Raw genomic sequence first — 134838 nt, 5'->3', positions numbered from 1 at the left:
TAGGGTATAGATTGGGAAGATTTTGTTCGCCGTGGAGATATGGCGTGGTCATCGGAAACGCCGTCGTATTGCGGCTGGAATGAGCTGCATGTGAAGAACGCGAAAGGAAAGATGGAGGTTCATTATTATCTCGAGAGGAGAGACGGATGTGCAGATCTCGCTGTTGTTGGGAGGTTGAGAAACTCCAAACGCATGTCCTTTAGATACGCCTTGAAAAAGAATCGCTCCGTTTTGAAGAAGCTTAACTCTATTGAAGACGTCGCGGATTGGCTCAATTCCATCGTTTCCGGTAAATTTTTTCAATCTCTTCATCGATTTTTTTTTCTCCTTCTCTGTGCCCTTTTGCTTGGTCTTTATTGGGTGTGTCCTGTTTTCTTCTTTTGATTTGGGAAACGTGATAATGATCAGATCTGGATTCGTATGAGCTCGAAGGGGGTTTTTTTATTGCCTTCGCATCGATTTCTGAGATTGCTGAAGAATTTGAATTTTTTCTAATCGTAATTTGGAGAGTTTGATACGATTTCGGAGCCCTCGCTAAGTTGTTAAGAGGATGAAATTGATTTTTTTTTTGGGGTTCTATTCTCTGCGAGTCAATCCTAGGTGTGACTAAAGGCTTGGGCTTTGAATTGATGAAGATAATGTAAATTGGCTTTCAAGGTTTTGTTTTGAGCTCATGTAATCGTCTGCGAGGAGCTTATCACAAGACTTGTATAGGGTTATTGAGGTGCTTATTTGTTTATTCGCGGGATGTTTTAGTGGTCACCCATTCAACTGTGAAATTTTTATTGGAAATGTTGTTACATTGTGTTAGAGCGCTTACCCTCCTTCCGTTGCGCCTTTTGCAGCTAAATCTATTAATGACTTAGTTTTGCTGCAGACAGATCCGCTTTCCTCCTTTTGGTACTGAGCATGTCTGCACGAATTGATATTTTTCAAGTTTTGTTCAATTTTGTACCTAGAGATTAACATTTGTTGAAATATTGCTGATCCTTTTGGTTCTGTTTTTCTTCTATTTCATAGGTGCGATACCTCATGCTGCAGATGTACCAGCTACTTCTATGAATGAACAATCTGTTGGAAGATTGAATATTGGCACATTTATGGTACTGGTCTAATCAACGCCAATAGCTTGTTTTCCTTCATGTATAGAAGGGTTTTCTTGTTAGAATATGATATATTAACGGGTTTCTCTTTTGTTTCTTTTCAGAATGGTCAATTTCAGAAGCCAATTCATCAGGCCATAAATTTTTCCTGGCTGGGTTCTTCTTGGACTTGCAGGAAACGGCGTAAGCATTATCCATCTTTTTACCGGAATGGTGTCAGAGTCTCGGTGAGTTTATTTTAAAGTTCTCATTGAGGTTCGATTGGTTTGATTTGCTGTATGTAATCATATTCTGTTACTTTTCCGTGCTAAAAACTGACCTTTTTTTGTTACACAAACTCATTGCAGGTTAACGATTTTGTGTATGTTTTAGCGGAGCAAAATAAGAGACTTGTTGCATACTTGGAAGACCTTTATGAGGATTCCAAAGGAAACAAAATGGTTGTGGTACGATGGTTTCACAAAACTGATGAGGTTGGTATTGTTTTGCCCGACGATGTTAATGACAGAGAGATTTTCTTTTCTCTTTGTCTTCAAGATATCAAAATTGAGTGCATAGATGGATTGGCTACAGTCCTCAGTCCTCAGCATTATGAGAAATTTCTCAAGGTGCCAATGCATGTTCAGCTAGTAGCCTTCTTCTGCCAGAAACTATATGGAGATGATGTCATAAAGCCGTATGACATTACACAGTTAGAAGGTTACTGGAGGCAAGAAATGCTTAGATACTTGAATGTATCGAATTTAAAGGCAGATGAAGGTGCTCAGGCGCCTGGTACCGAACCAGGATTAGGAGATTCTCCGGTTGGTTGTGGTGGAATTAGATCTAGGAAACGGCGTCGTTCCGCAGATGACGTCAAAAGTGACTGCAAAGCTAGCCCAACTTCTGTTGACTTGGGGGCTTCCGATGGTTCTTCCCATCACATTAAAAAGGGCTCACTTGTTGAAGTTCTTTCCCAAGATAGTGGCATCAGAGGTTGTTGGTTTAGGGCATTGATAATAAAGAAACACAAGGACAAGGTTAAGGTCCAGTACCAAGACATTAAGGATGCAGATGATGAATCTAAAAAGCTAGAGGTACTCACTTGGAAACCCACTTTTGGTTTTGGTTTATTCTGTCCAATGTGTTAACATGCTTCACTCTTCTTTGTTGCAGGAGTGGATTTTGGCATCTCGGGTGGCTGGTAGTGATCATCTCGGATTTAGAATCCCAGGACGGAAAATAGTACGCCCATATCCAAAGCCCAGCAAAGAAAAAGATGAATGTGCTATCGGTGTTGGTATGCCTGTGGATGTGTGGTGGTGTGATGGATGGTGGGAAGGGATCGTGGCGCAGAAAGTTTCAGAAGATAAATTTGAAGTTTACCTGCCAGGTGAGTTAAGACCTCTGATGGAAGTATGACAGCAGATTTGTTTAAGATATCTATCTTGTTGCAGGACTAACAGTTATTGTTTTGGTGGTTTTCTCTCAGGTGAAATGAAAACGTCTGTCTTTCATCGTGGTGACCTTAGACAATCTTTGGAATGGTCGGCAGATGAGTGGGTACACATAAAATCAAGCTCTGATCTCGTGAGTTCTGTCCTATCTTTGATGAAGAAGAAAGAGGTTGAGGTGAAACATGATGAGAAGCTATCCGAAATTGGTGTTGATGATGGTGTTTTGTCACCAAAGGGTGAAGCTAAACTCAACATCTCTCTTCCAGTAGCTACGACCAGTAAGGCATCTACTAAGCGACCAGTTCCAGATCTTCTAAAGGACGTCTTAGTCTCTGAATTAAAGTGGAAAGCATCGAAGAAGCGGAATCGAACTGTCAGTTTCTGTCCACACGTTCCTAGCAAGACTGATGATGGCCTCTCACGAGGAGGAGCCTTGGATTGTGAGAAGTGCAGTTCCATGGGAGATTCTCTCTTTAGCTCTACGGTTTCTGTCCGAAGGAAGCGTAAACGAATTGTCAGTTGGTGTCCACACGATCCTAGTTTGGCTGATGGTTTCTCAAGTGAAAGATCCTTGGATTGTGAGAACGGCAAGTTCATGGGAGATTCTCCATTTGGCACTTCGGTTGGGCAGCCTTTGACTGGCCTATTAATGTCAAGATGATCTTTGGCTTGGGGATTGGAGTGTGTTTTTCGTCTTGTGAGGTACATATTACCTGATGGGCATCTGCTCAATGCGATTTTGGGTTTTAGATAATTGTGACTCGCAAGATTTGTTTTGGGATTATAGAATTAGCCCCTAATGGCATCCAAATTCGTTTGTGTATGTATGTGTAACAGTAGTCATAGAGCTTTTAATACAGGCAACAAGTTTTGGATGCAGTAGAGAGTAGGTAATAGCATTACCTTACTAGGGGTTTTAGTCATTAATCAGTGGTTTTTTTTTATATAGGACTTCAGTTATCTTCTTCGTTTTTCTTTAGCATAGAGATAAAATTTGTTTTCTTTCTGGTGTGGTGGGATCTTTCTTTTCTTTTCATGTAACCTATGTATCAGCAAAAGTAAAACTATATCTTTTTTACCTTGAATTCACCTTCAATGTCCATATAATGTATACTGTATATTCTTTTCTTACCTGTGTTGAATGGTATTCCCTGATGTGAGGCTTGCTATTAATGACTACTGAATAATTTGATACTCGAGACCTTTCTTTGAAGTTTGAAGCATTGGTTTGTTAAGTTAATTTGATTTTCTTCGAAGTTGCAGGACACATGATTATCTCTATGGTACCGTAAGTTAATTCTGTCCTTGTCTATGTCCCCATATGGTTTTTTGTTTTGTGCAGCCTCCAAACGGGACCAACAAATGAAATGGATCCTCTTTGGTTGCAATTTGTAACTTTTAGCTGGGAACAATTGATGTTTTTGGTTTTTGAAATCTGGGACCATTAAGGGAATCGAACAAGTTTTGTGATTATAGAGTATTACAGTCTGTGCAAGACTGTAAGAGCTCTTGTTATAACTTATAAATAATATACTCTGATGAAATAGCTCAGTGACTTATCTTAAACACCTTTTTTAACTTTACCTAACATCCCTTTTTGTGCTATCTATGATTGGCTTACTAAAGTGGGCTAAGTTAAAAAATAGGTGAAGAGCTAATAAATTTGTTGAGACTCAGAACTCAGAAGCAATCCTCCACTCGAATGATTTTGGTGGGGCTGCATTTTGGTCAGTGAAGCATCTTTTTCAAACTATGCAGAGGAAAAAAAAGGTCTTGACTTTCTCACTTAGAAAGATGGACATTAAGTCAAGGATCCAAAGCATAGTAATCTGTCTGTCTTGTGTGTTAACATGTCTTTAATAGACTTGATTTTCTCCATAGAGTGAAGCAAAAGAAAAGATGGGCTTCCTCTGTCACCCACTTAAGAAGATTTGCTAACCTCATCCTTCTCCGATAGCGACCCTCTTCGTTTCCCACTCTTGGTTTGGTGGTTTCTGTAAGATTCTTGTTTCCTGTTTTATTTAATCTTGCTTGTACATCGAGACACTGTTGTATCATGGCTTCTCCGTCTGAAATCGTCGAGCAAGAGCTTGGAGCATCACCAAGAATCAAGCTTTCGATAACAAGTGAAAGCAGTCTCGCTTCTGTCGCATCGTTGTCCATGCCTCTTGTTCGTATAGCTACTCTTTGAACACTTTTGTCTTAAAGAATGATTCAACTCGTGGGGGTTTACTTCTCCTAATGATCTTGTCCGTTATCAGATTCAGGAGATTGTTCTATCAGCAGACATCAGATGTAGTGACTGCCAAGAGAAAATCGCCGACATAATGTCAAGGATGATCGGTGAGTAATCACTAGTTTTAAATTCTTGAGATGAGACACTTTTTGTTCTTCTCTCAAAACAGATTGTTTCTTGTTTTTTTGTCTCATTCTTTTGGAAGCAGAAACTTATTCAATATTGGTGAGTGTGTTGGAGAAGGAAGTGACGCTGACGTGTACATATTCCGGTGACCGGAGAGTCTCTAAGTCTTACGGAGAAGCTCTTCTCTGCAAAATCTCCACCATCAAGCGTATGATATTCCCTTCTTCAAGAAAAACAACAGCTCAATAGTATTTGCTTGATTCTGCTTTTATCATATATTATTATATGATCTTTTATGTGGAATGTAATGAATATTGTTTAAATATGATTATTAAAGAAAAGAAAAAAAGCTCTCAATAGCAAAATCTCATTAGACAATGGAGGAAAAAAAAAAGTGAATTCTTGAATTTGCAGAAAACAAGAAAATTGAGATTATTGGGAAGTTAAATTGCCGCCACTTTGTTGCCAGAGATTGATGATGTCAGTGGCTTGATTAAGGAGAATGATCATCTTCTTCTGAGAGATCCATGGCTTAGCTTCAAGAGTAGACTTAAGCTCTTCCCAAGCATCTTTTCTTGGCCAGAAGAAATAAGGGCTAAGTGGGATTGTTCCATGTCCAGGGACATGCTGGTCCAATCCTAATCCTATGTTCTTCTCCATCCACACAAACTTGAGAACCACTCTTGCCTTATCCTCTTGTGGATTCACCACCTAAACACAACAGCAAGAAATGATTTGTGGGTTTGTTTGAAACAGAACAGAGAAGAAGAGAAAGAAGAAGAAGAGTATGTCGAGTCGTTATTTACCTGTTTTGGTTCTGGAGTGTCGGAGACATCAATTTCGGAGGCTGGTTCAGCAGTGAGCGTCTCTGGAGCTGCAAGAGCCACGATTCTCCGGTTAAGAGAGATGGGTTTGGTTGTTTTGTTATGGAACGATGGAGGAGAAGTGATGGAGAGTTTTGGATGTTGAGAGATGAAAGAAGAGCAGAGGGAAGCAGATGAGAGAGATGAGTGGAGTGCCATTGATGACATCATTTTGTTCTTCTTTGTTTCTCAGAGAGAAATAAAAGATTTCATGAGAAATGGATAAGGAAGATATGGTCGCAGTGGAGAGCTCCAAAGTAGTTGACCATTGCTATTTTATATGGGCTTTGTTGACTTGGCCCATTATTGAATGGGTTGATCTGACAGAAATCTATTACAAGGCCACAGACGCAGCAAAAGATAAATATTAGGAATTTTATTAGAAAATTCAAGTCTCTCATTTCAGAAATCAAACTAAAACATATATATATATATATATATATATTGATCATATTAAGTCGCACTATAAAGGTAATAGTCAAATCATATTTACTTCAAATCAGAAATTTGACAACTACTGTATGTAATTATATGCTACTAAAACACATCAATTTAATTATACACATAAAAACAAAATTACGATACAAAACGAATAAAAAATTGCCGTTGTACATATAATAAATATTTTATTGAAAATTGTCATCTACAGCTGTCTAGAACCGTATAAAATTGTATAACCCCCTTTATATTTTGCTTAGATTGGTCTAAAATCGCTTATATTCACTTGATAACAAAACGTCTAATTCTAACATATAAGTAGTGGTCAGGTAGACAGGTACTATGGGTGACTAGCACATAAAGACAGCTTGAACTTCGTGTTTAGAACATTGCAGTTGTGAGTGGAAGCGGATAATATAGATTGAATGGTTTAATGCTTAATTATTGATGTTTGCATGGGCATTAATGTTATGGTTATGGTAAAGGTATGGACATGGTTAATAGATGATGTTTGTGGTTATATAATATGGTCCCTATGGATAATACTGATGTTGTGTGATGGTGAATGTAATCAATGATTCATGTCGTTTCTCATGTGTTTAAGCCAGTAAGCGGGCATTGCGTGAAATGCTTGACCGTATAGGAGTTACGAACTAATCTTAGTTATGTAGTGAATGGAAAAACTATGTCAAACTTAGTGGTGCAGTAAGGCATTTGCGCATTCACGGTCATGGCAATGCATGGTTGCATCCTTTCAGAGATACAGGTTCTTTATTATAACTATTTCATCACATTAACACTATTTCTTATACTGATTAACAGTGAATCTTATTTACAAACTCGAAAGAAAGAAACTTGAATAATTAAAAGAGTAAACTTTAGGAAAAACAGGGGGAAACAGTGGAAAAGTGTAATGTTTAGCAAAAACAGGGGAAAACAGGGGAAAAGAGTATACTTTGGAATGTAATTGTTTGGTGTTTGATTGAATTATATGGTAAATTAGTGGATATGTGTAATATGGCAAGCAACTCCAGAGAAAGGGAACAGAGAGATGTGGCCAAGCATGTCCTTCATAGGTTGTTGTGTGGTGAATGAGATAGAATTTAGATCGAGTATACGAAAGCGCGAGTTCTTTGTCTCTGGCTACGTTTGCTTCTCTTCAGGTTTGAGTGTGTGATCAGAGATGCTATTTCGGAACTATTTGAAAACTAAATTATTAGAACAAAGATAAATTTTATTATTATGTTTCTTTATTTTGTTTAATGTATTTTTTAGTTAGTTAATTTTTATTGTTATAATAACACGGTATAGTAAAGTAATTATACTTTGTATTTCAAATAAAGTAATAAATTAATTTTTTGGTCGTATTGTTTTGCAAAAACATGCACTTTTCTTTTTTAAATAAACAATTATACTAGGTATTTCAAGTATTTTTTGTTAATTAATTGTGCTAAAACCAAACATATATAAGCTACATGTTTTGCTTATTAAGTTATTATTAGTCTCATGCAATTTTAAGTTAGTTTTTAACTTTGATCGTGGAAGCAAAAATGACATTTTGACGGTTAATCCATAAAACAAAAAAAACAACATAAAACGAGACGTCCCTTGCTTCCATTCAGTTTATGACGGTTAATCCATAAAGAGGTGCCAAAACGTTACACAATTCATTATATATACTAATACAAGAAACGAAACAATAAAAAATATTCGTAAGAAGATAATCAGATAAACACCGTTTCTTCAACAGATCAAACCATGAACCCTACCTCCAACGACCCACCACAAGGACTTAGCCATGGTAAAGCCACGGGTTGGTCGACGGATCTATGCGAATGTTGGAGGGACATAAACTCATGCTGCTTGACTTGTTGGTGTCCATGTGTCGCCTTTGGACGCATCGCAGAGGTCGTAGACAGAGGATCAACATCGTGTGGTGTGAGCGGAGCGATGTACATGATCATACTGATGTTTACTGGATTTGGAGGAAGCAGTCTCTACTCTTGCTTTTACAGAACCAAACTCAGAGCACAGTACAATCTCAAGGAGAGACCTTGTTGCGATTGTTGCGTCCACTTTTGCTGCGAGCCATGCGCTCTTTGTCAAGAGTATAGGCAACTTCAACACAACCGTGCGTTGGACTTGTCCATTGGGTGGCATGGGAACATGGAACGAAAGGCACGAGTGGCTGCGTCTGCGTCTGCGTCTGGGGTTCCTCCAACGCTTCAACCGCCAATGTCTAGATAGATATAGATTCGTTTATCTTTCTTTTTTTTTTTTGTACGACAATTAGTTACTAGAATTAAACTATTCATATCTATTATAGTTGTTTGGATCCCGTGACGTAATTTGTATTCGTTCGTAATTGTTACTCATATGGTGTGTGGAATTTTTTTAGCGGATCAATTAATATTCTCTGCGTTTGTGTCCTAAGCTTCCTCATTATTCTGTTTTACAGAATCTCTCAAAATGACAAATGGAGCCAATATGGGACCTTTTTCTTTTCTCTAAAGTTCGTATTACAAAATTTTAAAAATAGAGACACAAAATAATTCAATGAATTTCCAAAAAAAAATCTAATTACTTCAATAAAATTGTGTGTAAGTGTATTGAGAATCCTCTCCAACGATCAATTAATTTAAAAGGTATGATTGCTGCCATCAGAATGGGATACAATTGAGTTTTATGTTCTCAACCAATAATCGGGCATCGTATAAATTATAGTTTGACACTTTCCTATGTTAGATTGTGTAGTGTGGGTATATGGAGCAGACCAGAAGTAAAGTGTACACTATAATTATGTTTTTAACGATAGGTGCGATTAAATTCTTATGGAAGACCAATACCTAACTCGAGTCGTCAAATTAATGTACAATTTCTTTTGTTAACGGTCAAATTATTCTATTGAAAAAAACCAAGTGGTATCTCCGGTCCTAGACATTAACTTCAGTATCTACGAAGAGAATCATTCCCAATTTTATATAACTAGCTACCACAATAAATAACGAAGAGAGTAGTAGTAGCCCACATAATTTAGTTTAGTTCCAATTATTGATAGTATTTTGATCAAAAAAGTAAAGTTGGAAGTATTTTCAACTTACCCGTCTCCATCACACTCCATTACATACATCCTCCTCCTATATAAGAAATCTCCCAAACATATCAATCTCTAAACAAAAAAGCTCTCTTCGTGTCACGAAACTGCGCAAATCGCACTTAAAAAATCAGAAAAAAATGGGAGCCACCACATTGACCCATGAGACCACCATTAACCCTAATAACACCAACATTGATCATGGACCGGTCGTAGACGAGCTGGATGGCCTTATTAGAGTATACACAGACGGCCACGTGGAACGACCACAATTCGAGCCGTGTGTGGGTCCCTCACTACCCCTCGAGCTCGGTGTGGCTTGCTCTGATGTTCACATAGACAAGTTAACCAACGTATGGGCACGTCTCTATGTCCCTATGCTGACCAAGACTTCGGTTTCTAAACTTCCTTTGCTTGTCTACTTCCACGGTGGAGGTTTCTGCATCGGCTCGGCTTCTTGGTCGTGTTACCACCAGTTCTTGGCCAGACTATCGGCTAGCTCACGGTGCTTGGTCATGTCAGTAAATTACCGTTTAGCCCCTGAGAACCCTCTTCCAGCAGCTTACGAAGATGGAGTCAATGCAGTTCTTTGGCTCAACAAAACAAGAAACGATAACTTGTGGTCCAAGCTATGTGACTTCGGAAAGATATTCTTGGCCGGAGACAGCGCCGGAGGAAACATTGCGAACCATGTCGCTGCAAGATTAGCAGCCTCAGACGATCTCATAAAGCCATTGAAGATAGAAGGAACGATCTTGATCCAGCCTTTCTTTGGCGGGGAGGCGCGTACGGAGAGCGAGAGGCGCGTGGAGAACAACATGAAGAGCTCGGTGCTGACACTTGAGGGGTCGGACGCGTGGTGGAGGCTGGCTTTGCCACGTGGCGCAAACAGAGAGCATCCGTATTGTAAACCGGTGAAGACGATGATCAAGATGGTGAGGACGCTGGTGTGCGTGGCGGAGATGGATGTGCTGATGGATAGAGAGATGGAGATGTGCGATGGTAATGAGGAAGTGATCAAGCGCGTGGTGTACAAAGGAGTTGGTCATGCGTTTCAGATTCTTGGTAAGTCTCAGCTTGCTCACACCATGACTCTTCAGATGTTGTGCCACATCGACGCTTTCATCCACCACTATCATCCCTTTAATTAGTTCTCTATTTGTATAAACTTTGTTTGTTTGTTTGTTTGTTTATGTTAGCTCTAAAATTGTTGTATCTTAAATACTAAAATGTTTTTTTTGTGTGTTATAGTTTCAGTCTGGATCTCTCGGTTATTAAGAAAATTAGTTTGATTAAAGTTTCATACTTTCATACATCAACTATGTATATCATTTTACCAAAAAAAAAAAAAAAAAAAAAAAAAAAAAAAAAACTATGTATATCATCAGTTTATGATTCGTTTACAAAAAAGTTGATTCTTAGTGTGAATGATAAAACCTGAATTTGTTTTGAATCTAATTGTTTAATAGACCAGCGTGCATGTTGTTGGATTGATGAATCTGGACAAACACTTTTTTTTATGATAAGTTTTGGTAAGGAGAAAACATTAATTGAGTTGACGCAAAAATTTGAGACAAAAGTTGTAAATGTGGAACTACTAGTAACTAAAATAATGTCTTAAAAATGAATGAGACAAATGTAGTGGCGGACAAATTGTAGACAAAAGGCTAGTTCGTGGTTCATTTTGAAGGCAGCCTCATTTTTTTCTTCTTTCTCCCTTTTTACTGCTATATATTTTTTGTCTAATACAAATCAGCATTATTATCATCCATGACTTTTGGAAAACCGGTATTGTCAATTTCTAGCTAAGACAAAAGCGTTGACATTACAAAGTTTTTTTTTTCTTGAAATAATGCAAAATCCAAAGGTAGGTTGAGTGTATATATCTATATATTCTCTTTTCTGATGGTGGAACAAGCTCATCGCGAGGAATTTTAAGTTTTGTCGGAAATACATGTTGTTTTTGTTTTATTTTTCTTCTGAAAAAAACAGGTTTTTTTGAAAACTTCTAAAAAATGACGTCCGAATTTTTTCTTTCGTTGGTCGGAAATTTCATTGGTAATATAGTACGTTACACATGTCACCGTGAGACAACCACATTAAAGAGTTTATTAACCGTCTAAAATTTCTGAAATCCTAGAATTTACTTTTCCCGTTTGTAAATAAACTATATCCCAATTCATTTGAAACCCCAATATCTCATCACCTTGAGGAATGGGGGTTGGTTTTCATGAACCGAAAAATTGTTTCTGCCAAATAAACATCAAATGTCTTGATAAAATACTATTCTTCGCATGTTCACCTTTTACTAACTTGTCCCCAATTTCTCCGCACATCCCAAAAATTCCTTTCCCTCTAAAATCTTTTAAGCAAAAAAAGTGGACTGACATGTACTAATACTTTACCTTTAAAATATTTTACTAGCACTTTTAACCTTTAAACTAAAACTTTTAACAGAAAAAATTCTCAAAATAAATTTTTGATATGCGCTCAAAATTTTTTAACGGAATAGTAAACTATGTGTGTTCTAGCTTTAAATTGTTTCTCTTAAAAGTTTTAAATTGAGGGTTTAAAGTGCTAATGAAATACTTTGGAGGTTTTTTTTTTTTTTTTTTTTTCACTACCCAACTATTACATCACTATTGGTCCGTTAAGGGAATGGTCCGAAAACCCCCCGCAACTGACTCGTTATGAATGATTTGGAAAAAGATAAAGCCTTTTGCTCGAGCTCCTTTCGCTAGACTATCCGCACGGACATTTGAACTCCTGGGGATATGAGAGAAAGTGAAGTCCAAAACGCTTTCTCGTAATGTCCGGAAGATTTCCAATTCTGAAAAGAAAGATGGCCAGTCTGATGGAGATTCTACCATGCTTACCAAATCCAAGTAGTCGGTCTGAAAGTGGACGGATATGATCTGTCTATCTCTCGCGCAAGACATTGCCCATAGGAGGCTCTCCAATTCGGCGTGAAGGGCCGAAAGGCTTCTCCGACAGCCCTGAAGGCCAAAGATCTCTTCACTCCTATTCTTCCTCAGACTCCACCCGAGCCCACTCACCAGGCCGTTTTCTGTCCAAGATGCATCGACCTAGCAGATCGGGAACCTCTGGGCATCAGGTAGAGATGACGGAGTTAGAGGAATGGGAGTAATCTCGTCTATTGCGTCCTCGTCTACTTCTGGTTTGTTTGCAATCCTCCAGCTTTCTGCTTCAATATTTGCGTGGATTAAGGTATCTAGCGGGGAAATTTCTTTCCCGTTAAAGATCTTGTCGTTCCTGGCTTTCCAAATATACCATAGGATCCAAGGATAAATATCCTTTTGTGGATCTGTCATGCCTAGCTCTTTTGTTTTCCAAAAGAGGAAGCTCATATTTTGGTAAATAGAGGTACTCGGGAAGAGGCTCGGAAGGGACGGAAAGTCCGATAACGCCCAGACTTGTAAAGCCGGGGGACATAAAAATAGAAGATGGTTGATAGATTCTTCAGGGTTCCCGCAGCGGGGGCACCGCCTATCCGTTCCCAAATGCCTTCGGGTCAGGATTTGGCAAGTAGCAATGCATCCTGATAAAGCTTGCCACATGAGATGTTTCATTTTTCCAGGTGTTCGTACTTTCCAAACATAACTTTGAAGGGCTGTAATACTTGGTTCTCCCACTATATCTGTATTTTGAGCAAGCTTCGCTCTTCTAATCAAATCATAACCCGATTTAACCGAATATATCCCTGATTTAGTGTGGTTCCATGCATATCCGTCTAGGGTACGGTTTCTAGTAGGTCTCAACCCAAGGATAAGCGAGACATCCTCAGGTTGGAAGCAGACTCTTAGGAGAGGTTCATCCCATTGTTTCGTATCTTGATTGATAAGATGATATACCAGCATTCCTGGATCTTGAAAGCCGATTTGGGGGGCTGCTCTTGGAGCTCGTGCTCTAGCATCGGGGATCCAAGGCTCACTCCAGACTCTAGTGTTGAGTCCCGACCCGATTGTTTTCTTGAGTCCTAATTTGAGGTACGGTTTGGCAGCCAACATACTCCTCCATCCATAAGATGGTGAGTAGACTTTTCGGTCCTCTAATGGATCAGATTGTCGAAAGTATCTTCCTCTTAGCACTCGAGCCAGAAGAGAGTTTGGATACTGAATGAGTCTCCATAGCTGCTTGGCTAGTAGGGCTAGGTTAAAATCGTTAAGATCCCTAAATCCAAGGCCTCCCATATCGTGGGGAATGCAAATCTTATCCCATGCAATCCAATGTATTCCACTGTTATTTTGTTTCGAGCTCCACCAAAAATTGGCAATGGCGCTACGGAGTTTGTCTATTATCCCTTGTGGAAGAAGAAAGCAAGACATGACGTATGTCGGAACGGCTTGAGCCACTAATTTGATCTGAATCTCTTTTCCGCCTTTGGAAAGAAGTCTTGCAGACCAATTATTGACCCGGAAACTTAGGCGATCATGGACAAAAGAGAAGACTTTCTTCTTTGATCTGCAGATTTGCTCTGGGAGGCCTAGATACATGCCCATGCCACCTTCTGTCGAGATGCCAATGGTATTTTTAATAGCTCGTTTTTGGTTCAGATCCACTTTATTTCCGAACATGATGGATGATTTTCCGAGGTTTAGTTGTTGTCCTGATGCCGCTCCATAAGTGTTTAATATTCTGAGAATCTCTGATCCTTGTTGTATGTCCGCTTTACAGAAAAACAGGCTATCATCAGCAAATAGTAGGTGGGACACTGGAGGGCTTGCTTGGGCCACCTTCAGCCCAGAAATCCATTCTTCTTCCTCAGCACCTTTTAGGAGAGAAATCAGGCCTTCTGTGCACAATGTAAAGAGGAACGGGGAGAGAGGATCTCCTTGTCTTAATCCCCTTGATGGTTTAATGTGTCCTTTAGGTTCTCCATTAATAAGAACCTGGTATGAAACCGAGGAGATGCAATACATAAGTAACTCAACCCATCTCGCTGAGAAGCCTAACTTAATCAGGAGGGCTTCGATGAAACTCCATTCAACCTGATCATAAGCTTTGCTCATGTCTGTCTTTATGGCCATAAAGTTTTCTCTACAGGTGGTGTTGGTCCGGAGTGCATGAAAGTTTTCTTGGGCTAACAAGATATTATCAGTAATAAGTCGTCTAGCCATGAAGGCCGATTGTGTTTCTGAGATGATGTTAGGTAGTGTCTTTTTTAGCCGCTTGCACATAAGTTTTGATATGATCTTGTAACTCACATTACAAAGACTGATTGGCCGAAATTCTGCCATACTTTGGAGGTTTAAAGTGTTAGTAGATGCTATTTTGAAGGTTTTTTTATGAGATTTTTCCCAATCCTTTAATAACTTAGGGGAGGGGCATAAACCCTAATACTACATAGAAAGCTTCGCAGTCGTCGTTATAGCATTATCAACTGTTGACTTCAATGGAGAATATGGAAACATCGACATTTGGAGAATCGAAAAGTTCAATCCGGCATGGAAACCGAGTGGTATGCTCGAAGTCAGCTCATTCTCCAGACTCTTTCCTTTATACAGAGAGAAGTGTCTTCAGGAGTCTTGGCCCACAGTTGAATCCGCTCTCAAGGAATACGGCGTCGCCTGCATAGAAGCATAAAACAAATTAGGGTTTGTTTTGTTGATCGATTTTAGGGTTTTCGTTTGATTCTTTTTGGACTTGGATGATTGCAATGGTAGGTGGAAGGTTCTATGACTGTTTCAACAACGAAGAAGACAAGAGATCCATACATAATTGTTAAAGCTAGGGATTTGCTTTGGCTTCTGTCGAGAAGTGTCCCTGCTCCTGAGGTATCTCTTTTTGTACGTACGATTATAAGTTGTGGCTTCTGTTTTAAGGAACCTTTTTTGTTTTATCGATCTGTAAATTTGCGAGTATTTGGAAATTATGCTTATTCATGGATTTTCTTCACTTTACAGGCAATTAAGATTCTGAAAGATGACATGCTATATGATATCATCAATATCCGAAATATGGTTTTAAAAAAGGTATATTCAATCACCTATTTATGAGACAGACCTAATTAAGATGGATTGTTTCAAATTCTAATAAAATACTTAATGACTTGCTGTGAAATTATTGCTAATTAAGTTTAATTTCGACATGAATCTGACAAACATTAATTGTCAATGCTAATAAGTCCTAATCTAGAAACGATATATCGTTTGCAGGAAATATTTGTTAAAAGAAGGAAGCGGATCTTGGTCCTAATTCTTGTACCTTGTAGGTGTGTGTCTGGTTCTAAGTAGTCATATGTTTAATGGAAATGTTTAGAGATACACTTAGTGATTGATTAAATTGTGTAACACTATTTTATTCATATGCTCCACACTTGTTTTGTGTTATGCTTTGGAGGACTAACGACTTTGTTGCTTGCAGACGCTGGAAATGCTAACCAACTGTTACATTCTAGTTCAGGTAATTAATCTTGTGTTTCTTTTGCAAATGTCACATGACACTAAGAACTCTGCTAAGAGCCTTGCGATGGAGTTTTGTGCCAAAGCTAAGTCATCTCTCATTTCCGATCTAGTTTCTAAAATCATTCTTGATCTAGATATGATTGTTTGTACGCAATATCCTGTTTTTATCCCTCCATTTCCCTAAACTTTAAAGCTGTTTTGATTTGTTTTATCCCTTTGTTATTGTCAAATCTTATGTTTCCTTGTATTTTTGGAATTTCTAGGGGGCGGTAGAAGAAATTGTAAAGAGCGTAGGACAAACATAATATAAATTTCAGAATCTTTCCAGGTAAAAACCATTCGTTATGTTTTAAAAGCTTAAATTGTGTTTAAAATTATATATAAAGCAAGTAAAAATCTCTATAAGCATATAGAAATTCCAGAATAGTTGTAATACAAATTCTTAAAACCTTATCATAAGCAATATCCATTGCATAGATCCATAATCCAAAAATGTAGTAGTAGACTTGAAAATTCATGCTTACCCTATAGTACTTAACCTCACAAATTCTTAAATCCTTATAATAAGCAATATCCATTGCATAGATCCATAATCCGAAAATGTAATAGTAGACTTGAAAATCCATCCTCACCCAACTTGGAAATTACGTAAATGAACAAAATGGTTTTTGTGCCCTCACAACATGTCTGTGTAGTTCCCATTTTGATCTTTGTATTATTAGATTTTGGAATAATAATCACAGACAATCTTTGAAAATAATAAAGTTGTTTTTAGAAGAATTCATAGAAAATTAAAGTCTTAATCTTTTCAGAAATGATTTTTATGTAGAATATTTGGCATCAGATCATCAAAATTTAAAATCTATAATCTGAAGTACTGGGTTTTGTCATGTTTCATTTAGAAATTATTTTAGAAGATGTTAGTCACACACAAAATTTGCACAAGATCGAGATCAATTCTGAAAAAGAAAAATGTTGGCGTGGTCGTTCCCTATGATACGAAGATGGGTTTAGCTAGTTAAATTGCAATTTATATGTAACTAGTTAAATTCTAAGTGATATTATCAGTTAATTTTATTAAAACTGAAAATTAGGTTCGCTTAATATACAAAAAAAATGATTGTCTTGTTGCTCTCACAGAATCAGAGGCAAGTCACTTTTTCTTCTTGTATAAAAGAGTATAGAATATTTGTTTGACTAATGTGTTAAATGTTCTTCTCTGTTGGAGGGTCACCAATACAAACAGTGTGGGAGCTGGTGGAGTTGTGGGTGGATCCACACGACACTCAATATGATAAGACTGATCATGTAGCAGATTTAAGCTCATCACCATTTAGTATTGTCTCATAGAGCATAGTTTAGCTGTCCAAGAGCAACCTCATGTAATTTCCACCAAATTCAAAGTCAATCTCAGCATCTCGTTGATGCAGATTTTGTTGAAATGTCTTTGGTGTTGACAAGTGAGGGTCTTAGAGGTTGATAGTTTTTTGGTATCACCCTTTTCTTATATAAAAGTTTATCTGAGAGAAATATAGCTTCGAGTGATTTAAACCTAAATCAACATGTAAAGAGTTGTGTGACACTCTCTCTCCTCTCTGTAACCTCAAGAGGTAGAGAGTTTTGTTTTTACTGCACATGTAGACGGTTGATTATGGTTGTCATAGATTGTACAAAATCACATTCACCAAAGGCTTGAAACCATTGGGAATCTGGTGATTCAAACATATAGAAGGTTATCGAAAAGAAATAGAGCTTCCATATATCAATGATCCAAACCTAAATCAACCTTTAGAAAGCTGTGCCACACTCTCTCTGCCCAGCGCAATCTCAAGAGGTAGAGGTTTAGATTTTTACTGCACAACATGTAGATGGTTGCTTCTGGTGGTCTTGCACATGTGAAATTGCACACCCCAAAGATTAATTATTTTTTTAGAATAATTGATGGGAAATCAAAGTCTAAACTTTGAAATGATTTTGACATAGAATGTTTGGCATCGGGGTTATCAAAAAATTAATCTATCACGGAAAATATTAGATTTTATCATAGAAAATGTTAATCACACAAAAAAAATTTGCAATAATTTGTGGACAATTTACTTTGGCCAATATTCCAGTCGCTTTTCTTCTAGAGACATTTGATATTCTAACAAACTTTTTTTCAACTAAATACTTCTATTATATAAAGTACAGATAAGGTGGATAATCTATGGATAATCTTTCTATCCATCCAACAACGCTTTTCTATTTTTGTATGATTACAACAACTTGTTTCATATTACATTATAAAGCATTACTACATTTAGATAAAAAAATCGTTATTGATCTATTTGATATTATCGTCTATAAGTTTCCACCAACAAAAATTTGACGCTTATCTTCTCTCTCTTGTGTTGAAGCTTTTTGGTGCGTATGTCCAGCTCCAATCGCAAAAAAAAAGTATTTATCTAATTAATTTTTTGCGTTAGTTTCCTAATATTTTTTCACCAGCAAAAGAAAAAAGAAACAGAGTTCTTTTTTCAATTCTTTAGAAAACTTATCGAACCCATTCATCTCACAAACAACATTAGAGAAAAAATATCAAAGTGATTATTAATTGTTGTGATTTTTGATTTTGGGTTTATTGTTGTTAATTACTAAAATCTGAAAATTGGAAAATGTACGGTGATGGGCCGGTGTTCAAGGCGGAGGGAGCGTCTTTCCGGGATCAACCGTACGCCGGACAACTTCCTCAGGGACTATGGACCACCGGTCTCTGCGATTGTCACGAAGATGGCCACATTTGTACGTTCCCTTCTTCATCATCATTTATCTTGATTTAAATCTTGATCTTATTTGTTTGATCTTTCTTATTCTTGGCTTCTTGAAACAAAAAAGGTGTTCAGACAGCTATAATGCCATGTGTCTCCTACGCTCAAAACACCGAGATCGTAAACAGAGGAGCCATACGTAAGAAACACGTAACTACACATCTATATAACATAGATTTTTTTTGTATAAAAATTCTTAAAAAAAAAAAAAACTTGGGATTTGTTTGGGATTGCAGCTTGTATGAACGCAGGTTTGATTCATCTAGCGTTAGGATTTGTGGGTTGTTGCTGGCTTTACGCGTTCCCAAGCCGGTCTAGGCTTAGGGAACATTTCGCATTGCCTGAAGAACCATGTCGTGACTTTTGGGTCCATCTCTTTTGCACACCTTGTGCTATCTGCCAAGAGTCTAGAGAGCTCAAGAACCGTGGCGCAGATCCTTCTATCGGTTTGTAAAATCTAATGGCTTTAGCACACCACAAAGGATTTAACTTTTCTAAAAGATATCACAAAAACATTGTATTCTTGGTGATTTTTCAGGTTGGCTTATGAATGTAGAGAAATGGAGCCGAGAGAAAGTAACTCCTCCTATAGTTGTACCAGGCATGATCCGCTGAGAGTTTCATCAACGCTTTGTGTCTATTATGTATTGTAACTTTTCTTTAGATCTTGCTAGCTTCTGGTTTCTCAGTTTAGCTTAGGGAATAAGTTATATGAAAACGATGATTGATACTGAATATGTTTTTATAACAGATGATCTAAAAGGCTAAAGAGGAGAGAGCTATGGTCTAATACTCTAATTAGTTATAAAATATGTGAATGTGAAAATCTAAGACCAGAACTATGCTTTCATTTGGGTCATTGACAGGGCTTAGTTAGTCCCTAGGTCGGGCTAACCATAGAGAGCTAAGTGCTCTTAGCCTAGAAATATAGTCGTGGATGACCAAAAAGGCACGAGCAGCTTGTCTTGTGGTGAGAATTCTGTGAAGCTGTTGCAGAGTTTGTTGCCTCAACAGATCTGCCTGCAAAAAAAAAAAAAAGATATAGCCTTTCAGGGTTTTGATTTGGTAAAGATACAACCTTTGCAACAAGTCTTGTTTTCTTTTACCTGGCGAAGGAAGTTTTCGAGAGTGCCAAGCTTCCCCATGGCCATTGCCATATGACCCATATAGTCTGCAACGTTTGCAGAACTATTTGGACCCATTGAAGCAGAGGAAAGCGTCTCGAGAAGCGACTGTTGCAGAGCTTCCATGCCTTGTGACAATGCATCCTCTGCTTGCTGAGACGACTGTTGTAAGTTGCAGATGCCTATCAACTGCTGATCCGTCAATGGATCCACATGGTTTCCCAATATCTAAATACACATAAACATCGATGATGAAAAGAAGTATCAAAAACCAAATGATTATGAAAGTGATCTGAATCTTTTACCTTGAGTAGCTCAGATGATCTGAATCCACCTAACCACATGAAAAATCTCTCGGCGGGTGTCTTCCACATGCCTGAGAGCATGTGGAAGACGTCGACTTTAGTGCCAATTCCCTTCAGTCTGAATATTTCATCGTAGTGACTCATCACGGCATCAACTAGCACGCGTAGCTCGTTGTCACCTAACTGCGAGTTGACACCGGCTCTTAAGTCGTTTATCAGCCTTTGATGTTCCTCCATCCAACGTGCATATTCCAACTCAAATGAAAAGGCACCTGCAACACATCAGAAACCAACTTCATTCTTAGTAAAGATCACTTCAATATTACCAAAAACATTCAAGAAGTGTTGTGTGGGATGCTGAAAGTCTTTACCATTCCCAGCAGACAATTGAGTTTGATCCCTTGAAACTCCGCTTTCAACCGAACATCCCTACGTACAAGAGAAACCCATCAATACAAATTAGTAAAACTTGAAGCTTTCTTCTTCCACAGTGCATTTTAAGAAGAATAGTGTTAAAACAGTCACTTCTAGACCTGTTGGCGAGCTCTTTTGAGCTCTTCCTCTAGCTGTGCTAGCCTGATTCGGCTGTTCTCAAGCTGCTGAACATATGCCTATTCAGAGACAATGGAATTCAAAGATGAACTAAATTACAAGTGGAAGATATAAACAAAACAAAAATAAATGTGGTGCAATGAATTAGCTACTATACTTTTTTCCTCAATCGACTTTTCCTAGCAGCCTCCCGGTTCTGAGCAAGTCTTCGAAGTGTCTGCCAAGAATTTGAATGTCAAAGTTTATTCACCCTTAAACCTACAAACCAGAAGATCCAAGACTCAAGAGGTTCAATCTACGCTTTGTTCACTGGATCTCACCTTGGATTTATCTGAACAATTTGTAGCCAAAAGCATCCCTTGATGCACTCCATTTAACTAAACAGCACAAGAAGAAAACAAAAAGAAGCTGATATTAAACATAAACCCTCAAGTTCTCCAACCATAACAAACTCTATATGCAGAAATGGAACTGAAAACAAAACTGAAGTAGTTTGCATTAAAAGCCATGGTGCCAGTAAAATTCAATATTATACCATACAAAAAGCATAAAAACTTTAGAAGTCATTGCATTTTTTTCTAAGCAATGGGACAGAGAATTCAAATTCCATCAATAAAACGCAAGAAACTTACAAGCAATCCCGATTTTCTAAGCCATGGGCCATTGAAACTGACATCATAGGCATAAACAAGGTAGAAACTTTACATAAAACTTGTAAATTTGTCTTTTTTATAGGATCATTCACACTTAACAGACAAAGGGCAGTAAGTTCAACAACCTATCATCCATGGTGAGACAGACAAGCCCTCATTGAAATGGACGAGAGAGAGAGAAAGAGAGACATAATCTGAGTAAACTATATTGATCGAATTCCTAGGTGACCCATACAATGTGAAATTATAAACCAAAAGAGACAAAACAAAACACCAAGTTAAGATAACAAACAGAAAATGAAACAGAATCTTTTTATTTTTATTTTGTTGTGACAGTGAATGATTAACGAAGAAGACAAAGGAACAAAACCTGAGTCTTGTCATCAGTATCAATATCTGTGGAAGTGTCAGTATGTTGACTGTTATCAGCCATGGCTGAAACCGAATCGCCCCACTTCTCTAAACTGCTGTTTACTTCTCCTCCTACTCCTCTTGTCCCTCTCTGGTACACTAACTGCCCTGTGTCCAAACACCCATCTTCTCCTTCAAGTCTCTCCCTCAAGCCACAGTCCATGACCTTAAAAACAAAGTAGACATTTTTAAAGAAGATGATTCACAAAAAAGGCAATACTAGTTTTTTATTCTAAAAAATTTGGGAGAATATAGTTTACAGAGAGATGGGTTTGGTGAAAAAAGGAATCAACTTTTACCGTATCAAACGTCGTGTAGTGTAAGTTGGCGGAAGCAATAGTGACATCTGCAGAAATCAGGAAGATGGAACCTACTCAGATTTTTGATTCCTTCAACGAAGCTTAAGCATTTCGTAGTTGTACTTTTATATGCAAAGATAAAAAGAAAAAGGAAGAAAGTAGCTGACTTGGACTTAAATCAATAGCTTCGTCATGGTGAACAAAACCATTGTTGGGTTGATGAAACTCTTCAAGACAACTATCTCCTCTGTTTCTTCGTTGCAAACAGAGAAACAGAAATATTGGTTTTTTATTTCTTTCAAGCTTTGAGGAGAAGATAGAGAAGAGAGTTTGAGATGTATACCTGAAGAAGAAAGAGGCTTGGGAGTAGAAATCAGGGTTGAAAGGAACCGTCTTGAAGCTGCTCTGCATTGTTACGACACCAAAAAGAAAAGTCAAGAAAAAGGAAGAAAAAAGCACTGAGCTTTCTTGTGCAGATGGGGTTTAAGAGGAAGTAAGAAGAAAGAGTGAGTTAAAAGGGAAGAGGAAAATTCATTAAAGGTTGAAAAGATGGCGAATCAGTACGGCTGGGAGGATTCATCATTAATAAATACGAATAATATTTTACAAATACAGAGAGAGAGATAGAGAATCAGAGAAAGGATTTGAGATTTTATTATTTTTTAAAAAGTGTAAATAAATTGCGTCTGAGAGGGTGGGATTTTAGTTTCCCAATACCCAACACACACAACCACGTACCCATTTTTCTCCTTATTTTAAAAAGAAAATCAATTATTATCACTATATTTTTATGGGGTTTTTAAGATTTTCATTAAGCAAAAGTAAAAATGTTACCTTGCATAAAATTACAACGTTTTTATGGAACAGGTAGTGAATCAATTACCTTAATTGAGAATCAAGTTATTGGAACTATTTCAATAACTTTGTTTTAGGAAACAGTTACATATATATAACCAATAATCTGGAATTTTAGACAACTTTTAAAAATTCATGATTAATTAACATGAGATTTGTTAAGATGATAATCGATGGATAATTGGTATCATGGCTTTGATATGAGTCATTACAGTATACTGAGTTAACTTAAAAAGTAAAGAAAAATATTATTTACACGCAGAAAATGTAAATGGAGTGGCGAAACTAGAGAGTAAAGAAACAAGCAAAAATGTGAAAGACTTTATAAAATTTATTTACAGTAAAACAACCAAGCAAGGCCAATCCACCAATCAGTAGAAAACGAGCTAATCCACTTAACTGGTGTAAAGAACGTTAAAAAGTTTTTGGAAAGAGAGATAATTAAGACTAATAAATACGCAAAAAAATGTGTAGATTAGAAACTCACAATAGAAGCAATAGTTTATAGTTTTAATAATCCCACAGGTCAAATTATATTGATAGTACGCACAGTAATATAATTTGTATTGGTGAAAGAAACTATATTAATCTTAAAAGTGGTTAGTTTGATAGTTAGAAATGTGAGGGACAGCAGTATTTGAATATGTCGAGTTTGTAATTATTAGCGCGATTTTACCTTATACTACTTTTAGGAGTTTAAATTACAAAACATTTTTAGTGATAAAATCTCGAAAATAAATAAAATACTTTACGAATATAATGTGTATATTTGTATATGTATATGTGATGCAGAGCCTGGATGTTTCAGATACAGAGCGTCATTTCCATCTTGTTAGTGTCTGCCAAAGTTGAAAATAGCCTCTCGACACTGCACTCCGAGTTTTTTTTTCCTCCCCCATGCATAAACGTTAAACATTATTTTGTTTTATCTAATTAATTCGATAAAACATAGTTGCTCATGATTTCTACGAATATTTAAATAGAATAAAAGTTGTAATCATTAATCAATGGAGGAGTTAGACGATATAGTTGGACTACAAAAATCTACACATGAATCATGATGTATTGTTGAAAATGCGTTTTCTCCCTTCTCTCCTCTCTCATGTAAAATTTCAAAACAGGTGAAGTTTAGCTAGAGCTAAGCCTAGGCTAAGCTGTTATATCTCAATGATTTTCTTCTTTTTATCATTTAAATGAGTATCTCTTTATTTAATTAAGTTAAATAAAAACATATAGTATTAATGAAAACTAATTGCCATAAGGCAGACAACAGTCTCTGGCTAGCTTCTGCTTTGAAGCTGATGTGATGTTGATGGAAAGCGAATTAAAAAAATCTTCCATTTTAAATTTCTTTATAAATCATACACAATGAAATGAATAAATTCTAATAGTATTCTTCTTTAATGATAAAAATAATATAGCAGAGATATTAACTTGAATTCAGTGGACCGATGAAGGAAGGCATTAAAAAGAAAAGCTTTGCTTGAAAGAAACATCTTCCTCTTATAAATGTTGAAAACTATTATGAGCTTTTTACATTTTATAGATCACAGATTAAGTATAACATTTATTACGGTCTCCTCTTCTAAAACCAGCAAGCTCTTGTTTCTCTTGGAGACTCCATTGACTTTTCTTATACCAAATATTCACTCTCTAACTCTTATTTATTTGGTATAAACCGGAAATTGCATGTACCTATTTTTTATCCACCCTACAGAAAACGTACCAACTTTAAAATGGTTTGGACCAGAGAGTACATTGGCAGAGTCAATGACGTTTGGCCTCTGTTTAGTCTTGTGGGTTATTTCTTGTTTTTACTCGTCAGAATCCGATCTTGTCTCTTTCTTCTTCATTTTCTTTGAAAATTTGGGACAAGTGATAATCGCAAGAACTTTTCTCTGTTTGGAAATGACCCCATTTCTCTGTATCCTATGTACCATTTTTATTTTTTGACCAAAAAAAAAAATGTACCATTTTTATTTATTTCTGATTTCACTTTGCTTTCTACCTTCTTTTTTTCTTTCATAAATTATTGTTAGTAGCCTTTATAGTTTTCCGAAGATAAATACAGTACCTTGGATTATTACATGTGACCAAAACAAATCATCCACAACTTACTATTGATGATTTGACAAGTAGAAAAAAGACTAATGTTGTTACACAGTTAATCACTTAGTTTTTTTTTGGGTTTTAACAGTTAATCACTTAATGGTGGAGCATATATAGAGACTAGAGCTCAGTCTCGGTTTTGGTCCTAGAGCTTTGGATTCAAAAAAGTGCAAGTGGACTTACAGGGACGATTCCCATCAACATTGTAAGATTATTAGATCATAGCATGCTTGTACTCAAGGAAAAAAAAACAAACAAGTCTTTCAACTATATGAAACAAGAAATGAAGGCAGATTTAACATTTAAACCAAAAATAAATAAAATAAGGCAGCCTAAAAGAAAATACAAATCTTGGTATTGGAACAATGTTCATGGAGAGTTTTCAATAGTACCTGATAAAGTAGCTTTAAAAGGATGGATTAGTGACTGCTTAACTACGAGTCTCCAATAAAATCTCTAAAATAAATAATCTGGTCTTATTTTATGTTCAGGTTTGGCTCAAAAAAGTTGGAACCTTATTTAAAAGAACCTACGGCTTTAAAAAGTAAAGAAAATTTATAGGATAGTCCACGTGCTCAAGCACTACGGTCACAACCATATATCGGACTTGATTTGTGGAACTTGTGTTTTTCCTATGCGTTGTTGTTTCAAACCAACTTGTTCGGCCGATAATTGCGATTCCAAGTCTCGTTTAAGGACTCAGGTTTGGCTAACGCTCACGAGAATTTTATCATAAGTAAAAAGACATTTGTGTTTGGTACAATAAAGGTTAGGGACAGTTACATCAACTTTTAGGCATTGAACATACGTTTAGCATTTGGAATCACTTAATGAGATCTAAATTTCTTGATCACTCATACCCCCCAAAAGAAAGAATAGTCATTTTTCCAACCAAATTCCAAAGAAAGGCAAAGACAGTTTAAATTACGGTAGTTGGAATTTGGAAATATACACTTTGATTTGGGTTAATTTCCCAATTAACATGAGAAACAACGAATACTATTATTGTATTCCTCTTTGTGACGTAAAGCTCGCAATGAAACAACAAATAACACACACTCTATTAACTCCACTTGGGTTTCAGCGGGTCCTATGTTGCAAGATTCTTCGAATCGTATTCGTCCACGTGGATAGATCTCGCTACTGAAAGAATCTGACGCTAAAGCTTAGTCGCGTGTACTCCACACTCCCATCAAAGCAAATCCCGAGAGAGCAAACAACCAACAGGTCCAACAATAGAACAACCAAAAAAAAACATTCACCTTCTCCTGCGCGACTTTCGTCTTCTCACTCAGCTCCCGCCGGAATCAGCAGATCTCGCCGCCGTAGGGTTTTCCGATTTTACTCGGAAGCTATGGGCTCGCTTGTGCAGGTACGCAGCTAAACCTCTTCTCTAAAAATTCAAACTTTTTTTTTTTGGGAATCGTTGTCGAAGCTAATCCGGGTTTTCTAATTGATGGGTTTTTTTTTTCCAGGGTTTTACTAAATCACTCGCCATGACTTTCCTCTCCGAGATTGGAGACAAAACGTTCTTCGCTGCAGCTGTAAGCTCTCTCTCTACTCATCTTCTTCGCAATGTTTGAACTTTTAAGTCTTTTCTGGGAAAAGTCAATGACTTTAATGGCGAGTAATCTAGATGAATTTCGGAGGATTTGAAACGAAGCTCAGATCTGTTGACTTGTTTCAAACAAGAACAATTGTTTAAAGTTTTATTGGTAGATGAAAGTTTGTTACTGGTTTGCTTAATTCGTAATTTAACAGTCCACATGAGCTTCCTGAGTAGCTGTTTATCTCCATTAGTGTTGAAAGGCTGAAGCTTTTCTGTTGTAATACTCTGTGGCTAATTGTAAAACGTTACTTTGTAACCAGATTTTGGCGATGCGTTATCCTAGGAGACTTGTATTGGCTGGTTGTCTATCAGCCTTGATTGTAAGTTTCTTCTCTATGTCTTTACTTTGGAGACTATTCAGTCCAGAGAACTCTTCATGATTTCGAAAGTTTAAAGCTCATGTCTTGTTATTGTACTTAGGTCATGACTATTCTATCTGCTACCATCGGTTGGGCTGCTCCAAATCTGGTTAGATGTTGTTTAGTGCCTGTGGTATAGCCTTTACCATGAAAATTAGCTACTATATTTGCTGATTCGAACAACACTTGCAGATGTCTCGTTATTGGACCCATCATATAACAACAGTGTTGTTCTTTGTCTTCGGGCTATTGTCTTTGTGGGACGGTTTTAAGGAAGGAGGGTAAGAATATTTTATGGTATGAGTATTTGTTTTCAACAGATTTAGCTGTCGTTGTGAGAACGCTTTTGTCATCCAAATCTGTTTTGTATACAGGGCTTCTGAAGAATTGGCAGAAGTCGAAGCAGAACTGGTTGGTTTTTCTTCTTGTATACTAATTTTCATGTTTAAAGACAATGCTTTTTTGGTTGACACTTGTTCGATATATTAGGATTCTGATCTGAAGAACACTGATCGAACGAAAAAAGACACCAGTAAGGTATGGAATTTAATCTTAATCTCAAGAGATTCACGAGTGTTTGAGGGTAGATCAATAGCTAAAGTTTTTTTTTCCAACTATTTTTGTATGTTGAAGATTGAAGATGAACAAAAAAAGCAGAAAAGACCGTTCCTCACTGCTTTCTTCTCTCCCATTTTTCTCAAGGTAATGTACAATGTTCCGCAAAAATTTATCTTAAAAAGAAGTGGACCTTTTGCAAATTTGCTTCACATTTCCCTCTCTTCTGCAGGCGTTTTCGATCAACTTCTTTGGTGAATGGGGTGACAAGAGTCAGGTAGATTCCCTTCTGCAACATGTTGCTTAGTTTGGTTCCACTTTAGCTAGTGATTCACATACTCACTTTAAGTTACTCTATTTCTAGCTTGCGACTATTGGTTTGGCTGCAGATGAAAATCCACTTGGTGTGGTCCTTGGCGGAATTTTGTAAGTCTTCACATAATGCTTTGTATCAAACTGATAGCACTGTTCCTATTGCTGACTAATCTCTCTGCTTGCACAGGGCACAAACATTGTGCACCACAGCCGCTGTGATTGGTGGCAAGAGCTTGGCATCTCAAATATCCGAACGAATTGTAATATTTTCAGATATCCCTCTCTTCATTGAAACAATGGTCAAAGCAGGTTTGTGTAAGATTTTTGATCAAATGGGTCTTACGTTGTTTGCAGGTGGCTCTTTCCGGTGGAATGCTTTTCATTATTTTCGGCATCCAATCGTTCATTTCCCCGGTTGATGCTTGACACTCGATAAAGTATTTACTCGATTGCTACTAAAATCATTTAGGCAATAGCATTAATATATAATACTCACTGAGTTTTCCCTGAAACTGCAGGTTTCTTGGGTTTCAATGCTTTTTGGTGAGCGGGAGCCAGAAAACATCAATCCCTTACAGTTGCTTAGTTATTTACATTAATGATTACAGAATCAGAAAGATTCATCTGTAACACCATCTAACTTCAATAAAAAGTTTTGTTATTTGCATTCTGAAAAAGATCGACTCAACAAAAGACCTATAAAAGGCAAGGTTCATTGCATATAGTAACAGTCTTGTACCAAATTTCTGATATTTATATACATCGAAGGGCATATTTTTTTTTTTTACTAAATAGAGAGTCCTGGAAGATGGAAAATCTATACGAATTTAAAATTAGTCTCAGCAGCCTCCACCATCAGGTTCAACGGAACTGAGAAGACCGTTGCCGCGCAGCTGCATACAGTGTTGCTCTGCATCGGCCTGAGCACAGACGATCACAACAGCCAAACCGTTGATGTGGGCTTCTTGCATGATGTTAACTGCGTTGTCTACAGTCATGCCTGGTATTACCTTCATCAACACCTGAACCACGTATTCTCTCTTGTTGAAGTTATCGTTGTGTAGTATCACTCTGTATGGTGGAGCCATCTTCTTTGATTTCCTGAACCAGAGCAAAGTAGAAACACAATAAGCATTAATTCTTTTGGACTGTTTAGCCTATTTGTTGATCAAAACTATGTATAATTGTGTCTATAGCAATAGATCACGCAGATTACAGAACATTCTTGGAGAATATTTCCCAAAAGAGTGAAAGGCCAATCGTATTAGAGGAATAACACATGGTAAGAGTGAATTTGGCATTTTAGATTGTAGGCATACCTCAAATCAAACTCGGATTCACGACCAGGAGTTGTTTTCTCTATAATTGGTTTGTCCAACACACCACCTCCTTTACCCATTGCGGACGTAGACATGGCCATGAGAAGGCCACGATTCAGACATGGTCCTTTTGAGATAGAATGTTTGTCCCCTGTACATATCAAGTAAGAGATCGAGAGATCCGATGTTATCACAAGACTACCATTGAAAACTTAATTGGCAGGAGATGCAATACATGAGATCATAGACATAAAGAACGGATAAAACGATGACTGAACAAACAAAAGGCCGTAATGTCGAAGTTAATGCATAGTGCAATCAGGAACCACATTTTGCAGCATTGATCTAAATAAAACTCATTCCATGGGTTTCTCAAGATTCAAGCGTTTTGCTGCAATTATGAACTTACACCATAGAGCTAATAGTCTAGAGCTTGCAAGAATCCAGGAAATTCAAGCAAATAGGCCAAACCAAGCCACAGAGAGAAAAAGGGTCTAAATTCTTTTAGAAAGGGCATATTCAGAAGCATCAACGTATTTTTGGTTAATCTTTAGAACCTAATCATCAGATTCCCTTCAATGAACCTTAGTTATCCGTAGGATCAGAGGAAGCTCATAAACATCAAGAACCCTGTAGTTTTGTTATCTTAGGACACTAAAATTCAATTGAATTAGCTAAGAACAGGAGAGTTTCAGAAGCTAATTTTTAATTACAGGATGAGATAAATATATCACCCCGACAAAACATTGTCTAAAAAACCAATTTTTTACCCGCAAATCAACATCGACCCAGAAAACATGTATCGGCATAAGCAATTATACAGAGAGAACTCGAGGATTTATTGCTAATCGAAGCTTGAAACTTTCAATCAACAAAGAAAACACTCGGATGATGAAAACAAAAAGGATGTTGATAAGGAGTCAGAGATAGATAGAGAAGAAGAAGAAGAAAGAAAACCTGATTTAGAATTGAAGAGAGTGCTTGGTGCGAGAGCTAATCTCCCACATATGGCAGTCTCCATGTCTCTCGTTGGAGTGGATGCTTCTCACTTCTCAAAGTCCCCCAAACACACAAATAATCAGGGCCGAACAATTATAATCAGAAATTTCAGAATATTGGTGGTTACGGAATTTCAACGTTGCTTGTGTCATAAAACGCTGCGTTTCATAATAAAACCTTTCCCTAAACCGTTCCGGTTTACCAAACTAAAAATCCAATTTATAAGTTATTTCCGGTGGTAATGTCCGGTTTTGTGGCTCTAGGACGGATACGTTGAAGCCTGACACTTGTAAAATTGGCTTCATACAAAATTTAAGACGTTTGTGGAATCTTCTGTCTTATTTGTGGTTTGAAAGTTGTAAGATTATATTATATATTCAGTGCAAGCCTGATGATTAGTTAATTGCCTGCTCAAAGCCTTGATGATCATTTTCATCTCAAGACCCTTCATATAAGTTGTTGCAACTCCAAAATTCAGAACCTTTGCTCTGGATCCACTATTCAGGTATGTAACTGATTTGTTTCAGTCTTCATGATCCCTATAACTTCAGGATAGTTCTTCCTTTTTGGATTATAATCTGGTGTTGTGTTCATATTCGCCTCATAGGATGTATTGGAATCGACGTCATTATTCTATGAGGCGACATATTTATTACCACTATAGTTAAATGTTATATTATAGTAAAATTTTAGCATTTAACTTTATAAAAACAGTGAACTATTATGCATTTATGCATCTCATCCTTGTGCATGGGCATTCCTTGATTCAACGTTTTCTCTATCCACAAAAAAAACAAAAAAACAAAACAAAACAAAAACAAAAATTTGCTCCATCTGGATCCATGGTGATAAAGTCGATTGATTTCATTGTTTGATTGTGACGAAGGAGCTTTTGTGAAGAGAGCTCCTGAATGTGTAAGTGTTGGGATTAGAGATGTTGCTACCATCATCAAACACAGAAGACTATTAAAAAGACTAGTAATGGGTACAGGTACATGAGGATACATAGATGTAAAACAGTATTATTATGAGCTAATATTAGATGTCTATATGTCCCACATCTACAAAGTGAGGACCAAACATGTGTAATTGCTTCCTCTGTCCATTAAACTGAGACAACAAACTTCTATGCGTGGATATTACATGTTTTTTTTAAAACAGATTTATTCTTGGACAAAAAACATGTTGAGAACTGAATCTGATCTTTGCCGATCAACCTAACTAATTAAAAGCAAGTTTTGATAGTTTTTATTTACAAGAGGCAGTTAATCTGTCATTATAATTTGGCTTCAGATGGTTTCATCATAAGGAGTTAGACCCACTTAAAAAGGGAAATGGTCGAATAATCTTGATGCATATAGAGAATAGAAAATACTCTTTTGTATATTTTGTTTGATAATTGTATTAATTTATGGCAAAGATTGTTACCATACTAGTTCATCGTTTTCAAATTTGAAACCTGAATCGAACCATCTATGAATCATTTGCTTGTAAAAGGAAAATCGTAGCAATTAATGAAAAAGAAAAGTAAATCTAAAAAGATAACAACGAAAACCAAACAGACATAAATAAGACAATAAATGACAAAAGCAAATCTGGTTGCATCAAATGGAAAAATACTGGAGAAGATTTTGTCACGTGGGCACGCGCGAGAAGAAGCGCGTGAACATCGGTAAGTGGAAAGTGGCTCTTCGGGAGAATCAAAGGTCGGAGATAAAAAAAAAGAGAGACTAATCAAATTATTACGCGGCGTGGGCAAATGTGAATCTCACGCTTCCTTAAGATTCTTTCTTTTTTCCAAATTTTCTTGTTTTTCTCTTGATTCCTTTTTTTTTCCAACTCTCCAAAAGAATATTCCTTCACTGAATTAGCTCATTCTCCATTTCAAATTCCTTTTCGACTTCCCTCACTTTCTAATCGCACTAAATTACAACAAATTAACGTAATTCACTGAATAGTTTAGACCATTCAAAATCTGGAATATTTAAGCATTAGCAAAGAATATCTATAAGTATAGTTTATTTGTATTAATAATGTAAAATCACAATAAAAATTAATAAATATTGATTTTATGCGTGTTTTAGACAATACAGTATGATATTATATAACTTAGTTTTTTTTATTTATTTTATAAAATAATATAATATTTGTTTAAAATATTCATTAAAATCATTACTTAAAACAATTTACAAAATTAATTTTCTTATTTACAATTTTCCCATAGTATAACTAATTACAAATAAATTTACATTCTCAACTTGTAAACGTGTGGGTGAAGATATGTTTTGGTAATAAGGTAACGATCAGTGCTAAACAAATTGCTAGACGTAGGCGGGCGTGTTGTATTCTTCGAAGGCTTCTGCCCACAGCTCTAGACTTCGGCTAGCGTATAGACCAAAAATGAGTGATTAATCAGTAATTTGGTAATTATAATTTTATTAATTATATTATATTTAATTTTAAAATTATTTATATAAGTTTTTCCTTAAAATTTTATAAATTTTTAGATTAATTTTGATAAAATATAGATACATTTCATGTAAGTATTATTAAACTTTTAGACCGGTTTTTAAATTAATATTTAGGTTTTAATTTATTAAAACAAAAAATGTTTAGTTACTAGAAAAATATTAAAAGTTTTGGACCGACTTATTGAGCTGACTTTTAGACAAATACGATAGGTTTTTAAAAAAAAATTAAACCAATTTTCTTTAATAAATTATCAATTTTTAAAAAATCGAATTTAGGCAGAAATCGGTTGACCGCCTATGAACAAATTGGACGGTTACTCTCTGCCTAGAGGGCCGATTTTTTTAACATGGGTAATTACATTTAAAAAATCTGGATTTTGTTGCCTATTAATGAGAAAAAGCTGGAGTGTGAATCTTAATTTGGGAGAGACATTAACATTGTTGAGTCGTCGTTCTTATCCGAAAACGCTTAAAGAGATTGAGAATAGTGACGTCAGTTTTTCCAGCCCAATCCAGATGCGACCAAAACCGAATCTGATCCCTCGAATATTCACACAACACCCAAAACCCCACACATCCTCATATTTACCTTTTTACCCTTCTCTTTCGTTTTGTCTTAAAACAAAAAAAAATGATCATTTTATTCCACAAAATTAAAACTCTCAGATTCGTTTAGGTACGCGACGCCCCGACCTCGAACCCTTCTCAACCATTTCTCTCTCTCTTCAAAAATTTTCTCCATGTTTATTCCCTTCTCTGATTCCATTTAGATCCAATATTCTTTCTCCATTGGACTCTATAGATCTGTATATTGCCTTCTTTACTTTGAAACACCATAGCCAAAACAAAAAATGATGGTTCACAAGATGGAGACTGATCACGCCCAGAAAATGCAAAGATGTCATGAGTATGTTGAAGCTCTTGAAGAAGAACAGAAGAAAATCCTAGTCTTTCAACGCGAGCTTCCTTTATGTTTAGAGCTCGTTACTAAAAGTAATTAAAAAAAAAACAATAAAAATCTCATTTTTACGCTCGAATCACTTCATTTTCAAATGGGTTTTGATTTTTTTGGTAAATTTTGTAGCGATCGAGGCGTATCGTAAGGAGTTATCCGGTACATCATCGGAGCAGATTCACGGCCAATCAGACTGTTCGGAGCAGACGACGAGCTTTTGCGGTGGACCAGTCTTGGAGGAGTTTATTCCAATCAAGAAGAGTTCGTTGAGCCAGGAAGAAGAAGACGGCGAACATGAATCTCTAGAGCCTGAGATTAATAACGTCGACAAGAAGAAATCTGATTGGCTTAGATCTGTTCAGCTATGGAACAATCCGTCACCGGATCTAAACCCGATAGAGGTATCAGATTCGGAGCGTGTGGTGGCTAAGAAGGCGAAAGTGGTTGAGGTGAAACCAAACAACGGCGGCGCGTTTCAGCCGTTTCGTAAGGAGAAAAAACGCGTTTTTTTGGAGACTCAGCCGCCGCAACCGGCGGTTAAAGCGGCGACGACGACGAGTTCCACGACGGAAACAACCGGCGGAGGTAAAAGTGATTCGGTTAAAGCGAGGGAGGAGCAGATGAAGCAGGACCAATCGCAGTCGCAAACGCATAGAAAACAACGGCGATGCTGGTCGCCGGAGTTACACCGGCGGTTTCTTCACGCGCTTCAGCAGCTCGGAGGATCGCATGGTAAGCTTGTCTCTTTTCTGATTGGCTCATTAGTAGTAATTCATAATTAGATTGATAAAAGGAATGATTTTTAATTATGGGTTTTTGTTTCTATACCAAAATTTTGCAGTTGCTACACCAAAACAGATTAGAGATCATATGAAAGTCGATGGGTTAACAAACGACGAAGTTAAAAGCCATTTACAGGTTCACTAATCATCTTTATATTACTAATTAGTAAGTAAATGGAATGTATTTGTTAATGTTTCGATACTATTTGTGGAATTTTCAGAAATATAGACTTCATACAAGAAGGCCAGCAACGTCTGTGACGGCGCAGAGTAACGGAAACTCGCAACAACCACAATTCGTGGTGGTCGGAGGAATATGGGTTCCGTCGCCACAGGATTATCCTCCACCGTCAGATGTATATGCTCCGGTGGCGGAGGTGCAACCACCACCACTACCACTACCACCGCAATCTCCTAAGCTTTCGGTGGAGAGAAGTAGCGGCCGTTGCAACTCGCCGGCGGCATCTTCCTCTACTAATACAACCACGACTTCTTCTGCTTCTCCTGTGTCATAGTAGTCAAATCTTGTGATTTGATTTTGTAGATTTAATGAAATGTAAGATTGTAAACCAAAAATGTTCTTTTCATAGCTTGGAAAATTTTGAATAAAATATAGACGAATGCTATATAGTATATACACGGGATAAGTGAAAGAGTCTTTTTGTTTTGTATCTTTGAATATTTGTTACTCCCTTGTTTCTTGGTGTCGAGTTTTGAAAGTAAAAATTTAATTATCATATTTGAAAATGATACATGAATAATTAACAATGTGGAAGTTTAGTTGTTAATTTGCTGTCAATTCATTATTCGTCTTTATTCTCTCTTAAAAAATGTTGTTCTCACTTCATCATCACTTGTGTATTTGAATCAAGTTTGTGTCATATTAGAGAACCTGCACAGCTAGAAACATTTTAATTTGTAAGAAAGATCATAATGTATCGTAAGGTTATTCATTCTGTTGTTGTTGAAAAAAATAGTTAATACATTCATTATTTGAATGGCAAAATGAATGGCAATTTAGTGCAAATGCAATTCCACATCTGAATACAACTATGAACTACTGCAAACGGTTAAAATAAAAACTTACAAAGTTAATCAAGGTTTTGTTAGATGAACGAGAATCACGTTCATGATAACGATGTTAACTATTTTTTTGTGTGACAATTATATACGCTTAACCCTTGTTACCAAAAAAGAAAAGAAAGAAAGACAATTGGTATATACGCTTTATTTATGGTAACGTTTGATTAAAGAAAGGCACGTTAAACGTGGCAGGCCATGATTCCAGTTATTAATTGACCAAACCAACCCACCATTCACATATATCAAATATCAAATATCAAATATCAAATCTATATTTTGCATGGTAATCTATAAAGTCTTCATTCAAATAACCCTTACGGCCTTTAGCCTTACGTGGCCGCCTGTGAATCTTAGTACTAACCAAAATCAAATCAATATTATGTTATATCCTTTTCCCTTCACAATGTTACGATAACAGCTCGAACCGAGGTTTCTTTATATGTATAAGTTCCGGCTAAGCTTTCTTTAACTTAAAAACTATAAAATCCAAATACAATCAATACTATATTCTCTGTGTGAAAAGTCCACGAGTTCTTAGGTTGACTTCATCTAACATTTTATATTTTTGGTCAACTTCCTTCGTTCTTATGTCGTTTTTTTCTTTCGTGACATGCATTCCTTCTTATGTTTTTTTTTTTCGTTCTTATGTTGATTAAACGTTTAGAATCACACATATTTGTACACTTCTCTATTTCCCCCCCCCCCCCCACCGCGCTGTTTTGTAATTTATTCTTTCCCAATTTTGTTAGTCTCTCCTTCCTCCATTCGAAGAAAGATTCCGTTCGAATATACTTTTTTTGTGGTGATGTGATTTCACACTAATATTATGTTTATTTTTGGTAACTAAAGAAAGAAAGACCTAGACAGTGAGCCATATAATTATGAGGTAATTAAGGGATTCGAATAATCCTAAATATGTTGTATTAACATGTGACTCTTCGCTTCGTCTTAAGGCCAGGTTGCCCTCCTTTTTCCACCAATGCATTCAACTACCACCCAAAACCTTATGTTTTTTTTTTTTTTGTTCAATATAGAGATCACCAAAATAGATATAACAATGGGATCAACAGATATCGGGATTATATATGCCAATCTCTCAACGATATTCTCGACGTAATGGCGAAGAAAGGATCGGATTGGCTGTTCCTGTCTGATGATTGATTCCAAGCCGTGAGATTCGAACTCGTCATGATAAATTAGCTGATGAGAGTCTCTCAAGCCTAAGTTTTTGCTAATTGGTTTTGCAAACTGATATATACAACTGAGGGGCAAGAAAAGAGAACCAAAATAGTTTTTCTTTGGGACGAAAAAGAAAGAAATATCTAAGCCAAATCATCAACCTTAAATCAACAAAAGAACTGGTTCGAAAAATTAAAATTATCATCTAAAATTTAGTAGATGTTAATCCTATGTAATGCATTAGTTATATAGATTTCTTTAAGTGCATCACGATAAGTAACCTCGTGCTTCTGATTTGAGCAACGATGCTCCCATCACCGCATAAGCTTCAATGCCATTTAGACCTTTTCAGGTTATGAACTCGAAAAAATGGAGTATTAATGTTGGTGATTGTAGTAAAGATGACTGTGGTAGATGCTGAGTTACTGTCGCGAAACATTCTAATTTCTACTCTAGCTTCTTTTGATTGCTCAGTTCTTAAATATATTTTTCAACAGTTATGTTTTTACCTTTAACATAAATAAACAGTTATGGTTACCACTCAAAAATCTGATGGTAAAGAAAATTATCATTGTCCCAATCAAATACGAAATTTTCTTTAAGAATATTTTAACTGTAAACCAAGTAGTGGTAGATTAGTGATTCTCACTTATGGAGGAGTTGCTCTTTTGATTTAGGCCAAAGATTGATTCTCTACAAACGCAAAATTATCTAACCATTCTTATTTGAACAATTGAATATGCTGCACACTTTTAGATCCACTTAAAAATTTGATAAATAAGTTAGTCAACGATATTATTTATCCGGAGAAATTAGTCAGGTGGTGGCCTGGATTACATTTTGTTATCATATTTTTAGTTGTACATATTAAAAGCTTATATTCTTTTATTAAAAAAGTATTTTACCATATGAACTATATGTTTAATAAACAATTAACATGGTCTAGAGTTAGTTTGAGATGGTCCTCACAGACATGCCCTTAAGCTGAATAATTTTGGCACTCTTTTTTTGTTTTTTTTCGACAATTTTGGCACTCTAAGAGCAACTCGGGGGGTTCTTTGGAGTTTTTAATGAATATTTCTTTGATTTGTGAATAGTGTAGACTCACTTAATTTTTTCCCTTCCCAATCCTGAACCTCTTAAGCTGATGAACCCCTTGACGAAGACGAAGGTAAAACCAAAAAAATCCTTAAAACAGAAACACAAAAAAACACCAAAATCAATTGAAAACAAAAAAATCAGGAGAAGAAACAGAGAAAACGATGAGAAAGCATAGAAAAAAAAAATCAATCGAAGAAGAAAGAGAGGAACCTCATCATTATTATATATATACCCAAGAGAAAAGAGAAATCTGTGTCGAACCCGAAAAGCTATGACCAATAATCTGTGTAGAAAGAGAGATAGAGAAAGGAAGGAGAAGAGAAATGAAGGCTCTGCATTTACAGTGAGGAAGAAGAAGGGGAACAGAATGAGAAATAGTGGATCAAATAAAAAACAGACACGTGGCTGATGAACCCCTCAACGAGCCGCTTCTTCGGACCCTTCAGCAAAGGGCAATTCATCAAATAATAGGCCTTTTTATTCAATTTTAACCCAAAAATCTGATGAACCCCTTCGAAAAACCTCATTTTACCCTGCGTTGGAGGTGGTCTAAGACCATCTTCAATGGTTAGCACCCCTAAGAGATGCTTAACCATTTTTATATAATTTTTTTGGATACTTTTTTGCTTAAGCACCCTTCTAAGTTTTTTTTTAAGTTTTCATCTTCCTATGGTAAATGCTTAAAGTGCAAAAAAAAAAAAATTTACAGATACATAGTCTCTCTGTAATTTCTGAAATCTCCTTCACTAATACAGCTTTTCTGCTTCCATTCTCTGTAACCAGATGAATCGCTGACCTTTTTCTTCCTCTATGATCCCCATCATTGTTGGCTTTAGCCAAATCTCCTTCGTGATTTGAAGAACAAACAGGCAAATCCAAGACTTGTTTGGTTTCATCGCCTTCTTCGTCAAGAAACTCTTCTGCTTCTCCTCCTTGGCCGCCTTCTTCTTCTTCTTCACTCAGCAATCCATATCTCTGCAGCTTCATGGGTCACTGAAAATGGACGGTGACGTCCAATCAAAGCAGGATGACCTACACAAAAATATCAATAGCCACACAAAGTAAGCAAGAGTTTTGGGAGATGCCTAAGTCATACTTAAGTCAAACTCACCTCACATTGGTGCAGATATGTATTCAAATGTCTATGGTTATGCAATCATACATATACAAGTGCGGTACATGTCTGTACTAAACAAGCGTCGCTAATGGTTCACCAAAGCGTAAGAAAATGAACATAAAACAATGAATTAATGTCCGGTTTCTCAGTCAAGCATATAAAACATGGAACCAATTTCTGAAATCTCCTTCACTACCAAAACTATAAACCATCTTTGTCAACCGAACCATACACTCAAAGCAGATGAAGAACATTACCTCATCATCAGAGGCAGAACCAAATCATTGGAATAACAAATTCCTGGTGATTCCGCCTGAGAAGAAACCAATCCATTCATCAGTCCTAAATCAATTCTGCAACAAATATAAAATCCCCAATCAAATTTGGTTCTGAAATTTGATTTTCCAACTAACCAACACGAATAACCCTGATCAATCCCAGACTATCAATTTCGTTTCTGATATGTTAGTCTCCATCTAAACCCAATTCATCTAACAAAATCAGAACAAGTGACCCAAAATTGCAAACAATACCTGTTTTTCTTCCACCATCTCCCTCTATCTCAGAAAATCGCAGAGCACTCTCCCATCGAAGCAAGGAAGCGATTCGTGTAAGCATGCATGAAGAAGTAGCTGGGTAATCTCACAATCGGGAGTAGGATGGAAGGAGAAAAAAACCAGTTGGAAAAATTTTTTTGGTGAAGAAGAAAGAGAGATGATAAAACCTGCGTGAAAAAAAAAGAAAAAAAAAATAAAAATGGTTGACCAATGAGAAACGACCACGCCGTCGGTGTTTAAGGTTGCTTAAAATGCTAATAGAAGCACCGATGCCGAGCTAATTCCCCTATTAAACATTTATTTTTAATCCATTTTTTTGTTAAGCACCCTCTAAACATCGACCATTGGAGGTGCTCTAATTTGGTAAGTATTGTATATATGACAAAACTCACCAGAAGATCTTCAACTTGTCTTGGGCTGCTCATGGGCTCACCATCGAGGTCCGTTTTTTTAATTTGTTAAAAAAATGATTTAAATTTAAATCCCCATAGGATTTGCTTAATTTTTTTTAATCTTTTAAATTTCGTGATTTCTTCCAGAAGAAAAAAGAATAGGAAACCCAAAAAATTGTATCGCAAATCGGAAATCGGAATTGGAAGGGAGAAGGGATCTATCGTCGTCATGGCATCGTCAAGCGACCCCTCCAAAACTGTGATGGAGAGGAAGAAGAAAGGAGCACCGATCAAATTCTTGGTGCCTCTCATATACGCGCCTGTTCTTCCTCTGATTCGTCTCTCTCTGAGGCATAAGCCAGTTCTCAGGGACCGTCTCTTCGGTCTTGTCCTCGCCGGTGCTTTCGCTCATGGCTTCTATCTCGTGTATCCTCTAATTTTATTGCCTCTGCATTAAACCAATTCTGTTGCTTTGTTTGGTTTTTTCTTCTGTGATCTGAATCCTAGTTGTTGATTGTTAATTTGGAACTCTTAGCTTCTTAATTAGTGAAATTGTTCTATTAGCTGCTTGTCTTTTCCAGTTTCATCACTCATTTTTAAGGTTTGGTAAGGAAAATGTATGTTAGGTTGTAGCCTTTTAGGGTTCAGTTCTTTTTTAGTAGAGAGTGTAAATTAACATTGTAGAAGTTTTTGCTCTTGATACTTTGTAGAGGTTTTTATGGCGATTTCACTTAGGGTTAAGATATGTATAAGCAATAGGGATTAAGGCAGTGAATCTTGATTTTAATCGTCTCATCACTTGAAGTTTTGTATGGTTATGTGCTTAGGAAAGTATCCAATTTTCCTGCATCATGTCCTTTAGTGAATTTTGTACAACGTATCTGTGTCTTATACATGTTATTTCTAGAAGTTAAACTATATAACATCTCTATACGGAATTGAGGAACTCAAGAAAGTTAAACATGTAGCCCTAATTCAGGTATTTAGAGATTCAAAATAAGACGTGTGTGGCGTAGATATACTTAGTGATGGTTTTGCAGTGATCATGCTTATGGTACATCAGAGTAAAATGGAATAGTTTAGTATGTTTTCTCTCTTTGGCCATGATCTGATTGATGAGTACGTAAATAACCTGATGGTCGTGAGAGGGTCGATTAAAAGACAAGAGATGTGCTTGAGTTTAACTAGTTGAGAACAGTTGGCTTCCTAATGTTTAGCATCAGTTAACATAAGCAGAGTGTATTATTTGGATTTAGAAAGTAGCTATATGCATTTGCTATTGTTGATATAATCTCTTCCAAGTGTTTTTTTTTTTTTTTTTCTCTTTGGTTTGAATGTTCCTTAAAGATAAAATCATAGAACGGACATATATGATGCAGAGAGCAAATGAAAAACTTGGAGTTGCAGTCATTCATCAAGATTCTCGTTATTTCTCAGATGTCTTTCATATAAATAAAATTTGCTTTTGGGGTTTGGTTGTTTTAAACCTCTGATATAAATTTTGTTTCTATCTTCTGAACCTGAAGTTGGATTTGCCTTTTGAATCCATTTAGTCATCCTTTTGTTCACCAATTACAATGTATCAGCTTTTACATTTTGAATTTCCAAAAACAAATCTTACGATTCCAAATATTAATTTTTAAAATAGATGGTATATATTCAATCTACTAAATAGTATACTTTATTTTTGTATATTTATTTTTATATATCAAACTTAAGTTTTACAAAGAAGATAAATTTAATTTTTATAGTTTGCGATTCAGTTATTAATAAACAGTTTATTTTGATTTATTTATACCATTTATTATTAATATTTAAAAATATGATAAAATTCATCAGTCAACAATAAATTAAATTTCTATTTGATGAATGTAAAAATTCTGCGTGATATAACTATAGGTATATTTATATATACCAATAAAATTTATGAACTAAAATTTGAAATTAATTATTAAAATATTATTTAAAATATTATAATCCTGCGTATATATTACACGGGTTAATTTCTAGTTATAATTTATAATTGTATCTTTTCCTCTCCAAGATCCTCACTTAGCTCTCACACCACATGCACCAGTTAAAAAAAGAAAACTAAAACCTTATGTGACTCGGGACTCTTCTTTTACTATTAGGACTTGTTCACAATTTGGTAATGATGGAGAAATGTCACATGGTGGTGACTGGTGAGATCGATCAGATGCGAGAGGTGTGTGTAAAGTTTATGCGTTGAGGCAACAGCTTTATGAACTGACTTCAATAAAAATGTTCAATTTTATAGGCCTGGCATGAAATTGACCTTAACATGGGATTTTCCCTATATAATAATAGACACAAAAGGCAAAGTGGGAAGAACAGTGGAAAACTGAAAAGGAGGATATAGGCTGAAGGAATCACCAGGGACAAGATGTGTAGGAAATGGTGGCGCTGCGGATTGATCTACACAGTGCTCAGCCTTCTTCTTCTTGATCCATGTCTCATTATCACACATCTCTGCTCATTACCAATTTACCATGTATGTATTCAGTATTCCTATACAGCTTTGTGTTAGCGCAGGGTCTTGGAGGTTGTGGCTTGGTATTGTCCATCCCTAACATATAAAAGGTTACTGGAAAGAAATAGAGCTTCCATATAACGTTGAACCAAACCTAAATCAACTTCTAGAAAGCTGTGCTGCATTCTCTCTGCTCACTGCAATCTCAAGAGGAAGAGGCTTATGTTTTTTACTGCTTATGGTTGTCTTGGCTTGTGCGATAATTTCATACACCAAAGACTTGAAACCGCAGGTTTAGGTGGAATGATTATAAATGCATATTCAAGTTTTGCTTATTGGGTAGCAGATTTGTACAGCAATATCCAAGACTCTACAGGTCCAATAAGCAGCCAACCTTTAAACTGATTACCGCATTTGTGAAAAATTATTCTTCCTGGATAATCGAGATCCCATGCCCACATTTTCCCATATGAATCTTTTATTGTCATAATCCATGGCTTGGCCGAGATCTCACTTGGCAACATGTCTTTTGTATACCAATTCTTGCAAACAGATTTCACGCGAATCAGTTCCATGATACAAAATTTCTATTACATATATCATTGCACAAATCTGGCCACAGTTAACCTGTATTTGCCCTCGTCAAGGTCCTAGACCATTTCACATAATACCAAAGAAGTAATAGTGTATCAGAGTTAATTATGAGAAATCATGACATTTATTAATTTTTTGCTTTGAAAAGAGCAGCGCTAATAGTAATTATGTTGTTTTTCTATCAAGGTTTTAGTAACTTCCTTTGTATTTGGCTGAAAGTTTGTAGGTGCAAACATTTTACAAATCTTGTGAAGGAATGTTATCTCTAAGTCCATTTATTCTAAGATGAAAAAAAGGTGTGACTATGTTGTATATAATTTATCTGTGAAAAAAAATTTATGAAAAAAAGAAAAAGTTTTAAAAACCTAGTCTTTCTCCTTAGTCTTCTAGTTCTTCTTCTTAACAATAAAGTCATTCATCCTCTTCTTCCTAGCTGTAGAGCCAGGTGGATGTGACAAAACAAAGCTCCTCCAACCCCACCTATGGTGTGCAGCTTCAGAATTCTCAGCTGGATCTGCATTTTCTAGTGTGCTTTCTTCGTAAATCACTATAGTTCTTCGAGCAAGTGATAACAACTTCAGAGAATACTACTCGATCTAACATATCAGTAATTATTGGGTCTAATATGTAACAAATGTTACTGTTTTCACACAGGTGTTTTATTTCCTTCCTTTAACATACTGGAAAAAGTTGCAAGGCAAATTTTTGATATTATTATATGATGTGTGATTTATATAATTACTGGCAAGTGCTTCCATTCAATTTTCATTATTGTGGGTTAACTCAACACGCTAATCAACCTGAAATATTCCACATTTTTCTACCCAAAATATTGGGACGCTTGATTTCTACCATGATTGACCAATTCTATTTCTACTGTCCAAATTGATTTGTAGTCTTTTTTTGTGTGTGTGTAAGATTTAGCATAAAGACTCCAGTGAAAGATATATGTTCAGTCATCGCAATCTTGGAAGTTCGAAGAATGAGATCTTAGACACTCTTTCTAGTTTATAAATGTAAAATGTGTACCCTTTAGTATTTTAATTTTATTGCGTGACTTCTAAGATTGTCAAATTGTATATCTGTAAATCTGTAGACGTCATGTGCTATAAACGAAAGAGCTACTAATGTATTATAAATAATACGAAACTTTGTCCTTTAAAATGCAATATAAGATGTCAAAAGGAAAATACAACTTAATAATATATATGCAACCGAAAGTTTTTAAATTAATTTATGAAGCCGTCAAGTCAAACTACAACTTGAGAGAAAAGTCAATTTGAGCTATGTAACAGAAAATATTATATATGTAAGATATGTAATACTAGAACAACATTTCGATATACAACGTTTTAGGCAGATAGCTATCGGTCAATAGCAAAAAAAATACAACTTCAATTAAAAATCGATTACTTATTTATTTTTGTAATACACTGTGAATTGATTTATATAATTTATGTTTACTAGTTTACTTCACGTCAAGTTAAAAAAGTCAGAAGACATGTGAGAATTGATATACTAGAAAAACAATTTAAGTTGATTATTTCTTATTATCATCGATCTACTGATGACATAGCGCGTTATTTATACACATATGAAAAAAAAAAAAAAGACGCGTACAAAGGTTGAATAAAACAAAACAAGCTTAAATTAAAAAGCATAACAAATTTGAAAAAAAAAAAATATCCTTCTGGTGAATTTTGGTAAGTAGCTTATTTGATTGCAATCACTTTTTTTTTTTTTTGACATCGATTGCAATCACTTATGCAAAGAAATATATTTCTTTCCTTAAAACAAAAAAAATATTTAAAACTTCAATTACTTTGACCGTTGATTTTGACGTAGCACCGAAGGACGCTGGGAAAAAAAAATTTCAGAGTTTTGTTGTTTTTGTCGTTGTTTTGAAGCACTGAAGAAAAATTGATTCAAGAATTGTAAGTTTGAAACAAAGTTAACAAGAGAGAAAGAAAGGAGGGAAAGAAGACAAAGCTACTTGTGTTGGTCTTTAATGGCTGTAGACAGTAAAGCCGGTCACTTTTAATATCTTTATAACGAAGATTCTTCAGTTATGGTTTTGAAGTGATAGCTCTTACAGATCTGAGGTTATTACACATTCTCCATCGAATTGGGGGTAATCTCAGTGATCTGGTTTTGCGTGAGTGATCTGGAATTTGGTGATTGGAAAGCAAATTTTAGTGACCTGGGTTTTCTCTAACACGTCGTCGTCGTCGTCTTCTCTCTGCTTTGTCTTGAAGCCTATGTTTTTGAGTAATTTAGGGTTTAATCAAAGAATAGCTGTTTGATCTCGAAAGTTGCTGCTTCTTCACGTTAAGTGTTTTTTTTTTGTTGGTAAAGTTTGGTGGTGGTTTCAGGAGACTGTCATACTCAAAAAGTCTGGGAATTTTAGGTTTCTGATTCCTAATTTTGCTTAGTGATCGATCATCTCTGCTCGTTTCTCGAGAAAAGTTTCAAATTTTGATGAGAAGGTAAGAGCTTTGTGGTGGACCCAGAAGCGTGTCGGTGATAAGAAGTTAGATTTTGTGGTGGGTCGGAGTTTTTAGATGGCGACATCACCGGCACAGCCTCCGATTTCAAATCCTCCACCGTCTCCACCGGTGACTTCACCGCCACTGAACAATTCTCCTCCGAGTAACAATGCCACTTCACCACCGTCTCCGTCTCCTCCTCCGGCCACACCACCACCAGTAACATCGCCGCCACCAAATAGAGCTCCTCCTCCTACTCCGATTACGACCTCACCACCACCACCACCAATTGGTTCACCTCCTCTGCCAAAACCACCTGAGATCTCTCCTCCACCGCCACAACCAGTGATCCGTTCACCTCCTCCTTCAGTTTCACCGCCACCTTCACCACCATTGTTGCAGCCACCACAAGCCTCTCCTCCACCACCATTACCTTCTTCTCCTCCACCTCCTTCATCTGTTCCTCCTCCACGGACTTCTCCTTCACCACCAATCTCACAACGCTCTCCTCCACCGCCTTCAGAGCGTCCCACTCTATCTCCTCCTCCACCTTCTCCGCCTTCAGAGCGTCCTATTCAGTCTCCTCCTCTACCTTCTCCACCTTCAGAGCGTCCCATTCAGTCTCCTCCTCTACCTTCTCCACCTTCAGAGCGTCCCATTCAGTCTCCTCCTCCTCCTTCTCCGCCTTCAGAGCGTCCCACTCAGTCTCCTCCTCCTCCTACGCCGCCTTCAGAGCGTCCCATTCAGTCTCCTCCTCCACCAACAGAGGATACTAGTCCACCACCTTCAGATTCTTCTCCTCCTCCTCCTCCTCCTCAACCTTCTCCTCCCCAAATACTAGTCCCAGGATCTAACAATTCACCTCAAAACAACCCTACTCCTAGTGCTCCTGATCGTTCAGATCCTACTAATAGTAGTGGCATTGGTACTGGAGCTGTTTTCGGAATCAGTCTCGCAGTGGCGCTTGTGGTGTTCAGTCTAATTGGACTCTTTGTCTGGTGCGTAAGAAGACGAGAAAAACGTCTTTCAGCTGTTAGTGGTGGCAATATTACACCATCACCAATGAGCTCCTCCTCTCCAAGATCAGGTTAGTTATGATCTTGAAATACTTGGCTTATGTATAAACTGTTTCTTGTGTGTGCGTTTCTTGATTTTTTTTTTTCATTTTCGATAATGCTTATGTCCAGATTCAGCTTTTTTTAGGACGCAGTCATCTGCACCTGTTGTACTGGGAAAGCGTTCAGGAAGCAATCAACAAACGTATTTCTCACAGTCACAATCTGGCGGCTTAGGCAACTCGAAAGCACTGTTCTCATACGAGGAGCTTGTCAAGGCAACAAATGGGTTTTCGCAAGAAAATCTTTTGGGTGAAGGTGGATTTGGTTCTGTGTATAAAGGTGTGTTACCGGATGGGAGAGTAGTTGCTGTGAAACAGCTCAAGATTGGTGGAGGACAAGGTGATCGAGAGTTCAAATCCGAGGTCGAAACTCTTAGCAGGATTCATCACCGTCATTTGGTTTCCATCGTGGGACATTGCATCTCTGGTGACCGTAGATTGCTCATTTATGATTATGTCTCTAACAACGACCTTTACTTCCACCTTCATTGTAAGTAAAGTAACATGTTCCGAGATTATAACACACACCACTGGTACTGACACTATCTACTACATGTTCTAAATAGCATCCAAAGAAGTTCTTGACTGGGCAACACGTGTTAGAATCGCTGCTGGGGCGGCTCGTGGACTAGCTTATCTCCATGAAGATTGTAAGTTGTTGCTTAGCCCCCACTAGTTTTACCTTTTTCAATCATATCTTCTTGCTTTTGATGGTAACTTCCATATCGTTCTCCTCCATTTTCCAACATCTACCACACTTGTTGAGCTCTTTGATGTTTTTCTTTAGGTCCCTGTGGACCACATTATGTTATTCTTACTATATTTTTCTGTTGTCAGGTCATCCACGGATCATTCACAGGGACATAAAGTCGTCTAACATTCTTTTAGAAGACAACTTTGACGCTCGGGTACACATTAGTCTCTGCTATTTCTTGATTTTCAATGTTTCAGCAACATTCGTGACTTTTAAGCAGTAATTGATCCCTCATCTTTGTAGGTTTCTGACTTTGGTCTCGCAAGATTAGCTCTTGATTGTAACACTCATATCACCACACGGGTCATTGGAACATTTGGGTAGGTTCTTTGCCTTTCTTGATTAAAGAGAACATATTTTGGCATCTCACTGATATTTTTCTTCATTCATATACTTTCAGCTACATGGCTCCTGAATATGCAGCAAGTGGAAAATTAACAGAGAAATCAGATGTATACTCTTTTGGAGTTGTTCTGCTCGAGTTGATCACTGGACGTAAACCGGTGGATTCATCCCAACCGCTAGGAGACGAGAGCCTTGTTGAATGGGTAGGAAACCTCACTTAACTTCCTCATCAAACCCCTCATGTCGTTTGAACCTTTGCATTGTATGTTTTTCTCAGGCCCGGCCTCTTGTAAGTCATGCCATCGAAACCGAAGAATTCGATTGTTTAGCAGATCCCAAGCTCGGAGGAAAGTATGTAGATTCTGAAATGTTTAGAATGATTGAAGCAGCTGGAGCCTGCGTGCGCCATTCAGCTGCCAAGAGACCTAGAATGGGACAAGTAGATGCATTTTCTTTTCTTCTCTCCTTGACAAGAGTTTGCTTTGCCTTTGCTTAAAAAAAACTTGAAGGAATCTTGATTGTTGCAGATTGTGAGAGCTTTTGAAAGTGTAACCGAGGAAGACCTCACCAACGGGATGAGACTAGGAGAAAGCGAGGTCTTTGACTCAGCTCAACAGTCAGCTGAGATCAGATTGTTCAGAAGAATGGCATTTGGTAGCCAAAATTACAGTACAGATTTTTTCACACATAGTAGTTACAGTAGCAGAGACGGAAACGTGTAAATATATCATACACAGATTGTTTTTTTTGCTTTCTCTCTCGCCATTAGAGGCAAGAATACAGCCCAGTTTTGCCTGAAAACTGCAAATCCTGTTTCATGTTTCCACACTGTAATTACATCTCAAAGCAGAACCCTTCTTGAGCTCCCAAAGCAGTATGAATCTTCCTCTGGTTTTGTTTTCTCTTTTTTTCTGTTCATTTTTTTTTTTTTTGTTTCCATGTGGTGAAACTAAAGAGACTACAAAATACAAATTGCAGAAACAGAGGATTTCAGAGGAGCATGTGGTTGAACAAGAAGATGGGGAAAAAATGAATATCTTTAGTCTTTACGTTCTTGAACAAGAGAGGTTTCGTTTCTTACATGAAATTACTTTTGTATGTATATCTTTCGTGCTTATAGCATCAAGTTTGCACATTCTGTGACGTTACATCCTCGTCATATTGTCTCATTCTTATACTTATGATAAATCAACAAGGATCTTTCTTTGTCTCTCATTGTGTGTGTTACTATACCTCAATTTCCACAAGCAAAAGACTAATTTATCCTTATGAATCACCGTGGAAGAGAGTAGAATCAAAGGAAACTAAAGATTGTAGTTGCTTCAACGTCCAAAATTCCTAAACAATGCTTTTAAAAATCCCATGTGATTCTATGTTAGAACAAACAAATACTTAGCAAACACATGGGTGTTGCTTTGCCTTGCATAGTTGATACTTGATACCTTTGACACAATCCTATGTAACCTCTTAAGCTCTGTTTCTCTCCATCTCCTTCTTCTATATCTTTTGTTTTTTTACCTTAACAGTTTGTATGCATCAAGAGTTATGGAACAAGATTGTGGTGCTTTTGCAGCAGATTGTGTTATCCTCTGTTGCTGCTGCGAGTGCTTTTTGCTACAAGTTTTTATCTTCGTCTTCTACAAGACGCCTCGTAAACTTGCTCAGAAGATGAAGAAATTTGTGATCAGGAGGCTGCGAGGAAAGAAGAGAAGAGACGCGAAAACCATCCTACCCACAAAGGAGGAGGATTGTAGAGAGGAGGAGGAGCATTTGTCCGGTGATGGGTCGAGATTTAGTTGCATGGAGGATACAGAGGAGATGTTGCAAGAACTTTCCATGAAGGGAGAGTTTGTGTTTGGGAGTTTCTGGCGACAAGGAGACCCTACAAACGATTTCGATTTCGGAAACTCACAATATGAAATAGCTAAAGACAGTGATCATTCCTTATCATTGCTCATCTCACAAGATGTCTTATTGGATTCAAGAATCCAAATAATGAAGCCTTAGGAGGACCGGAACTAAAGGGGTATACAACTTCCCTATGCACTCTCCATTTCTCTAAGAATTACAGTAAAAACTAAAGAACTAGTACCAATCTTGAAAGAGCAAAAGAAGAGAAAAGGCGAGATGACAGCCACTAGCAACAACTGTGTGGCATTGCATACTCTCTTTACTGGAACTCTGATGTATAATCTTCAGCTGTTCCCTAATGCGTTTCAGTGACATAATCAGATGTTTCTTAACCAGGCAAGGCCCAAAGAATCAGAGAATGTACAACAACTGTTAAACAGCCTTCCTCCAGTCTGGATTCATATATTTACGTCCTGCGAGTCAGCTGAAAATGCAGATTAACGAGAGAAGACAATCCAATCGATACTAGGTGATCTCATTGTCATGATTCAGGCTCAGATCTCCTCACTGATCTCTTTTTAGCTTCTAATCTTGCGGTGAACCCAACTGTTGTAGGCCTGATAGATCTTTGCCTCACCATATCACAGTACTCAGGGTCGTTACACTGACCTTCATACCTTAGCCACTGTATCATCCCATGGTACATTGGGAAAAAACTCATCTGAATTGCAGAGTAGATGAAGTATGGCATCAATGTGGAAACAACCACAAAGAGAGTAATGACCCAGTAAGAAAGTGATGGCGCAAGAGCTTCAACAAATACTTTATATTCCTCGGTTGATATTCTTGCTGGAAGTTCTCCATACACCGCCATGAAAATGTACCAAACGACGATGGAGCCCCAAATGACGATGTGCTGGATCAGTGTGAAGTAGCTGATAGCCAATGCCATCTGCAAATTCACAACCCAGACAATGCATGTGTACATTGTCCCGCCTAAGATCTCTCTTCCCACTGTCTTTCCATCGTGGTTGAAAGCTTGAGATTGGAGAGAGCTTTTGCACAGATAAAAAATGATTACTGCACTGTAGAATCCATTGAACATCCAGCCAAGTATCCTGCGCCAGCTGAACAGAACATTCTGAACACCTTCTTGGTATAACAGCGGAAACTGCGAGAAAACCAAGACGAGAGGAAGGATTTAGCACAAATTGTTTGAGAGGTGAGAAGATGAAGCTGTTGTGTAATGCAATGGAGAAAAAATTTACCTTGAGACAATACCGTGCAGACACATCTTGGTCGAAGACACCGAGAGCAATAACTGGCAGGGACGAGAAGAAGACGTTGTAAAGAGACAGGAACCAGTCATTGTAGGCAGGTGTCGATGAAAATGTTGTGTATGCTTCATATAAGAAGAGAGTGAAACCAAATGTAATGTTCTTGTAGAAGAAGTAGCAAATCTGTGAATAAAAGAAAACTAGTCAGGCCAAAAGTATTGATTATGTTAAGAGACTCATGGCATAAAGGGTTTGTCTCAATCTGAAGATATATAAGAATGATATTTTACCATTGTTGAGATCCGTCTGTAACACCAGTGTCCATGGACTAGTAACAAACGTTCCAGATATCTGAACTGAGCAATCGCAATGTCGCTGGACATTACAGCCTGAACAATGATCAGGATTAGGCCACAAAAGAAAAACACACACAGCAACAAAAGTAGTAAATGATATGCTATATAGCTCTAAATCGAACCTGCATTCCTTCCACGCCGCTAATCCCCACACCTATATCTGCTTCCTGAAGCATTCCAACATCATTCGCGCCATCACCAATAGCTAACGTCGTTTTACCATTTCCAGATTTTACTAGTCTTGTCACCTATATAGCGTTGCAGTTCTTGAGCAAATCTTGAAAGGAGCAAAAGTATACAACGTAGAAACACTAACCAGAGCTTTCTGTTTTGGTGATGAACGGCAACAAATGACAGAGGCGCAACCAACGGCTAGCTCTAAAAATATGTGCTTTATATCATCATCCAACGCGTAAGCAAGTGATTTTCCATCAATGATTAGAGCAAAAGCATCAGAGTTTCCACCAGAATAGTTTAGCTGAGACTTTCCATTAATTATCTGCAACAGGACATTTTCCTTTGATGCCTGCAAGATAAAATCAAACCACATTGATTCATTCATTTATATAATCTTCCACGGAATACAAATGTCTTGGTTGTATTTTACCTTTGCAATGGCGTTTTTTTCTCCGGTTTTTTCCAGTGAATGGATTTCAGGAGTCTCCAAGTTGATTATGATCTGCTTCATGTCTTGTCTGAGCAAACTACAAGCGAAGCTGACAAAGAAATACGTACAAAGGGTTCAGAGAGTGGACAGAATGAAGAAAAACTGTATGCAGGAACTCGAGAGTAGATATTCTTAAGGTGTTACCCAGAAAATGATACCCAATATTGATAGCAGTCTCCATTTTGTCACCAGTCAAAACCCAAATCTTTATTCCTGCTTGAGCAAGCTTGTCAATGCAATCAGGGACCTGAAAGAAATCAAGGATGAACTATATTCAGTTCACCAACTAAATAATTCGTTATGTAAATTTCATTAGCGGCTTGCTTACTCCATTTTGGAGTTTATCTTCAACAGCAGTAGCTCCAAGAAGAATCAGGTCTTTCTCAACTTTCTCCGTTACTTCCTCTATCAGCGATTCTCGATCAACACTAACCGAACTCTTGGCTTCACTGATTCTCTCATTAAAAACTTTGTATTCATTCTCATCGAGTTCACGATATGCAAGTATCAAAGTTCTCAGTCCTGCATCAGCATACTCGTTCACATGGTCCCTTGTTTCCTCTTCAAACTCTCTACCATTCTTGGAAAGTCTTTCAAACATAACACTGGACAAAGAAACAAGATTTTGTACAATAAGTTCAAAAGGAAGATACTGCCCTATTTTGAAAAGGTTTTCTCTAAAGATATATGTCACTTACTTATCTGCTCCTTTACAAAGTAATAAGAGTTTCCCATCTTCATCCTGCACTATAACTGACATTCTCTTCCTCGTGCTGTTGAACTCAAGAACGTTCAGGACTTTGTACAACCTGCAACACAAAGCCATTTCACTCAAGTAAGTTTCGAAACAGAAACTTTTTTATAGCATAAAAGAAAAGAAGAGGAGAAGGACCAACCTTTCAACTCGTTTGCCAGTCACCAGATCAAGCTCTCTTACCGATATGGTAGTTTGAGTTCTGTTAAAAAATTCAAACCCAAGCTCCCTCGCTGCAATAACAAATGCTGCTTCATCAGGCGACTCAGCCTCGTAAGAGATCTTTTCTGTGTCTTCATCCACTTCAGGTATCACTGTATGGCAAACAGCAAGCAATCTGAAAAACTTCTGAATGACATCAGCATGAGTTTCGGTGACCCAGTTCCCATTCATTATCCTTTCATCTCTAAAGTTGAATCCTTTCACCGTCGGCTCTTCAGCAACTGCCTCCTTACTGTATTCCACATCATTCTCACTGCTCTGAAACACCAAAGTAGAACCTTTTCTTCTTCCCATAGCCATCTCCACCTCTGTAACACCACGGCCATAAGCTGTCCCTGCAACAGAACACTTGATGAACTCCATGGAGTTACAAGTCAACGTTCCCGTCTTGTCCGAAAGGATTGTATCAACTTGCCCAAGCTCTTCATTCAGGTTAGAGGTACGTGCACGAGCTGGCTTGTCAGCTTCTTCATAATACATGTGGATATCCTGATTGATGAAGATGCTCTGAAGGACTTTAACAATCTCTATTGAGACATATAAAGATATAGGAATGAAATAGCTGTACAGCATAACCGCCGTTAGAAAGTGATAAATGGCAGCCACAGGAGCTCTTTTGGGGTCAAAGAAGATGCTGGAGCTATCTGGTCTCAAATACCATCTTTTCATCACACCATCCTTGAAATCATCTCTTGTTGTAACTCCAAAAAGAACCGAACCAATAAACGCCATCGCAACAACCATGAAGAACATGAGGTAGATAATCTTATCCATCTTCTTTTCAATCATGCTTCTCTTAGATGGAGGATCCGTTGAATTCTGAATCACCTTTGTGTCATGACCCGTGAAGATAACCGCGCCATAGATGAAATCCGTGTTCCTGAGCTTCGAGTCTCTCAGGAGAAGCTGTTGAGGTGAGAGAGGGTATTTGGCTCCTTTAAGCTCCATGGTTCCAACAAAGGAATACAAGTTAGCGTTTGGATCCTCGCACTTGACAAAAGCCTCGAATCCCTTGAAGTCAAACTCTTCACGCAAGGACGTAGTTACTTCCAGGCCTTGTTTGACTTTCAGATTGGTCTCACCGTCGAGGTTCATTGTCTCTACATAGCAAATAGCATCTTCATAGCTAGAAGAGAGCAAAACAAGATCTGCCGGGAAAAACTCGTTCTTCTCTACCTTCACTATATCTCCAATGCTAAGTGTCTTCCACTCCTTGGAATCGAAATTCCCATCGCCTCTATGCACTTTCACTTTCCTATTATTCACCTCAATATCCTAAAAAAACCACATTTTTCATTTCGGATTTCAGACAAATGAAGCTTAACTTTAACCTTAAACTCTCAGATTCAGAACAAGATCACAACACAAGAATCATACAAGATCATCTAATCCAGGTCTAGAAAGAATCAAAAAGGTACCTGCTTTTTGCGGCGCCAATCTTCAACGGCTTCTTTAACCATAGTAGCACCAATAACGAAGAAGAGAGGAACAATGGCGCTCGCAGCAGTGTAAGGAGCAAGAGGAGTGAAAGACAAGATCCCAGTGACCAAGAAGTAGAAATTAGCAACTCTCCTGAATTGCTCAAAGAGTGATTTGGGCAAGAAAGTGGCGAGAGTGTACTTGGTGGTCCTCACGTAGTTGTCTGAGTAGTTTCTCGAATCAGCTTCAGGTGAATCCGGTTCGTTGATGAACACGACCCGAGAGAAACCGGGTCCTCCGATTTGTGAATGGTCTTGCTTGAAACATGCTTCTGCGCATGTTAGTGTGTATAGCTTGCTTAGCTGTATTCTCCTTCTTCGTCTTTTTGTTGTTCCAGTTCCTGTCATTGAAGTGAGATCTGGGAGAGCCAAAGTTTGAATCTTTTACTGAAACAAATTGCAGATTCTTTCACCTGAAAAATTAAAAAACAATTCAGACACGCAAAACGAGTAAGAAAGGCCAAATTTTTGTTGGTTGGGTGTTGAGAGAATAAGATTTTAACAAAAAAAAAATTTGGTTTGTTGAAACTGTGTGACTCAACTGATTTTTTTCAACACCCGCGAGAACATTTTTAAAAGAAACTGAGAAAATAAAAAAAGTTTCGATTTTGTTTTTCAAAAAAGTGGGAAAAAAGGAAAAGAAAAAAAGACAATACCGATTTTGGCAGGACCTCAAACCAACCGAACAGAAAAGCAGAGAAGACCGTGACGGGTTATAGTATCTGACCTCGTTTTCTGCGAATCCGGTTTATTTTTCTCGGGAAAAATGATATTTTTTTCTCGGGAAAAGATCAGGGGAAAATAGACGAGAAATCGAGTGACTGAGAGCTGAAAGTTTTGTGAATCTTCAAAGATCAAGAAGAGGGTACTTACCAAAGCTGTGATCTCTGAGAAAGTCGAGATTTTTTTGAAAAAGATATTCATAAGACAAGAAATTGGAAAATTTTACAGCTATGAGAGCTTGAGTGGAGATCTCATAATTTTCTGACTTTTTCGATTTCTCTGGTTTTTTTATAGCCAATTTTCTCTTCCCATCCAAACAAATTGGGAAGACGAAGACGAGGAAGAAGAAAACACAGAGAAAGTGCCAAGATTCGGACAAGTCATGGTTTCCTCTAGAAAATTATATGTTTTGATGGAATAAACAGCAAATCAAAATGCTGATAATTTTTCGGAAAAGCAAAAAAAAATTCAACAGATGGAGAGAGAGAGAGAGCATGAAGACAAAGTCTCTTTTATTTTCCGAGAAAATGGGAATCTGGTGATCATCAAAGGTGAAAAAACCTTTCGCTCTGTGTGAAGAACACAAAAGCTGAACTGTGGAGGAAAAAAAAAAAAAAAGACAAGGAGTATATGGCAGATTCAAATCTAGGAAAATTTTAGTGTCAGATTTTCAGAAAAGAAAAAAAAAACTGTGAGAATTTTGGTTACAGAGGAAGAAAGAAGAATCGATTGGAGGAACATTAGATGCGCCGTCATGGCGGAGAAGGTGACCGAACACAAAATGCGGGTCAAACACTTAAATCAGATGCATCAATGCATGAATTCTCTTATTTAATTTCTACTACTACTATATAAGTAAGTATCTTCTTTGAATTACTTACTGGAGTATTTAATATTAATAATTGCACCCTTGTTTTCAAACTCTTGCAACAAAGGATTTGATTATTAGTTGAGGTAACCATAAATAGAAGTATTAACAATACACGTTTCAATTAGAGAAATTAGGTGAAATAATCTCTTTTGAAACATAGTTTCATTTTTTTCTTTAATAAATAATATATGATTTTCATTATAAAACAAAAAAATAAATAAAACCCCATAACTAATTTGCTTCAGTTCTTACACGTTGTGTCTTTCTCTATCGAAAAGAAGATGGCGAGTTCGTGATATGGTGGAAGAAAATCTTCGTCGATTGCTAAACTCGTAGTAGAATGAGTTTTTTTTTTTTTTTTAACCTTACGTAGTAGAATGAGTTATGACGTACAGTACTGTACGTGTCGAAGGCACATTATAATAAGTTCTTTTAGAGTCTAACGACTAGGATTTTTGTTGTTTGTTAAAGACCTAACGACTAGGTTGATCTGATCCGGCCATATAGAATCCCAGACTCGAGACTAAGATAATACTTCCTCCGTTTCACAAAGAGTATCATTTTGACATTTTTCACAGTTATTAAGAAAACTATTAAAAATACTACTTTGTCCTTTATTAATGTATTAAATAACTTCTTTTTCTTTAATTAATACATTAAATTAATAGGGTCAAAACTAAAATATTGTTTAAAATTCTGCATTGAAAATATAAAACGACACTCTTTGTGAAACGGAGGGAGTATATTTTCTTCAAAATTATGCTTCATTGATTAAAAAAAAGGTAATAAACAAAACGGATATGAAAAAGTTGCATAAATTTTGATGAAACTGTATTCTATTTCAAGTATAAAGTTAATTACTATTCGCACAAAAAGTGAATTAGTAACACTAAAATCTTGTATAAAATCGATCATTTGCTTAACATTCTCTCGTCGATGTATTATCATCGGAGTATTAAATATCATATGCAATTTTTTTTTTTAATGCATAATCCCACAAACACTTAGACCATCTCTAATGTATTTCCCCATTTTTGCCTCCAAAATGGAGTTGGATTTTGCTCCAATGTATTCCTCCATTTTCAACTCCAAAAAGAATATTTTAAAAATATTCTTCCTTTTTACTTTATTGTTAATTACTAATAATGCACTTTATTTATAAAAATTATAAATAAACCTTTTTTTTGTTAAAACTTTCATAAATTATAAGATTATTTTATAATTCAACCACTATAATATAAAAATAACATTACACACCATTTAAAATAAGAAAACAAAGTACATTTTAATTTAAATATCACCATTTGAACATTTTTCCCACAAATGATCAATTAAAGCGTTTTGAAGTGTACCGGATACTTTGAGCGTTTAATTTAATTTAATTTAATTTAATTTAATTTAATGAGCGTTTTCATCTTTGATTTCTCTGAATCAAGCAAGAAAATTTTGGAACCGGATACTTTCGTCCTCAGCTCTATGGCTCTGGAAGCAGTTTACCGGATTTTTATTAATCAGTTCTTATATTAAATTTATTTTATGTTATTTCTAATTTCAGTACTTCTTATGTATTTTTAATTTTATGTTATTTTTAGTTTTAGTTAATCTTATTATATTTTCTATTTTCTATATCTAAAAATTTCAAATTTATCTATTTTTATTTTAAATTAAATATACATAATATGAAGGATTGTTATAAATTAAAAATATAGTTTTAAGAATTAATGAAAAATGAAGGACTATTGTGTAAATAAAAAAGTTTACCTGCAAAATTGAGTTAAAAATGGGGTTACTCCATATTTGGAGGAAAAAATGGCATTCCCTCATTTTGGAGGTGAAAATGGAGTAGGGTTGGAAAAGATTTTCCTCCAAAATAACATTTGGAGGAAGAAATGGGGTAGGGTTGGAAATGCTCTTAAGCTATCATATTCCATTAATCTGATTGCGGTTGAATTTACAATAATTAGATTTTGCACATTTTATTGTTCTCATGGTAATAGGTTGGGGGAATTACTTTATATTCTCTAGAATTTGGTATGGTTAAAAGAGGAACTTTGACTTGAATGCATAAAACATGCCACCGGCTTTGTATAGTTCGGTATGCATCATTTAATGCATGAATATTGCTTTCAAGTTTCAACTAAATGTTGTAATTCTTAGTTCACAAATACCTTGTTGTTATCATGCATGATGTTGATGTATATATTTGTTGTTAAAGGTTATAATGTATAAAACCGGTCACATTTCATAAGAGAGATCTTGAAACACCATATGGATATCTTAAGTAGTTAGATTTGTTATGTTCTAATCGTTTATGCAATTATTTAACTTCTGGTTTTTGGTCGTCACATATAGAGAGACATACTTTTTGTTTGTAGCCTTGTAGGTTTTCTCCTGTTTCGGCCGTTGGTCTGCTATAAAAATGAAATGTTCGTAAAACGTGTTAATAGATTCTGAAGATCACTATAAAATTCTTTTACGTACTTTTTCATGCACATATACTATATGGTCGTCCTACTATAAGTGAATCCTTTTTTTTCAGTAAGTAAATCATTTTGTTACTAACATTAATTTAAGTATATATTTTTCTATTATTTAATTTACTTAAAATTTTAAACAAAGTAGAAAGTATATTAAAATTTGCATTATAACATTTTAAAATTGTTTCATCGATGTTTATACATTTTCAATACAACTTTCTACATCATGTATATATTAAGGAAATAATGATTCTCATTAATTCCGTAAGAGTGTGTTACATTAGTTTAAATACATGATTAAGCTAAAGGAGACTTAACCATACAAATAACCAATACAAACCAACTAAGCCGGTCTCTAATAGTATACAATAAATAAATACACAAGCTTTAAATAGAACAAATAGAAAATTGGTTTGTATTAATGTTGTTGATATGTCACATTTACATTCAAATCCGGTATAAACGCATATATCGAAAAAGGAAATTGATAGAGAGTTATTAGGTCTTTTGTAACTTTTTATTAAAATGTGTACACTTAATAGAAAACAGAGGAGGTACAATAGACCTATTTTGTAAAAGAATTAAGTTGATCATATGTGGTTATTATTACACCAAGCGAATTATGTGGTCATTATGACACTGAGCTAATTTATTTGATCATATGTACGCATCCGAATTTTTTTCTCATACGGCCATATGATATAAATACATTTTGCATTGTCCTGTTGCAGCCTTGAGCCTTGCAGGAATTTTTGGAGGTCCACTCGTATTTTATTTTAATTCGTATATCACAAAGATATGATTAATATATCTTAATTGCCTGGCTTATCCAGTAGCTTGGAAAAACTTGAGCGATTAGATTTTCATTTTATATGATTCGTGTACCTAATACAAAATTTGGGAATTTTCTCAAAATATCTGAATTTGGATTGTTTTATTATAACCACCGTGACATTATAATACATTGCATATGTCACCTTATCCAAGTATATTTTGCATATCCCGTTTTATCCAAAAATGACAAAACAAAGTTTTTTTTTTGTTTAAAGTGACAAAATCAGTTTCGGACTTATCAAAACACTACTCCTTTCGAAATGCGAAGGTCCATTCGATTTGTATTTGTATGCTCAAGCTATCAGCTAACAGCTTTCATCGAAATTTATGTAATTATATGTATCATTGAATATTGAATATGTTGTGTTTGTGACCATGTGTCATGAAACAATAGTCAAAGTCGGAAACATGAGTTGCGTATCTGTTCATGCTGTCTTTTTTTTTCTTTTCACTTTTTCTTAATTCTTACGTTAGCCGATGAGTTTTGAGTCTTCTGCCTATAGTTTCTTTGGGCTAAAGAATTGTTGGAGGTGAAAACCGCACCCCCAGTTTTCTTCAGTACAAACCAAAATCAGCATGAAATAAGTTCGGTTTACGAAGGAACTATACCAGAAACATTGAACCGAGTGAGTTTGTGGGTCGAACATAGCCCAATAAGCCGAAGTCGGTCGGAAACTTCTCAAAGAAACCGAGAAGTTCTCTGAGTTCGGAGGAAAATGGAAAGTTTCCGAATAGAATAAAGGAAATTGACGAGAAGAAAGGAAATTGTCGAGAGAAAAGGAAAATGACCGAAAGAAAAGGAAAGTTTTCTCGGTCCCATATCACAGAGAATACCCGTGAAAACCGACTTAAAAGACATATATAAAGTAAGAGGAATCGACACCAGAGGACAAAAAAAATTCAAGAGAAACTGAGAACTCAATACCTTAGTTTCTTAGTTTCATAAGTCTTAGTTTGTTATTCAACCGAACTCAGTTATATTATTGAATCGATCTAATAAAATCCGAGATTATTGATCTAAATTATTGTTTTGTCTCTTGTTCGATATTCATATATCAACAAGAATAAAGCAAAGTAAATTAGTATATTCTCCACTTTCTGTCGTAAAAATTCAAATCTGCAAAGAGCTCTCCAAGATCGACCAGTAGAGTTACCAACATTGGATATATATATATATATAGAAATATGTGTTCGTAGTAGTACTTCGTTGTTACACAAAAAAAGTGTTCGTGGTGTTAGTCCGTAGGTTTGTAGTAGTAATCCTTGACAAATTCAATCAACAATAAAAATGTTATTATTTATATATAATAAAGCTGTAATATGGTATAAATTTGTTTAGCAAACGAAGCGAGATGTCACGCTCTCAATAATGTCACACAGAAAAAAGGAAAACAGAAAAACAAGACTTTGGCGAAGAATTAAAAACTTTAGTAGTTAGATTGTCAATCAATTTACATCACATGCCTTAGAATATCACAATATTCCAATGCGAAACCAAAGAAGCTTCATTAATTATAGCATATCGTATTTGGTTAGCCCTTTAGAAACAAATTATTCAATGTTTTTTTTTTCCGGATTATATCCAGGTTAATCAAAAAAGAAAAAGAAAATCATGGGGTTTTTTAATCATGTAGTATTTTTTTAAGCCTAGCCTAGAAATCTGAGAAATTCTATGTAATGCAATTAGTAGATATAGATACACATACGCCTAAAAAGATGCAAAATTATTTATTAATCGATTGAACTAGCTATTGATTTGTGAAAAAATAAATATATCTTCGAAATCGCTGTCATGACTTTATGATTAAAAATTTGTAAAAAAAATTAGGTAAAAGATTTTTAATTAATGTCTCTACCTTCTCTAACATTTGTATACTGTACTGGTTAATTATACTTTAGTCGGCATATATATCTTCGTCGTCGCCTCGTCGGTATCCGGCGTTTTAAAACTAAGAAGCTTCTAAAAATTCGTACGTACTGTATAACATATGAATAGTTTTTTCTTTTTCTTTCTAATGCATGGTATTGTTTATGTATTCATAAATTGATGTTGACATCAAAAATAAATAAATAATTGATGTTGACATGAATGAGGAGAGCTTGCCACGAAGATGGTAGAAGCCGATAGAAGCTAATTAAAGTCCATAACTTTTTTTTTTCTTGAAAGTTACTAAAGAATAAAGACCACAATGTGACATTTTAACCCAAAATAACCCATAATTTGACATTCATCATTTTTTATAATTACTATACCTTACAATATGTTTAGAATAGCAATAATGAGTTTTTAAGATTTTTTTGGTGCTAAAATCTCATGATCCTTAGGGTTACATGTTTTACATTCATTGTTAAAAAGTTATAAGAGATCAACGGTTGTTCATCTATTTGTGATTCGTCAGTTAATTTGGATATTTATTGGAAAATATAGATATTTTTTCTTTGTGTGGTATTTGAAGAATCTAACAAAGTTGGTAGTCATAAACCTAAAGTTGTGATTGATATTTATGAGACTTTTTCCAAAAGTAATTGATGACTTTAAGGTGTTGACGATGGAATCCACACGGTTTACGGAATCTTCAGTTAGCTGAGACAAACATTCCACTAAAAATGTGATTTTAGAAAATTATTAACATGTTGTATAAATTAACATTTTAGTCTTCTCTGTTCTTGACATTTTCTTTGAAAACAATGACATTAGGATACATAATATTTTGTGTTGTAAGATTCAAGATAAGAACGAAATGCGTATAGTAATATATATATATATATATATATATATCTCTCTTTGTACTACAAGAATTCCGCAACATATAGTTACAATATTTGTGGAAAAATCAGACTCAAATTTTCCAATGGATAGACAGGATAGTCTTAACCTCTTCTTTGCAAAGAACACATTAGATACCATTTAATTACCTACGTAAATGTTATAAGCTAAATTTTGCTACCTATAACTAAATTATTGCTACTGTAATAATGAATTTGGCTAGACCAATTATTGAATTACTTTTGTAATCTTTATACTATCAAAGTGTGTTACCATTTAAATTTTAGTGGAGGATTGTCTTCACTCTTCATATGTATGAAATATCATATCGGAGACTTTAGAATGATCTTTTACACATATCATTCGAAATTTCGAATCCTCTAAGGAGGACATCGTTTTGGTTAGGACAACATCTTTGCCCTTTTTTCATCTTCTTTTGACGCAATTATGTATGTTTAGTCTTATCTCATTTTCTTTTGACTCCTCTATCTTTTTTTTTTTTGTATCACGATTTTTCCTTTCCAGTTTATTACTACTTTTGGAGCTACACTTGACAACCATTTTTTTATAATGTTTTTTTTTCATTTTTTTTATAATTACGCTTGTACTTATTTTCAATTAACCAAATACTTTTTTGGTAAATTATAATTATTTTTTTTCTTTTTCAGTTATATATATATATATATATATATTCTTGATTTCTATAACCTGAACGATCTTTCAATAATAAAAGGAAACACTTACGCAAAACCTAATTTTGTCGCAGAGCCTAACTAAGGAATACAAAATCCAAGCAAAATCCAAGCAATGAAAAATGAAAACTAAGTTTCAAAAGAATAGAGAGAAATGAAAAACACAAGCAAAGGCGATGGCCCCACACAAAAAAAGACAAGGTAATTAACAAAAAAGCGAGTGAGTAGGACCAAAAAATCAAAAATTGAAGAAGAAGAAGAAAGAGATAAAGAAAAAATGTGGCCGAATATAATAGAGATCGAGCACAGAAATGGGAGGGCAAACAGAGCAGCCCAATTGGCTAGTGTCCAACACAGGCGATCACCTACAAAATCTCACCTGTCCTTAGCTTCTACCTCTAACCCACTTCTTAAGTACTGTTATCCATAAATACACATAAGTCACGTACCAAAACCACCATCCACATCACCATATTATATCTTCACGTCTTTATGAAATTAACAAACATTATTAGTATTAACATTTTTTTTAACAAACAAATAAACATTATTTTAGTCACAGTAAGCACAACATAACATTTTCTGTTACAATTATTGGCCTCATTTTTTTTAAATATCAGATGAAGCCCAATATACAAAATAGGCCCAATACGAAGCCGAGAGAGTTTATCCTCAATCTCGACTCGGTCAAATTCAATTTTACCAACTGAGTCGTACCGGACTGGTTTTTTTTATATGACTCGCTCTTGTCGTCTTCCTCTGCAAAATCCCACACACAATGTTTCATAATTCATTTTTCGATGTAAATCTCATCGATATCGCAAGCTCGCAACGATGGTTTCTGTAATCTCAAAATGAAATTTCAGTAGCTGCTTGCCTGCTTCTATGCTTAACGAGGCACCTCTTCTTCTTCTTCTTCTTCTTCTTCCTCTCTCGACAATATGTTCAACACATACACAAACTCAGTTCTATGGCCGATTAGAAGTAGGAATCACCAAGGTTACTGCTCTTTGCTCCCCGAGAGATCTGAAACTTACCGATTTTCTCAATCATCTACATCGTCGAGGTGTTGCTGTGCTAGTTCTCGCTCACGCTGCTGTTGCTATTCAACGCCATCTTCTTCGTTTGTTAAGCCTAAGGTATCGATAAACCCTGGATTTGTGCTTTATGGGCTCAGACAATCCACACTTATTCAGTGGCCTTCGTTTCAAAGGAGGTTGCTGGTTGGTGTGGGTAGGCAATGCTGTGAATCTGAGGTTTACCCTTCTTGTGGTGGCACAAGAAGAAATCGAGGGTTTAGGCTTAGGGCTTCGGAAGAATGTGGTAGAAGTTGTTCTGATGATGTAGAGGCTATGATTTCGTTTTTAAGTGAGGAACTGATAGATGAGGAGAGAAATTGGAACTTAGTTAGTAGAATTGAAGCTAAGAAGAAAGTGAGGTATGGTGGTGAGTTCCGTGATGGAAATGTGAGAAAGGTTAAAGTTGAAGGAAGAGATACTCGAAAAAACAAGAATGATGACGGAAAATTAGAGGAGAAATATAGGCGAAATGGGATTAGGGAAGATGTGAAATTAGAGGAGGAATATGAGTGCCAACATTGTGGTGGGAGGAAGAAAAATTCTCAGCTGGAGAAAAATTCTAAATTGGACTCCATTGGGGAAACTTATAGGAGGAATGAAGAAAGGGTAGTTCGACCAAGAAGGACAAAGAGTTCGAGCTGTTCATCGTATTATTCACTTGGTTCTTCAGGGGATTTCGAAAGCGATACTGAAGATCAGGAAGATGATGTGGAATTTCATTGCGAAAGCCTGAGAAGTTCGGAGAAGAAGGCTGTTGAACAGTCAACCAATGGACTGAAATCTAGAAAGGAAGCCTCGAGGAGAAAGAGAGAAGAGAGCTCTAATGGAGTCGGTTCAAGCTATCGCAAGCAGGTCTTTGAGGAAGGGGAAAATTCAAATCAGGCAGTGAGTTTGGACAAGAGAAGGAGAAGAAGAAATCAGTTTAGTCAGACTAGTAGTAGATTGTCTGAATCGACGGGAAATTACGAAGAAGATATGGAAATTCATGAGATCCATGTCAACGATGAGGAAACCAATTCCCAAAATCAAAAGAACTTTGGTGGAAGGGAGGACAATAGAGTCTCCTCAATTCGTAATGATTTTGGAAGAGAAAACTTTGAGAGTTCTCAGCAGCAAGGCAAGGAAAGATTGGGGGCTCGTTATAGCAGTGAGGAAAGAGTGTCTGAAATGCGCAGAAGTGCCAAATATAGCAGTAGCCAGGAGGAAGGTATAAATGTGCTCCAAAATTTTCCAGAGACGACAAATTATCAGCAACCTCCAGTGGAAGAAAGGATATCTAAGCAAGCTGGTATGAGAATGAGTACTGAACGCTTCTCTGAAAATTCAGAGATTCATGATATGGACATCAGAAATACATATGTCTCCCAAAGCGAAGATCGGATTAGAAACCAAGAAGTACATGTTAGCTCGGTTTCCGGTTTGCAATCAGAAGGGAGGCAGCAAGATTGTCATGTTGAACAAAATCCCTTGCAAAAGATGCAATCTGACAGAACTTCTGTGTCTGTATCTCATACTAGTGATGCAGTAAGGTCTACAGAAATTAAGAGGAAATCTGAGAAGAGGATAATTGGTCAAGGAAGTACTACGATTGTGCGATTGAACAGCGAAGCAGAAAAAAGCGGTGCTTGGAAAGATTCTCGGCTAGATCATGCTAACTCGACAAGAGGAGGTCGGATGGCCTTAGGGTTGCAAAGTTCTCAGGAAAAGCTGTCTGAAGAGCCCCCAAGATCACAATCATCTTTAACTTTGGAATCGGGAAATAGAATGCAGCTGGTAGATCTGGTTTCAGAGGAGATGCAAGGATCTGAAACAACACTAATTCCTCCTCCTTCTCAGCTAGTAAGCAGAGGCTCAGGGCAAAGTTATGGAACTGGTGGAGCTTTTATTCAAGAAATTTCCCAGGGAACTTCAGAAACAGGTTATCCCACTGCCTTTGAACATCCAGGGGCAGGAGCTTTTGTTAATAGTCAATCTGCTGGAGAACTGATGAGATTTACAGCACACGAAGATGCTTTAGGTTCGGCCCATCGGTTTGAACAGTCATCAGAGAAATTTATTGGGGAGTTTGTGAAAAAGGCCAAGCATGAAGTATCAACTCCGGAGAATGAAGAGCGAAGACCTGAAAGCAATCAGTTGAAGAGGCGGGACTCAAGGCGGTCATCTGGTGGTTCAGGAGCAAAGGGACCTTCAGATGAAATGTGGGTCACGGATTCTGCTCAGGGAACTCCTCAACCAGGAGCCACAGAAGGGAATGCAGCAGAGGGAAATGCAAATTTCAAAAGAAGTGGTAGGTCCTTGTGGAGTGTTATCGCCGATATTGCTCGGCTTAGGTGGGGCTCACGAGCTGGAAGCCCTGACTCGAGTGCAAAGCCCACTAGAAAGAGTTCACCCAACGAGTCAGTTAGTAGTGCAACATGGTTTTCTGGACGTGAGCATGACGGAAGCAGTGATGATAACACAAAAGCGGATAAAGTTTTGCCACAAGAAGCTGCTTCCCCACATCAATTGGAGGTTAGTCAAACTTCGTCGAGGAGCCAATTTGTATCTTCTGATGCTACGGAGCTGAAGCAGCAATCTGGGAGGCCTGAAGGTGTAGTATCATCGCCATTTTCCACAATATTAGAAAGTGGCTCTGCATCCTATCGCATGCCTTCCACATCTGGTGATCAAATTGTTGGTGTAGATAAAGAAGAAGGCAGAGACTTTGAGTTTCGTCTTTCTGAAACAGCTTCGACAGAGGTGCCATTGAGACTGCCTAGTCGAAACCTGAAAAGATCTCCTGCTATCAAGGATCCATCAGAATCTAGTCCCACCAAGGTATCTAGCGATCAAAATGTTGCTCTGGGAAAAGTAAGTGGCTACCAGGCTCGTGTTCCTGAAATGGATGCAGTCCAAAAGCCGTTAATATTTCCAGGTCGCAACCTAAGGTCTCCTGTTCTAAAAGAACCTTCACAATCCCGTCCCAGCATATTATCTGGCAGTAGAAGCTTAAGAGAGCAGGTGGAACAACAACAACCTCTAAGTGCGAAATCCCAGGAAGAAACAGATTCCATATCGACAGGCTCCCCGTTGATACAAAGGAAACTTCAGAGGAACAAACAGGTTGTGAGGGACAGTTTTGAGGAGTGGGAAGAAGCATACAGAGTAGAAGCTGAAAGGCGAACAGTTGATGAGATATTCATGAGAGAAGCATTAGTAGAAGCTAAGAAAGCTGCTGATATGTGGGAGGTACCTGTCGGGGCTGTGCTGGTACACGACGGGAAGATTATCGCTCGAGGTTTTAACTTGTAAGTTTAATTTTCTTTGAACTCATTTTTAATCTACGTATATATACTCCTGTCGGGTTCATCTAACCATAGTCTTGTGTTTCAGAGTAGAGGATCTTCGTGATTCGACTGCCCATGCAGAAATGATTTGCATTCGAGAGGGTTCCAAAGTACTTCGTTCATGGAGGCTCGCGGTAATCTTTTCTCTCGTTCTCTTAAAAACCTCCCTCATGGCCATGGTGAAATATATACTTTCGTTACATTGCAATAGCAGGAACAGTATACTATTATAACAAGAAGAGTTTTAGTTTTGGCGTTATGATGCTTGAATTTTTGGGGCAATTATGGTCTCGAGTTTGATAAAGTTGATCGATAGGGAAACGATTTGCAAATAACTTAAGTTATTCTTTCAACAGGATACGACGCTCTATGTAACACTAGAACCGTGCCCAATGTGTGCGGGAGCAATACTTCAAGCAAGGGTCAACACTCTCGTGTGGGGTGCTCCAAATAAGCTTCTCGGAGCAGATGGCAGCTGGATCAGGTAGCAAATAACTTCTGAAACTGAAAAAAAAATGTTTTTGCAGAGTCAAAATCATATGAACAAGATTTACGTTTCAGGTTGTTCCCTGGAGGCGAAGGAAATGGATCAGAAGCTTCAGAAAAGCCAGCGCCTCCGGTTCACCCGTTCCATCCCAAGATGACAATCCGTCGTGGAGTTCTTGAATCAGAATGTGCTCAGACAATGCAGCAGTTTTTCCAGCTAAGGAGGAAGAAGAAAGACAAGAACTCAGATCCACCCGCTCCTACCGATCATCATCATCATCATCCGTCAAAACTCCTCAACAAGATGCATCAAGTCTTGCCATTTTTCTGTCTGTAGAAGCTTACCTCTCCAACCCCTATAGTGTTTGAACGAAGAACAAGTTTTTTGCATCTGGGTCTGTTCACTGTATATTTATGTCCACTGTAATTTGTTAAAATCTAAAGACCAGGTTCTCAGCTTACAAGAGCAAACAGATGTACTCTTCACTGGACCTATGGAATTGAAAAAAAAAGGTACTTAACAATTTTTACTCTGTAATAGGATTTCTTATCTACTCTTGAGAGACTTTAGTTTTCTTCTTTTTTGGACAAATGTAATAATGTTTTTTTCCCTAAATTTACACGTCCTGTGTTGGGAAACTTGACACCACGACGCTGACGCTTCTTCAAGGTTTCCCACCAATGGGATTTCTTGCCATGGCTCTGCAACTTGAGGTTTTTTTTCTTAGAGTGCCTTCTTCTATGTCTCATCATCTGTTCCACTAGCCCATGAAATTGCCCATCTCGTCGCTGCTTATGTTTAGTCAGACCTTTGGATTCAGATTTCATCTGTCTCCTCTCAACTGCCTTTTCTTTCTGCTTGTGGTGAAAGTTCCTCTGCAGATGCTTCCAAGGTAATGACTTATGGCCTTGGTCCTTGTCGTTGCTGCGATGGTGGTGGTGGTGATGGTGGTGAAAAACTTGTCCAACCTTGTGCGTTAGTCTTTTCAACAGATCTCTTGATCTGACTCTCTTTCCCTTTCCGTATGACGGAAAAGAAGAACTGACTTCAGAGTCATCAATACCACTCTGTGGTGGATATGATGAGACCGACTCGGAGTCAGAGTCGGTGACACTCTCTGCCTGAGAATCCCAGTTTGAGGCAGAGCTTGAGGCTGTTTGGTCAAAAGAAACTAGTTCTTCGTCATCATATTCGGAGCTTGTCCCAGTCCGGGTTCTCCAACTTGCTGTTTCACTTTCATGATCCAACAAAGTTGGTTTCATGATCCCACTCTGCAGCATCTTCTGTGAGATTGTGCTACTCTGACTTGGCTTCTTGACACCAATGGGAGGAGGCAGTAATGGTGGTGGTCGGGATTTGATCTGAACAAACTGATCATTATCATTACTCACACTTATTACCTTGTGACTCATTGGCATGTAAGTGCTCCTTATACCAGACAGAGGTGGTTGAAAGCTTTGTCTGCCTTCTTCTGACTTGCAAGACCTTGTTCTATCATCAGATTCCACACGACGACTAGAAGCAAATAAACTTAAAGCTGAAAGCTGAGTATCGATTCGTTCGATTGCGTCACCAATTTCTTGTGTTAAACCATCCTTCTTACTAGGTTTGCTCTTTTCCACATTCGACGGTTGTAGATCAGTTCCAGGCAGAGACAAACCTAACAGTTTCGCAAGTATCTGTAACCAATTAAAATTTCAGGAAGCGGAGAGTAACAAAAGAATCATGAAGATGGATAAGATACTAAACTCAGATAGAAAGTGACCTTAGACTGTGTAACGAAAAGTTCATGGGTGGCAAAATCTAGCAATCTCTTTAGTAGAAACAAGGTGTTGTCATCCAACTGCAAATTCAAGGATTCTTATAATGTTAGATTATTACTCGAAGAAGACAAGAAAAATATTATTCTCAGGTTGAAAATAAGAATTACCGAAGAATTACCGAAGAGCGCACCTTATATGCCTCTGGAACATATTTATCCCTTGCATTTGAATCGACAAGACCGTACAGTCTTCTCAGGGATTGAAGATTACGTTCTACGTTATCAGGCTCCATCAAAAAGTATAATACAGAAAAAAAATAAAAACACGAAGAAAACACGAAGAATAGGAAGAAGAAGAATAGAAGAAGATTTAAGGAGACAGCGAAGAAGAAGAATTAAGAGATGCAAGAAATGGTGTCGAACAAAATAACCAATTGCAACGTTTTTTTATTTTTATTTTTCGATTGCATATTTATATTTGTTTTCGTGTCTGAAAAGCGACGTTGGTTCGTCAAACGGTTTTATGAACAAAATACAAATTGACGTCGTTTAGTAAAAGAAACTAAACGTGTCGTGTTGTGATTAGGCCTGTTAATTATATATGAATTATTTCGAAAATTTGAATTTACGTTTTTAATATTAAATTTTTATTTTAGTTAAAATTATATATGAATTAAATTTTAAGTATTTGTGGTTTACCATCTGGTAATGTATATGCAAAATCAAACGAGCGAATGCAAAATCAATTATTTTTTACTAAACAAATTTGGTTAGACAGATTGGTGGGGGACGGAAACTATTACAATCCGCTATGGGGTGGGGTCGCGGATTGGACTCGCTTGATAGGTCTAATGCTATTTCATCTAAATAATTTGTTAAATTCCATTTCTATATTTAGATAGATGTGTTTTATTTAAACGAAGAACAAGTTTTTGCATCTGGTCTGTTCAAAACTGTATATTTATCATGTCCACTGTCATTTGTTAAAATATGAAACACCAGGCTTGTTCAATGTAATGCCATTGATTGTAACGTTATCTTTCTTGATTTAACCAAATCTCTCTTAATAGTGAGTACGATTTCTTTATTTAACCAATCTCTCTTGATAGTGATCTAGACTCCTTAACTGTATTAGGTTCGAAGGAAGCATCGGTCCCATTTAGTTTGATGATGATTAACAAAAAGCTGATTATAATTGGGGACATTTTATTTGATTAGTACGTAATAATGGCCTGGAAATGATAGCTATTACCAAATAGTTAGAGGCAACGTAGCAATCTGATAAAGACTAAATCTCTTAAAACCACCGACCCCATCGTTACACCAAACTTTGTTTTCCTTCATACTTCAAGAAATCTCAACATCTCTAAAGCTTTCTTTATATGCACAAATACTTCACCAATTGTTTCCTGCAGCTTTCTCATCTCAACACAATGCCTTCACATTCAATCATTTGGTCTCTTCTCTTACTTTCTTGTCTCATCTTTCCCTTTAGTGTCAATGCACAAGCACCTGCCGCTTCGCCGTCAACTTCCACCACCAATGCTCCTCCTCCAACCACCACTGTGTCGCCGCCAATCACCACTGCTCAGCCTCCAACCACCACTGCTCCTCCTCCAGCAACCGTTGTTCCGCCCGTTTCAGCTACTCCGCCACCAGCAGTTACTCCAACTTCATCACCGGCTCCAAAAGTAGCACCAGTAAGCAGCCCCACAACTCCGCCTCCACAACCACCACAAAGCCCGCCCGTTTCAGCTCCACCCGTCTCACCACCACCAGTTTCACCACCACCTGCACCGGCTTCTCCTCCACCTGCACCGGCTTCACCACCACCTGCACCAACTTCTCCACCACCTGCACCAGCTTCACCGCCACCAGCACAAGCACCTACACCAATAACACCAATAACAATGCCACCAGCTCCAGCACCAGCTCCTGCCAAGCACAAGAAAAAGCACAAACACAAAAGGCATCACCATGCTCCAGCTCCAGCACCAACTCCCCCGAGCCCTCCTTCTCCTCCGGTTCAAACAGATTCACAGGACACGGCTCCAGCACCATCCCCATCTCAGAACGCGGTATAAATACTTTCATACTAAAACAAGAATCTTGAAAGAAATACAGAATCACCCATATTGCAAGGCGATATAAAAGGTTGACCACCACTGTTAAATTATAACCTTCTTCTTGAATGTTGTGGTTTACAGAATGGAGGAAATGCCTTAAATCAGCTGCAAGGAATGTGGCTCAATACCGCGCTGGGAATTCTCTTTCTGCTGGCTATTACAGTCTAAAAATTTCTAGCTCTTCTCATTATATCACAGATGTATCGACTTGAGCAGCTACAATTTTTCCACATGTATACCAAACACATTGATTCAACAATAATACATTTTTTTTCATCTATTCTTTGCGGAACACAATCTTACTTATCAAGAAAGAAAAGAACAAAAATTGATTCAGCTCATTCGATGTAACTTATCAAACTTGATCGGTACTCAAATCCTCGGAGGTTTTGCGGAAGTCGTACTCAACAATGAGGCCAAGATTGTCTACCAGTTTGTGATGCCGAAGACATCCTGCACACTGCCAAAGTAAAAAAAAACAAAATCAACCAACCAAAAAGGCTATTCTTTTGAGCCTCTAAACTTCAAGATTCATCATACAAACACTCAAATTTAACTTAGCATCTCTCTTTGACAATGAAGCAAACATGTGGTGTACGCAACATATCCAAGGAAACAGAATTACCTGGACAAAGACGAGGCCGCGTTCATAGGCCAAGCGATTGATAAGCCGCTTTGTTCTTTCTCCGCATGAATTGCAACTGAATTCCACAAGCAAGCTTCTTCTTGGTAGTTTAATATCTATTGAAGCAACCTGTCCCTGAACCACAAATATACCAAACTTTAAGTGAGAAAGACAGAGACACAAAGACCACTAATACCCAATTTCATTGATTTACCTCTGCGGAATCCTTTGATTCTTCTTCTGGGTTTAACCCGGAATCATCAGTGAGAGACCCAAAAACAGTAAACAACAGATTCCTTCGCTTGGGTGCTACCTCAATCACACGAGCAGTTCTCGACCTGAAGGAAAAAGCAAAAAAGGATTCATTTTTACGAGAAGGGAAGAAAAATTGAGAACAGACCCACGAAAGTAGAGAAGACGGAGAAAGAGAATTAAGCTTGGGACCTGTGTAGAGTCGATATAGGGTTTTGCTTGTACGAGAGAAGATGCGGCTTGAAGAAATTAATTGGCTTCCGGTTAACAGTTATCGGAGAATAAAATGGAGCCAAAACCGGAGATAATCCGGCCACCGTATTCGCCATGTTTTGCGTCTTTGTTCTCCGTGTTGCCTCTATTGGAAGAGCGAGTAAAACTGGTAGCTCTAGGACGAAAGATCTTCCACCGTCGATTTCCACCGTCGATTTCCACGGTTTCAACGTCTCAGATCCGGCCACGTCAACTAGACAAAATACAAAGTGATCACTTATTTGCAAACTCGACGTCGTACCCGGTTCTCGGTTCGGTTTTGAATTTTTTGGATATAAGAAGTAAGATTTGTTTTGAATTTGGATACTTTGTCGAGTTCGGTTCCATATCTTTTAATTCGGTTTGGTTCATTGGTTTGGACTCTGGCCTAGATTTGTCAACACATTTTTCTGGCCAAATATATATTTGCATCTGGTTATCTACTAACCCTAAATAAAAAAACTCAACCTTATATGCACATGAAGTTTCATAAGAATTTAACTCGCACTTCTGCAAAGTTTTAGCTCTTTTTGTCTTCTCTTTTTTATTTTTTTTTTTGCAATTATTTTGGGTGATGAACAATGAGGAAAAAAAGGGGAGTAGGATTCTTTAGTTACATCAATTTTCGGACAAGAATAATAATTTAAAGATTCTTGATCAGATCACAAAATATGGTTGATCAAGAAAGAACAAGTCCTTCACCTTTCTTTTTCTTCTCTTGTTCTTTCAAATCTGACAAAACTAATTAATAATGATATGATCGATCATCAGATTAGTCTTCTTCATCGACTTCTCTGAAAGGAAGCGGTACTGTCTTCACAGCTCGAAACTTCCCTGCATTATTTAGATGCTCATTCTCCAATCTGCCACAATGTTTTGGTTTTTTAACTCACAAGCATCAGTACATATATCCTGAATCTGATACCAAGAAAGATCCTTAAAGAGAGATTAGTTTTACCGGTAAAAGTTCCAATGTCCTCTCCTGATAACTTCAAGAGCAGCCAAGAACAATCCAGTGACTCTGTAATCCACATGCTCAAAACTTGAGTGTAAGACTGTTTGTAGCCATGCCAACCTCAGAACAAGATTTAGAACCTACAAATAGAAATCAGAGAGGATCGTTTTATATTTCTTCAGTTAAAGATGGTTGATAGATTTACATTTATGTGTGTATTTGGGTGATGAAAAATTTGGATTTTGTACCATAGAGAAGTAGTAAATAGATTTTTGGCGAAGCATGAGTTGGTTCCTAAGCCAAGGGTTGTTGGAATTGTGTTGAAGTAAACCCCAATCTTTTACAAAATCCCAATACAATTGGTAAATTGTGGCTAAACTTGACATAGCTACCACAAGACAGAGCCAACCAATGCTCCTCTCTTTTTCGTAAGCCACTTTGGTTCCAGCGGCTAACATCGCTGATACGTACTTCCCTAGGTTCACTAGGTGGCTCGTTTCGCCTTCGTCAAACCACCTCCTTGCACACTGTTGCAGGGACATTTTCAGTATTTTCCAAAGTGGAACCCTAACTTGGCAGAGAAGAAATAGAAACTTGGGAAGGTAGGAAATGATTTTTATCGTTTAAGTTACCTGCATTGCTCTCCAGTAGTATGGGAGGAAAGAAACTGCATAGGCGAGATCTCTGTAGTACTTGACTCTCATACAATATCCATAGTCCTGTGTTGCGTAACTACCTGTTATGTAGTAGCAGGCTATGTATTCTAGGTTCCTTAGCATCGGTACCTATCAAAGGTCAGAATTTGATTCAGGGTTAGTGAGAAAGATCAGATTTTTATCTTAGTTTTGGTCTATGGAAATGTAAGTTTTACCTGGCTGCAAAGTTGGTCAGCCATGAAGAAATCGAGCATCACGACTTTGTAAAGAGGTGAAAAAACAATGTTTCTGATGACTGAAATAAGCCGGTAACGGCTAGATTTGTAGAAAATGTTCAAGGGACAAATCAGTATTAACACGAAGACCTGCAAAACCAAGCATATTTAGATTACAAATTTACAGAAACAAAACACATGATGAAGAGTGGCTAGTGTTTGTTAATTACCAGTAAAAGAAGGCCAGGGATCACTTGAACTTGTCGAAAGGAGTAACCTTTTGCGAGAAGTGAGAGATGAAGAAACATAACGCCGGCTATCGCAGACATTGAAGCGGTACATATCAAGAAAACATCTCTGAACTTGAGCTCATTTTTGGACCCAAGTTCGAATATGAAACTATAGTTTATCCTCGCTTTTCGCCACATAAATATGTTGCAACCGTATAGGAACAAGTGCAGAAACAAGAGTCCAAACATGCTGCAGAACACATGAAAGAAGATCAAATTGACATTAGCTTCTATTGGTTTAATTACATAAAGATTAATTTAAGCTTTTAATTAGATCACTCGCCTAAGTACAGGATACGCAGTTTCCATGTAGAAAGTGTTCTCAGAATGGTTTCTATACATTCCAGTCAGATGAGCCACAATGATGTAGCCAGCAAGAAGAGCAACAAAGCAACCAGTGAAAAGACCTGAATAGAGATTAAATGTTAGGACAAGATTAAAACTAAACCCATTTAATCTTATAATCTCAAACAAGAAAGGCTATTATAATCTACAAAGATTCTTCAGCAGACAAGATAATGTTATGCAACAAAGAGTATAACAGAACGTGACGCTCTTAGTTGTCCACCCACAAAACTCAACCAAAAATTAAAGGTTACATTGTGGAATCCTTATGTGTAATGTGAGTGATGGGGTCCAAAGACTTTTTTTTTTTTTGGTTGGTCTGAAAAAGATTTAATGTTTGCAAGTGCAAATAAAAATGTAACAACATCAATCAACAGGTAAATAATTAAAGTAAAAAGTCTCACCAATGAAGAAGGTTACAGAGTGAGACTCTTTACGGTGGTGCGGTTTCAGATATTTCATCGCCTTTCTACGATTTTCTCCTGCGAAGTGCTTGATGAACCATTCCTCAACTTCGTCTGATAGATTTATCACCTGTCATGTCCCAAGATTACAATAATGAAAATCTTTTCTTTTTTTTGGTATTTTTTTCATATTCCAAAAGTATTATAAAGTGATAAGACAAGTGTGTAGGTATCGATTTTCCGCTTGCACAAACTGGAAAAAAAAAGAATGTAAAGTAGATTTTCCAGTTACCTTGTCTGAACTGTTGAAGTAAGAACTTTCCACCACTTTGAGATAAATTGGAAGAATTTGTTTTTCAGTTACCTGAAACATAAAAAAGGTATGGTCTTAAAACCGAATCTAAAAAGAACAAATAAAATCTACAAACTCTGTTTTAATTGCTCTGTTTCAAAGCTTACCTTATCGAATTTCTTGAGAATGTTCATGAAGGCTAACATGTTCAAGTTTCTGTAAGTTTTGAGATAATTTAAACCTTTGTAGAGTTCTGTCAAAGCTCCTTTTATCATCTTCTCGGCGTGACTTAGTTTGTTCTTGCTGATTCGCAGCTTATTTACTCCATCTGGACCACATTTCTTGGACGATGACTGGTTTATCAAATCTTCTTTGATCAAGTAACTTATAGCTGAGAATGTACGAGAAGGATTGGTCAATGGGATCTTTATCTTCAGATTCTTCCCTTGACAGCTGAAAACCCGACCTGAAACCGTCCTCGGCTTCAAGTCTTCCTCGTTGATTTTGATTGCTTCTTCTGATCTCGGAGACTCCAATGCTTCTGTTCCATTGTTCTCCAAATCCTCTAAGCAAGATTCCTGAAGTTGCATTTGCTCTGTTCTGATCCTCACAGAGTCTTCCTCTGTATCCAGAACACGGCAAGCAAGCAAATTAAACCAGTTCTTGAATCCATACATTTGAGAGTGAGTAACAAATTTAAATGCAAGCTCTTGCATGTTTTATCTTGTTATTACCGCATGAGATGGTGCAGGATATGGAATCGTCTTCTTTTGATTCTTGAGTAGACTCTCCATTGGCTTGCTTTTGTGTGAAAGCATCTTTGAGCTCAATGAGTATCTCCATTTGCTTCTTCAAACACTCTCCTCTCTCCAAGAACTCTTTCTCCTTTGTCTTGTAGAACTGATTCACTTTGTTAAGCTGCGTGTCTAGACACACGAAGAACTCTTTCGCAGCATCGGTATCATCAGCAATCTTCTCCAAAAGTTCCGTCTCATACATGTCATTGTTACTTCCAGAAGAGGCAAGCTTCCTATGAACCTGTTCAAAAAAGCATCAAAATCATTAATACAGAAAACCATGAATAGTTTGATAACAATCACAAAAACTGAAGGTCAATTTTATTACTTTGATGACACGAAAGCGTTCCGGCTCTTTGTTACCGAAAAGGGAAAGCTTTCCTAAAGAGGACTTAATGATTTGGATGAGAGAAGTTTCTCTGTGCTTCTTCTCAACTCCATTCGTAAACAAATGGATTTTCTTAAGGTCTTTCTTGAGCTGAGAGTAATCGACGAAGGCATCTTTCCATTCGGGCACAAGCTGCCCCTCAAACTGCTTTGTGAACTTCACCATAGCTTTTCTCTCTCAAGTCCTTAAACTCAAAGCTCAAAAGAAGAAGAAGAAGAGAGTGTGTTTTTGTTTTGTGAGTGTAGGGCAAGAGAGGAAGATGAGATTTGTTTTATAGTGGACAAAGGAAAAGGCAGAGAAAGAGAAAGAATATATTTGACTGGGCTTGCTTACTCCTACTGATGATGCCTCTCAAATATCCTTCCTTGAAACACAATTTCATGTACTAAATTTTTATCCTATGCTTCTTCCACTTGTGCTTTTGGGGGAGTTAAATCCTGTCTCGCGTGGGACCCTCTAATTCTCGCCGGAATATATCCACTGATCTTCCTCCGGCCGCCGGAGCTTCGTACCACCTCTCTCTCACCACCCAAAATGTTTCATCTTGTAACGAACTATATGTAACGGTAAGGGTAATTAGGGTATTGTAATTGGGATAACCCGAAATAGTAAGTAGATAGCAATAATTTTGTAATATTTTGTGTGGAAAAAAGGAGATATCTGAAATGGACCAAAAGAAATTAGGTGCCGAGAGACACAAAAGGTGAACTTGGATTGGACCAGCTCGATTTCCACTACATTTTTTCTCGAATGGTGATGAGATTTTGAAAACATATAAATCTTAAAGAATCAAAAAAGGAAGAAGAACAAGAAGAGCTAACAATTAAATTCTGATTTCATATTATAATTGCAGATACTGCCAAAACATGTTATAGCAGTCAAGTATTATATAACTTTTCGCCAATAAGAACATGGCTAAATGTTCTTTAAAATCCACTTCCAAAAATACAAAATGACAATGCAATTGAAAATCTGCACATAGTATTCATTTTCATATCAAGGTTTTTTCCACTATTGCAAAATTTTGTGTGGCGGCGATATGTCCCAGCATTAATTTGAATTGTAATACCAGATACCGAATTGTATACAAATTGTCCTACCTTGGCTATAAGTGATGTCATTTATCAGAACATCATTACTGTATTTATATCTTATTTTGCTAATTTATACTGTAGTTATTATGATAAATATGTTTTATGTAAATTTAATTTGAAAATATACTTTATTAATAAATATAAAGTAATGCAAGATAATGTAATAAATTAGTAATGAACTAATGATAGAGTGTGCAAATATATAGCTGGGTCTCATGTTCCGAGTACAAGAGTTTAGACATAAAAATTGAAGGAGTTATGGGACTTGAAATGTGTTCTTTAAGGGAACAAACATTTTCATATAATTTTTGTTTCTTTTCATTTTTCATTTTCATTTTTCGACAACAAGGCATTGTAATCTACTCTTTTAATATCATAAGAGATTAAAATTTTTGCAGGCAGATGAAGAAATCATTTGTTATCTACCTAAAACATTTAACTAATAATAATTTTATTTTTGCAGAATATGAATAATCATAAAAAACTATAATTTTTTACTGAAAATTAAAATATCATATAATTTTTTAAATGATCACTTAATATGATAAAGAGTATTAATATTTAAAGTTTGGTTTAGATGCCATAATTGATACTAGTATAATCCCTTCTCTCTTTGTTTTTTTTTTGTCGTCAGTTGGCGTAGTATATATAATCCTATAAATTGTTTTGTGTTTGCTGGTTTCATAAAAACATTCATTAAATTTTTCTATCTAATATTTTAGGGAAGAAATTATGACAAAGCACAGGATGCTCATGAAGCTTTATGCACGCGGTTTCTAAGTACGTTTTGAGCAAGCATTCCAATGGATGGCATTGAAAGTGGATCATAATGCAACCATTCCAATATATATTCTATTCTCTGTTCTACTACTAATAATACTAGTAAATATTTTCGGATAAGAAATAGAATTTAAAGTATTGTATGCTAAAAGATTTTCCGGTAATGAATAATATATTTCACTAACTATTGCCTCTTACCTTCTGCCTAATTGATTATCGATTTATTTCTTTATTTTATTTATTTGTTATATATGAAATACAAAGGGTCAATAAAAGGAAAACTACAATGAAGGCAACATACGGCGGCCTTCCAATTACAGAAAGTCCATATTTCATGGAACATTGCTTTTTATAATGAAAAAGATAACATCCAGTTTAATATTAGCAAAAGATTTATACAGAAAACAATTGAAAATTCCTCCAAAGACTCCAACAAAACCCGACAAAACTCATTAATTTACACTCTGTTTTTAACCAAATTTCATAAATTCCTAACATGTTATCTTATTTTAAGTTTTTTATACATATATTATTATTTAACATGTTACTAATTCAAATCTTAAAATTGGTGAATTAATAATATTTAAATTTTTGATTTTAAATCATATCTTTAAAAATAAAAAAATTAATTATATCTTCTCTTCTATCATATAATTAAAGTCTGATTCGGCAAACAAACTGATAAACCATAATTTAATTAATATCTTATTTTATTTTACGTTAAATATTCACATTTATTTTATCCACTTAAACCTAAAAAATTCCGACCAAAATCTACTATCCAATCAGTTTACAAATTTATCTTTTAATTTTGTTTGAATGTCTATAACTCTACAAAAAAAACTAATTTTTTTCCTTCTATTTGTTTTTGTGACTAATTCAGTTTTTGGTCAATTTTGCTATTTGTTTTAAGGTATATTAATTCGTTTCTTTAAATGAGATGCAGTGAGTTGTAGACTTGTAGTTGTTTATATCAAATTAAGTTTAGAAAACTACGGCTACCATATTTATTATCTAAATATTGTTATTATCTATATCAATCTGTTTTTGTTTTCAATTTTATATTTCATATTTTTTTGAGAAATTGATATATATCAATGTTATTTTAAAGTTAAAATACATTGGATTTAAATAGTTTACATTGTAAGATAAATTTTTTTATAAAAGTGTCACAAATTATTTTATTATTTTAGTTTTAAAAATTATTTTTAAAACTATTTATATTTAATTAATTTGAATTAATCCGGTGATGCAGTGACCCATAAGACTTTCTGGTTCGTCATGTAATCTAATTTTAAAATGTTGCCTAAAAGAGCTGGTTTTTTTTGCTCGCACATGATAGATTAGGACATAGATAACTCTAAAGTAAGATAAAAACACATTTTGATGAGAAAATAAGGAAAAAAAACATGTAAACTCCAAAAGAAAAGAATTTGTAGGCTAATAAAAGTATAAACAAATACTGAGTCGTTTAATCTGATAATTAGATTCTAAAACCAATTAGACAAGAGGATGATGATGGTCTGAATCGGACCGCATTTACTTGTGTCCACCTAGGAGACATCGGTTCGGCATTTTTTGTCCACCTTCACATAATTATTTTAACTCCCTTTTTTGTACTAAATATATTACACGATTAATATATATATATATATATATACACCATTTAACTTAAAAATTTGTTAGACTCAGTCGAATAATATAAAAAGGTATGTTAAAAGGGCAGTTAATATAATCATTTCTTGTTTCCTACTAGGAGATATGCTTTAACTGAAAATTTTGATACTGAATAAATATGAGCATTTATTTAGATAAACTAATTTTTGTTTTTGATATTACGTTTCTCTTTTGAAGAAAAATATTTTTGATATTACGTTTGACTTTAGATATTACAATTTTTTTAAAAATAATACATTTTTTCTGGTAAGATTGTGGTTCCAAAGAGAATGGGGACAGAAACAGATTTAACTATGGGAGCATTGAGTTAGAATAGTCTATGAGTCATGAGACCTCTTAGCCAAAGCTAGGGGTTTACAATTAATTTTGTGGTGCGATTTCAGAAAAATCGGACCAAGCTCTATGTATAGTTTAAAAGAGAGATATGGTATATATAGTGGTGAGTCTGGTGACACGTAACTAAGTGAATCTAGGATTTAGAAATATATAGGTTAATCAGATCAAAAAACTCTAAATATATAATATGAGAAACTTTAGCTAAACCTAAGAAATCCATTTTGTAAGAATAAGATTCCAACCTTCAATAGCACACTCTCTTACATGTCCCTAAGAAAAATATAGGCCCAACTCTAGAGTCTATGGGGAATATCCGTACGTCGAGTCACTCTCTATATACTCCTTGATCTTCATTTTCCTTCTTCTGACGCATTGTACGAGTAAATTTAAGATCATTTTTTTTATTAAAAAATAATTTTATTCTGTTTTTTTTTTAAAACATTATAATTTCATTATGTTGGTGAGATTATAACCATTCGTACAATTAAAAAAGGCGAGCAAGATGTAATTACCATAAACGTTATATAAATTAATATATATACATGTAAATACATATTTTTATTTTTAAAATGTTAACAATATATATATATATATATATGTATATATATACTTTAAAAAATCTGTTTCAAACTATTTTTTGCATAAATTTTAAATCAGAAGTTGATGTTGTAATGGATATATCGAGCCAAGTCATAAGTTGGTCATCGAACTGTAAGATTTATAACTAAACGATTTTACTATGTACTATACGTAGTAGTTGAAAGAGAGAACACAAAAAAAAAAACTAAACGGTATAGTCATTGCAAAAAATCAATGTATATCAAAGATAATATTTGGAATCCAGAATTGCTACATTTAATCCATTTGGTTATTAGAAGTTTTCATATAGTCTTTTTGAACTTTAAAATTAGTCGGTGTTGGAAGAATAATGTACAATCTACAGTCAGGACTAACAATTTGATCTGAATCTACATCACCAACGGTTTTTTAATTCAACCGAATCACCTAAATTATATAAATTTTTTTTTATATATTTGAAATCCAGAATCGAATAAGCTAATATTTTGAAGCCAAAAAGGCGTAGGTATAATATGCTCTATGCCCTTTGCATAGTACTATTGAAGTCTAAATTTCTAAAAAATATATCCTCATTTAGCTACCTACTTTTCGAAAGTAGGTGTATGTTTCAAAGTCTTTTTTGTTTTATTTATCTTTTGCCGACGTGCATTTCTACGCTATATTATATATAATACCCACTTACAGTTCAAAAAGAGTAACAACGATTTATTAACTGAATTAAGTATATGTCTAGCATATGCTTTCAATTTAGGCAGCCATGGATTAATGAACTCTCCCTTTGCCTGTGTTTGGATTCGTATTCTTAGAAGCCGATTTGTTACGAATCAATTATCTTCGAATCGTTGAGAAGAGAATATATGTACACACGATCCTCTGACAATCCTCTATAGAAGAAGATTCGTTTGGAGGTATTTTGCGATTGTGATGTATTTCTACTTGAACTAATTCCATGTGTTTGGACAATATTCAAGATTCTATTCATTATTTTAAAAATATGTTTTTAGCAAAAAAAAGAAGAAGATTCTATTCATTATGTAATGAATGTATGGTATATAATTATAAATCCCTATATGTTTTACCTGCCAATATTGCCAAAGTGTTTTTATATAAAAAGTATATATATATATGTAAATTAATCTAACATAGTTACAGTTGAATGGTAAACCTTTTTTGCAATATGAATTAATATAGTAATCAAACCCGGCTTAACAGTATTAAATAAAAAATATATAGGGCATTTTTAATATTTGAAACATGAACCCTAATTACTTTGACAAAATAAAAACCTGAACCCTAATTCGTGGAAAAAGAGTTAAAATTTATTTGGACTCTAAAATACACCTTATTATTACCTTGCCGTAGAACGGTGCAAAATCACACTTTGCACATGTAACACAAGAACATTTACTGTAGTTTGGATTTTCTTTTAGTTATTCAGTGCATAATTTGGATAATTAACCCTCACCCGTTTTTTCATATTTGGATCTGAACGGGTATCTGTACGTAATTTCTCATTTCCTAATTTTTTTTATAAATTTGAAATGGGAACATGACGAAACGGAATATCCAACCCTAATTACATATATCTAGTTCTATCTCTAGTTATATATCTTTCCTAGAGATAGAAGATTGTCAAAATTAAGATTGCAAGAAAGTTGTGGATCAATAACTTTAAGCAAGATTGATATTATTCTCTTGATGAGGTATCCTAATTTACCATTCTCGGAGATTTTATAACTGAGAATTTTCAATCGATCCGGATTGGATTGTATAATATTTTAAAGTAGAATCTTAATCCGTTTTGCGTCTATTTCAAACTACTAAGAAAAAGAGGTATATCCATATGAATTATTACACTTAGCCTTTAAACGAAGCAACACTTGGCTCAACTAAAATTGATCTAGAGAACCTCTGTGGTACTTTATACTTCTTTTCCAAATGTTATTTAAACAAATTTTCACATCATGTATACACTATTTTATTAAATTATTCAAAATATATATAACGACCTGAAAACTATTTAGTATGGAGTTTTTAATTTCGAACTTAAATATATTAAATCTTATATTATTTCAGTAAAAATTAAATGATATACTTTCAATATCCCTTACTATTTTTTTAAACCTCGACATGGTTTTCGAATGTATTACCTTGCTTTTTATCGGCCATGGGCTACGAGTATCTTATTTATTTAGGGAATTAGTACAATGAATTTTTTTAATACTATGAAACAAATTTAGGAGGTAAGGAAAAACGGATCATGCATGTGTCTTTCTTCGAATGTTCTTGATTACAAAGACATGTGAATCATTGCCACAAGACAAAAGAATCAGTTGATCATCATTCCTTTTGATTTTCCTAAACATTTTATAACCAACGTATCACGAATCTGAATATATACTTTTGTCATCTTATCTTGTATAATTTATTTGGTAAGAAGGTTATGCCTTATCTTCTTAGTATAATGCCGAGGATAATTCTATTGTAGACCTTTTTGCACCTCTAATTTCATTCTTATATTTTTTTATCATCGAAAATTATACTATTTGTAATACTCTGATTATCAGAAAAAATGAGAGGCATGAGTAAAATTGTAAAATTAATTTGACTTTTTATAGAACCAAAATACACTTATTTTTTTGCAGTTTATCTAGAATTCTATATATAGTTAAGTGTGTGTTGAGATGAAATAATTTAAAAATAAGAGATTTACTGAAAATTAGTTTCCGTTACTAAATTTGACCAAAAAAAAAGTTTCCGTTACTAAATAGGAAATGTCTCAGAAGATATGTAAAAATAGTAAATCAGTTTAGCTTCTAATAATAGCACACCAACAGTGGTGAAGATGAAGTACACAAACCAGAAAAAGCGTAGAGAGTCTGGCAACCCACCACGGACGTGGTTAGGGTGTTATACTATCAACATACATGCATTTGCCTACAATCACATATTCACATACATCATACATGGAAGGAAACGTCTTTTACTACTTACCTCCAACAATATTTTTTTGTTGAAATTTAAATTATTATTAACTTTTAGATTATCAGAAGATTGAAGCTTATAATCTTTTTAGATCCAGAATCACAATATGTAATATTAGTTTCATCCCAAATATCACTTAACATAATCAACATTAAAAACAAATGAGTTAGATGCGGCTGCTATGGATGACCCCATCTAAAAACAAGAAGGGCCTTCGCCAAGGGGACCTCATCTCCTCATCATTATTTGATATCGCCATGGATGTTCTTTCAAAGGAGTTGGATACGGCTGCTAATCAGAATCAGTTTGTTCCTCGCCCTCAATGTAGGGATCCCCTTATTACTCACTTGAGTTTTGCCAATGACGTTTTGGTTTTCTTTGACGGCTCCGAAGGTTCTTTAGCGGGTATCTTCCAGGTTTTCAGGCGGTTCTATTCTGCCTCTAGGCTCGCTATTAGCTTGAGGAAATCAGCCCTTTATTTGGACGGTGACAACAGTGTTCTCACCAAGACTCTCACGGAAAGATACGGTCTTCTTCATGGCGCTCTACCCGTAAGGTACCTGGGTCTTCCTCTGCTTCCCCGGAAGATGAAGCAGGATGATTACCAGCCTCTTCTGGATAGAGTCAACCAGCATATTTCTTCATGGCGTGTGAAGCATCTCTCATTCGCAGGTCGGTTACAGCTAATCAAATCTGTTTTATCTGGAATCATCAACTTTTGGGCTGCTGTATTTCCGCTTCCTAAGGGTTGTTTGAATAAGTTGGAGAGGCTGTGCAATGCTTTCCTTTGGTCGGGTGATGCTTCGTCTGCCAGAGGTGCAAAAGTATCTTGAGTTTCTGTGTGTACTGCGAAAGAAGCTGGAGGGCTGGGACTTCGAAGACTTTATGCTTGGAACAAAGTATTTGGTCTCAAGCTCATCTGGCTACTTTTTACTAAAGCTGGCTCCCTTTGGATATCCTGGATAAAGGCGGTTCTGCTTCGTGGTCGTTCCTTTTGGGAGCATTCGTTGGATTCGCAGAGCAGTTGGTTATGGAAATGGATGCTCAAGCTTCGTCCTCTTGCCAGGCCGTTCTTATGTTGCTCGGTTGGCTCTGGGGAGGTGGCTAAATTCTGGTTAGATGATTGGACGGGTCTCGGTCCTCTTATCGACATTACTAGGGCTAATGGCCCGCGTGTTCTGGGTCTGCCTCGTTCGAGCTCGGTGAGTCATGCAGTTTCTAATGGAACTTGGAGGCTCCCAAGGAGAAGAAATCCCATTTCGGTTTTAATTCAGGATATTCTCCCCTCGGTCGATTGCATCGCTTCGGATCGTTTGGATGTATTCAAGTGGAGAGCCGGTCCTAGTGATGTGCCTGGGGTCTTGTTCACTCATGGTATTCCCAAACATTCCTTCCTCCATTGGGTTATTTCTCGTGATCGTCTCCCATCGAGAGATCGTCTTAGGGGTTGGGGTCTTCATGTCCCTCCAAATTGTTTGCTTTGCGGTACTGGAATGGAGAGTCGTTCTCATTTATTCTTTGACTGCCAGTTCTCTGCTCAGGTGTGGAATTCCTTCTTTGCTCATCATTCCCTCTCCCCTCCATCATCCTTCATTGACATTGTTGAGTGGGTTAAATCGCCTTCTCGTATATCCAAACTTAATACCATTTGCAAGTTAGTGCTTCAAGCATGTCTCTATGATATTTGGAAGGAACGTAACTCGTGGCTTCATTCAGCGATATCCAAGCAATCTGACATTGTAGCTTGTGAGATTCGTACCATTCTAAGGGCCAGATTGGCGGGGTTAGATAGAGCAGCTATAGCCCGGAATCAAGCAGAGACCAGTAACGATTCTTTTTTGTTAATCTGGTTTGGCTTTATTCAGCTATAGCGTCTCTATCTCCCTCTTTCTCCCTCTTTGCTTTATGCCGTCAGGGGTTTTGTTGTTGCTCCGTTTGTTTCTTCCGTTTCGGTTTGTTGGAGCGTGATTACTCTTGTATTTCCAAATGGTCTCTTTTTAGGGGGGAGCCAAAATGAAATGAAATGAAAAGTATGTTAAAAAACAAAAAAAAAACATTAAAAACAAAAACAGAAAATAAAGAAATAATTTACGAAAACTGAATTGCAAACCAACAAGAAACCAATCTGTTAAGTTTGTGCGATCTATGGTAATCAAAGGATAAATCATGTTTTGGAATACTTTCTCAATAGCTCGAATGATTGAATCTTGAGGGTTTTGAGAAGTTTGGTGCTTTCAATCATTTCTTGGAAACACAACTAAATCAAGATAAATCTAGCATTATGATTTCAAACAACTGAAGCTTTAAAACTCGAGGATAATCTTCAAGTGTTTCATCAGATTGAAGTTTATGGTTGTCTCTTATAATGATTGTTTCCTAAATTGTTAGTGTTTCCTCATTTGTGAAATGTATTTCGCTTCTAATCTTTGAAGAAGGCTACATATCTTCCATAATATATATTGTGAGGTAACTTTTTTGAAGTTTTGGCTTTGGCAATTTTCTTTTTGCAATTATAATTAGTCGTAAATTGACTTTGAAATCATCACAAAATTGTTTGATAATTATGATAATAATTTTTTTGAATATATGCGATGAATTTACTATTGGATTTTATGTAGTTTGCAGGCTCGTCTTTTTGTTTGGTTTTCTATTTTTTTTTTTTTTATGTTCTCGTGAAATCACTTTTTTCTTTTTCTGTGCAGTATTGAACAACCATAATATTTTCACTTAATTTTTCACATTCAAGTGATTTTCGGCATGTTGGTCGAAGCTAAATAAAAAAAGAATAGTTCTTCAGAATGCATTAATTTAACCATAGGGAATATTCACATAACTTCTAGTATTCTAGGAATACTGAAATTCATTTGATGTTCTCCACAAATATCGAATGAGAAAACTGATACTTTTTCCAAAGAGATACAAGACCTACCAAGTAACTAACCAACAAAATTGGGTTCAATATTTCAACTGAAGTTTTTTTAATACACTGTTCATCTTTTCTAACATTTATACTTTAAGAAAAGATGTAGCCAGCCCCTCTCTTTATTGTTGTAAAAGATGCCAAAAATCATAGTAATATATATTATATTATCCCATTTTAATGCAGAATATCTAATATAGTCAATAATTAAATCAATATGAGCAATACTAAAATAATATTTATGAACAGGAGCTTATGATAAAATAAACGTGTGTTTGTATTACGTAAATTTTAATTTTTATACTTTACGATAAAGTTAATGTCAAAATATCATTCGAAATTTTCTCTTTTACTATAATCTTTTGTATAAATTTTTTATTCATTACCAAAGCATTATTTCCCAATTTCAGCATCAAATTTGGCACTCTAGCAAAGAAATTCCTTTTATAACTAGTATAGTTTTTAAATAATTTTATGCTGAAATTGGCAAATAATGCATTGGTAAAAAACCTTAAAGAAATAGTGTGTTATTCATATGTATTTTAAATAAATAACATGCTATATTTTCAATAAAAAGAGCAATTTATTTATGTATCATAGGATAACATATAAAATTTTTTGTGAAAAATAAGTTTGAAATCTATAATATTTTTTTTTTGAAACGTGGTAAGTGAACCAATTTTTTTAATGATTTTGTTATTTGCAGATAAAAAGGTAAAATATAGCTATCAAATTGCATATTTTCTTATATCATTAAAATTGTATAGTGAGAATATAATTACTTAATAATTTGTTTATATAATTTGCATACTCTTTATCGCATAAAACTGCAATTTGTCGAAAATATGTGTAGGGTTGTGGACCTTGTGGTTGCACAACAAACAAAAACGGCAATTTGACTAGAAGTGATAAAAAAAGAAAACCAAAGTAAATTCAATCATTTGGGGGCAGTAGTTATCATCTTTACAATATGTATTCGTGCATCAGTTGATGCTTAATTAGCTCATTCTTATCTATTATTGCTCTTTCTCCATTTTGATACTTAATTCCAGCTTCTGCTAACTGGTTTCTGTAAAATATAATGAATACAAAAAATGGAATCAGATGTAAATAATGAACACATAGTCTAAACCTATATTATCTTAATTATACAAGCACTATCATTTATCAATTAGCATTAGCATCATCGATATGAGGTTTTAAAATAAAGTTTATGCATACTCTTGAACTTTTGCAGCTTATAAACTATAATTCTTAACAAGACAATATTGGCTCTGCCTATTAACATTTTTGCAATTTGATTTGTTACATAATGTCTTTTACGTGGTTTATTTTGGAAATTGACTATTATTAATGCTTCGGGGAAATCTTTATAATATCCTTTGCAATGTACCACACAATCGTTGACAAAAAAAAATGTACCACACTCAAATAATATTCTAAAGGAATATGCTCTGTTGAGACTCATGCGGTCATGGCTAGTCTTTTTTCTTTGTAATTTCAGATGTGTAAAAGGCTACCACTCACTCACTCAGTGTTGGACAAAAAAAGTAATAAAAAGCAATTGAAACTAGAGATAGACATATAGAAGAGCAAAGTTACTTTAAACTAAGATTTTTATCAATTACACTTGGACCATTGTCCTGAAGAACTCCGCTTCTACCATTGTTAGTTAATTACACAATTCGTATTAAAAAAACATCTATAGTATTATTGGGTTAATCTTGTTTAGTTCAGTGCTTAAGTTCTTTTTTTTTTTTTAACATCTATTCATTAACTAAATTTGAATTAAGAGTTACATTGTTGTCAATCACATATACCATTACAACAAAAACATTGCTTAAGAAGGACATTATATTGGAATAAGAACAATTACACGTTGCTTTCTTTCGCAGATAAGACTTCCACGCGAACAGATATTCATATTTGTTATGTGCTTTACCCGTCGATATCCTCGGTCCAACTCGATCATCTTGCTTGGCCATCATTATCAAATGCCAACAATTTTTTTTACGATGATCAATTATGATACATCTGTTACATCGCAATCCAAACCAATATCTCCCACTGCATGAGATGACATGTATTGTAGTTGTAATGAATTTCCATGCAACTGAATCTCTTCCAATTTGAGACGAACTGTACCAGCACGTTGTCTCTTTCTCCGATTCATTGTGTTTCCATTCTTTAGACACATACATGAGTTTCCTTCTCCGCCATGGTTGTTTCCAAGGCCGTTGTTTCCAAAGCAAAGAGATTAAGAGAAAGAAACAATCACCAGTTGAAAACATAATCTTGAATTTGCTGAGATTCTGTCTCTGGAAACTGAACCCACTACCCATGATACAATAACGATTATCATCATCAGATTGTTGAAAAACCTTCAAGAATTGTTGATCTTTTGCACTGTGATCAGACTTGTGAATCGCCCATCGTAGATCGACATCTCTGGTCATCTCTCCTATGTTTGGATAGAGATACCGAGAGAAATTTGCAGAGAAACTTTGATTTGAGATGCAGGAATTGAAAATTTTCCCCAAATCGTATCATGAAACAAACTCTAATTTTCTCATTAGAATCTGCCTCATCGTGCACGACCGGAATGTCCGTGCCTCTTGGCAAGAATGAAGACATCCCACATCGGCGAAGAAAACTGTCGGAATCTTCTCTTGAAGGAGAAGATGACACAATAAAATCTGCCACACTAACCACATATGTGATCGCGTGGAATGTTAGATTGATTTATCAAATCAAAGAAACCGGCGGAGGCCCGGTGAAAACCCCTCTCAGAGGAGAAGAGAAACCGTCGATAACGAAAAGAACTATCGCCCTCACAGACAGTTTTTTTATGTAAGCTTTATATATGTGCTTAAGTTCTTAGTTCATTACTTGTCTTGTTTAGTTTGTTTTCATTTGAGTTAGGTTGATAGAGAAAAACCCAAAAACATTTCACCTTGCTCAACTTAAAGAGTTTCTTGTATTCTTGTTGCTATACAAACTTCACCCTCTCTAAAATGATATCTCTTATGCTACAATAGCATCTAGAGAAATGTAGGTAAACAAAATCTTGTTATCACCTGCTGTATACATGGAGTGGGAGCATAAGAGCATCTGTATTGGTGAACTCCATATGGGGTTCTAATTTTATATTTTAATAATAAAATTTTCCTTCCCACAAAAATTAAAACCTTTCATAATATCAAACATACAATGGTGAACTCTTTAGAGGTTCATTGTAATAAAATAATATTTTTTTGTAATTTAATTTTTTTATATAATAATTATTGATATATATAATTGTTAACATAACACTTTGTATGAAAACAATTTTTATTCATTACATAAAAAAAAAATACAGAATATTGAACTTGAAATTATATCATAAAAATGTTTAGTTTTGACCTTGAGAATTGCCAAATTTTTGCCAAATGTGCTCGACTAAGTCAGCTTTTAGTCGGTCATGTATTTTTTTATCGCGAACTTTATTTCTTTTTCCGAGCAAATTGTTTAGATTTGTAGGCATATATGTAGAATATGTCATATCCACCTCTGAAGTTCCGCTTCCTTCTCCATGCTCGAAAGTTCTTGTATCGAACTGAGTTGACGCCTCTCTTTCGTTTTCAATAATCATATTATGTAATATGATACATGCTCTCATAATTTTGCCAAATTTTTCTTTATCCCAAAAAGAGCAGGGTTTTTAATAATTGCAAAACGTGCTTGCAGGACCCCAAAAGCTCGTTCAACATCTTTTCCGACGGATTCTTGACATTTAGCAAACAATTTTGCCTTCTCACCTTGTGGCCCTGGAATTGATTGGACAAAAGTTGCCCACTTTGGATAAATACCGTCTGTGAGATAGTATGCCAAGCGGTATTGACGTCCGGTGACCCAGTAAGAAACTTTTGGTGCTCGACCTTGTAAAACATCATCGAAAACAGGTGAGCGATCGAGTACATTGATATCGTTTAATGTACCTGAATATCCAAAAAACACGTGCCATATCCAAAGATCCTTTGATGCTACGGCCTCTAACACAATTGTCGGTTTTCCTGAACCACGTGTATATTGCTTTTTCCATGCGGTAGGGCAATTCTTCCACTCCCAATGCATACAATCAATGCTTCCTATTATCCCAGGAAATCCGCGCCTCTCTCCATCATCAAGTAATCGTTGCAGATCTTCTGGGGTGGGTCTTCTTAGGTATTCTTCCCCGAATACATTGATGATGCCTTGAACAAAATTTTCCAAGCACCTAAGTGCATTTGTTTCACCGAGGCGTAGATATTCATCAACTACACCAGAAGCACAACCATACGCCAAAATACGAATTGTTGCCGTACATTTTTGTATTGCAGATAGACCGAACCTTCCAGTAGCATCTCTTTTTTGTTTAAAGAAAGAAACTTCTTGGGAGAGTCTATCGACGATATGCATGAAAGCGGCGTCTGAACATATGTGGCAGAGATATTGCATCTTCTCGGAAGTAGTCGTTCCACAACTGTTAATGGCCTATTTCACATTCTCTTTCAATGTAGGCTCGTTTCTTCTTTGCCTTTGTTGGTGCTTGATACGCCAAAGCATTATCAATAGCGGTATCAAACATATTCTCAATTGTTTGGTCGAATAGTTCATCAATACTATCATCAAGCGAATTCTCAAAAAAATTGTTTGATGAGGATGCCATATTGGTTTGTTATAAGGGAAAAGAAGAAGAGAAGATATAGATGGAGGTTGTATTGAAATCAAAGGAGAGATTTACAACAAAAGATGGAGGTTGAAGTATGGAAAAGAAGAAGAGAAGACATACTACTTTGAAAGCGTCTAAACTTGTATATATAGAAGAAAGTTTGGAAATAATTACAAGACATGTGGTACATTGTATCCGTGACCCCAATATGTGGTGTAGAAAATAGTGACTTTCACAACAAATTCAAACCAAGTAATTTGAGTCAGCCATATACTATTACAAAACAGAGCAAACGACAAATCAGAACCAGCTTTTACACGTGAATGTGAGTCAGCCATTATCCTCTCTTTGTGCCTCCAAACCCGTGACCTACAACCACAAAGTGAAAGATACCATCAAAAGCAAAAGATATTCAAAACACATAAAATTGACAAAGGCATTAAGCAAAAGATATTCAAAACTATTTACGAGAAGACATTAAGCAACCAAATGCATTAACAAACATAAACACAAAGTACTTATTACACAAACAGAAAACTTAGACACCACCATAGTTCTTAAACACACCAAACTTCAACACAACTAAACATAAAGTACTTATTACACTTTCCGATTGAATAATTATGACAAAATATCATTGATTAGCTTGTCTTTAAGTTTCAGTTCTTTTTCAGTCAATGGCTCGGATTTAGCAAGTAGATTTTCAAGCAGCTTCTTGTTTGAGAGCTTGTCCTTCATTTCCATATTTTGTTTCTTGATTTCCATATTTTGTTAATTGATTTCCCACACATTCTATAGATGCGTAAGAGCTTTCTCGGCTTCTAGCTCAGCTTTTGTGGTTGATGCACTCTTCTTAACTTTAGCTGCAGCTTTTGCAGCCTTAACTCCAATCGGACGTGTCTCTGATTCATCTTCTAACACGACTTTCTCTTGGCAGCTTGCTGAATGACCAACACACTCATCCGTCTTTCTTCTCTTGCTTGAAACCTTTGAGCACCATTTCTGGTCATAACGCAACTCTCTCCAGGCGTGTTCTAGTGTGAACTTCACTTGGTAATCGTTGTAGAAGATCTCGTGTGCAGCCTTCATCACATCGGTTTCATTTTGTCCGCTTCTCTGATCCTTAACGGCGGCTTCATAACAACCGACGAACTTACAAACTTGATCGTTCAGCCTCCCCCATCTTTGTTTGCATTGACTCGCCCCTCTGGCTTCTGGACCACTGAGTTCGAGACTTGAGTTGAAGTAAGCCTTTATCCTCTTCCAAAAAGACCCAAACTTTTGCTCATTGGAGACCACAGGGTCTTTGCTGGTATTCAACCAAGCTGAAATGAGCACCACATCCTCCTTTGCTGTCCACGGCCTTTTCTGCTTACGGTCTTCAACATGTGCACTTGGATCATCCGAACCTTGGCTACTGAACCAAGGTAGTTCAGATGATCCAAGGTTTATAGTTTGGGGAAAACTATATGGTGTTTCTTCTTGGCTAGTTAGTAAATTTACAAACCCCTGAGAGGTTGTAAATGGATTAGGAGAATCCATTTAGAGGTTGAGGAAGTTCAGAAAGCTTAAGTACGTTTGAAAGTTTGAAGTTTAGAAGTTTGAAAGTTTGTATGTTGGAAGTTTTAAGTTTTTTAGAAAGTTTAAGTATTTGTTAGAAGTTTACGTAAGCGTTTATGGTTAAAAGGGTCTTCGAGATTCAATGCAAAACATTTATTCACAATAGCTTTAACTACTAAACCTACCAAGCATTGAAAACAACCCCCATACCAATTATAACTCCTAAACCTACCAACCATTTACAGCTAACAACCATTTAACAAGCAAATAGAGAAATGAAGTGACTGACCTTTAAATGTTGAGTGTTTGAAGCCTGTTGAGGACAAGTCCATCTTCCCATTAAATGCAAAACGTGTTGTTCTCTCTCTATATCACCTCGCAGGCTGGCACAATAAAACGCTTTCAGCAAAACCATGTAAAGCATGTAACTAAACCCTAACAAATACCTATCAGATTCTAACTACTATTTAGGATGCAACAGAACTAACCTGATTTGAAGACCGTCGATGACAAATCCATTCCCATTCAGATGCAGTGTCAGAAAACGAGCTTGAATATTCAGTAGCGTTTGAGTCCTCTTCGTTTACACATACTCTTATTTCACATCGAAACCTATCATAGTGATGCTCCTCTAGCTTATTACCTGAAGATTAAAGACTGTGAGTGCCTGTGCTATAACATACAGTTTAATAAATATAACACTCAGCTAGCAAAATAGAACTAATCAAGCAAGATAATATCTTACTATCATAATCCGAATCAAGCAAGGTAAACATCAAAATCGAATTACTTAATAATCGAACAAGCTAGTAAGTTCATAAGCACATAATAGTTAATAAGCATCTCAAATCAAATTCAAAATCGAATCATAGATGTTATCGATTTCGCTAATTACTTAATAAGTTCTAAATCCGATTTCGATGCAAATACACTAACATATACAGATATACTAAATAATCAAACTACCTATAACTCGATGCAACCACATAAACTCTAAAATTTTCCCCAATTTTGAAAACCCTAATTTTCCCCAAATTTGTAAACCCTAATTTCATTCAAATTAACCACAACCAAACGAACAATACAATGAGGAATAGCCGATTACATACCTTTTCAAAGCCATTTCGTCGATTCTGACTAACAATCGGCGAACAAAAGAAATGAGAATGGAAATCAGGAAAACCCAAGAAATCAGAGAGATTAAACGGGTTATAAAAGAAACGAGAAAGGAAGAGATAAAGAGGTGATGACAGAACGGCCACGGAGGTCAGATCGTCTCCGATTTACGGCGATGAGTCCGCTCGGAGGAGATGCGAAAGAAGGAGAGACTTTGAAGAGTTGAGAAAAAATTTTCGAGAAAGAAAAAGATGAATTTTTCTCTAAGTGTGAGAATGTACTCGACAAAATTTTTTCCCAACCCAAACCAATAAAATGCTGCCACGTTAGCGTGAACCCCTCTTTAAACCAGTCTCCAAAAAGTCTAAAATTAGAACCGGATCAATACAAAATGAGCTTTATTGAATTATTTTTAATGCAAAAAATCAGTGAACCTCATCTAAAAACTCCCATCAAACCTCCGTTACAGATGCTTTAAGATGTATGAATTCTTTTCTCTTGTGACTTTCTAAAGTTTGAGAAGGTGATCATTGCAGCGGCAGATATAACTATATTTTTATCTTTTTTACATTCGGTTTTTTAGCACTTTAATAAATATTTCACTCGATTTTCAAGGTTTTTACTATATAATTTTAGGATATTTGTAATGTCAAAACTTTTTTCAGGTTATCACAGCGTGCTATAAAAATGCATCCAATTCTCGATGGCCATATCTGTGAGGAATCCATCGAAAAAGCTTTTTAGAGGGGCTTTTTATGGATTTGACCGACAGGACTATCCCTTCTTGGAGTACATGCCAAGTGACCAGTAACTGGATTTTTTGTTAATTTTACCGAACATATATATAGTTTTCCTTTTACTATATTTTTGAATTTACCACATTATACTATTTTGTGAATCTTTACATATTAAATCGTTTGAAATAAAAAAAATAATTGAATTTTGGCATACTAAATACATTATTAATAATATCAGATTTATTATTTTAAAATAGGAGTGCCAAATGGTCTAATAGGAACAGAGTAAAATCTTTCTTTGATTTCATGATGGTAAATTTGGATATTTTTTTTACCAAAACAAATAATAACAAATTTGCATATATATGGATATATTAATTATGATGTATTACCATATATTAATTCATTCTTTCTTTTACATAAAATGAAAGTGCAGGCCAAAGTGAACAATAGCTGAATTTATTGTTAACACACAATAACTTCATTTGAGAAATTGATTTCATAATGGTAAATTTGGATATTTTTGACCCAAAAATGGAAACAAATTTGAATATATCTTTTATAATTTTTTTGACATATTAATTATGATATAATAATTAGAAATGCAGGGGACATACGATATGATGATGGGCTGCAATTCTGGTTTACAACTAGACAAGTTTGAAATTTTCATGTTCATATTTTTTTGATTATTTTTGATTTTGTTAAATCAAAGTTGTAAGCAACAGTTATTTTATTCTTTTGAATATAATTTAACATTAGATTAAAAAAAATACGATATGGCTTTGTTTAGTTGTTTTGTTATGTCCCTTTCATAAATTACATTATCGTTTTTCTCTATGTTTACGTTTTAAGAGTTCCATCCAAATAATTTTATTTGATTGTGAGATGAGATGTGTAATAATACTATAGAAATCGACACCAGGACTTGATCCAACAGTTTAATTAGGGAGAACAACAACAAGACACGAAAGAAGAAATCAAAAGAAAGGAAAATAGATTCTTGTAACCCTCAGAAGGCAAATGTTTCAAGTGTTTTTTGTAGTACCTTTAACCAGTGTTTCTCATTCCTGCAGCGATACCATTGATTGTGATTAGCAAAGCATCTCTAAGCTTATTGTTATCTTCATCGCATCTTAGCCTCTTAAGTACTTCAACTTGTAACATGTTCATTGCGTTAAGATACGGAAGTCTACTCTCTATGAGTTTCTTTAAGCTCTTGTTGCTCTCCAAGAGTTTCTCACGGCCGGTTATCTCAAGCACATACTTCTCAGTAGTCATCAATTCTTTCCTCAACATGTCACCAAGTCCTCTTCTGTTCTCAGAGACAAGTTGTTCGTCGTAGTGTTTGGTAATAGGAATGTCTGCTTTAGCTAACACCATCTCTATAAGATCAATGGTGGACTGAAAAAACGGCCACTCTTTGTACATCTCCTGAATATCGTCCGCATAACCCTTCTCAGAGACTCCCTTTAGACCAGCTCCTACACCGAGCCAAGCTGGAAGAACAAATCTTGTTTGTGTCCAAGCAAAGACCCAAGGGATAGCTCGAAGATGCCCTATGCCAGTAGAGCTGTTTCTTCGAGCTGGTCGGCTTCCTATGTTGAGATAACCGAGCTCAGCCTGCGGTGTTGCCTCGTGGAAATAGGAGATAAACTCTGGATTCTCGTAGACCGTGCTTCTGTAGTTTTGGCAACTGATCTTTGAGATTTCTTCCATTAGGTTCCTCCATTTTTCCTCTCGTGGCGGTTGTGGAGGCTTTAAGGTAGCGAGCAGAACTGCGGTTGTGTATATCTCTAGTTGTCTAACAGCTGTTTGTGGTATCCCAAACTTGGCTTGAACCATCTCGCCTTGCTCAGTGGAACGCAAAGTGCCCTGCCCAAACCATTACAATAACCCATCAATGAATAGTTTTGACATGTAGTCTAACCAAAAAAAACAAAGTACATGGAAACTGACCATTACAGAGCCTGGTGGTTGGGACTGAATGGCGAGATAGGTCGGGCCACCACCACGACCAATACTTCCTCCTCGTCCATGGAACAAAGTGACTTTGATGCCAAATTCATTACAAGCAGCCACAACATCTTCTTGAGCTTTGTAGAGTTCCCATGCTGCAGTAAACCGTCCAGCATCTTTTCCTGAATCAGAATATCCAACCATGACCTGCACGTAAACATATTGTTACAAGTTTTTAGAAGCCTTCTTCTCCACACAAACAAAAACATTAAAAAAATGGTTGACTATTATAATGAACCTCTTGGTGACCATGGTGGTTCTTTTGGATGTGTTCTCTGTACCAATCGATTGAAAGCAATTTCCTTATCACAGAACCAGCAGCTCTTAAATCCTTCACCGTCTCAAAAAGTGGAACCACTCGCAGCCTATTACAGAAATCTCGAACAATACATTAAGCTATAGAAAGTATGAAAATTGTCTAATATTTGGGCTCGAAATTTAGCTCACGTTCCACCAGGGCATGGCTTTCCATGTTCGCTAGTGACAGCAAGTCGAGTATCTTTTTGCAGAAGCTCCACAGCGAGGACATCACTTGCCTACATGTTACCAACAAATCAATGTCATTGTATTTGTTTTCACATAACTTAGCTACATTTTACTCTAAAGAAATCAAAGCAAACATACATTTGAAGCCATTGAAATCACATAAGCACCAAGTGATTCACTTCCAAACTCAGCAGCAACTCGGAATGTGTCCAATACTTCTTTAACTTCAGGAACAACCTACAAAATTAGATAACACAATGAATATATATATATATACATATATTATAGCAATTTTTTTTTAATATACATGCATGCTGACCTCAATAGTCGGAGGAACAAGTGGTCGTTTCCCCTTAAGTTCTTTTGTCAAAAAATCTAGTTTCTTCTCTTCATCCCATTCACTATAAGTACCAAGATCCAAGTATGTTGTAATTGCATTCAAAGCTTCAGAATGCCTTCCAGATTCCTAGTATATAAAGATGAATCATATATACATTACAAGAGTAAATTCACTAAACAAGAAAACCAAAAACAGTTGGACTATAGGAGATAAGCACCTGGCGTAAGTCAAGTTTCACTAAAACCATGCCAAAGGTAGAAACTCTACGGATCAGATCAGCAAGTCTCCCATCAGCTAGTACACCAGCACCAGATGATTGCTGAGAAAAACAATGATGTTAAAGATAACTGATTTTGATGGGAATTATTACCACTTTTACATGGAATTAAGATCTTTACCAGAGATTCGTAGCAGAGGAGCAGTGGTTCCAGAAGTTGTTCTGATGTTTCATAAGATACCATTGGGTCATATTCACAAGGAAGACCCTCAAGTAGAAGTTCAAGAAGTTTTCTTGTCTTCACAAGCTAAGATCACAAAAATATAAAATTTGGGAATCAGTAATTAAATGAATCTTTATACTATATCATGATTAAAAGTCTTAGGATATGCACCTTGTCCTTTACTTCTCCAAGAACAATACGGTAAGGAGCCATTCCGGCTCGTTTAAGTGGAGGTGGTTCTAGTAGCTTTTGAAAACTGGCCCTCCCAACTTGAGACTCTGCAAATAGTTTCCTTTGGAAGAGAAGTTGAGAGGTAGATGAGAAAGAACCTCGTGAAGTAAGACCTGGCTGAGTTTCATCAGTGGTTTGCTTCGAATCCATCTTCGGAGAGCCTTGTCCATTCTGCTTCTATAATAAAAGAGAAAAATATCAACTGACTCTTCAAGAATGATAAACTCAACCAAACTATGTCTACATGTTCAAAGGGCTTTGTTTTACCTGAAGATTGGGTGGCATAAAACCTGTCGTTGTACTTATCTCAAATTTAGGATGTTGTGAATCACCATATTCTGCAATGAAATGAGATATAAAAAGATGATTGCATGAAAATTTGTGGATGTTATGTCAATTATTTATTACCAATGCAAAATTTAAGAATTTTTGTTTTTTTTACCAATGCAAGAAGGAAGGTGAGCTCTAGCTGGAAGCTGTGTTGGCAGGGATGAGTTTTGTTGGTTCAAGAAATTTGATTGGCCTCTGTCAGAATCTTTTTCAAAACTTTCTGAGGGTAGCAAACATCAATTGTTTAAGGTTTTAGAGAAAGTAGGAATGGGAAAAAAAAAAAGTAAAGATTCAACAGAAAATGATGGAACCATACCTTTTTCAAGAATTTCATCTGCTAATCTTGAAAATCTGTCACTGCATCGATCTGTAGACAACTCGAATCTTAAGCTATCAACTTCTCTTATGTACATATCAATAGCCATCCACCTAGACAATAGAGATACTTCTTTCGTGACCTGGAAAAAGGATATCACAACATTCAAGTGTGACTAAGGGAATATATGGCAGCTAAATTTTGTGATTGCAACGTTTAAGTAAACTAAATTCATTTTTCTCCATGTATAAGTAAGTTTTAGGAACTTCATATTGAAAATGAGATGTAGTCTAGAATAATATATCAGAAACATGGACAATATATATGATATTCGGTTTGAGTTTGAGACCCACAAAAAAATAAACATGATCGTAATAACCTTTGCTGTGACATTTGGGTTTCCATCTCTATCACCTCCCATCCAGGAACCAAACTTTATAGGAGTGCATGTTAACGGAAGTGGCTTCCCTGTGAACTAAACAAAAATAATACAAAATATCATGATTAATTATTCAGATTTTTCCTTAATATATATAAGAAATCTTAGTAAGATATACAATACCTTCTTCAAGGAATTGCTGACACGACGCAAGTAATGTGGTACAGCTTTCCAAAGAGATTGCTCAACAATGTTAAGACCTGATGAATCAAAAGGGACAAAACAAATTATAATATGGTATCTCAACTGAAAATTTTCAGAAATTTACAAATTCGATTTAACATACCAGCTCTAGCTTCATCGACTGGAGTAGGTTTTTGACGTCTAAGCTCATCAGTCTGCCATAGTGAAGTTATCTCCCTAACCTTTAAAATATTGTTACTTTATAAATTTTTCTTTCTTTTAACACAAACAAAAAAAAAGAATAATAATATGATAATAATTATAATCAAAAAGAAGATACTGCGATGGAAGATTACCAAATCTTCAATGAGTGTTTCTCGATCTTCATGGCCTAGATCTGATCTACTGTTGTATTCAAGAAGATGCTGCAAGGCGTTTATGATTTAAAACCCTAAAGTATATATAGTTGAAGATAGAGAGGTAATAGTAATACATGTCAACAACAGAAATAGAAACTTACAGCAATTCTGACATGCTTGTATTGTAAGGTTCGCCGATTAATTTGGGTAGGATGAGCAGTAAGAACAATTTCGACCTCCTAAAGGCGATAAAAGAAATAATCAAGAATCAAACTGAGGAAACAAACAGATGACATAAATATGTGACATATACATGTATTAGAAACATTTGAATCGTTATTAAAAAAAATGTGATATAATATATGAAGTTGACCTGCTTGCAAACTGTTTGGTAAAGCTCGTCTGGCGAAATTCCACTTTGCAATAGCTGACTGAATATATCATCACAGGATCTTGAAAGCTGTGTAACGTTTATGACTTTATGCATTCTGGAAGAGAAAATAAAAAGTAGCTTTATTGTTATACTACCAAATCTGTTAATGCATGTTCATAACTTGTGAATATATGTGTTGTAATGTTTTTTTTTAAAAGATCATTACCTGTGATGAGTGTCTGCAATGCCCATTAAGTTAAGAGAATGAGTGAATGCACGTGCAAGTGTCAATGCTTCCTCCAGTGGCATTTTAGATATTTCACTAGTCAGTTGCTTCTCCAAAAGGTTTGCGGTGTCCTCGATACCAGCCAAACGCAAATGTAACGCACTCTGAAACGTTTTAAACCACACACAAAAAAAAGGAACTTATTTTTTTATCTAAGTCCCAAGCGAACTATTAGTGAAGTGGTAGCAATTTAAAATGGTAGCAATTTAAAATGGATCCAAATTTTTCTTTTCCTTTTCAAACCTCAATATAACCAAATCGCAATTTTGATCATTCACTTTCTGTGTTATTTTCTTTTTTTTTTTGTAAATGGCGATGACTAGTTGAATAACAGAATGGTTGAACATAATAAAATAGTGAAAATATTTGAGATGAAAAAAAATTATTTTGAATAATCACAAAAATAAGTATTTTTTATACATGCATAATATATAGTGGAATAACTTTCAAACGTTGAAAACATAAAAACTTAATGAATGATGTCAATGACAAAAAAAAAATATATATATATATATATAGATATATATATACCATAATTCATATTTTCACAACTAGTATATTATTTATCAACAATGTGACAAAGAGATGCATTCGTTATCGCTTATCGGAAACAAAGAATGGAATAAACCAATATTAAGGAGAGAAAGAAAATGGAAACATAAAACAAACTTGAGCGAGGATTCGAATGCGTTCGATTTTCTCCATGAATGAGCTTCCGACTTCTCTCTGTAACACATCATGGAAGAGACTGCCGAGCAACTTGCAATCATCTTCGAAGCTTTGGAACGAAATCTCCTCTGCGATATCATCTGTTGTGTCCGTCATTGTAATGAATGAGGAATGTTAGTGTAATAGTGATCCAAAGTTAAAATATTACAACGACTGATTTATGTTTTTTTTTTAAGCTATGAGTCTTACTAATTTTCTTACACCCTTTTGATGCAACCATTCGCTGACACCTGGTGGTCAACGCAGTAAATTATGGCGCAGTTAACTTTGTGGTGCTACTTCTCTTTCCCGTAATAACCTGAAGACTATTCTTCTTTCTTTGCAAACTTTAGTTTTTTTGTTTTAATTCTTTTTCTTTAAACAATAAAATAAAAACAAAAATCTGCGAAAATTTCCAAAGGACTAAGTAATAAATTCATACATGATTTTTCAAAGTAATAAATTCATACTGTCATTTTGCTCATTTTAAGTTCTTCCATTCCATTATTATTGAACAAATGATTTGTTATGATAATTAAGTGAGAAGAAAAAAAAACAAACAAAAATGAAGAAAATGAATACTACACGTTCTGGGCTCTAGCCTTCAATCATAACTACACATTTGGGCCATAAGACCCATTAACAATATCTAAAAATAAAGATACGACGCCGTTCGATACAATTAGTCAATTCAGTAAACCGCTATTTATTAAAAAACAAAAATCGCGACGAGACACGAGGAAGCGTTTCACTGCGACGACGGAAATAAAATGGAGACAAGAGGAGCGACGCCGAGAGTCGCGGTGGTGGTTTTCCTTCTCAAGGGCAATTCGGTGTTGTTAGGGCGGCGCCGCTCCTCAATCGGCGACTCCACTTTCGCTCTTCCCGGCGGCCACCTCGAATTCGGTCTCCTTCTCTCTCTCTCTCTCAATTTCTCTCAAACCCTAAGTCGCGTTTCTGCGAAATTCCAGCTAAATCTTCGTTAGATTTTGAGCAGGCGAGAGCTTCGAAGGATGCGCGGCGAGAGAATTAATGGAGGAAACGGGGATAGAGATTGAGATAGAGAAGATGAAGCTATTGACTGTAACAAACAACGTCTTCAAGGAAGCACCGAAGCCGTCGCACTACGTCACTGTGTTCATGCGTGCGACGGTGGTGGATGCGAGTCAGACGCCGCGGAATCTGGAGCCGGAGAAGTGCGAAGGATGGGATTGGTACGATTGGTTGAATCTTCCAACGCCTTTGTTCTGGCCGCTTGAGAAAATGGTGAGAAGCGGTTTCAATCCGTTTTGTGATTAATTTGGAATCAAATGCTTCAAAAATGGGCATTTGGTCTAGTGGTATGATTCTCGCTTAGGGTGCGAGAGGTCCCGAGTTCAATTCTCGGAATGCCCCTCTCTTCTCCTTTTATTTTTAACTTAATTTTGTGTGTTGTTGGTCCCTATTTTTCCTTATTATGACCCTTTTTTTGGTTGAGTTCCTTAATATGACTTATTGTAGAACATGTTTGGTACATGGATAATGTATTGTGTTATTAATCTGAAGTTTAGCTTCATTATTGTTGCCAGAAAAAAAAAAGTTTCGCTTCATTATACTATATATCTTCTTGGACTTGCTTGCTTGGTGTGTATTTATTAAGTATTATATGAGAAAGACAAATGATACAATACAAATGTATTTGGTATGTAATTATTAAGTATATATTTACAACTTTTAGCAGTTCGAGTGTCTGCTCTTCAAAGAGACTGAAACTTACCAATTTCTTTTGAAGATTTTGGTTGAAAAGAATGATTAATTGAAGATAAAGTTGTTATCTTCATGAGATTATGACATTAAGTAATGAACATGACAAGATTTATACTAGCATGTGTTTGATTAAGCGTCTGATACGTGATGCATATGAAGAATCGTATGGAAGATGCTTAATTAGAAGTATAAATTAAAAACAGGGCTAACAAGCTTAGTTCGTTTCTTGATCTCGTATTTATATGGCCATCATAACCTTTAATTATATATTAGTCCATTAAGAAAACCAGTAGTATATACTGACGTATGCAAGTATGTACAAAGAGTATATCCTGTGTCACTATGTTGATCTTCTGTGTAACTATGTTGATCTGATTTACAAAACAGAACCAAAAATACATTGAATAAACCAAAAATAAAATCAGCGAGGAAGAGAATCAACGAGGAATGGGAACTCCTTTGGTTATTGGACAAAACTAGTTCCACCATTTTTAGAAGATTTTGTTTAAAAGGAAAAACAGAGTTCTACGGTGATTAATTCAAGATTAAGTTTTTATCTTTGTGACATAATTAAAGAACATGACAAGATTGATACTAACATTTCTATCAAAAGATTGATAATAACATGTAGTTTGATTTGTGTCTGATATGTTTGATGCATATGAAGAATCGTAAGGTAGATTTTTAACTAGAAATATAGATTAGAAACAAGGCTAACAAGCTTAGTCCGTCGTTTCTTGATATTTACATGGTCATCATTCATGACTTTAAACATATATTAGTCCATATATATAGACGTATGCAAATATATACAAAGAGTATATCCTACGAAACTATTGTTGATCTGATCTACAAAATTAAACCCAAAAAAGAACATTGAATAAACAAAACAAAAAAATAGTAATGAAATCAATGAGGAAGAGAGTCAACAAGAGAGTTGTGTCTCTTAGAAGGAGCAGAAGGAGGAATGGGAACGCCTTTGGGCAAGTAACCAAAAATATGGTTGTATTTAAACCCTAAGCTCTTACTTTTCTTCATCTTCTTCATCTCCATCGTGGCTCCGGTTCTTGCAGCAGCCACACAAGAACTACTCGCCGCCAGAAACAGAACAAGACAGAGAAGAACCATCGCACGACGCGGAGCCATTTGACAATAACTGTTTTTCTCTTCCTTTTTTTTTTTTAATGTCACTTGCTCTTCCTTAAGTTATGAATGAAATGAATAATGTGTAAATGTATGTGTATATATATTATATAACATGTGTGTGTGAGTTTTATGGGAATGTGGCGGAAATGAGGGGGAAAGAGTGAAATGGTGAGAGAGGAGTGAATCATACGCTAATGAGACTTTGAAAATTTTCGTTATTATTTTAAAATCGAAATTTTAGAGAGCGAGTTTTTCTTGTTTATGTCCTTTTCTCTGAGTTTTAGTCGCCGCCTTCGACTTTTATTTATTTTCTATAATTGTTTTTTAATAGAAGTCCATTTTATACTTATAAATGGGAATCTGGTTTGAAATGACCGTCGTTTTTTTCAAGATTTTATATTTTATTATTGTACAACTTCGTTGACGAGATTATTTAATTGTTTTATGGGACATCATCACTGTTCCTTTTCTAGATTCAACTTTCAACAGTTGTGAAATCATAAGACGTATGAATACTGGAATCGTAAAGCAAGATTAGATTTTCCATTTCGTATAAATATCATACATCTTGTGAAATTACTGTTACATCTTGAGATTTCTTGGGATAACATCCTTAGAAAATAAGATAATCATAATACGAAAAAACTTTGTTTTATCAAACTCATTTATAGAATTAATTAACTTCGTGCTTTGAACACTTGTATCTATACATATTGATATGTATTACTGTATAACTCTCTTGTATGAAAGGTACTGAAAATTCATGCAGAAAACACGTAAAGACAATGTATACCGACTATATCTTTTGCGTGAGAAGGTATTTTAAGAAATGAAGATAAAAAAAGTAGTTTGGAGAGAGTTGACTCCCTTACTATATTATTTGACGGCTTGACATGTGGCTTTATGATGCACATTTTTGTATTGATTTACTCCATTTTTGATTTGGATATCCACCTGATTTCTTCATCTAATATGGACTTATTCACGAAAATTGCCTTTTTCCTTCTTTTGAATAGACTTTTCTCTGTATTTTACAAAATGCCAAAACAAAACAAAGTTGAAACATACCTCCTACGTTTAGACATGTCGCAAAAAGTCATACACTTCTACTTTGATGAAATATCATCTTTTCTAATTATTTTTTCGAATAATAATAATTTTGAATCCTTCTATTACTAAAATTACCAGTAATCTGATCAGTTTGCAGTTTTTTTGTTGTTTTGTTTTACTTATACGTGCCTATTAGTATTATGTTTGATACTTGAAGGCATTACTACTAGTAACAAAAACTGAAAAAAAAAAAAGAATCAAACAAGATATATTGGCTGTAAAGTCGGATAAATACATGTTGAAAAAAGACCACAGCTTTCAAGTTCCAACTAATCTTGAGCTCCAAGATTGACCAAGTTCGCCACACCAACCCTTTGATTTAAAAACGAGGGTTTTGATATCTGTCTTACGCCAAAGTATCCTCCTTTATTCTCTTGCATCGGTTAACTCCAAAAGGAACATGATCACCAAGGTTCTTGCTTTCATCTCCGTGGTAACAAAGATTAGGGTTTCCCCAAACACCAAGTCTCCTTCCCATCCTCTCATAGAACATTCTAGAGAACTCAAGCTCTCCACTGATGTTATTTCCGTTTACATAGAGCGCACTGAGACTAGGCATTTCGGTTTCCATTTCCCGAATGAGTTTGCCTCTGAGATTGTTGTTGCTTAAACCCAAGAACCTCAGTTTCTTGAGCTCCAAGATTGACCTAGGAATCTCCCCTTTTAGCCCTGTGTTGGAGAGATCCAAGACCACCAAATTCTTCAGACTTCTCCACTCTATTCCTGTTAAGTCCCCGGCAAGATGGTTATTGGACAAAACAAGCTCTACTAGAGAGCTCATCTCTTGGATCTCTTTAGTCAACCCACCCGAGAATCTGTTGTTCCTAAGGTCCAAAAGAGTCAGATTCTTTAAAGACTGTAGCTCTTTAGGTAACTTTCCTTCCAAGTTATTGTTACTAGCATCGAGCTTCAGCAGTGAATTTAATCCTCCAAGGCTCAAAGGCAACGATCCAGAGAAGAAGTTCCTGCTAAGATCCAATATCAATAATCCGGTTAATCCGTAGACCTCTGGTATTCTCCCTGTGAACTGGTTTCCAGACAGTACTAAGCGTCTCAGTCTGGTTAACTTCGCTACATTCTCTGGCAATGGACCTGTTAACTGGTTTTCTAGCACAACAAGAGATTCAAGATTGGTGAGGTTAGTGATGAAAGAAGGTAGTTCACCGATCAGTCCTGGGTTTGATCTGATCTCAAGTGTCTCCAAGTTCTTAGAGAGATCCATCCACTTCTCATCTGAAATTGAAGCTAGATATTGGTTTGGTGATGTGAAACAGTGGAAAAGAGAGAGAGACTTGAGGTGCTTGAGCTCAAAGAGTTGTGGTCTGATTACTGGAATCTCAGCACAAGCTAGAGAGTTGTCTCGCATAGTCCCAAAGCTTAAAGCAGTCACATACCAAAGATCATCATACACATCACAAGTCACACCCTGCAAAGACAAGAAAAGAATTGGAAATTTGACCCCCAAAAAAACTAAATATTTAAATGTTATGTTGCACCAAAAAGGAAGGTTTGTTGTTAGACCGAAGCTAATTATTAAAAGTTATCCAACGGTCAAGTCACACACCAAAATGGAACAGAGGAATTTTGACTACTAATTTTTTAATAAAAGTAAGTAAAAAAATCTTTTTTTTCTATCTTCTGGCTTCAAGTTACATCATGCGTAAGCACACAAATTTACTTTTTCATTTCAAAATTTTTGATCGGCTTCCTAATTCAAGAATCATAAATATGCTTAATTTTCCTTCTCTTTCATTATTGGTAATTTTTGGTTGTTCTTGAAAAGACACAAATGAGATCATAGGAGAATTATGAGAGAAAGGACCTGGATCGGAGTCCAACCACAAGGGTCAGGAAAAAGATAAGAGCCATTCCAAGAGTCACCAACAAATCCTTGAATGGTAGAGTAAAGAGCAGCTTGCTCTGTTTTCTCCATGGGACCTCCTTCACTCTCCTCTGTTTCTGCCTTGCTCCAATCCACCACCAAACACCATACACATAGTAAACAGACCAAATGTTGCTTCTTTGTGAATCTAAGCATCTTCATTGAGGCTATAGTGAGAAGATACAAGAGAATATGAGGAAAAAAAGGTGTTGTGTGAATTTTATCTGTATTGGAATTATTCCACTTGTTGCATATGTTTCTATCAAGGAAAGCTATTTATAAAATAAAATAAAATTAAAAAAATCAAAGAGAATGAAGAATTTTGGTTGGTGTTTGAAGCAAATGTTGGAAGTTGAAAACAAAGCTATCACCACAATAGGTTATGGGACCCTATTGAAAACCATGATCAATGTTGGTTGATATGTATACAAGATTTGTTCAAGAAAACATCCCTTGAAGTCTTTTTACTCCTAAAGAGATTAGTTTGAGACAAAGAAGTATCATAAGAAATATAGAGAAAACTTAGAGGTTTCTTGCCAAGGGAGACCCAAGAAAGAACAAGAGAGGAAACGCCAAATCTGTTTCTCTGGCTTATGATTACATGTAGCACAGCTGTCAGTGTATATATATACACATATATAAGACCTACAATATGACAAAAATGAAATTTTGGGTTAAATCCAAATATTTGACAAAGACTTAAAGAAAATGTAACGGATCTTATAAAGTTACAATCTTTTTATCATGTTTATGGCAGTTTTATGGTTGCCTTAATCCATAGAATATGAGCAAATCGGAGTAAGTTGTAAAGTTATAGGGGTATATAGCCAGAGATTTAGACAACGACTAATCATTAGCAATTAAACTTATAAAACAAAATCTTTAAAAGCAAGACACAGTTATCAAAGCAGAGAAAAAAATAAGAAACAATAATGGTAATGAAAATGATAACAAGAGAGATAGGTCGAGTGAAAGCGAAAGTCAGAGAAGATCGACTCTTTTTTAAGAGGACTCTGTTAATTCTGCAGCCTCCAGATTTTTTGTATTTTCTTGAGAGGTTTCTGAAAAAAAAACAACTTTTATCAAGTGTCCTTTTCTTAAAAAACAGTTATTATATCTATTGCAAAAGAATAATATATGTATATATACATACACGGCGACAGAGGGTTAAACTAAAACTTAAAACTCTAAGGAACTCAAAAGGAGGAAGCTTGATTGGTGGTTAGAACTGATGAGTAATGTTTAGTTGATTTGAAATTTAGTTAATTAAGAACATTAAGAGAATGGATTCATGGTTAATTCAGAGTCGTAGAACCTTGCAAGAAAGAATTAGTGTGGACATTTTTTAAGAGAGTGTAATGAAGAGTGAGAGATGCTCTTGCATGGCCTTGTTTCCTTTGGACCACACTCTTTTGTCTTAACATTGAAAGGTGAGGCATATCTACTATCTACTCACTATAAATCTATCCATTAAAAATTGAAATCTTGGTAAGATCCTACATCTAAGCCGTGTAGTCCTTTTCTTCTTTTTACCATTTTGTGTTTTGGAATTATATTTTTCTTTTTTTTTGTTTGGTGATTTTTAGGCAAACATAACCAAAAACAGATGTCAGACCCATGACATGACAATGAATTGTGTAACTTTGTTTCTTACCTCAGAATCTTGTTTGGTTTCCATGAACACCAGTACTCTTACCTATGGAGAACATGTTAGAATCAAATGTTGCATTTCCTACAATGCCCATAGCTTCCAAGACTTCGCTTCCTTTTTGATTTAGTTACTTAGAAAGAAAGTAAAGTTTTAAGATAACCAACACATAACAAGAAGTTTTAATTTTTCTCTGGAAAATCCTACTTGTGGGATAGTTTTTGTCTTTTATAGAAAGAAAGAGGGAGAAAATGATTAGATTGTGAGAAAGGCCCAAATCTTTTTTCCTATGGAAGCCTCGTCTGGGCGCTCTGTTTCTTCTTCTTCCTCTTCTCCTTTGTTCTCCTCTTCAATCATACTGATATTCCCATCATCCTCTTTTTTTTCACCGCTGCTTCCTGCTTCAAACTGTGGATCTTGGACTGGCCTCTTTCCCCTATTGTCATTCTTGAACTCGGTCTCTGCTTCAACCTGTATAATGTCCATGGCTCAGAATGATTAACATCGCCACATGTTCCCCTCAAAACAGAAAGAAAGAACATTTGAACATGCTAGAAAAGAATTCAAGTGATGGAGATGATCTAATTCGATGTTTCAGTAAAAAAATCATACCTTAACAATTTCCTCATCTGATGTTTTTGAATCTCTAGACGCAGCTTTTGTTGCCTGCGGTCTTCCTCTAACAGACTTACTCCTACCTCTACCACGCCTAGATTTATCACTCTTTATCTCTGATTGCAGGGAAACTTCAGGACCTTCTTCTATTTTACTTCTGCGAAACTCTGTTCAGTACCAGATGCTTCATGATCATTGCCTGCCACTGTATCCAAAGTATCCAGAGTGTCCAGAGTATCCAGAGTATCATAATGTTGCCAAGATTCTGGAAGCTTAATCGCAGCCAGTGTCCCAATCAAAGATGCACTTTTGCTATTGTCGGAAAGTTTGTCCCCATTTTCAACATCAGGTGCTCGATTAGACTGAACAAACTTGTGAAAATTTTCTCCACATGAATTGCAGAGCATCATTTCTTTCACAAATAGTACGAAACGCTCCTTCTCACAGCATTCCTGTTCTAGTTGATCTTTCAAATAGATTGTAAGTGCATCTATCTGTTCGATGTTGTTATGTAACCCAACAGATTGTTTATACAACGTCTTCCATTTGTCAAAAAATTTATTCTCTTTCCCTCATCAGAGCAAGCTTCTCGTATTGCACTTCTTCCATCTCTCTCTGAGCCAGCTTCTTTATGTAACTAATGTTGTCACTAAGCTCTTCTTGGCCTCTCTTCTCATATGATCTCTGAAACTCCATGTCAAAATTCCTTCTTTGCGTCCCAAGATCTTCAACCAACTGACTGGTCTGATTTTTGGCAGGCAAATCTAGTTTCTTCATCTCTGATTTCATTGTTTCAATATCAGGTGCTCGATTAGACTGAACAAACTTGTGAAATTTTTCTCCACAGGAATTGCAGAGCTTATTTTCTTTCAGAAATAGTGCGAAACGCTCCTTAGCACAACATATTTGTTCTCGTTTCTCTTTCAAAGAGATTCTAAGTGAATCATCGACGCCCATATAAAACACAACAGATTGTTTATACAACGTCTTTCTTTTGACAGAAATTTCTTCTCTTTCCCTCTTCAGAGCAAGCTTCTCGTATTGCACTTCTTCCATCTCTCTCTCTGATTCAGCTTCCTTATGTAACTAATGGTGTCATTAAGCTCTTCGTGGCCTCTCTTCTCATATGTTATCGCCTTTTCATTTAAATCTTTCCCACCCTCTTCATCGTGCCTCTGCAACTCCATGTCAAGATTCCTTCTTTACGTCCTAAGATCTTCAGCCAACTGACTGGTCTGAATGTTGGCATTATCATGCGAAAATAGTTTCTTAGTCTCTATGCCAGCTTCAAATGATTCTCTCTGCATCTCGACATCATCCACCTCCCTTTTCGAATTATCCCTTAAAATAATATCTTCTCTCTTCAGCCTATGCTTTTCTGATGTTTGCAAACTTCTCAAATTTTCTTTTTCTTCAGTAACTTCCTTTTGCTCTCTAGTTTTGTCAGCCCTCTTCTCATCCAAGGCTTCCCACTCTTTCTCCAATCTTCCCTTAGCTGTTTTCAGTTCTTCACGTTCCTTCAAGAGCAACTCCTCCTCTTGCTCAACTCTATCTATCTGCTGCTTCAGTTCAGACTGCAGCCTCAGAAACTTGAGTCTCTCTTCTTTTGTAATCCTGAGACTTTCATGTTCTTCGCGAATCCTTGACTCCTGCTTTGTTGTCTTAGCCCCGATCTCTTCAATCTCATCTTTTAGTTGACGCAGACTTTCCTTATCTTCGAGCAACCGCTTGTTTTCCATATGCAGCTTTTTCTCTTCGGCTTTTAGAGCTTTTTCTTTTTCCTTCACAACTTCCTGCCTTGCTTCAAGATCCTTTTCTTTCTCCTTCACTATCTCCTCCATTTTTTCCAACGTTGACTCCTTCTTCGCCAATTTCTCTCCCTTGTGGCTGATCTCAACTTCTAGCTGCTCAACTTCACTTTTCTTTCTCTCAAGCTCTTCATTGAGGGATATCCTCATCTGTTCAAGCTCCATTTCAAACTCATGCTTTCTGGAATCTAGAACAGCGTTCTGATCATCAAAGAGCTTCCCGGTCTCCATCTGTTAAATTTTAATCACCGAGTAACTTCTCTTTGAAGTATATATATTGGCATATAGCAGACAGAAAAGAAACAAAAAATAATAATATTAACCTATAAAAGTGACTTTTAAAACGTGTAAGTTGTTCCAGTTAGATAATGGTATTCCCAAGACATGTCACCATGGTTTTAAAATGTTTCTCTTGGTTACATCAACTCTGATTTTGTTGATTAGTGGAAGATGACATTTCACAACAAAAAGACATGGTATCCCCAAAAACTAGGAGACTAGTGATTGTGAAGGCGTAAATGAGAATAAAACTCATGGGGCTAATAGAGGTGGATGGTTATGTGTGTATAATACAACATCAAAACACGAAAGCACTTCTCCGCTTCCCATTCTATCTTTTATTAAAGATTCACTAAGAAAGAAAAGGTAGATATGTTTAACAAATAGAATGAAGTTTTCAGGTAAGTAGAGACTGACCTGCTCCCTCACAATAAGCTTTTCCTCAAGCTCATGGAGCTCCTTTTCCTTCATATCAATATTGGTCTTCATGGCCTCGAAGGCCTAAAACAAGAACCAAATTATATATATACCAAAAAGTACAGGAAGCGGAAAAAATATTGCAGGTAGAAAACTCACTTTTTCCTTCATAGAAATGTCATTCAGCATACTGTTTATAAATTCTTCTTTCTCTTTAAGGATCTTCTCTTTCTTCTTGATAGTTTTTTCACTTTCAATAATTCTTTCCTCTATATGGTTAACGCTTCTTTTAGCTTCAGACAATCGATCTTCTTCTAGTGTTAGCTTCTTCTCCCATTCTTATAGGTCTTCTCTCTGCTTGTAGAACACTGCCTCGTGTGCTTCTCGTCTAAGAAACGTAAGCAAAAGGAGAAAGTGAGAGGTCAAATATCCATACCAACAAATAAGGAACAGAACGGACGAGTAAAAGAACGATCTTTCATACTCTGTAACAAGAGAAAGATGCTCCCTTTGGAGCACCTTTTCGCGAGTCTCCACCTCTTTTAGTTTCTTCTCCAACTCAGAACTCTTTCTGTTAATCACTGAAAGCTTTTCTTCAGCAATGGCCCTCTTTCTATCCACCTCTAAAGAATTTTCCTTGATACCCATAACCAAAGCATTGGCTTCAGCTAACTTTGCCTCAGAAGTAGATTTCACCTCAGAATGTTCTTGTTGCAAATATTTCAAATCTCTTTCAAGCTGAAAAATAAGAACAGTAGAAACGCCTAATAAACATCAACACACAAAGAAAGCCAAAACAGGCAGGCATAAGAAGAAGATGAGATACCTCAGCTGCAAATTGCTTCTCGGAGATCAAAGCTTTCCTAAGATTCTCCTCTCTTTTCTCAGCTTCGTTTAAAGCGATTAACTTTGACATCCTTTCACGTTTAAGAATCTCGCTGGCTTCATCAATTGCTTGTTGAAGCTCTTCATTTGTCGAAGTCCACTTTGCAAAACGTTAGAGAAAGAGTTTTTCTCCGCTCTAAATCACTCTGTAATCGTCACCTCCAACTTTCCACTTGCAATTTGGAAGTGAAAATGACTCCTAAAATTGCTATTGGGCCACTTTGGACCTTTTCTTTTTTTCTTTTCCACTTAATTTGATTCAATTGGCCCATTTTTACTTTTGCAAGTTTAATTTCATTATGATTTCCCATTTTCTTTTTGTGGTTCTAAACAAATATAATAATTCCCTACGTTAAACTATGTTAACTCTCTGAAAATTCCATCTTCCTTTTTTTGTACATACTATATGAAGATTCCTATAATATTCATTGATTATAATATAATTGATTATAATATAGTTTGAGGACATGAGTTACTTTACTGGGGAGTGTCTACATGCATTATAGACTTATAGTCATATAGATGAGTGTCTACATGCATTATTGAGAATTATTATGCTCGACTGATTCATTGATCAGTATTCTTTTTTGGGTATCTGATTTAGTTTTACTATAAGTTTTAATGATCATATCGAGTTAAGATGATACTGATAACCTTTCATTTGTATCTTGATTTTATTTTGTTAACAACTTCTGTTATGCTGGTTTGCATCTGGGTAGTGATGCACTGAATTTTTTTTTTTGGGGTAACGTTCATGTTCTCCACTTTTTTTGTTCTCATTATGTGGTGTTGTATTGGTGTATAGAATAAGTCGCTTGCAACATCGTAATTGTAAAAAAAATTCGAAAATTGTATAAATCTTTACATTTAGACCCAAAACATATATTAACACAAATTTTTAAACTACATTTTCAATATTGATTTAATTAATTTAAATATTTTGAAAATAATTCTAAATAACTTACTATTTTTAAGATTATATAATTTTCAAAATATCTACTTTTTAGTTTTTTTTATTACTTATAAAAATAACATACTTAGAAAATATTTATAATGAATGTTCAAATGAAGATTCTTGATAATCCTGATTCACGAAAAGTACAATAACAAAGAAGAATGTAATGAAAACTTATGTCTACTTTATTAATCAAAATATGTCCTCCAATGGAGCCTAGCGGCTTGTTTAAATAAGAGATAACAATCAAAATCCTTACCTAGAAAAGAAGCAAAGGCAACATAACAAAATTAAATACCCAATATCAGAATAAAGCCCACAAAAAAAAACATGCAATTCTCACAACGTAAACATAGCACACGGTCGATCGAACACGGAAACACCGGACACACGTAGTTCAGCTTCAAAATCCGCTGCATCAACCATACCACACAAACCTAATCTTTGAAAGTGGGACACATTGAGAATGATGGATATACAACACTAGCTAGCTAGACTACTGTGAAGGGCAGCTTTTTGATATATATCTAAATATCTAATAACGAGTATTACGAAAAATAGCACAAAAATTTCATAAATCGATCATTTTAATATGCCAGAATAGAAGACGATTTGGTCACTCAATCAAAAAAAACATTAAAAAAAAGTCTTTAAACGTGTATTATTCTCTTGTGCATCCCTTTAAATGTATATTCATACTCAAAAATATCCAATATTTGCTCTGGATTCTTGGTCGAATGGTCCCTTTTTGCATTTTTCCCCCTTTATTGTCAACTACATTTATGCAACCTTATTAATGTTACAAAACGGTAAACTTATCAGAACAATGTTAACAAAATAATAACTGTATAAAATGGTACAAAAAGTTATTACGGTATCACTAGTTTTAAACATTTTGTTTGATAATTATTAGAGCGGTAAGCTACCAATCAAAGTCATTAAAATTAAACAAATTAGTTGGTGTAGAAAGAACCCCCCCCCTTAAAAAAAAAAAGTCGGCACATCCTGAGACTGAAAGACAATAAAATTTATGGAAAATGACAATTTCCTTATTCGTATCGAAAAGACAGCAAGACATTACACGCGCCAAAGTCATGTTCAGACTTACCAAATAAATGTCTTTAAAGTTTTTAACTATTCTCTTTACATCCCAAATAAATCTTATACTAATAAAAGTTGAAGCGAAATACTTTTCAACGCGTCTACATAAAATTTTTAGACGCAAAATTTAAAAGACTAATTTTATTGGTGCACATCAGCATTCAAAATTAAGAAAAATTTCTAATTTCTAATATTATTATTGAATAAAAAAATTAAGAAAGTTTACAAATTCTAATATTATTTCTGAATAAAGAATTCTGTATAATTTTTTTATTGGTCCACCTTAACATTGAAAATTAAAAATTTCTAATTTAATTATTGTTTTTAAAATTAAAGATAAATAAATATTAAAAACTAAAATAAATTATATTAACATAAGAAATTTTAAATTCAAATTAGATGTATATACACATATTTAGAGGCTCTTACAGTAGCATCCAATTTTTTGTCACATAATTATAATATTTTTTAAGTTTTTTTCTATATGTTCAACCATTTCAAATAAAAAAAAGAAACAAAAAAGTAGAGTCAGATTTCATTTAAGAATGAGTCATTAAAAAGAGTGTAAAATCTCTAAATTTTTGCCACCGAATTTAAAAAGAATGATAAATTTCAAATAATTCGAGAAACATGTCAAGTGATTGATATGCGACACTTTTAAAAAACGAAGCACTTAAAATAGGAAAAAAGTTCCTTCATTAAGACGAAAGAGACTGAGGTACCCAAAGAAGATTTTTGAAATAACATGACATCTGATGAGGTTTTAACAACCCAACCTGAACCACAAAGATAACAATTAGCTGACTAAACAGCATTAGAATACATTCGGTAAGCCTCAAAATAAGGATGAGAGACCAAAATCATTTGCTGCAACGGGCCTCGTGTGGGATCTTCCACCTTTGATTTATAAATCTAATACTAATAAAAGTTAAAGTTATATGCCGCTAAAAATGCCCACATATGATTTAAAAGTTTAATTTTATTTATCAACATCAATTTTTAAAACTAAAAAATTTCCAAATTTTAAAATTATATCACTAACAAAAAAATTATATTTATAATAAAAAATAAAAGTTGAAGCTATATGCCTTTAAAATATCCACATTAGATTTAAAAAATTAATTTTATTAATACACATTAATAACTAAAATTAAAAAGTTTCTAAATTATAAAATTACATTGTTAATACAAAATAATATAGAAAAAATTGTTAATTAAAATTATTCTATTATTAATTACAGTTAAATATACATTATTATCAAGGCATCCTTATCAGTATTTAAAAATTCAATTTTATTTATATATATCAAATTTTTAAATTAAAAAATTTATATAATTATAATATTATGGTTAGGAAAATAAATTAAAAATAAAGAAATCTCTATAAACAGAAAAAAAACATGATTAAAATTTCTTCTAACTTACAAATTTATTTTTTTATCTTTTAAAAATACATGCTACTTATACAAGCTTAGGTTACTTGATTATAAGGTTTTTCACCAAGAATTTCAAATAATAATAATTATTTAAAATATTTAATATATGCAAAACATATTTTCACATAATCTCATGTAATATATTATGCAAAAATGATCAAAAAATTATATTTTGTATATTCGACTTGGTATTGCAATAGATTAATATAAAAGTTCTTAGTTTTGAGTTATTCAATTAGTTATTTCATTTTTCTAAATTTGTATGTATTAAAATGTACTAGTTTTGTCTACTTAATTATAATTAGAAAAAGTGAGAATAAATATGAAGAAACTGAATATAATCATAAAAAATTATTAAATTAAATAAATATGATATATTCAATGAAAAACAGATATAACAATAATAATAATGAACATAATGAAAAAAAAAATTATTCTTATTAGAAGAGATGACGTATAATCATTGAAAAATAATTTAGAAGTTTACACAACCAATTGACATAAATATATTTAATTCATAAAGTTTGTATAATTTTATTCATTTCATATTAATTCAACTATTGTTTTGATTTCAATTTTAAAGTTTGTTATTAATCTCAAAACAAACATTTTATTTATTAGTTTGTTTTTTAAATTAATATATCAAAATAAAAATTTGTATTGGTTAAACAAGAGAAGAAAAAAGATTTAATTTTAAATTTAATTGTTTTTATTTGTTTAAAAAAACAATCTATAATTGGAATAAAAGTGAAAAATGATTAAAAAAATTATCTTCTTGATTTATGGAAGTCAATGTATAATATTTTATCATCATGTCAATAATATGTTTAAAATGTAGCATTTGATTAATTTGTAAAAAAAAAAATTGGTTTGGGTATATAAACTTAAAAGTGTTTGACAAAATAATACGTTTTTGAAATATGACATATTGTATATAGATTTAAAACAAAACCGTTAAAACTTTACAATTTACATTAAAATTATTAGATTAACACAATAATGTTTTTAATATATTGTTAAAATACTAATATATAAAATTTATATCTTAATAAATATAATTGATTACATATAAATTTTATCAACCAATTATCCACGCATAGCGTGGGTTCAAAATCTAGTAACTTTACAAAATTACATATCCTTTCTTCAAACACTCGGCTCAATTTCTGCCATCTGCTTATGAAAAGTCAATAATCGAGTCTTATTGCTTGTATTTTCTATTGTTTTTCTCAGTTTTATTACTGTTACTGCCTTACTGGTACTATATAAATTGTGTGCGGACTATTTAAGCGTGAAAAGGGAAAATAGGAAAAAATAAAACATGTTGTGTGAAACAAAAATAAGCATTCTTCCTTGTCATTTGTTTATAACCTATTTTTTACATTACGCCATTCACTTTGAAATTATTATTTAATCTTTGGTATAATAACGCATCTAGAATATCTCTGAGTTGTGACGTGCCGTCGCAGCTACTGGTTGGCTAATCCCAAAGTCAAAGCAATTATTATAGATCTATCATTTATAAAAATTGTAATCAACGACCAATTTGTCTAAATTAATTTTAAGTAATAACTAATATACATAACAGTCACCCCAAGGTAACAAAACAAACCAAAACCAAAATCAAGATGTCAATATCTTTGGTATATCAACATATTCACGAACACAAATATACAATCGACAAAAATGATAAGAAAAACAAAATGTATTAACACCAATCCTTTTTTGCTAAACGTATTAACACCAAACTGTAGGAACGTGTTTTTGTTTTGAAAAAAAAAAATCTCTAATCTATAATCTTTAATCAACATATAAAAAATGAAAACTAGGTAAGTTCTGCTCGTTTTTCTTAAATGTTACCAATCAAATCAAAACAGGTGTCACCACCATCAATGGTGCAACGGATTGGGTCCGGAGGGAACACGGCGTTTCTCCACTCCATAACGAGGATCGATCTCATCGCCGCCGTGTTTCTTGCCGGAACGATGGTGATGGCGGTTGTTTTCTCTGCTTTGGAAAGGCGTGAAGTCGAATCTATGGGAGAGAGCTTTTCTGCTGACTAATCTAATGGTGTAGAGACGGTTGTGGTGCTTCGACATCGACGGCTCCTCCGCGTTTAGAGCGTAGAGACGGCGAAAGTTGAGGGAGTACAAGTGGTGGAGGAGGAGAAAGAAGAGAGAGAGCCATAGAACTATAAAGAGAATTTGAGAGAACTTCAAGGCCATGGAAAATTAGAGGAAGTAGAAGATGAAGGAAATTATAGCTTAAGAAGAGGCCAAATTTTTTTTTATAATAACCTGCCAAGAAATTATTAATCAATAAGAAAATGCCAAAAGTATATTGTTTAATGTTTTGTGATGTATTTGGAAAAAAACAAAAGAAAGTTTTTTGGGCGGTTTGGAAGACAATATGGTAAGAGCTCATCGATCGATATTTATATAAATTATTATAGTTGACAAAATGTAAAGCTTAAGAGATCTGAGGGAGTGGGATTTTGTCTTTTCAACGCATGACGCTTTATCATGTGAGCTCTGTTTTCATAAAAATATTCGCCAATTTTGGTGTCAGAAATTTGAGGCATATAATTTCGCGGTTTTACCGATCTTCGTTAATTTTAGTTACAATTGTAGTGAGAAATGTTTTTTTTTTTGGTTTTATAGTGGTGTAGTGAGAAATGTTTCAGATTGCTGAATTTCTGTATATTGGTTGTATTATTTCGCTGCTAGAAAGTAGTTTGGTAACATTAAAAAGGGATTTGTTTTTTTTTCTCTATATATTTATATAACTTATGTACCATATACAAGCCAATTTGTATTAATTTTAGGTCATTGGTAGTCAGAATTGTCTTACATCGTGAAAATGATTATGTATTCATCGCGATGATTATATGTACATATATAATAGCATCTCAGATACATAATTTCATTTTTTTATCTTATTTTAAAATAAGTTTAAAATTTAGTTGGGTTTTACTCCAATCCCATTCTATTTTTTACTCCAATCCTTATTTGTTACACCATTTTTGGAGTAATTCTATTAATTACTCTATTTTGAAGTAGAGTTTGAGAGAATTTGGAGTGAGATTGGAAATGGTCTAAACATAATATAAACTGATCAACAAAAACCATGATTATGGAATATTAAACCGTGTAAAGAAAAATAAAACTAATGCATCGAGGTTTCTTAGAATTCAAGGAATGAAAAAGAGGGATGATTGCAACTTAGTAATTATGAAAAAATCTTTGGAAATGTGAAAATAAAATAACAAAATCTTTGATTACCTTTTTGTCAAAGAAATATTTGATTACCTTACAGAAAAAAATGGATTACAGAGTTGTTTAATCAATGGTATAATACATTTGCATGAGATGATTGCAATTATTCATATTGTATTTATAGGTCTAATGATAGTCGACGTGTGAACAGATTAATTAATGAACCATCGATCCCTTGCCGTTACATGTGCTCTGGAAATATATTGCGTCGTGGACTTTTATTGAAACCATGTTCCATATATGACTTTCCTTAATATATGCTCCAATAATAAATTTGTTTGCTTTTAACAAAAAAAAGATAAATTAAAGAAATGTGTTTCTGTCATCAACCGTTGACGTATATATATTCAAGCCTTCAATTTAGAATTTTTATCACCTTGTCGCACGTAATATATCATATTATTATTATTTTTCAAATGTTAAACCACTGGTAATAAGAAAAAGATGTTCAAAGTTCGACCAAAAAAAAAGATGTTCAGATATGCTACGAATAGTTTTTATGGAGTTCTCATTCTTGTAGTTTATATTGATGTTTCAGGATACCTACTCTCAAATGATTATATCTTCTTCTTTTTATTTATAAGTATAGCTTTTTCTAGGAGACTTTATATTTGTTTGCGAAGGTTTTTTCTAGTAAATGGTTAATTATATTCCAATTGATTTAAATACAGAATTTTGTTTGCGTTTGAGGCTCTTTTTATGTGTGATTTCTTTTTTGATCTCTAGATCCATTTTCAGATCAGATTTATACCATATTTATCGTTAAACCAGACTAAAATATGTGTTCAATTAAATGTTTCAAAAAAATCACTTACAGTAGCCAATCATGCATATGTTAACACTTTTTTACTAAAAGTTAAGGCAATATATATGTTTTATGTTTAATAGCTTTTTGGTATATTTTCTTACACTTGGATTGTGAATCTCTCATAGTGAAGAAGAAAAGATGATGAGATTATAAATTTGATTAAAGGTCTTCCAATGCACGAAAGAGGTTCTCGAGTGGATTGTATAACTGGTGGGCAATGTGCAATTCCAAACCAGCCTTTTTACTGTTTATATTTTCTATTGCACTAATGTTGAGTGCTCAAAATATGATTGCACTTGTAAAAATAGGAAAAGGAACATCAAAATTTTACTTATATTGGAGAAGTGTGCAGTACCATCGATTTCTAAATTCAAATGCTGAAATGCAAACGATAACTAAGAAATCGTTCACAAAAAAAGCAATAAATAAGACATATATGTAATCAAATCCCACGAAACGATCTCCGTGCATGGAAAATGGTCAAATCAGCTTGTAAAATATTTTTTTTTATCAGCTTGTAAATATATATATATAAAGTAAAAACTAAAAGTGGAAATTCTTAAAAAATAATTCGTTAAAGACAATAAAACGCTATTAGTAATTTAAAACTAAAAAGTTTGCTTTTAAGTTCTTTATTTCTTAAACTGCAAACATTATATTTCCAAAAAAAAATGTGTAGTTCATTTCACCAATTTGTTGTTCCTCGATAATCTTATGTATAGTTTCCTCAAGGAAGAGACTCACTTCACGTTACATAAATGTGGCAAGGAACTTTATTCTTGAGGACCTGTAGAATCGACGATGTTGTGTATTGTAGGATCTTATTGGCTTTGTTTAGATTTTTGGAAGTGTACATTTTCTCATATTTTATGGCGAAAGGACAATAAGGTGACTTGGACGATGTTTTATTGGTTTTATTCTGAATACATTGTTAGCCATGCGTCACAATGACTGTGACCAAACTCACCTTAGTATCTCAGTTACCTTTTGTTCTCTGCTGAATTTTTTCATTCTTTTTTTTTACTGGACCTACATGGTCCACATTTTAACCCTCAAGGAGGCGTGTATCAAGGGATCGAATTACTGATGCCATGTACTACATGGCCAAAGTGACCTATGCAACTTGATGAAAGTATTATAGGCTCTCAAAGTTTTCATTTATAATAGATTGAAACACAAAACCTAAACTGGTTATTAAACAAGTTAATCTTGAGGTTAAACCAATTAATTGACTAAGAATATAAAATTTCCTAAATCATTAAAATAAACATGGGTATATAATTATAAACATTCATAAATTAAGATAAACTAAAATAATTTTCATTTTAAAATTGGATGGTACTAAGAAAATAGGTTTAGGAATACCGCAATATCAAGTCTAAAGAGTGATAAGAGATGGTAAATATGATTGAGAACAAATACTAATTAAGGATAACAAACCTATTCTTTTTTAATTAAGAAACCGTAAATAAGACTAACAGTTTCAAACAGTTGACTTAACAAAAAAGTTTCCAAACAGTTGATATTGAATTATTATACGTGGGATATGGGATTCATCATCTTGATATAATATCAATATGGTTGTGATGTTCAGAGTTTTGGGGCATTAAAATTGCTAAGCTCCGTACGAGCTGCAGTGCAAGTCTATGTGCCTATGAAGATCTCGAAGCAGCTACACTTTGCCAAAAGATCTACTTCTCGACATCCATATCCCATTTTTCTGTTCTTAATTTCCAAAGAAACAAATGAACTAAATAAATAAAGAGTTCCTGTTCTGTCGTTACTTTATTTCCTCCTATTAAAGAAAAATTGCTGACAAGAAACAATATTTTGAATTACCAAAACGAGCCGTTAAAATATATATATATATATATAATGAATTCTCAATACGTTAACAAAGCCCAACAATTTAAAACTATACATTATTTTCAAGTTTATCCAGCAAACAAAACAATTTTTCAGTAAGCTACTTTTTCGTATTGATTTTTTCTTTTTTGGAAATAACAAATATCAGATGGCTCATGAATGAAATCCTGCATAGAAAAAGAAAGAAAAAAAATGAATTGTGGTACGTCCAATTTCAGAAGACAACAAAATGATCTTTATCAAATAAATAAAAAAGACAGCAAGAAACCACCCTAAATACAATTTCGGCTGTTAAATAGAGTTTGCAATAAGTTTTGTGAAACAAAGTGCAATAATACCCAATTCTTCCACAAATCATATATATTATGCAATTTATGATAAATTTTGTGTCATGATCCCCCATGTTATATATAAAAAAAAAATCCAATGACTGATTCAAACTCCGATTTGACCTAGCTCAAAATAAATAAGTTTGTGTATGCAAAACCGATCGACTCTCTTTTATTATTTATAAATCAGAAATGTTAAAATCTTGGGCTACGTCCTTGATGGACACTCCTACACCGGATGAAACGGTCGGTGTTTAAGACCTAGACTCCTACTTTTATATCTTTCTTTATATCCTCTCTTCTGCTCCATATTTTTTAAAAGGCTTTTAAAGCAGAGAGTGAGGTTTCTGGCCTTTAACGTACCTTTCTGGTTCTTTATTTGCTCTCTTCTGCTCAATAGTTATTTTAAAGGCTTCACTCTTGTCAGATTTTAATTATTTTTCTACTTTGCTTGTATACAATAATGTACAGTTATATGGTTTGCATAGTTATAGATACACCAATGATCAAATTTTGGTGGTCCTGAGAGATTGGAAAAGCAAGGAGGATCGGAGGCTACATTTACAGGTTAGTATTCTTCTCTGTTTCTTGTAGCTAGATCTGAGGAAAGTGCATCGTCTGTTTTTCTACTTGAATATTTAAACATCTAAAAATAAATAAATAACTTGAAACATATGCTTTACTTAATTTATGATAGAGAGGAGGGCAGAATATATGTACATACGAACTCTAGATGTAATGTTTTTTCAGTTGTCAATAATAAAAAAAAAAGAAGGACGAATGACATTTTGGCTTTTAAAATTTTGAAAGACGCAATATATTATTTGACCAAGAGCGATTCATTAAGAAAAAGAGACAACGTTAAGAGAGGACCTAAAGAGAAGATGGCCAAATGTTAAGCAGCTTTTTGGATTTTAAAATAAACAAATCAAACCAAATGATTTATTAATAGATTATGGTTTAGTTTCGGTTCAAACGTTTGGTTTAGTTCAGCTTCGGTTTATACGTTTGGTTTGGTTCAGTTTGAGTTTGAGTATGAGTGTTTTCAATAGTAAACCCATTATTTAAAACGAAATTAAATGTCAATAGTGGGCCTCAGGCCCACACTATACTTTGGTTTCGTAGCGCTAGGGCATGTTGCTTGCCGTTGCAGCGGAAGTCATGTAGAGGAGTCTCCATAGTCTCTATTTTAGACGATGATCGATTGTTTTTTTAATGTTTTTTTTTGGTTAAACATATGCGTCGATTAGTTTTTCATGGTTAGGAAATTAAAGACATCCATTGTGTTGTAGAATTGTCAATCGAACTTCATCTCAAAATAGAAGAGAAATCAAGGAGACTCCTTTTTTGCAGGTGATGGAATAATGGTTTTCTCTCACAGAAAAACAAAGCTGATTGATGCTTAACCTACCTCCTAAGAGGCTAAGACTATAAGGTAATCACATTTTCCATTTAGATTTAGCTGCTCATGCTGATATGTTTTAAATTAACATTTTGAGGTTCGAGAGGTTACAGTTTTTCTCAATTCAGTCGTAGAACAATAACAAATAAGAAAAGAAAATGTATAAAAACATGTCATCTAGAGATTTATATTAATAGAAAAGTCACCAAAGATGGATGGTGTCTAAATACCACCTCAGTTGTTCTACGAAAACTAGATATTATTCATTCATACACATATAGATATGCTTAATTGGAATGTCGCAAAGTACATCAAAGCCTAACATCTACGTTATTGTTTTACACATCTTGGAATGTGGTATCTAAAGCTACTCTTTACTTAAGAGTAACGATTTTGCCTCATCAATAAAAACACAAAATCAGTATATAAGTTACCATATTTATATAATCAACAGAATCTCATAAGTTATAGGTTTGCTATGTCTCTACTTTGTAATTGTGTGCTTGTGACATAGCTTTTAAATTGCCTATGTACCAACATATATGGAAAGACAACCAGCTACAGAATCCATTGATAAAATCAACCCCGGTGTGGAAACTTGCTAAATAGTTGATTATTTGAAACCACAAAAAATATAGAATTTATATTTATCCAGTAACAAGCAATCCAAAGCCTCGAACAAATTAGCAGACCAAACCCAAACACATAATGTCTACGTTTATATTATGCGAAAGATGTGGCTCATGGCTCTTATGTTCATGCATTGAGAAACTCCAAATACCTCATAAGAATGGAGCCTCATGATCATCAATAGCAGAGATAATCGTTTAGAGAAAAAGATGAAATAAGGTTTCTCTCCTCATCTACTGATGCTGTTGAAGTTGTGGTATCTTGCATTGGTGTTACCATTCCTGGAATTATATAGCAGAGAGCCAACATTAATCAGGACTGCATTAATTAGGGTTTTTCATTACCACATTGATGTTACCTGTTGTTGAAGTAGTACCTCTTATTGAGCCAAGATTTGTGTAAGGTTCCTCGGAGTCTCCGAAAATGGAAGAGGAGCTAGAGTCACTGGTTAGTCCAAGAAATTTCTCTATGATACTCACAGAATCCATTTGATACCCTACCACGTTCATATTAGCATTACTCCATTCTTGTTCTTGTTCGTGATCTTCCTCTTCTAGTATTTGCGCACCACCGGTTATCTTGGCCTTTCTTGTTTCTTGATGAGGATCTGAAAATGTTTTCGAGGAGTCAATAAGTCCTGATAATCTCATGTTCATCTTCGTCATTGTTCTCTCTCTTGCTCTTTCTCTAGCTTTCTCTCTCGACTCTTTCTTCTTACAAGAGCTCTCCACCGTCTTTGTTCTTCTCTTTGAGACTTTCAATGTCTCATCCCTTGCCTTTTCATTAACCTGAAGATGTTCATAGTCTCCTCCTCCTCCTCTTGATGCAGATACACTTTCTTTAACTTGGTTGATGGAGGCCTTTGATTTGGAGATAAGCCATTCGATCGTCTTGCTCGCCTTGTCGAAACCCAACATGTCTTGAAGATCAAAGAATTTGCGAGCAATCTGAAGAGACAGCCTCATCCTTCGGTCTCTAGGACCTTGAGCGGTGCAGATCTTACTATGCCTGTCCCTTTTCTTTCCCGTTCTTCTCCGTGGAACCTTTTCTGAAGTAGTCCCATCAACGCACTTCTCAGTGTTTTTCTTTTGCTCAAGCGTCTTGCAAACCTTTCTCGGAGATTCAACAACATTTTTTGCTGCATCTTGCTGTGGTAACAAGAATTGGCTTATCAAGACTGATTCATCAAGAAAAGCTGAAGAGAAAGAAAATGAAGGCAAAGGGTGGTGATGGTGAGAACTAGGGCTTTGGATATGAGTAGTGAAAGAAGGAAGCATGGTTGTTAGATGGGGATTGAAGGGATCAAAGTGGTCATAGCCATTGGTGTCTATAGAAGGAAACATTTGATTGAAGAGAGATAGGTAACTATACACAATTTTCTTCCCCTTCTTCAGTCAAGACATTTGGTTTATTAGTGGGTGTGTGCTTGTGCTATAAAGTTTGATAGGTAGAGGAAGAAGGACAAAAAGCGGTTTTGGAAAGTAAAAAAATCTTAAGCACAACAGGTTTTTGTTTTATCGATACTTTATACAGCTCTATCACCTCCGTTGGTATATTTTCCATTAGTTCTACTAAATAGAAAGAAGGAGAGAAAACCCCGGCTTAATAGCCACTCTAATTAATAGGGAATGACGCATTAGAGACATTTAACTTCGATCAGTTAATAACTTGATAAAGTAATAAATTTATTTCGTTTCAAATTGATTTATCGAAATATTTAATATTTCCAAAAATCAATCTTTACTAAATTTGATAAATTATCACAAGACATTATTGTTTCATATATAAGCGCACTTCCTCCACTATTTTTAGTTGAAATTCTCAAATTTTAATCGATTTTAAGTTACGTATTTACATAGTTTTCAATTATAATTAAAACGATAGTCTTTAATTATTTTTGGTACATATCTTTGAAAAAAAAAAACCCATCTTATAATTATTTGTGTGGAATAGAATAATATATACTTCGTTTCTATGACTGACTGACTGGAGAACTGGCCAATCTTTGCATCATAGCTAAGTGAAGTTGAAGTATTGAAAACTCAATATATGGAGTTTAACATCCTGACTCGTAAAACTTGTAGTCGAATGCTTTTTTTTTTTTTAATTAGCTCTGATGTAACTTATTGGGTAGCTACTCATATTACAACCCCTAAATTTAAGGAATAAAGAAGTGCTTTTACTGCAAAAAGAAACGGCTAAATAAGTGTGGTGTGGATGGGATAAGGTAAAGGAGGAGGTTGTGGGAGTGATAGTGATTAACGGTAATGAAAAAAAAGCTGTGATCGCCAAGAGAAGAAAAGTGGGATGAGAAAACGAAAGGGACCAAGTCTAAGGCCTAATTTGGTTACCCCTTCACATGGGCGTTGCTTTGTTGTTTGATAGCAACCCCATCTCCTTATTTTCTCGATTGTGCTTTATTGGAAGATAATATTGGCATCTACATCTTATATAAAGAAGAATAATATATATACAGATATATTTTTTGTTTTTCTTGCTTAGATATTTGGAGACATTCATTGTTCAATAGGATACAAATCATCAAACATTATATTGGAGTTCAAAAGGGAAAAATTTGTAATATTGAGCATTGTCGCTTGTTCATTATTAAAATTGTGTTACTTTTGTAGAATTCCACGACTTGATTCTTTATAGTTTGTTTCTCTTTTAGCTAAAGATAGATTTGCATGTACGTGTTACAAGAATTTGCATATTGAGTTTTTTTTTTTTTTTTAATTTCTGTTTTGTTTCGGTTAATGAAATTGCTTATGAGAGGTAACTATATAGTGATCCTCGCATATAATGTCTATAAGGATTTGGATTTTGATTCCGTTCTTTAAAAAAAAAAACTAATTGAGTAAGAAAAGAAATACAAAAGGGAATGAGAGTTACTGGAGACTTTATTACTCATCAAACATTCAGAAGCTATAAAAACGTCACAAAGAATAAATAAGGTATAAAACCTAAAGCAAACGAGCACATTATCAAATACTCCTAATGAACACTTCCAATTATTATTGTTATCGGAGGTTTACCAGCCCTCTTTCCCCTTTGTCCACATTGCCTAACCGATCAGGTCGATCAATATATTTAAACATAAAACTTGGATGGACCTAAATATATAATCATTACCCCAAAAAACAAAAAAAAAATCAGTGACCCCTAAAGGCATAGCTCCTTTGTTTAGCCTGCTTTTTCTCCAGACCCGACTTGGTTGTAGCTTTATATATATGATTGATTCAGTTTATTTCAGCTGAATATGTTAAATTTGTGTTCCAATCTTCTTGTTTTAGATCAACATTATGATGATGTATATATATTGGACGGGTTCTGCTAAATTGAAATAGAGGGTTAGGGCCGTATACTGTTAAAATAATGAATCTTGAAACGAAGTTGTTAAAGAAAGGAGCCTGAACAAGAAGATCTGAAAATGCAAAACATGCGTGGTTAATTTTGATTTTTTATTACTTTTTATTAATTTTTTTTGTTTTGTTATAATAAGTATAAAAATGTTTTTATTTGCTTGTTTCTAGATCGATGAATATTCGTGATCGGTTGAAAAAGTTATCGACATCTTTCATTTTATGTACTTAAGTTCTTAAGCTTTCTATATTCGAAATTTGCTTAGTCTACCTATTTGATTCTTCATGTATGGAGAAAAAAGAGGAGGTAGATGTGATTGGTGGAGAGAGATATAGGTAGGGAGTTAGGGTTTAGGACTTACAAGAGACGGACACAAACTGAGCCTACAAAACCCATAGGTTTTATTTTATTAGTGCCTACTCTCTCATTGCTTTTCCTTTGACTCCCTTGACCACTGCTTCTCACCCTAGATATACATTTCATCATACAATACTATAAATGATAGAGATAATTTGCTAAATTAATGAAAAAACTACATAATATAATTGTTCACATAATATCCAATAAATACACATGTTGCATAGAATTATGGATTCTTAAAATAAAAGATGAAATATGTTGGTGAGTGAAATCTCTCGTCTCACCTATATGTACCACTATGATCTACCACACATCTTTTGAAAAACGATAATCATTTACTAGGCATTACGGTTTGATGATGCTAGGGAATAAGTAAAGCAAATATTCGATTTTTTTTTTGTGATGGGCAAAAGTTGCAAAGAAACTTTCGCTTATAGTTATACCAGATGATATTTGTTGTAAATGCTTTTATCATTTTGTATCATTACTAATGAGAAACAGAGAGAGTCCCCTTATTAGGGCTGAGGAACACAAATAGACTGCTTTATTGTAGGTTATCAGTCACTAATTGGCAGTTAAAAAAAAATATCAGGATCCAAGATATATAATCTAATATAAAAACAATACCAACGTATAGAAATAACTCGAACTATATAATGGTAGTATAATTTTATCTTTTTGAAATCCATCTGTATTATAATTAAATATCATTCGTAGCACCTCTGTTATGAAAATGAACTATTTTTTAATGAAACATGCAAGCCAAATTTTTTTTTTTGTTAAAGGGTTTTCTTCACGCTAGCGAATATGAGTATTGTTATAATTTTTGTGAATTTGAAGAGCTTATCAAGCATCAAAGAGAAAAAAAATAACAAAATTCCAGCAAGTTTCATTTTACCGATTTCTTTTACTAAATCAGTGAATGAGTAAATGCAACCCTAAGAACACCTTTTTATAATCTCCAAAATCTGATAGATATTATGATTCTATCTACATCGTGGAAATATTCTGCTCACTCGAATTGAACACATCTTGATTTAAAATCAACTAGAACACGTATATGACGGTGGAAATAAGTTTCTATTATAAAACCGCGAAATAAGATCGACGTGATCAAGCTAGGGAAAATTGCTTACCTTTGGATAATGCATACTGTAAGAAATGGAAGATGAAAGCGTTGATTTTGGTCAAACAGTTGAAGAAATTTAAATGCAGTGTACTCCAAGACTGGGCCTTTCATCGTCTACCGCTTGGAGAGTATTAAGCCCTTATAGAGAGTACTTTTATTTAAAAAAAATTAAATATCCTCTGTATACATGGCAGTTTTTTCGTCTAATTTAATTTGTAATATCATAATGGAAATCAAAGGGAAATACAAAAATCAGCGTGAATAATATTCTCATTTTTGGGAGATCTGCAGAAAACTAGATTTCTCCAGAGAAAAACCTTATGAAAGGAAAAACATCATGGTTTTATGTCCTATTTTTTCCCTTTCTCTTTTAATTGTAGATATTTTAGTTTTAGAAATAGAAAAATGTGAAGAAGCACAAAAGATCGTTTTTCAAAGTAACAGAGATAAAGAAAATGAGCTCAAAGTTTTTTTTTCAGGAGCTAATGATGATGAAACCCTTTTCTATGAGAATCTTATTAACCCTTTTCTATATAGTCTTTCACCATTTTACTAATTATTGGTTTTGTAGAAAATTAGGTTGTTATTATCAGTCAAGTAAATTTTCAAAAATTCACCTGCAATAGATAGTTTTGGATATGGGTGTTGATACAACAAAAACATTACCACAAACAACTTAATTACAGGTTTTGATCTATCAATCAAATACGATTTGATGAATTATTTAAAATCGTATTATAAAGTTTTGTGGAAAAAAAAAAACTAAAATTATATCATAAAGTTGTAAGAATTGTCATAAGACTGGCCATACAACTACTTTACAAGAAGTTAATAATATCTCATGTTGACATATCACATGCGTGTGTCTGAATGTAGACTATAAGCGATTTTGCTTTTGTGTGTAAGGGGAAATATGTTTTTGTGTGGGCTTTAATAAGCGACACACAGTGTGGCAATTTTCTTAGGTCGTACCTCTCCTTGTTCGTGTCACGAACAGGTGGTTACAAAAATATGCTATTTAGATTTGCAACTGAAAAATCAAATGACGGTACGATTAAATTAACTTCGACACAATTTTCAAAACTCATTCATCTCGCAATAGGTCTATGCAATTGGATTAGTCCACTTGACGCTACCCATATCCCATCCAAGTACTACCTAATCTTTTCGAAGAATTTTCTTTTGGATCATGATAATTTATTCTAAATTGTGTGGATCGAGTGAATTATCCATGCTATCTGAATCACACATTTTGGTAGTTAATTATTTTTAAAGTCTCTGAAATTATCCAAATATTCTTGTTACTACTACTCAAAAACTCTTTTGAAAATCATATAAAAATTTGAAGTATCAACATAACCTCTGTAATAATGTTATGAGTCAAGATTGTGGACTCAACTTTTATTGTGTTATTGCTTTTAATCGAAAAGTTGAGGAATAAGAGACTATCAAAATTAGGAGTTTTGTAACCCACACATGCAAAAAGACGGCTAATCGTTTTTAAGACGGAGGGCTGTTTCTTACTTTTCAATCGGTTCACATTAACAAACACAATGATTATTAATGTATTTTCGACAATTGACCCAAAACAAAATGAATTTTCAACAAGGAAACGAGAAAGGTGAAACCAAATTTTGGCACCGAAAAATGGGCTTAAACTTCCTATTAGATAAACAGGCTTTTAGTAATAACATATAATTGGAAACGATGGCCAAGAAAATTAATGGGCTTTAAACATAAATTATTAGGGCAACAATAAAAAGTATTACTCTTTTGAGTCCATGACTTTATAAGATTCTGAAGCAATATTTCCTTCCCCAATGGTAGAGCCGAAGTCCCTATCTTAATAACTGGTACATTTTTTTTATATAAATGTGAATCCAATCAACATGTTTTATTCTTTCAAATCTAATTAATTTCTTGGAAATAACTGAAGAAAGAAAATGAGGTCAAACTTTTAATCCATAGAAAAAGAGGTATGGACCGAAGCAATGATGTAAATGCATGTGGTATGAGACGTCGACTTGAAGCAACGGCGAGGTCTCGAGTGTATATATATGAGATGTACGATCTGTCTCTCACGCACACACATACTTTGTGTATATATAATTACGCACACGATATAAGCACTCGAGACACATGTGACATGTATATGCAAATGTACATGCAAATTAATTATAAAGCATGCATGTTAACAAATAACAATTAACATTCGTGTGGTACCAAAAGAAAGGGACTGACAAATTCTTGATGTTCTTTTTTTTTGTCATAGAAAGATATACAATGTAGCATGTATTTCACACAAGCTTCGCATGCCGCTTAGCGGACGAACCGCATAGTCGAGAAGACATCAATTTCGACTAATCTCGAGATTGGGTTCTAGCACACAGAAATATATACCTAGGTCATCCGAAAAATGTCAAATTTATATCCCCACACTAATATGTAAAAGATACGTGTTTTCGAGTTATTATTAATATCTAATATTGTGTGTATAGCAGAATAGGATTGTAATATAACTAGAGGCTAGAGTAGTCTTACAATGATGATTTCTTTTTCTTGGTGTCGAAGACAATTTTGCCCATTTTAGTATATTTTCATTCAAAAACGCAGTGTACATAGTAAGATTCAATTTCACTTTCTACTCAACTTCTTTCTTTTATTCTTGATCATATGTATGCTTGTACGTAACTTCTATGATTTAATTTAAGGATTTAGCTTTAAACTTTAAAGTGAATTTTTCATTTTTTTCATTTTTTTGTCTTTTTGTATAAAATTAGTTGGTTGCATAGAAGTCAAGAGTGTCACCATGCTTCGTGAGAATGATTGCAAATAGATTGTTTGAGGCGTTTATCGAGCCCAAACAAAAAATCATTGTCTTACCTCGGGGACACATTCGTTTTGGGGAATATGGATTGTATTTGACTATCCCCAAAAGATAATTAAGTAGTTATGTTAATTACGCATTATGAAACATACTTGTTTTTTAATCAGGCCAGAGAGAGAAAACTGATCATAATGTTTGATATATGACTCAAAGCACATATGTTTCTTGCACTTAGCTTTGTTTTTTTCTTGTTCTCCACTACTACGCTTATTCTTCAAATCTTTATAATATTATTATCCCCTTTATAAAAAATAAATAAGTGGTAAGATTACGATAATAGTGCTGTAAGATATTTGACTCGTGAGCCATTACATCATTTTTACTAATCATACGAATTGTATTATTCTTATAGACGTATATAGTATACGTGTGAACAAATTCTGATATCATTCCATATATTAGCTAGCTAATTTTTTGTGCTGACCAGAAATTTGTGGATATGGCAGTTTAGAAATTAGGGTGCCACTTCAATTAAACTTGCGAGTGTAAAATTTATATAGCATAGATACAAATATCTAAAACGTAAAAAAGTAACACACACACACAGATATACACACGTTCTTCAGATGTTTCGAGACATTTGTCATCGTTCCACACTTTTTTTTTGTTATGTACTTATATGATATATGATTTACGACTGTTTCATGTGTTTCATGAGCCAATGATACTAGGCTTATTACAGAACCCGTCCATTATATATCATCTTACGATTCTTACGCCTATATCTTTTTGTTTCAACCTTCCCTTTTTGGTTCCATCCATTATGAGAATGTGAAAAAATATCTCGTAGAAATTACCAACTACTTTATATATTCGTTTTTGAATTTATAAAAAAATTTACGTAATTTACCTGAATTTAAAACTCATATTCATCACATGTTTGTATTTTATGCATTCAATTTCGCAAACATTAACAACATTCCTAATCTCGATCTGTTAATAAACAAGAAATAAACAATGTAGTTTATTTGAGTGTTAGTGAAAGATGAACAGTTCTTATAATATAGAAAGTCAAATTTGTTTAAAATATTGTGTTTTTGTTGTTAAGAAAATTATTGACGTTTCTAGAGATATTAACGTTGTTAATTTGAGGGTCTGAAACTCTAGCATTATAATTAATAAGAGTATCAAAACTGAGCTAAATGGTTTTTATGTGTTTTACATAAACTTAAAAATACATATGTATTTTTTTGGAATTAACTATATAATCGGTGATCTTTTATTCGAAATTTGTGTTAATATATTTTATAAATGGTACATACACATACATGAGACCTACGTAATTTAAACGTAATCATAAGGTTAACCGTGACGCAATATTCCTGGGAAAAATCGTTGATTAGTGGTGATTGACGTTCTAAGTTTGTGGTGGTGCAACGATCATCCGTCGTTTGAATATGTTAATTCAGTCTAATTTTCCTATGATTTAATAATAATTCTATATAATATATATCTAAGAAGGAGTAAAGAAAAAAGTGTATATATAGACCATATATATTGAGGAGTTACGAAAGAAGAAAAAGAAGTAGGGGACCAATAGACCCATGCGTGTGACCAGAAACTGACCCTTTGTTCTTTATTTTTCTTAGTGGAAGAAAACTAATTGATGCACCAAAAGATAGGAAATGCAAATGAGTCAACCTTTGTATCAACGATTCATCTTTGAGATGTTGTGGAGGCTGCCAACAAAACCGGTCCATAGAAAAATAGTTTGATCAGACATTAAACAATCTTCGGATTCTTGTGTCTACTCCATCATTTCATATAAGTTTACATTATAACAAAAAAAAAATCTAATATATATATATATATATATAAGCATGTCATATTTTCTATGTCATATATATAAGCATGTCATATAAAAAAATATGAAAACAATTTCAGTTTCGAAGCATAATGGACAATGTTTAGAAAAACAAACATGTGTTTTTGATAACTTAAACAAGTGTTTTTATTTTTCGACCAAAAAAAAAAAAACAAGTGTTTTTACTTAACTAATTTATCTACAAAACATAAGAATATATATAATTTATGAATTATATTAAAAATTGATTTCTTAACCTCTGATAGTCAAAGTTAATAACATTTACATTTATAGAATTGCACACACAGTTTATGACTACTAACATCCAAATGTTTATCTAATTTCTTGACGATGGTACATTTTGAAATTTTTGTGGCTTAGTGAAAATTTTTATAAA

The 134838-nt window shown here is 35.0% G+C and overlaps 27 protein-coding genes, 1 long non-coding RNA gene and 1 other non-coding gene across 38 annotated transcripts in view; 14 read left to right on the top strand and 15 right to left on the bottom strand.

Moving 5' to 3' along the window:
* LOC18009283 overlaps positions 1 to 3624 on the top strand; it is a 3686-nt gene extending 62 nt beyond the window's left edge. The window contains exons 1-7 of one of the 2 annotated variants that reach the window (XM_024150975.1): positions 14 to 289; positions 846 to 900; positions 1021 to 1103; positions 1208 to 1330; positions 1451 to 2179; positions 2259 to 2475; positions 2575 to 3624. In XM_024150975.1, the coding sequence (XP_024006743.1) occupies positions 1059 to 1103; positions 1208 to 1330; positions 1451 to 2179; positions 2259 to 2475; positions 2575 to 3200 (1740 nt within the window). In that variant the 5' untranslated portion in view covers positions 14 to 289; positions 846 to 900; positions 1021 to 1058 and the 3' untranslated portion in view covers positions 3201 to 3624. Of the gene's footprint in view, positions 290 to 845; positions 901 to 1020; positions 1104 to 1207; positions 1331 to 1450; positions 2180 to 2258; positions 2476 to 2574 lie in introns of both variants that reach the window. The other variant, XM_006391059.2, reaches the window with a different exon arrangement.
* A 540-nt stretch (positions 3625 to 4164) lies between these two features.
* Positions 4165 to 5258, top strand: LOC18009078. The gene is made up of 3 exons (XM_006391057.2): positions 4165 to 4709; positions 4801 to 4882; positions 4984 to 5258. The coding sequence occupies exons 1-3, from the start codon at positions 4596 to 4598 to the stop codon at positions 5148 to 5150; spliced, it is 363 nt and encodes a 120-aa protein (XP_006391119.1). The 5' UTR covers positions 4165 to 4595; the 3' UTR covers positions 5151 to 5258.
* Positions 5210 to 6013, bottom strand: LOC18009073 (30S ribosomal protein 3-1, chloroplastic). The gene is made up of 2 exons (XM_006391058.2): positions 5708 to 6013; positions 5210 to 5612 (listed from the first exon to the last, which is right to left on the bottom strand). The coding sequence occupies exons 1-2, from the start codon at positions 5933 to 5935 to the stop codon at positions 5334 to 5336; spliced, it is 507 nt and encodes a 168-aa protein (XP_006391120.1). The 5' UTR covers positions 5936 to 6013; the 3' UTR covers positions 5210 to 5333.
* A 1903-nt stretch (positions 6014 to 7916) lies between these two features.
* Positions 7917 to 8449, top strand: LOC18008950 (protein PLANT CADMIUM RESISTANCE 11). Its single transcript, XM_006391056.2, has one exon. The coding sequence runs from the start codon at positions 7961 to 7963 to the stop codon at positions 8447 to 8449; it is 489 nt and encodes a 162-aa protein (XP_006391118.1). The 5' UTR covers positions 7917 to 7960.
* Positions 8450 to 9408: 959 nt separating this feature from the next.
* On the top strand, positions 9409 to 10561 carry LOC18009281 (probable carboxylesterase 6). Its single transcript, XM_006391055.2, has one exon. It carries the CDS (start codon positions 9437 to 9439, stop codon positions 10445 to 10447), a length of 1011 nt encoding a protein of 336 aa, XP_006391117.1. The 5' UTR covers positions 9409 to 9436; the 3' UTR covers positions 10448 to 10561.
* A 7536-nt stretch (positions 10562 to 18097) lies between these two features.
* Positions 18098 to 19288, top strand: LOC18009126 (protein PLANT CADMIUM RESISTANCE 12). 2 transcript variants are annotated; one of them, XM_024151251.1, is made up of 5 exons: positions 18098 to 18157; positions 18403 to 18502; positions 18596 to 18667; positions 18765 to 18974; positions 19067 to 19288. In XM_024151251.1, exons 1-5 carry the CDS (start codon positions 18131 to 18133, stop codon positions 19141 to 19143), a joined length of 486 nt encoding a protein of 161 aa, XP_024007019.1. In that variant the 5' UTR covers positions 18098 to 18130; the 3' UTR covers positions 19144 to 19288. The 2 variants fall into 2 exon arrangements, with proteins under 2 accessions (XP_024007019.1, XP_006391116.1); XM_006391054.2 differs by lacking the exon at positions 18098 to 18157 and having other exon boundaries at positions 18210 to 18502; positions 19067 to 19281.
* A 7-nt stretch (positions 19289 to 19295) lies between these two features.
* LOC18009289 (transcription factor PERIANTHIA) lies at positions 19296 to 22283 on the bottom strand. The gene is made up of 11 exons (XM_024150551.1): positions 22216 to 22283; positions 22040 to 22125; positions 21873 to 21919; positions 21533 to 21739; positions 20830 to 20886; positions 20667 to 20726; positions 20491 to 20568; positions 20329 to 20386; positions 19958 to 20229; positions 19635 to 19880; positions 19296 to 19548 (listed from the first exon to the last, which is right to left on the bottom strand). Exons 1-11 carry the CDS (start codon positions 22281 to 22283, stop codon positions 19402 to 19404), a joined length of 1326 nt encoding a protein of 441 aa, XP_024006319.1. The 3' UTR covers positions 19296 to 19401.
* Positions 22284 to 26033: 3750 nt separating this feature from the next.
* LOC18009203 (GDT1-like protein 5) lies at positions 26034 to 28339 on the top strand. The gene is made up of 13 exons (XM_006391052.2): positions 26034 to 26208; positions 26312 to 26380; positions 26706 to 26765; positions 26866 to 26913; positions 26997 to 27085; positions 27179 to 27215; positions 27294 to 27341; positions 27438 to 27506; positions 27592 to 27636; positions 27724 to 27785; positions 27862 to 27934; positions 28029 to 28111; positions 28193 to 28339. The coding sequence occupies exons 1-12, from the start codon at positions 26191 to 26193 to the stop codon at positions 28098 to 28100; spliced, it is 690 nt and encodes a 229-aa protein (XP_006391114.1). The 5' UTR covers positions 26034 to 26190; the 3' UTR covers positions 28101 to 28111; positions 28193 to 28339.
* Positions 28340 to 28358: 19 nt separating this feature from the next.
* On the bottom strand, positions 28359 to 30103 carry LOC18009294 (ATP-dependent Clp protease adapter protein CLPS1, chloroplastic). Its single transcript, XM_006391051.2, has 3 exons — positions 29951 to 30103; positions 28994 to 29144; positions 28359 to 28775 (listed from the first exon to the last, which is right to left on the bottom strand). Exons 1-3 carry the CDS (start codon positions 30012 to 30014, stop codon positions 28514 to 28516), a joined length of 477 nt encoding a protein of 158 aa, XP_006391113.1. The 5' UTR covers positions 30015 to 30103; the 3' UTR covers positions 28359 to 28513.
* A 3021-nt stretch (positions 30104 to 33124) lies between these two features.
* Positions 33125 to 34905, top strand: LOC18009301 (transcription factor HHO2). The gene is made up of 4 exons (XM_006391050.2): positions 33125 to 33456; positions 33548 to 34150; positions 34260 to 34336; positions 34422 to 34905. The coding sequence occupies exons 1-4, from the start codon at positions 33315 to 33317 to the stop codon at positions 34713 to 34715; spliced, it is 1116 nt and encodes a 371-aa protein (XP_006391112.1). The 5' UTR covers positions 33125 to 33314; the 3' UTR covers positions 34716 to 34905.
* Positions 34906 to 38064: 3159 nt separating this feature from the next.
* On the bottom strand, positions 38065 to 39396 carry LOC112086203. Of its 2 annotated transcripts, none has more exons than XR_002899365.1 (3): positions 39214 to 39377; positions 38938 to 39033; positions 38065 to 38595 (listed from the first exon to the last, which is right to left on the bottom strand). It is a non-coding gene; the product is annotated as an uncharacterized LOC112086203 (long non-coding RNA). The 2 variants fall into 2 exon arrangements; XR_002899364.1 differs by having other exon boundaries at positions 38066 to 38595; positions 38938 to 38993; positions 39214 to 39396.
* Positions 39397 to 39746: 350 nt separating this feature from the next.
* Positions 39747 to 41230, top strand: LOC18009309. Its single transcript, XM_024152323.1, has 2 exons — positions 39747 to 40055; positions 40989 to 41230. Exons 1-2 carry the CDS (start codon positions 39859 to 39861, stop codon positions 41017 to 41019), a joined length of 228 nt encoding a protein of 75 aa, XP_024008091.1. The 5' UTR covers positions 39747 to 39858; the 3' UTR covers positions 41020 to 41230.
* A 3309-nt stretch (positions 41231 to 44539) lies between these two features.
* On the top strand, positions 44540 to 48616 carry LOC112083373 (proline-rich receptor-like protein kinase PERK9). 2 transcript variants are annotated; one of them, XM_024151056.1, is made up of 9 exons: positions 44540 to 46287; positions 46394 to 46807; positions 46884 to 46967; positions 47155 to 47225; positions 47315 to 47391; positions 47472 to 47619; positions 47694 to 47855; positions 47944 to 48290; positions 48395 to 48616. In XM_024151056.1, the coding sequence occupies exons 1-8, from the start codon at positions 45276 to 45278 to the stop codon at positions 48136 to 48138; spliced, it is 2163 nt and encodes a 720-aa protein (XP_024006824.1). In that variant the 5' UTR covers positions 44540 to 45275; the 3' UTR covers positions 48139 to 48290; positions 48395 to 48616. The 2 variants fall into 2 exon arrangements, with proteins under 2 accessions (XP_024006824.1, XP_024006821.1); XM_024151053.1 differs by having other exon boundaries at positions 44544 to 46287; positions 46388 to 46807.
* Positions 48617 to 48961: 345 nt separating this feature from the next.
* On the top strand, positions 48962 to 49708 carry LOC18009319. The gene has a single exon (XM_024150858.1). The coding sequence runs from the start codon at positions 48962 to 48964 to the stop codon at positions 49421 to 49423; it is 462 nt and encodes a 153-aa protein (XP_024006626.1). The 3' UTR covers positions 49424 to 49708.
* LOC18009321 (putative phospholipid-transporting ATPase 9) lies at positions 49331 to 55543 on the bottom strand. Of its 3 annotated transcripts, XM_024150844.1 has the most exons (13): positions 54895 to 55543; positions 54678 to 54756; positions 53962 to 54434; positions 52464 to 53818; positions 52266 to 52376; positions 51896 to 52172; positions 51726 to 51814; positions 51508 to 51616; positions 51217 to 51426; positions 51023 to 51148; positions 50835 to 50933; positions 50536 to 50727; positions 49331 to 50438 (listed from the first exon to the last, which is right to left on the bottom strand). In XM_024150844.1, the coding sequence occupies exons 3-13, from the start codon at positions 54367 to 54369 to the stop codon at positions 49809 to 49811; spliced, it is 3606 nt and encodes a 1201-aa protein (XP_024006612.1). In that variant the 5' UTR covers positions 54370 to 54434; positions 54678 to 54756; positions 54895 to 55543; the 3' UTR covers positions 49331 to 49808. The 3 variants fall into 3 exon arrangements, with proteins under 3 accessions (XP_024006612.1, XP_006391106.1, XP_024006621.1); XM_006391044.2 differs by lacking the exons at positions 54678 to 54756; positions 54895 to 55543 and having other exon boundaries at positions 53962 to 54548; XM_024150853.1 differs by lacking the exons at positions 53962 to 54434; positions 54678 to 54756; positions 54895 to 55543 and having other exon boundaries at positions 52464 to 53643; positions 53720 to 53772.
* Positions 55544 to 63159: 7616 nt separating this feature from the next.
* On the top strand, positions 63160 to 67800 carry LOC18009362 (tRNA(adenine(34)) deaminase, chloroplastic). Of its 2 annotated transcripts, none has more exons than XR_002899901.1 (4): positions 63160 to 66751; positions 66842 to 66924; positions 67147 to 67274; positions 67352 to 67800. XR_002899901.1 is itself a non-coding variant. In XM_006391043.2 (4 exons), the coding sequence occupies exons 1-4, from the start codon at positions 63327 to 63329 to the stop codon at positions 67611 to 67613; spliced, it is 3903 nt and encodes a 1300-aa protein (XP_006391105.1). In that variant the 5' UTR covers positions 63160 to 63326; the 3' UTR covers positions 67614 to 67800. The 2 variants fall into 2 exon arrangements, 1 of the variants encoding a protein (XP_006391105.1); XM_006391043.2 differs by having other exon boundaries at positions 66837 to 66924.
* On the bottom strand, positions 67721 to 69332 carry LOC18009361 (protein KOKOPELLI). Its single transcript, XM_006391042.2, has 3 exons — positions 69231 to 69332; positions 69043 to 69120; positions 67721 to 68956 (listed from the first exon to the last, which is right to left on the bottom strand). The coding sequence occupies exons 1-3, from the start codon at positions 69330 to 69332 to the stop codon at positions 67844 to 67846; spliced, it is 1293 nt and encodes a 430-aa protein (XP_006391104.2). The 3' UTR covers positions 67721 to 67843.
* Positions 69333 to 70276: 944 nt separating this feature from the next.
* Positions 70277 to 71438, top strand: LOC112087122 (lysine-rich arabinogalactan protein 19). Its single transcript, XM_024157068.1, has 2 exons — positions 70277 to 71117; positions 71247 to 71438. Exons 1-2 carry the CDS (start codon positions 70422 to 70424, stop codon positions 71331 to 71333), a joined length of 783 nt encoding a protein of 260 aa, XP_024012836.1. The 5' UTR covers positions 70277 to 70421; the 3' UTR covers positions 71334 to 71438.
* LOC18009258 (DNL-type zinc finger protein) lies at positions 71103 to 72433 on the bottom strand. Its single transcript, XM_006391041.2, has 4 exons — positions 72235 to 72433; positions 72005 to 72128; positions 71791 to 71925; positions 71103 to 71625 (listed from the first exon to the last, which is right to left on the bottom strand). Exons 1-4 carry the CDS (start codon positions 72369 to 72371, stop codon positions 71521 to 71523), a joined length of 501 nt encoding a protein of 166 aa, XP_006391103.1. The 5' UTR covers positions 72372 to 72433; the 3' UTR covers positions 71103 to 71520.
* Positions 72434 to 72868: 435 nt separating this feature from the next.
* On the bottom strand, positions 72869 to 76872 carry LOC18008019 (phosphate transporter PHO1 homolog 1). Its single transcript, XM_006391040.2, has 12 exons — positions 76577 to 76872; positions 76186 to 76489; positions 75619 to 76073; positions 75452 to 75523; positions 75160 to 75289; positions 74694 to 74817; positions 74351 to 74600; positions 74121 to 74270; positions 73882 to 74034; positions 73498 to 73776; positions 73253 to 73389; positions 72869 to 73157 (listed from the first exon to the last, which is right to left on the bottom strand). The coding sequence occupies exons 1-12, from the start codon at positions 76799 to 76801 to the stop codon at positions 73067 to 73069; spliced, it is 2370 nt and encodes a 789-aa protein (XP_006391102.1). The 5' UTR covers positions 76802 to 76872; the 3' UTR covers positions 72869 to 73066.
* A 14955-nt stretch (positions 76873 to 91827) lies between these two features.
* LOC112083376 (glutathione S-transferase T3-like) lies at positions 91828 to 94624 on the bottom strand. Of its 2 annotated transcripts, XR_002897627.1 has the most exons (4): positions 94367 to 94624; positions 93746 to 93900; positions 93547 to 93640; positions 91828 to 92066 (listed from the first exon to the last, which is right to left on the bottom strand). XR_002897627.1 is itself a non-coding variant. In XM_024151067.1 (3 exons), the coding sequence occupies exon 3, from the start codon at positions 93237 to 93239 to the stop codon at positions 92490 to 92492; it is 750 nt and encodes a 249-aa protein (XP_024006835.1). In that variant the 5' UTR covers positions 93240 to 93640; positions 93746 to 93900; positions 94367 to 94624; the 3' UTR covers positions 91828 to 92489. The 2 variants fall into 2 exon arrangements, 1 of the variants encoding a protein (XP_024006835.1); XM_024151067.1 differs by having other exon boundaries at positions 91828 to 93640.
* A 1536-nt stretch (positions 94625 to 96160) lies between these two features.
* On the bottom strand, positions 96161 to 101677 carry LOC18009375 (phosphoenolpyruvate carboxylase 4). Its single transcript, XM_006391039.1, has 20 exons — positions 101522 to 101677; positions 100793 to 100956; positions 100567 to 100681; positions 100355 to 100432; positions 100191 to 100259; positions 99998 to 100076; positions 99835 to 99911; positions 99652 to 99747; positions 99273 to 99414; positions 99069 to 99161; positions 98894 to 98964; positions 98567 to 98803; positions 98354 to 98479; positions 98173 to 98274; positions 97935 to 98081; positions 97754 to 97852; positions 97577 to 97665; positions 97368 to 97494; positions 97070 to 97276; positions 96161 to 96985 (listed from the first exon to the last, which is right to left on the bottom strand). Exons 1-20 carry the CDS (start codon positions 101675 to 101677, stop codon positions 96161 to 96163), a joined length of 3099 nt encoding a protein of 1032 aa, XP_006391101.1.
* Positions 101678 to 102248: 571 nt separating this feature from the next.
* Positions 102249 to 103103, top strand: LOC18009298 (nudix hydrolase 1). The gene is made up of 2 exons (XM_006391038.2): positions 102249 to 102466; positions 102558 to 103103. The coding sequence occupies exons 1-2, from the start codon at positions 102331 to 102333 to the stop codon at positions 102857 to 102859; spliced, it is 438 nt and encodes a 145-aa protein (XP_006391100.1). The 5' UTR covers positions 102249 to 102330; the 3' UTR covers positions 102860 to 103103.
* TRNAP-AGG lies at positions 102884 to 102955 on the top strand. The gene has a single exon. It is a non-coding gene; the product is annotated as a tRNA-Pro (tRNA).
* A 970-nt stretch (positions 103104 to 104073) lies between the features above and the next one.
* On the bottom strand, positions 104074 to 104491 carry LOC18008022 (protein IDA). The gene has a single exon (XM_006391037.2). It carries the CDS (start codon positions 104450 to 104452, stop codon positions 104216 to 104218), a length of 237 nt encoding a protein of 78 aa, XP_006391099.1. The 5' UTR covers positions 104453 to 104491; the 3' UTR covers positions 104074 to 104215.
* Positions 104492 to 105748: 1257 nt separating this feature from the next.
* Positions 105749 to 107919, bottom strand: LOC18009381 (piriformospora indica-insensitive protein 2). The gene is made up of 2 exons (XM_006391036.2): positions 107385 to 107919; positions 105749 to 106988 (listed from the first exon to the last, which is right to left on the bottom strand). Exons 1-2 carry the CDS (start codon positions 107604 to 107606, stop codon positions 105909 to 105911), a joined length of 1302 nt encoding a protein of 433 aa, XP_006391098.1. The 5' UTR covers positions 107607 to 107919; the 3' UTR covers positions 105749 to 105908.
* A 1374-nt stretch (positions 107920 to 109293) lies between these two features.
* Positions 109294 to 113407, bottom strand: LOC18009382 (protein CROWDED NUCLEI 3). The gene is given in 10 exon segments (XM_024150545.1): positions 109294 to 109581; positions 109705 to 109854; positions 109857 to 110273; positions 110275 to 110775; positions 110778 to 111746; positions 112212 to 112295; positions 112371 to 112599; positions 112696 to 112949; positions 113038 to 113196; positions 113375 to 113407. Coding segments are annotated over 10 exon segments (3030 nt in total). The 3' UTR covers positions 109294 to 109347.
* Positions 113408 to 118347: 4940 nt separating this feature from the next.
* LOC18009214 (CLAVATA3/ESR (CLE)-related protein 12) lies at positions 118348 to 118987 on the bottom strand. The gene has a single exon (XM_006391034.2). It carries the CDS (start codon positions 118811 to 118813, stop codon positions 118478 to 118480), a length of 336 nt encoding a protein of 111 aa, XP_006391096.1. The 5' UTR covers positions 118814 to 118987; the 3' UTR covers positions 118348 to 118477.
* Positions 118988 to 125075: 6088 nt separating this feature from the next.
* On the bottom strand, positions 125076 to 126241 carry LOC18009387 (transcription factor TCP12). Of its 2 annotated transcripts, none has more exons than XM_024156218.1 (2): positions 125257 to 126241; positions 125076 to 125179 (listed from the first exon to the last, which is right to left on the bottom strand). In XM_024156218.1, the coding sequence occupies exons 1-2, from the start codon at positions 126239 to 126241 to the stop codon at positions 125076 to 125078; spliced, it is 1089 nt and encodes a 362-aa protein (XP_024011986.1). The 2 variants fall into 2 exon arrangements, with proteins under 2 accessions (XP_024011986.1, XP_006391095.1); XM_006391033.2 differs by having other exon boundaries at positions 125275 to 126241.
* Positions 126242 to 134838: the final 8597 nt, after the last annotated feature.

This window comes from Eutrema salsugineum, unplaced genomic scaffold, assembly GCF_000478725.1.
Source record: "Eutrema salsugineum unplaced genomic scaffold, Eutsalg1_0 scaffold_9, whole genome shotgun sequence".
In the NCBI taxonomy this organism is placed as follows: domain Eukaryota; kingdom Viridiplantae; phylum Streptophyta; class Magnoliopsida; order Brassicales; family Brassicaceae; genus Eutrema; species Eutrema salsugineum.
The sequence above is the reverse complement of the archived record's forward strand: the minus strand, read 5'-3'. Positions and strand labels throughout refer to the sequence as shown.

Excerpts from the sequence above, each read along its gene's own strand:
- LOC18009258 (XM_006391041.2), bottom strand. The coding sequence starts at position 72,371 with ATGGCGAATACGGTGGCCGGATTATCTCCGGTTTTGGCTCCATTTTAT. Across the intron at positions 72,129-72,234 it reads CCTATATCGACTCTACACAG|GTCGAGAACTGCTCGTGTGA; the intron begins GTCCCAAGCTTA and ends TTTTTCCTTCAG. Across the intron at positions 71,926-72,004 it reads AATCAAAGGATTCCGCAGAG|GGACAGGTTGCTTCAATAGA; the intron begins GTAAATCAATGA and ends TTTGTGGTTCAG.
- LOC18009298 (XM_006391038.2), top strand. The coding sequence starts at position 102,331 with ATGGAGACAAGAGGAGCGACGCCGAGAGTCGCGGTGGTGGTTTTCCTT. Across the intron at positions 102,467-102,557 it reads CGGCGGCCACCTCGAATTCG|GCGAGAGCTTCGAAGGATGC; the intron begins GTCTCCTTCTCT and ends GATTTTGAGCAG.
- LOC18009294 (XM_006391051.2), bottom strand. The coding sequence starts at position 30,014 with ATGGAGACTGCCATATGTGGGAGATTAGCTCTCGCACCAAGCACTCTC. Across the intron at positions 29,145-29,950 it reads TCTCTTCAATTCTAAATCAG|GGGACAAACATTCTATCTCA; the intron begins GTTTTCTTTCTT and ends TGATATGTACAG. Across the intron at positions 28,776-28,993 it reads GAATCCGAGTTTGATTTGAG|GAAATCAAAGAAGATGGCTC; the intron begins GTATGCCTACAA and ends GCTCTGGTTCAG.
- LOC18009309 (XM_024152323.1), top strand. The coding sequence starts at position 39,859 with ATGGCATCGTCAAGCGACCCCTCCAAAACTGTGATGGAGAGGAAGAAG. Across the intron at positions 40,056-40,988 it reads GCTCATGGCTTCTATCTCGT|AACGGACATATATGATGCAG; the intron begins GTATCCTCTAAT and ends ATAAAATCATAG.
- LOC18009361 (XM_006391042.2), bottom strand. The coding sequence starts at position 69,332 with ATGGAGCCTGATAACGTAGAACGTAATCTTCAATCCCTGAGAAGACTG. Across the intron at positions 69,121-69,230 it reads ATGTTCCAGAGGCATATAAG|TTGGATGACAACACCTTGTT; the intron begins GTGCGCTCTTCG and ends TTGAATTTGCAG. Across the intron at positions 68,957-69,042 it reads TTTTCGTTACACAGTCTAAG|ATACTTGCGAAACTGTTAGG; the intron begins GTCACTTTCTAT and ends AATTGGTTACAG.
- LOC18008019 (XM_006391040.2), bottom strand. The coding sequence starts at position 76,801 with ATGGTGAAGTTCACAAAGCAGTTTGAGGGGCAGCTTGTGCCCGAATGG. Across the intron at positions 75,524-75,618 it reads TTCTCAAGAAATTCGATAAG|GTAACTGAAAAACAAATTCT; the intron begins GTAAGCTTTGAA and ends TTTATGTTTCAG. Across the intron at positions 74,818-75,159 it reads CTCTGTAACCTTCTTCATTG|GTCTTTTCACTGGTTGCTTT; the intron begins GTGAGACTTTTT and ends ATCTCTATTCAG.
- LOC18009362 (XM_006391043.2), top strand. The coding sequence starts at position 63,327 with ATGTTCAACACATACACAAACTCAGTTCTATGGCCGATTAGAAGTAGG. Across the intron at positions 66,752-66,836 it reads ATCGCTCGAGGTTTTAACTT|AGTAGAGGATCTTCGTGATT; the intron begins GTAAGTTTAATT and ends CTTGTGTTTCAG. Across the intron at positions 66,925-67,146 it reads TTCGTTCATGGAGGCTCGCG|GATACGACGCTCTATGTAAC; the intron begins GTAATCTTTTCT and ends TTCTTTCAACAG.
- LOC18009375 (XM_006391039.1), bottom strand. The coding sequence starts at position 101,677 with ATGACGGACACAACAGATGATATCGCAGAGGAGATTTCGTTCCAAAGC. Across the intron at positions 100,957-101,521 it reads GCATTCGAATCCTCGCTCAA|AGTGCGTTACATTTGCGTTT; the intron begins GTTTGTTTTATG and ends AAAACGTTTCAG. Across the intron at positions 100,433-100,566 it reads ACCAAACAGTTTGCAAGCAG|GAGGTCGAAATTGTTCTTAC; the intron begins GTCAACTTCATA and ends TATCGCCTTTAG.
- LOC112087122 (XM_024157068.1), top strand. The coding sequence starts at position 70,422 with ATGCACAAATACTTCACCAATTGTTTCCTGCAGCTTTCTCATCTCAAC. Across the intron at positions 71,118-71,246 it reads CATCCCCATCTCAGAACGCG|AATGGAGGAAATGCCTTAAA; the intron begins GTATAAATACTT and ends TGTGGTTTACAG.
- LOC18009126 (XM_024151251.1), top strand. The coding sequence starts at position 18,131 with ATGTCCAGCTCCAATCGCAAAAAAAAA. Across the intron at positions 18,503-18,595 it reads TCACGAAGATGGCCACATTT|GTGTTCAGACAGCTATAATG; the intron begins GTACGTTCCCTT and ends GAAACAAAAAAG. Across the intron at positions 18,668-18,764 it reads CGTAAACAGAGGAGCCATAC|CTTGTATGAACGCAGGTTTG; the intron begins GTAAGAAACACG and ends TTGGGATTGCAG.
- LOC18008950 (XM_006391056.2), top strand. The coding sequence starts at position 7,961 with ATGAACCCTACCTCCAACGACCCACCACAAGGACTTAGCCATGGTAAA.
- LOC18009073 (XM_006391058.2), bottom strand. The coding sequence starts at position 5,935 with ATGATGTCATCAATGGCACTCCACTCATCTCTCTCATCTGCTTCCCTC. Across the intron at positions 5,613-5,707 it reads ACACTCCAGAACCAAAACAG|GTGGTGAATCCACAAGAGGA; the intron begins GTAAATAACGAC and ends TGTTGTGTTTAG.
- LOC18009387 (XM_024156218.1), bottom strand. The coding sequence starts at position 126,241 with ATGTTTCCTTCTATAGACACCAATGGCTATGACCACTTTGATCCCTTC. Across the intron at positions 125,180-125,256 it reads AGGTACTACTTCAACAACAG|GAATGGTAACACCAATGCAA; the intron begins GTAACATCAATG and ends ATATAATTCCAG.
- LOC18009214 (XM_006391034.2), bottom strand. The coding sequence starts at position 118,813 with ATGGCCTTGAAGTTCTCTCAAATTCTCTTTATAGTTCTATGGCTCTCT.
- LOC18009319 (XM_024150858.1), top strand. The coding sequence starts at position 48,962 with ATGGAACAAGATTGTGGTGCTTTTGCAGCAGATTGTGTTATCCTCTGT.
- LOC112083376 (XM_024151067.1), bottom strand. The coding sequence starts at position 93,239 with ATGGATTCTCCTAATCCATTTACAACCTCTCAGGGGTTTGTAAATTTA.
- LOC18009381 (XM_006391036.2), bottom strand. The coding sequence starts at position 107,606 with ATGAAGATGCTTAGATTCACAAAGAAGCAACATTTGGTCTGTTTACTA. Across the intron at positions 106,989-107,384 it reads GTGGTTGGACTCCGATCCAG|GGTGTGACTTGTGATGTGTA; the intron begins GTCCTTTCTCTC and ends TTGTCTTTGCAG.
- LOC18008022 (XM_006391037.2), bottom strand. The coding sequence starts at position 104,452 with ATGGCTCCGCGTCGTGCGATGGTTCTTCTCTGTCTTGTTCTGTTTCTG.
- LOC18009301 (XM_006391050.2), top strand. The coding sequence starts at position 33,315 with ATGATGGTTCACAAGATGGAGACTGATCACGCCCAGAAAATGCAAAGA. Across the intron at positions 34,151-34,259 it reads GCAGCTCGGAGGATCGCATG|TTGCTACACCAAAACAGATT; the intron begins GTAAGCTTGTCT and ends AAAATTTTGCAG. Across the intron at positions 34,337-34,421 it reads AAGTTAAAAGCCATTTACAG|AAATATAGACTTCATACAAG; the intron begins GTTCACTAATCA and ends TGGAATTTTCAG.
- LOC18009078 (XM_006391057.2), top strand. The coding sequence starts at position 4,596 with ATGGCTTCTCCGTCTGAAATCGTCGAGCAAGAGCTTGGAGCATCACCA. Across the intron at positions 4,710-4,800 it reads CATCGTTGTCCATGCCTCTT|ATTCAGGAGATTGTTCTATC; the intron begins GTTCGTATAGCT and ends GTCCGTTATCAG. Across the intron at positions 4,883-4,983 it reads CATAATGTCAAGGATGATCG|AAACTTATTCAATATTGGTG; the intron begins GTGAGTAATCAC and ends TTTTGGAAGCAG.
- LOC112083373 (XM_024151053.1), top strand. The coding sequence starts at position 45,276 with ATGGCGACATCACCGGCACAGCCTCCGATTTCAAATCCTCCACCGTCT. Across the intron at positions 46,288-46,387 it reads CTCCTCCTCTCCAAGATCAG|ATTCAGCTTTTTTTAGGACG; the intron begins GTTAGTTATGAT and ends GCTTATGTCCAG. Across the intron at positions 47,856-47,943 it reads AGAGACCTAGAATGGGACAA|ATTGTGAGAGCTTTTGAAAG; the intron begins GTAGATGCATTT and ends TGATTGTTGCAG.
- LOC18009281 (XM_006391055.2), top strand. The coding sequence starts at position 9,437 with ATGGGAGCCACCACATTGACCCATGAGACCACCATTAACCCTAATAAC.
- LOC18009289 (XM_024150551.1), bottom strand. The coding sequence starts at position 22,283 with ATGCAGAGCAGCTTCAAGACGGTTCCTTTCAACCCTGATTTCTACTCC. Across the intron at positions 20,569-20,666 it reads AAAGTCGATTGAGGAAAAAA|GCATATGTTCAGCAGCTTGA; the intron begins GTATAGTAGCTA and ends GTCTCTGAATAG. Across the intron at positions 20,387-20,490 it reads TCAAAAGAGCTCGCCAACAG|GGATGTTCGGTTGAAAGCGG; the intron begins GTCTAGAAGTGA and ends TCTTGTACGTAG.
- LOC18009203 (XM_006391052.2), top strand. Across the intron at positions 26,766-26,865 it reads GTTGTCTATCAGCCTTGATT|GTCATGACTATTCTATCTGC; the intron begins GTAAGTTTCTTC and ends TATTGTACTTAG. Across the intron at positions 27,935-28,028 it reads CTCAAATATCCGAACGAATT|GTGGCTCTTTCCGGTGGAAT; the intron begins GTAATATTTTCA and ends CGTTGTTTGCAG.
- LOC18009321 (XM_024150844.1), bottom strand. The coding sequence starts at position 54,369 with ATGACAGGAACTGGAACAACAAAAAGACGAAGAAGGAGAATACAGCTA. Across the intron at positions 52,173-52,265 it reads CTTTGTAAAGGAGCAGATAA|TGTTATGTTTGAAAGACTTT; the intron begins GTAAGTGACATA and ends TTCTTTGTCCAG. Across the intron at positions 51,427-51,507 it reads AAAAAAACGCCATTGCAAAG|GCATCAAAGGAAAATGTCCT; the intron begins GTAAAATACAAC and ends TTTATCTTGCAG.